The following is a 144,179-nucleotide window of genomic DNA, read 5'->3' on the forward strand; positions in this document are numbered from 1 at the left end:
TATGCGAATATAAGCAGAGCTATACATGCAGACATCATTCAAGATTGAAGGAAGGTTTGAAGAAGGAAAATCAGAGCTTAACCGGTACTGAATCTAGCATATGAAGATGCTATTTTGAGCAGTACATTATCATTGGATTTAACCATCCAATTATAGTCAGTGTGACTCCCATTTTGTGATTGAGCAATGAGCTCTAGGCAGTTGGCCTTTCTGCATGTGCATAAGCCATTTGTACACACATACTATCTGTAGTAGTATCATCTGATTATGGGTAAGGTTTCCCACCGTGGTTTTTCCCCTTACAGGGTTTCCATGTACAAATAACTGTGTTATGTGTTGTATATGTTATTTGTCTTTCTATTTCATACATTAAACTTTACCAGTATTGCAATTAACTGTTAAACTGTCTAATGACATTAAATTTTGGTTTACTGGTATTATGCACTAAGTTTGGTTAAAGTATATTTGGTTGAAATTAATAGACAATTGATTCACCCCCCCTGTCAGTTGCCTCTAGAACCTAATAGTCCACATCTATGATTTTCGACCTTTTATTTGGGGGATAAAGAGCCCATAGAAGCATGGCCTCATCATCAAGATCATACCTTGATCCAATAAAAATGTCATCCACATCTTGGATATCCAATTTGAAATCCTTCTTATCTGAATGTAATAAACTGTCAAAAATGAAGGACGCACTAAGGTCCCAACCTGGAAAAAGAATTATTCCTACTTCTGTAAGGAGTTGCCTTCCCCTTTGAGGGGTTGTGCCTTCCAACTCCACATTTATGTCTGCCTTCAGTTTTTGAAGCATCTCTACCTCATTCTCTGGTGTTACACCAGGCATGACCTCTCTTAGACTCTTTCCTTTGAAATGATATAAGAAGGACTCAAGTTCCTTTGATTTGATGAACTCGTCATCATATACAAAAGAGGTATGATCCTCTAACCTAACATCTACATCTGCATTCATCCTTGCAATAGTTAGGTCCCATGCTTTAGGCTCCTCCTCCCTTTCAAGCCTCCTGAATCTTGAAACAACCTCATTCTCTCCTGACTCGCTCTTAGCTTCTTCTTCTTCTCCCATCTCCTGTAGTCTTTTTCTTTTTTCTTTGAGTTTCTGGTTTAGATATTGGACTATCTTCATAGCCTCCTCAGATTCCTTGTTCCTGAAGATATCCCAGGCTTCAACATGCTCATGAAAATAATTGCCCAGATTTTGCCCTTTTCTGCTTTGGTGGATAAAAGCCTTCGGATCATAATTCTTTTGACCTATGTGCTCATAGAGGTTGTAATCTTCTATCAACCTCTTGTTAATGATCTCATATGCCTTTATGGAGACAATAGTGAAATCACCAAAATTTAAAGTCCCAGGCAAGAAAAATTGCTTTTGAACACCTCCAAAATGTTGTGCATTTGAGACACTCATTTGCCTCACAATATCAAGGTAGGCAATTCTGTGAGGTGCATGCTTCGGCAACACATAAGGAGCTCCCTCAAATCCAAAAACTCTAACATATGTAAAGTCCTAACATACATCCCAATCACCCCAATTGTGATTCACTCTGGTATCGCCGTATTGATGGGGTCTAAGGAATCTTTTGATTTCTTCTGAAAATAACCCATCAAAAGAGACTCCAAAAGTTCTATATAAAGGTTGCACAAAGAATTTTTCAAATTTGATATAGTGAGATCTCATGAACCAAGACTCCCATAGTGACACCCATAATTGTACAGGCTGCTCTTGTCCATCATTTCCATGAACATTTAGCTTTAATCCCTCAGGCCACAACCCCCTGAATCGTCCATAGAACAAGACAATATGCATTAACAAAGAATAAAACTTAAAAGATTTATCAGGGTTATTATGAAGGCTTAAGAAACCCTCATGCATCTTCTCAGCAATGTAAGAAGCATAGTCTAATTGTCTTGGCTCATGCATCTGTGTGTCAGCAACAGGGACTAGAGGTCCTATCCAAGCTATATCTAGAACCTCAACTCCTCCCAGCCAACCACACGCCATTTATGTAGATTGCAGATACTACCTAAAGATATTGATATAAAATGGGGCCCCTTCTTCATCTGTCAACTTTCCTTTCTCACCCTTATGTATGGCCAAATTCCACCCATTGTATATGGTGTTGATCTTTGTATACTCTTCTTCTAGTTTCTCAAAAGATAAAGGAACATCAGATTCAAAACCCATATCAAAAACCTCCTGAATGGTGGCTACTGAGATATGGATGAATGCATTGCCATTAGGCAATTGAATACATCTTTTTTCAGCATTATATGCCCTAGCCAATGTTTTCATCAATTGGACATTCACAAAAATGTTAGGAACCACAAGTTTATCAAATCCGCTTGTCCACGGGTTTGAGATTGGCGTTGGCTTACTCCTCCTTGAATAATGATACACGAACAACTCGTGACCTCTAATCCTCATCTAGACATCACCAATTTCCTTGAAATCATCTTCTAACTAGTCACAGATGGGTAGGTTAGCCTTTGATCTCTGGTATTTGGCTCCTGGTGAGCTTATTTGATCAATCATGTCTTGATTTAATTTTTGCCTTTATGCACCCTCTCCACCTTTAGACTTCTTTGAGGCACTCTCAGAAACCTCAGTAACCTTTCTCTTGCCTTTTGAGCTAGAGCCCTCCATATCTGAATACCTCAAGCTTTATTGGAATTCAAATTTTTGTAGCTTAATTTCACTCCAATCTCTCTATTTTGCTTTAGTTTTCTATGCCAATTTCTTATACCAGCTTCTATATATAGATTTAATACTTTAGGGGAATTTACTCAATTGAACTAGTGCTGTGACTTGCTTTGTGTAAGTACAGAGCTATCTGTTGTCGGTATTAATAATGGAAGGTGGATTCGTTAAAATAAGATCATGCAACAACTAGTCATCATAACTCCTCCCGATAATTTAATTACTTGGTGCCACCCATCCTTTTCATCGACATAAGTCTTACCGATCACTCCATCGGGTATGACGTAGCTCATTTGTTATAATTTTGATGGTTATAACTTCCCCGATGTCTCCGCCTTCTATCTAGGCTTTATCTTTACCTTTATATCTCATCAGCATAGGTTATTCTGATATACCCTCCTTTTCCTCCATGGCATTCTGCCCATCAGGTATCGACATAACTCTAAATACACTCCTCCGATGGTTTAAAATATCCCGATGAGTCCTTGTCCATGGTCCAGATGTTGTTTGTTACACCGGATCACCTTATTGGGCATTAAAACAACTCATTTTATGTTTCAGCGATGACCTGATGACATCACCTTCACACTTATGTGTCTTTTATTGCTTCGGTCTATCGACATATCTTTCCCCGATAAGATCTCCTTGATCGCACCTATCTTTGTTTTTCCATCGGGTGTCGATGTAACAAAAAGTGTCTTCTCCCGATGAGGTGATGATATCCCGATGACTTGGTTTTCGATCAGTGTAACTCATCTCGATAAAGTCTTCTTCTCCATGCCTGGATTTTCTTTCTCATCGGGTATCGACATAACCTAAAACACCTTTCACCGATGGTTTAAGTTACCCCGATGACTTAGCATTTTCCACCTTCTGGTATTGCCTCATTGGAATAAGTCAGTTGATGACACCGCCTTCACCACCTATCTCATCGGGTATCAAAGTAGCATGAAATGAAATTTTCCAATGACCTGATGACATCGCCGACCTCTACTTTGTATTTTCCTTCATTGGTGTAGGTTATACCGATAATCTCATTAGTTATCGACATAATATTTTTCCCATGCCCTCGATATGTGAATGTTATGCCGATGAAACCCTCCTTTTGAAATTTCTTTTGGTTCTCCTTTGGAGTGGTCGGTCTAGGTTACACTGATAGGTTCTTTCATTGTTTATGCTAGTCGGTCTTGTCAGGGTAAGTTATGCCGATAGCTCAAATTTGATAATTATGCTAATCAAGATCCTCTTCGTATATCATTTGCACTTGCAATCTTTTATGGAAACTCCATATGTGCTAATAAATGAAAAAGTCTATCACATAGGCCCAGAGAATGCCTTATAAGGATCCCAATACTGTCATGATGAAATTTCCTCATGTAGTCCCTATTCAGTGCCAACCCTTAGCATACCCTAGCAGTACTTGTCCAATTATGAAAATAGGTCACAATATAAATTTTTTGGTACTGGAACATATGTCCTGCACATACAATCCAGCAATAAATGCTCTAATGTTTAAAATGTACCTATAAAACATCAAATAAATAGCACAAGATTTTTGCAAAAATATGTGCTAACACATGTTCTCAAATTCTGATTTCCCCAATCCCCTCTGTAAGAAAATTTGAAACCTTTGTTGCATATGGAGAGGACAACAAGAAAATAGAATTACAAAAAAATATATTGTAGCATAGGAAATGTGGAAATCATCACAAGCAATTCAAAATACTAATCTAGCTCAATCACGAAAGCTCATTGCAATGATCTATCCTAAACACACTCAATAAAGACATAAAGACAAAACATTCAAAACTAAAGATTATGCAAACCAAATGCAGATCTGAATGCTTCCTTCATGCGGCTCCATTGTTCTTCTTTCTTCTCCAAATAGTTTTGTTGTGGATCTCACCTACTAGTGCATGATCATGATATGAAAGCAAGTAAATAAGATATTGGCGCAAGAGTACTCGAAGTATGATTTGACAAAGTGGTTAGAAATTCGATAATCTGATTAGGGATTAGATTGAAGAAATTCATCCAACTTATAGACAAATTGGAGAGATGGATCAAATTAGCATGATTCAATTCAAATAGAAATTGTAAATAAAAAATGTCAATTATGACAATTTATGACAAATTATGCACTTTCTATGCAAAATTTGATTGATTGATAATTCATGACAATTTATGACAAATTTCTATGTCAAGAATTGATTGATTGTCAATTATGACAAATTATGACAAACTTCTATGTCATTCCCATGAAACTAGGAGAAAAATAGGAGGAAATTGAATTTAGAAATTAGGAAAATTAGAAAATTAGAAAAATAGGAATTAGGAAATTAGAAAAAGAGGAAATTAGGAATTAAGATAAATTAGGTGAATTAATTAATAATTTGTCATTTATTAATTAATTCACAAAAAGAGGAATAATTAGCCAATTAAATGAACATTTAATTGTGATGAGAAGACTTAGGATAAATAAATAATTTATTAATCCTAAAGGGAGAAATGACAAACAAGGTTAAATGATTAAATCACGAAACCCTAGAAGATGAATTAGCAATGCAAAGATGACAATTAGGTCTTGATGAAAGATAATTGACTCGATCATGATTCGGATTAACAAAGGACCAATGTGATAAATGATTTGATTGATAAATGCGCCAATTGACGAGGAACAATGACTAATTGATCCAAATTGACATAATTGAGACAAACAATGATCGATGACAAATCGATCGCAAAATGACAAGATTGACAAGAGGACAAGAATCAATGACAAAATAGATTGCAAGACAACAAGATTGAAAATGACAACGATCAATGACAAATTAATTGCAAAATGACAAGATTGAACAGAACAATGATCGATGACAAATCGATCGCTAGATGATAAGATTGATAAGAGGACAAAACCCTAATTAGGATTGACAATGTCCAAAATGATGACAAATGAGCACGCACATTGATGTGATAGGATAAAATTGATCAAAATCATGACTGGATAGTGTTGTCGACAAGACCAAATTTGAGAGCGAGACGAATGAAGAATGTAGAAGAAAGACTCGATGCTCGCAAATGATAAAAACCAAGTGCGTGACATAGGAGAAATGTTAATGCGATGCAAAAACCTAAAATAAGGCAATGCGCAAATGTTAAAGTATGACTCCGCAAGCGTTGACCATTTTTAGGTGTCTACATTTTGCCCCTCTTTGAGACAATGCAATTTTAAGCGTTTTTTCAAAGAACAATAATGAAAATGCCCCATACGATAATAATGACATATGCATGCCCCCTCAAGGAATTGGCCGGAAACATGCGGAAAATAGGCCAATTGGTCGATAAAAAATGATAGGATCGAAAAGACTGACAATCGGATACCGGATGCATGAAGGACAAGCAATTAACGACACAAAAGACCACGACCAACATAAGATGGAGAGGGGGCACGTCCATCTATGCACTGAAAAAGATCTATAAATGAGGCAAAGAGGTTGAAAAGAGCTCATTTGCACTAGCCAAAGAGGAGAATTTGTTGCTCTAGAAAAGGACACTTGTAGAGAGATGGCGAACATTCCAATGATGGATCACCTCGGAGAACATGTACACACATTTAGACAACCGGACGACGTGGGAGTAGTGGTATGTATCTTAAAAACCCATGTTTTCAATTTTATGAATTTTGATTGCTTGCGGGACATTACAGGGCCCACAGGGAGTGTAGAAATTGACTTCTGCGCTTGTGTAGGGTGAATCCTGCGCTTGTGTGAGGTCTTCTGCGCTTGTTTAGGGAGACACAGGCATAGGTTACATGACATAGGTGCAGGACTCATAACACAAGCACAATTGTGCAATGGAAACCCTAATTTTGGTCCAAAACAACATGCAAATGATCCAGAAAGGGGGGATAAGGGTAGGATAGGTCAGATTAGATGAAAAACACCCTGATTTGGACATGAAAATGAGGAAATGCAACCCATAGGAGAAAACCCTAAAACTGACAAAATGTGCCCCAATTGTGATGCAGAGTCGACAATATCCATTGATCACATGGGAGAACCGACCAGACTGCTTCATGCTACAACATAGACTCAGGAGCACAGACAGAGATACATTAGTAGGACTGGGGATATACTATATCACGTTCATGCCCGAGATTAGGGCAAACACAGGACTGCTTACTGCATTGGCAGAGCGATGGCATTCAAAGACTTCCTCCTTCCATCTGGTGACTAGAGAGGTGACTGTGACATTGGAGGATGTATGGCGTATCCTCCGCATTTTGATTCATGGAGAGATGATAGAGTATGACCCAGTGACAGGGAGAGATGCATTGTGCAGATTATTTGAGTGCGACACAGATGATCTGGATATCGTAGAGAGGGAGATTGGCTGGGAGACCATGGCATCGGAGTATGATCGATGGTATGTGGTGATAGCAGTGGTGATAGCATGTCTACTAGCAGGAGATAGACGAGGACATGGATTCCCTATTGGATGGGGAAGAGTGCTAGAGTGGATGGCGACAGAGGGGACAGTGTACGCATGGGGACCATGTGTACTGGCTATGCTGTATTTTCAGATGCATCAGATAGCATATCAGGGAGTTTAGACTTTGAGCTGTGGAGTCACATTGTTATAGGTATGGGCATTTGAGCATATAGCCATATGTCGACTGATTACAGATAGACAGGTAGTACCACACCGACCATATGTGTATTTCTATGGGGGAGCACTGAGACAGGGTCCTTTTGGATACATATTATATTGGCGACACGAGCTAGATAGACTGAGAGAGTTCATATGGAGGCCATATCATGATTGCCCTGGATGGTCAGATGATAGTGATGAGCTACCGTATTGCAGACATGAGAGGTACTTGATTGGGCAACCAGTGAATCACCAGAGAGTGATTGAGTTGTACCTACCAGAGAGAGTCAGATGATAGTTTGGAGAGAGGCAGGATGTACCTAGGAGGACTGCACACTTTGCCCGATCTCACAGAGAGACGAGTCAATGGGGGAGTATGATTCAGCCACACATAGCATATGCTGACTTCTCACAACTATAGCAGAGACAGTGGGATTGGAGATCAAATGTGGCAGACGTCAGGATGATAGAGGAGTATGAGAGATGGCTTGCACGACTACGGCCAGTGCCATTGACAGATCTGGATATTCCAGTACCGAGGCGATAGGTGGACTTCCCACTCATAGGAGAGGAGGAGGGAGATGATGAGGACGAGGAGGATGAGGGCGATGATGAGGATGAGGGGGATGACGAGGATGGAGATGAGGATGAGGGGGATGACGAGGATGGAGATGAGGAGGGGGGTGACGAGGATGAGCCAGATTCAGGTGAGCATGAGGCATTGTAGGATATACCCATAGAGCCGGAGACAGCTAGGACAAAGGAGATGGAGATGTGTAGGGCGATCATAGCGAGTCAGCAGGATCACATTGCGACATTAGAGAGACCACAGGATCAGTTTAGAGTGGAGATAGCCAGACTCACAACGGCTCGAGATACAGCAATAGCTCAGGCATAGCGAGAGGAACAGAGAGTCACTGAGTTCATTGGGTCGATTAGGGATGCCAGTGCACGGGAGATGGCACAGATGCTGGTAGAGACCGGAGAGGAGATACGCCATTGGAGGACACTATATGAGGGTGTTGTTCCACCAGAGCAGAGAGCAGCTTCATATCGGGCACGATCGAGGATAGAGAACAGGGCACGCTCTCGAAGGTCATTGAGCAGCATGGGGGTGAGTGGACCTATGAGACCACCACAGCCATGACCAGGAGGGACATCATCCATGAGACATGGCAGGGATGAGGAGGACAGAGGGAGCACCCAGTGACAGAGGCACATGCTCCTTAGGACAGACAGTGGACATTATGTAGTTTAACATTTTGTAGTCAGCCTGCGGGCCATACTTAGGACAGACAGTCCAATTTTGTACTCCGATATTATTGTGACATATGATATGACATGCATCGATATGATGGGATGCAATGTGTTATGACTTATAGTTGTTTTCTATGTATGGATGACTTATGCACTGTTTATGTACCATGTATGGATATATTTTTATGTGTTTTTGATGCATTTATAATATGAAATGGATAAAATGCGTGATGTAATGCATGATGTTTGATATAATGCAAATGTACTAACCAATGAATGCAGGATGTAGCATATGTGTTTGGGGAAATCGGAGCACTAGACCGAACTGACTATCCGAATGGACGGAAGAAATGTTAGTAAGAAGAAATGAAACAGAGGACAGTTAGAGATGAAGAAAAACTTGCTTTCAGTAATGCACTTTGTAGGTGAGAACCTTTATTTTAATGTAGCAAAATGGATGCGTAGCATCATGGCATTGAAGGCCAGAGCTGAAATGCAACCCTTTTTGCAAAAGACAGACACATTGCAGACAAACAACAATCACAACAAAAAAAGAAAGGACCATGATCCATCCTGGTCACTCTAAATCACTCAGTGACATCATCGAGCAACATAGGAACATGACCGAAGCCAAAGATAAATGAATAAAAAGATAAGATGCACAAATTCCAACAAATCAAACAAACATCTCGATCTTTATCGTCAAAAGTTGAAAGTGCTGATAGGACGATCATGCTGTCTGGTTTCAGGGAATGCGATACCCCATCTAAGACAGGACACAGTCTGGTTTCGAGTATACCACACCCTGTATAAGACCCATGATAGTGTGCGAAGGACAAACGATGTTGAGGTTGATTGATATGACAATTTTGATCAGTTTGAATGTCTGGTTTGAATGAAAAAGGTGATCTATTTAAGCGCGATTTCATTAAAGCACAACATTGGATTGCGAGTCGTTGGATGTATACTCAGTGATCTGTCTTATGCATCAAGGGGATATGTTTTTGTTATGCGTGTTTTTCGAGTGTGTACAATTTTTTTTGCTTTGTGTTCATTTTTTCAGGACTTTATTCAATTTTTTAGGGATTTTTTTTTCAGGACAGTATGTAATTTTTTTGGATTTTCTCAGGACTTTATTTGATTTTTAGAGATTTTTTTAGGACATTTTTTTCAAATTTTTTTTTTGAATTATTTCAGGACATTATTCAATTTTTTTTTAATGATTTTTTCAGGACATTTTTCAATTTTTTTTTGAATTTTTTTTTCTCAGGACATTATTCAATTTTTATGATTTTTTTCAGGACATTTTAAACGCAAAAGTTCCAGTGATTGATCATGACAAGGGGAACGCACCCAATGCGCATCTGAAAGATATACATAGATTGGGACCAAAACATATGTACAAGAAACCGGAGTATGCAAGACAATGATGTTGACCAATAACAGGCCTGGAATAGGACACTGGGTCAAGATGAAGATAGATATGATAAACCAGCCAAGAGAAAGCATAGCTAGAGGTCATGACAGATGACGGAGCAATAATCTTGTTACACATGGTGCCTGTTTGCCAGGTTTTCACCAGGGTACTTGCCCAAAGCGCCTGTGTGCCAGGTTTTCACTAAAGGGCGAATCATTTTTCTTTACTCTTTTGCTCTTTTTTCACTTTTTTTTGTATTTTCTTTTTTCACTTTTATTTTTTATTTTTTTCAGGATCATATTTGAAGAAGTGTTGATAGAAAATTATGCCCAGTACTTGCAAAGATGCATGCTGTTTATAGGATCGAACAGAGGTTCACCTTCTGGGGTAGCAAGCTGATATGCCCCCGAGCCATATGCTACAGTTACTATGAAAGGCCCAACCCAATTAGGTTCAAACTTGCCTTTGATGATGTCAATAGACTATGCATTCTTAGGGTTTGCCTTTAAAACTAGATCTCCCACTTTGAAGTATCGCCCTTTGACCTTCTTATTATAAGAGCGACGGAGACGATTTTGATATGCTTGCAAATGTGTCAGAGCTGTCTGACGTTTCTCATCTAACATCTCAAGCTGGTGCAACCGAGAGACTCTGTGTGTCTCATCATCAATCAGGTGTTGCAAGGAAACACGCAAGGAAGGAATCTCCACCTTGAAAGGTAAAATGGCTTTTGCACCATACACCAAGGAATAAGGTGTTGCGCCAGTAGGTGTGCGGATAGAAGTGCGATAAGCCCATAGTGCTGGATTCAACTGAACATGCCAATCTCGACCAGCGTCATTGACAACCTTTTTCAGGATCTTGATAATGGTTTTATTTGATGCTTCAGCTTGACCATTCCCCTGTGGATAGTATGGACTGGAGAAACAGTGTTGGATATGAAACTTTTCACAGAGTTCCTTGACATCTTTAATCTTGAAGGGGTGACCATTATCAGTAACTATGGAAAGAGGAACCCCATACCGGCATATGATATAATTCAACAAGAATTTTGAAATTTGGACACCAGTGATATAGGTCATGGGGATAGCCTCGATCCATTTTGTAAAATACTCTGTGGCTATAATGATGAACTTGTGTCCATTTGTAGATGTCAGGTGAATCTTGCCAATAAGATCCAATCCCCATTGAGAAAAGGGCCATGGAGATATGACAGAATGAAGCTCTTGGGCTGGTGCATGAATGTAATTTCCATGGATCTGGCACTTGTAGCACTTCTTAACAAAATCATGAACATCTTTTTCCAGAGTAGGCCAATAATACCCAGCATGAATCAACTTTTTAGCTAAGCTCAGACCATTGAAATGACCCCCACATATACCATCGTGAACCTCGTGTAAAGCCGTTTGTGCTTCGTCAGAATCCAAACACCTGAGGAGGGTATGGTCAAAGGAACGACGGTAAAGGGTGTCGGCGATGATGACATATTTGGTTGTCTATCGGATAAAGGCTCGGCGTTGGTTAGCGGAAAGGTTGGGTGGTAAGGTTTGGGATTTCAAATATTGATATACATCATTGTACCATGGGGAGTTGGGACCAACAAGAACGCACATCACATCCGCTGTCGGAATGTCAAAAGAAGGAACCAGCAATTGTTCGACTAAAAATTTACATTTGTCCATATTGTGGGGCATATTCAACATGGAAGCAATCGTAGCCATCGCATCTGCCGACTTGTTTTGCATTCTTGGAACTTGATTGAAATGGATAGCCATGAATTTCATCTTGAAGAAGTCTACCATATGCTTATAGGGAATAAGTTTTTCATCTTTTGTTTTGTAGTCATCATTCACTTGTCGGATGACTAATTGAGAATCTCCATAGACTTGTAAATGCATGATGTTCTAGTGGACTGCTACTCAGAGTCCTGTAACCAGTGCTTCATACTTTGCAATGTTATTGGTACAATGAAAAGTTATCCTGTAGGACTTGGGAATAGCATCACCTTGAGGGGTGACAAACAAGATGCCAGCTCCGGACCTGAACTTGGTATGGGATCCATCAAAATATAACTTCCATTCATAGAAGATGTAAGAGTAAAGACTGATTCATCTGGAAAATCGGTCAATATGGGATGATCATCAGAAAATAGGAGCCTCTACAAGTTGATCTGCTATGACTTGTCCTTTTATCGCCTTTCACTCCATATACTCAATGTCAAATTCACTGAGAATCATGACCCACTTTGCTAGGCGACCCGTCAAAGCTGCTTGGCTAAGCAAGTATTTTAAGGGATCAATTTTTGCAACCAGCAATGTTTGGTGGCTTAACATATAATGTCGAAGCTTTTGTGTTGCAAATACCACTGCTAAGCATGCCCTTTCAATAGTTGAATAATTTAGCTCATAACCTACCAGTGTCCGACTAATATAATAAATAGCTCGCTCTTTGCCATTCTCATTTTGTTGGGCCAAGAGAACTCCCAATGCTATTTCAGTTGTAGAGATATACAATAAAAATGGCTTTCCTTCGATAGGAGGCATTAGGATAGGCGGCGACAACAAATATTCTTTGAGAGCTTGAAAGGCTGATTGACATTGTTCAGTCCATTTAAAAGCAACACCTTTATGCAGTAGATGCTGGAATGGATGACTTTTGTTGGCCAACTGAGCTATGAAGCGGCGGATTGACTGGAGATTTCCTTGCAGACTACGTAATTGACGAAGATTAGAAGGAGGAGGCATATCCATTATTGCTTTAACCTTGGCAGGATCGACCTCAATGCCTCTGTGAGAAACAATGTACCCAAGTAAATTGCCAGGTGTGACACCAAAGACACACTTATTTGGATTGAGTCTGAGCTTGTAGGTCTCCATTCGGTCAAAGATGGGGCCCAGGATGGCTAAATGACTATCTCTTGTGACAGATTTGCATAACAAGTCATCAACATAGTCCTCCATCAAAGTATGCATGAAAGCATGAAAAATTGTCGTCATTGCTCTTTGATATGTTGCGCTTGCATTTTTAAGACCGAAGGGCATCACATTCCAACAGTAGGTACCCCAAGCATAGGTGAATGCTGTCTTATGTTGATCTTCAGGAGCAATACGAATTTGGTTATAGCCAGAGAAACCATCCTTTAATGAAAGCATCTCATATCCAGCAGTCATGTCCACTATGATGTCGATATTTGGCAATGGAAAATCATCTTTAGGGCATGCTTTATTGAGATCCCTAAAATCTGTACAAATTCTGATGCCCCTAGTTACTTTGCTAACTGGTACTAAATTTGAAATCCAGTCTGCATAATCGATGGGTTTGATAAAGCCCACATCCAGTAATTTTTTTAGTTCCACCTTGACCAAAAGAGCCACCTGGGGATGCATCTTTCGAAGTTTCTATTCGACAGGCTTGGCATCGGCTTTCAATGGAAAATGATGAAGGACTAATTTGGGTTCGAGGCCAGGCATATCTGCAAAGGACCATGTAAAGCTGATCTTCTTCTCAAGAAAGAAATTGACAAAATCTATCTTTTCCCGTTTTGATAGAGAAGCAGCAAAATGAATGACCTTAGGGTTGTTAGGTGTACCCAAATTGATTTCCTTGATCATTTCCACAAGCAATGTTGATTTGTCCTGACTTGATAGGGGTATGTCCACTCTTCCACCTTTGGGCGCCTCAGAGAGGTTTTCACCCGCAGGTACGTCTTTTATTTTTACTTTTGTGTGATCAGAGAGTGCCTTACGGTTTTCACTCAAAGACCGATTCTTTTGATTCTTTATCTTTTCTTTTCTTTTTTCATTTTGATGACTGGAAGAGGGAGTTGATTCCCAAAAATATGCCGTGGAATCTAGGTCAATAGCAAATCCTGCCTTATGATCACCTTGTGGTATGCCTTCCTGTAGTCCAAGGAATTTTGCAATTGCTTCGTCATTTTGAAAATAGTCCAATGTGAGTGGTTCTTGTTGGTCATGTTGGATAAGCTGGGGATAGATGAGGGGCATTTCATCATCGGTTGTAAGGAGAGAAAGGGCTGATATGGTAAAGATGTAAACATCTGTGGTGTCACTATCCGAACTGCTGGTATCTGATTCAGAGCTTGGATCCCAGAATGACTCTATCCAAGCATGAGGACATGTTTTAGGAAGAGGAGTGATTTCATGTTTGTCTTCCATAGGCAAATTATCAGGGTCAATGAAAATATTGTCAAGGGCATAGGAGCTAGAAGAAAAAGAACTCCACTCCCATTCATTGGAATCAGTTTCGGGTCGGGTATCCTTAGGTGTTATTTCATCATCAGAGTCACGCCCTTTTCTACACGTGGGCACTTTGGAAGATGAGGGTCCAATTCACAACAATACAAAACCTAACCCTAAAGTTGGAGGTCACATCTTGGGTATAATAGGTTTGAGCCTTCCATTGTTATTCAGGCCTAAGCCACTGCAGCCGTCATATCCTTTCTTTTGCAACATAGTAAATCCTTTGCTGTACCACTCCACGGGCAATCTGACAGGTGGGGTCTGAGTTGGATCTTTGTAAAGCCAATCTATGACATCATCATCTAAAGTTTCTTTGTCAAGTTCACCCCATCTTGTAAATGTAGTGGGAGGATGATATTGAATAATGACCTTAGGCTCCTTTTGCAATAAATGCGGTTTGCCATATGATTTTGGAGATATTGGTAAATTCCCGATGAGGAATGTTTGATCCATTGAATATTCTCCGCATCCTTGGTCTTGTATCTTCAATTTTCATTTGACAGCATCTAACAATTCATTTGGATCCACATAGCTATGTGGTTTGGCCTCTCTATTGACTGGGACTTGCTACTGAGGAGTATCCTTTAGAGTAGCACAAAATTGAAATGGATTAGGATCTCCTGGAATTGTTATCTCAGTTCCATTGTAAGGATATTTTAAACATTGATGATAAGTGGATGGAACTGCTTTCATTGCATGGATCCATGGATGGCCAAGAATCATATTGTAAGGGAGATCGAGGTCCAAGACCTACAAGAAAGTGTTTTCTGTCATTGGACCGACTCTGATAGGCAATGTAATTATCCCTTTGGATGGGCGCTCAACATCATCATATGCTTTTATTGTTATTCTTCTGGAAGCATCAATATCATTTTCTATATAACCGAGGCCAATGACCACTCTCAAGGTACAAATATTAAGACCCGCTCCGCCATCTATCAAGACTTGTCGGATTTTGCAATTATGGACAAAGACTTCTAGGTGCAAAGGGTCATTATGGGGGAGCTTATCAGGTGAGATATCATTATCAGAAAATGTGACATTTTGGGAAACAGCTAGATGTCCAATTCGAGCTTGGAACTGGTCAACATCAATGTCTGTCGGGACAGTGGACTTAGTTAAAGCTTTATCCAGGACTGCACAATGCATGGGGGACATTTTTAATAACTCAAGGATTGATATTTGTGCAGGTGTCTTTCCTAGATGATCCAAGAGATTATACTGGCTTGCAGGAGTTGGTTTGGAAGGAGCTGCAGGAGCTCCTTTCAGGACTATTTTAGATCGACAAGTGGTGACCGTGCAAGAGGGATCTTGTCCCTTTATTCTTAGGGTGGAAACATACTCATTTGACACTCTGAAACAATTGATGACATTGTTATAACCAGTATTCGCATAATTTTCTGTTTGGGCAGAGTTGGAAGAAGACGCTTTACCTTTGTCATGATCAAGCAAAGGAGTTTTGAAAATAGTATGATCAGTGTTAGAGGTCGCATGGGGTGGATCTACCTCAATTACTCCTTGCTCTAATAAATCTTGAATCATATGTTTCAATTGAAAACATGATGCAGTTTTATGTCCTTTGGACTGATGATACTCACAATATGCATTATCATTCCACCAATGCGGCTTTACCACTGGTTCTGCCTTGATATCTGGTAGCTTAATAAATTTTGCTTGTATTAATTTCTTCATTACTGATTCAATAGGCTCTCCCAATGGGGTAAATTGTTGAGGAGGCCCATCCCTTGATCAGAAAGGTTTGCACTGCTGGCTTTGGAGTTGGCCTTGTTGTTGATTATATTGTTGAGTATGCTGTTGTTGAGTAACATTGCTCATTGGTGCCTGATTTTGTTCCATAGTTGACATATTAGGAACACTCAATTTCTTGATCATGAATGGGGGTTGATTTGTATTCACTGCTCTTGCATCAACAACACCATCATTAGTGACATTCTTATTTTTATACCAAAATCTATTTCTGTCCCCTAAATAATTTGTGTTGGCACTGCCTTTATTGAGCTTGATAATTCCTTTAGCTACAAGAGCCATTTCAATACTCATTCCTTTCTTAATGAGTTTCTCAATAGTACTAGGACTTTTCAATTTTAGTTCATACGTCATTTCTGGGACCAAATTTTGGATAAACAGATTTACTTGTTGTTTTTCAGGTATATCTAGGGAAGAACGACTATACAAGCTTCGCCATCATTGCAAGAAAGTCACTAATGGTTCACCTTTCTTTTGCTTGGTGTTGCATAAATCTGACATGGTCACATCACTATCGATGTTGAACGCGAAATGAGATAAAAACTTTTGAGCCAATTCCGACCAAGTCTTTATATTTCCTGGTAGATGTGAATACCAATCCATGGCTTGTCCTGTGAGACTTCGTGCAAATAAGTGCATTAAATATGTTTCCTCATAACTCACTTCAGTACATGCCATGAAAAATGCTCGAATGTGATCTTTTAGATTGCCATTCCCTTTATATTTCTCAAAATTAGGTGCCTCAAAATGCTTAGGGAATGGAGGCATGTATACACTCTTGTCAAATGGATTAGGACATAGATCTTGATCTATATACAACTTCTTTGTTCCTTTAGTTTCTAATGCATCAACTTTTCATTGCAACTTCTCAAGTTGTTGTGCAATTGTATCAGATTTTGGAGGTCCATCATTAATCCCAGTGGGTACTCTTTGTCGATACATCGTATTTCCAATCAGTTGTTGATACTCTGAAATAGCCATTTTTGGTGTCTCCGGCATATGATGTTCTTGGTACATCTCTTGTTGTTGTGGTTGTGCTATGCCTTGATATTGACCTTGTTGTTGTGCTTCTTGTAGCCTAGGTTGATATTGCAATTGAGTATGTTGTTGATAGTGCATAGGTGCCAATTGCGGTTGTGAAGTATGATAGCTTGTTTGCCTTGGCACATATTGAGGCACATGTTGTTGTTGATTCTGACAAATCGGAATTTGTTGACTTTGTGCCAATTGTTGTCGCAGTGTATACCCCATCATTTGCAAAAAACTTTGTTTAGATAGTTTTTGTTGCTTCTCCTTAAGATGGGGTATAGCACTTGCATTAACTTGTTGTGTTGTTTGTCCAATCCATTGTGATGGTTGCAAGTTTGCATTAACTTGTAATGGTACCGAAGGTGCTGCAATTTGTTGTCGAATGCGAAATTGTTGTTGTTGTACATTGCTTGTTTGCACATTCGATTGCACTTTTTGTGTATTATTCAATTGTTGCAACAATTGTTGTTGATGCAAACCACTATCCATAGCTCTTTGTGTCACCATTATCGAAGGATCTGTCACAATAGTGTTTGGCAAATATATTGAGCTTAACGGGATATAAGAACTTTGTTGCATTGTGGAATTGCTGTGGACATTAGTGATATCAGGCATTCTAGTCATGAAGCTTTCCTGCATCTTCGATTTTGATCCAATTTTATGCCTATAAGGAACTACTTCTTGTTGAGGGATAGTTGTCAATATTTGTGTGGTCTGTATTTGATCTTGTGTTACAGGTGTTGTGTTGAATAATGGATTATTTATTGTCTCAAATGGTTACTTTTGAGGAATAGTCACTGTCAATGCCTTTGAAGCACGTTTACTCATCAAGGTAGGCTGAGTTTCGGGTTGCACATTTTCTTCATTTGGATGCGGAGAGAAACTTAACAACTCACCGCCTTGTTGTTTTTGCACATTGATTTGCTCACTTGAAGAGGTCACATTACTCATCATGTTAAGATACTTTTGTGGAAACATCTTAAAGACCTTGTTTAGGAACTTATCCATCTTTTTTGTTATCTTTGGATCTTGAAGGAACATGTCAACATCATCAGAAGCATCGGAATCTGATGAAGAATCTGGTTGGACATTTGGATTCATTTCTTGGTGAATGCCTTGATCTGAACCAAACACTTGTGAGAGGGTTTGTTCTTCATACAAGGTTTGTATTTCATGTTGCAAGTTTGGTTGATTCCAATTGAAAGGTGCATTTCCTCTTGGAGTTGGTGGAACACTCCCATGTCCTAGTTTCATAGGTACAAACACTGGTTCATATAATGGTGGTGGTCCAAGTTGAACCATTCCATATGGTGGTAGTGATGTGTTTGATGAACCTTCAATTTGTACTATTTGACTGGTTTGAAATTGTGAATTTGATATGTTGTCAATGGGTTGATACGTTGGTTCACCCATCTTTTTAGATTTTGATCTTGTTTCAATAGGCATGTCACTTATGCAAATGCAATATTTTTGGAATTTTTCAAAGACAATATATGATATGCAACTAAATGCAAACTAAGTGAATGAGAATGCAATCTATGGCAAGAATGCAACCTATGTTTTTGGTTGTTTTTCAAGATTTTGACAAACTTTTTGGAATGCAAATATAAAAAGAGACCCTTAGGAAATTCAAATGATGTCTAGACCTCAAAGGACAAAAGGACCAAGTGACAAAAGGACAAATGACAAAGTCTCCCCTATATGGTTGGATACTAAGCTAGGTTTGACCAAATGACAATAATGACATAAAAAGAAAAGGTTTGATAAGGTCTAGAATTCTTAACAATGACTTAGGGTTTATCAAAGATTTGGATTACTCAAGTATGACACAACCTAGTTTTGAGACTATATGCAAAGGGATAATTAATATGCAAGTGACCCTAATATGATATGATAATGACCTAAGCTTAATGAAGAGACCTAGGGTATGCAATGTATGACAATGGTATGACCTTAATGCAAGAGGACATATGCAAATGGATGACCCTTATTGATATGCAAAGGAGTATGACTTAGGTGAAACCTAACCTTGGTAGTTGATCGAGGATGAACCTAAATCTAAGTGACATGAATGTTGAGACAAGATTTTGAACAATGTTTGACAACCATGTTTGAAGGTGTGTTTTGAACTTTGTTGGATGAAATACTCGTGTTTAACCTTGTTTTGAATCAATTTGTCTTGTTTTTGAAATGAGATACAATTCAACTTTTGACAAGCAAAGAATACAAGATATTTCAACTTAGACTCAATAAAATCATGCTCATTCCCACATTTCTTATGGTAGGCAAGGACATTAGGTACTTGAGAGGTAGACTTGTTATGGGATTCAAGGAGAATACATAGATGCTTGACCCCATGGGCTCCCCTCCATGGCACTCACTTCTCAGGGCAGCCAAGCATCAGTCCCCATGGAAATCTCCCCATGGCGAACTTAGTATCTCTTCCAAGTATCCAAACTTGTCCTTCTCAAGCAACTAGAAGGATTTTTGGCCTCTAAATACAAGGTGTTTAGTAAGGATTTCTGTTAAGCGTTACTCCTTGATGTCACACAAGCATGATTGAGACATTAAGCCCATCAAGATACCAAACAAATGTAGTCACGCAAGCACAATTTTGACCGTGAGGTCCTACTTAGATGTTGATATGAGAAAGAGTTCAAGGGTCATCACTTCCCAAGTAACTGCAATTCCCACGTAACCCTTCCTTCAAAGCTTTCGCCCATCAGGTATTTGTTTATAGTGATTTAGAATGCCAAGGTATTCTAGCCATACTCACTTTGGGTCGTTCCCTTCTCACGATTATCACTTGCTTGGAAAAGCAAATGGTCGGGAAGGCAGGCCCTCTAAGGGTGACAAACAATCAAAGACATGAGCGTGGTATTGAAGATCTGGATTTCTGATCACCCTAAAAAGGATGAGAGCATACTCTCCTACTCCAATGTCAAACTCAACAATCAAATCAAGCATAGATTCATTCCAACCTATTTATAAATCATACTAGGTGCCTAAAATATTAATTGCAAACACAAAGTTTAGTTGTAATCCAAGGCAACCTGTAAAACCCCAGTCAGAAGTTTGATATGCTTAGTCTTTGACTATCGAACCTGCACAAAATGTGTTAGTAGTTTCATTGATTTCCTTTGTCATGCATATGCCAGGGTTCTGCACAGAGAATTAGTACCAAAAACCAACAAGCAGAAAACAGAATGCAAAACAAACAATTTTCAAGTAAAACACTGCATTTTTACCTCTATTTTTGGACTTTACACAGACGCAGAAGTCATGACACAGGCACAGAATGTCTTTAACACAGGCGTAGGTTATCTCACATAGGCGCAGAAGTCCCTAGAAAATCCTGCACTGCCCTGTTTTTGGTTTTTTTTGACCTGCAAATCAACTCAAAAGCACTCAAAAACACAGTTAAGGGGTTAGATGGTCAGTGTTCACATCAAGTTCACCAATTAATGTATGTAGGAAATCAAGGATCATCAAAGCAAATCAAAATATTAATAATAGCTCAATCACGAAAGCTCATTGCAATGATCTATCCTAAACACACTCAATAAAGACATAAAGACAAAACATTCAAAACTAAAGATTATGCAAACCAAATGCAGATCTGAATGCTTCCTTCATGCGGCTCCATTGTTCTTCTTTCTTCTCCAAATAGTTTTTTTTTGGATCTCACCTACTAGTGCATGATCATGATATGAAAGCAAGTAAATAAGATATTGGCGCAAGAGTACTAGAAGTGTGATTTGACAAAGTGGTTAGAAATTCGATAATCTGATTAGGGATTAGATTGAAGAAATTCATCCAATTTATAGACAAATTGGAGAGATGAATCAAATTAGCATGATTCAATTCAAATAGAAATTGTAAATCAAAAATGTCAATTATGACAATTTATGACAAATTATGCACTTTCTATGCAAAATTTGATTGATTGATAATTCATGACAATTTATGACAAATTTCTATGTCAAGAATTGATTGATTGTCAATTATGACAAATTATGACAAACTTCTATGTCATTCCCATGAAATTAGGAGAAAAATAGGAGGAAATTGAATTTAGAAATTAGGAAAATTAGAAAATTAGAAAAATAGGAATTAGGAAATTAGAAAAAGAGGAAATTAGGAATTAAGATAAATTAGGTGAATTAATTAATAATTTGTCATTTATTAATTAATTCACAAAAAGAGGAATAATTAGCCAATTAAATGAACATTTAATTGTGATGAGAAGACTTAGGATAAATAAATAATTTATTAATCCTAAAGGGAGAAATGACAAACAAGGTTAAATGATTAAATCACGAAACCCTAGAAGATGAATTAGCAATGCAAAGATGACAATTAGGTCTTGATGAAAGATAATTGACTCGATCATGATTCAAATTAACAAAGGACCAATGTGATAAATGATTTGATTGATAAATGTGCCAATTGACGAGGAACAATGACTAATTGATCCAAATTGACATAATTGAGACAAACAACGATCGATGACAAATCGATCGCAAAATGACAAGATTGACAAGAGGACAAGAATCAATGACAAAATAGATTGCAAGACGACAAGATTGAAAATGACAATGATCAATGACAAATTAATCGCAAAATGACAAGATCAAACATAACAACGATCGATGACAAATCGATCGCCAGATGATAAGATTGATAAGAGGACAAAACCCTAATTAGGATTGACGATGTCCAAAATGATGACAAATGAGCATGCACATTGATGTGATAGGATAAAATCAATCAAAATCATGACTGGATAGTGTTGTCGACAAGACCAAATTTGAGAGTGAGACGAATGAAGAATGCAGAAGAAAGACTCGATGCTCACAAATGATAAAAACCAAGTGTGTGACATAGGAGAAATGTTAATGCGACACAAAAACCTAAAATAAGGCAATGCGCAAATGTTAAAGTATGACTCCGCAAGCGTTGACCATTTTTAGGTGTCTACATATATAACAAGGTTTCAACAAAACCTTCTACACTTTAAGCTTATCTAAAGCTCAGGTGGGTATACCTCTTGTGAATACTTTCACAATTTTAATATAAGATCCACAACAAACTAGTGCTAAAAACCTATGAACCTCATCACCTCAATAATATTGAAACATTAAAAGAAAACCTGTGTTCATTTTTAGTCTTGACCTCAAAAAAGATAGAAAAAACTCCACAACTGATATCAGTGCCTTATCGAGGCTACATAGTCACCCAATTTAAACAAGAGATATTTCATGTATATTTAATTCCTCTCCTGAAGACAAAAGCCTAAAACATATCTGTAAGATTGCCTTGCAATCCTTATTCAATCGAATAACCCTAAATTATTCAAAAGAAATCAGTAAATTAATGAATGCACACTAGAAGACGACAAAGATTTAGGCTCAGAAAGTTTTGATCTATATATTAATATTCATTTTTTGAAAGTCTTACATCACTCAAGGTGATTTCTGAAAGAACTAGAAAACCCTAGATATATTTCAGCAGAGTTTCTTTACAAATCCTTGTGATGATTTTTTTCCTAAAGTCCTGGTATCCATTTATAATGATATGGATGCAAACAAGCTTCAGACTTCCCTAGGAAAAGTTTGTTAGAACCATGATTCCTGCTAAAAAGAAATTACAATCATTTCATTCCTAATGGCTTTGAAGTTTGTTATTCCACTGCAACATCTTCTAACTATTCTTGAACCTTCGTTTCTTGCACTACATACTTGTTTTTCCACTCTTGGAACATGTCATCACCAGGCCAAGATAAGTTAACAATTTTCTTCTTCAATTTATTCAACCTTTTCCATGTGTTCCTTAATTGCTTAACCTCTGTCTCCAAAAAACCATAATGTGACTTCATTTTCTCAATTTCTTCAATTGTCTGAATAAATAAAGATGTGTCATCTGTGTTGATGACTTCATTTATCTATTGAGACAAGTTATATCCTATCTCATCAAGCCACAACTTTTCATCTTTCAACTAACTTGAACTAACAAAACCCTCGAGAAACAGTTCAAACTTATGGTTAGCATATACTTTTCTATAGAAGTTGTCCTTTCTCTCTACACCAACTCTTCCTTCTGCTAACTTGGTCATGCTTTTCACTAACTCACAAGTGGATTTAATATTTACATCATCCTCTCCCTCTTCATAAGATGAACACATAAGTTCCAAATCCACCTCTCTAGGCATCCACTTATTCAAAATTGGCTCCAGAGTAGCCCTGTCTTCTTTCAGATTAGTCAACATGTTCAAAATTATTCTCATATAAATGTACACAATAGAAGGTCCTACTATGTCAGCAAACTTCAAAATTGTGCCTCTAACCTTTTCCTCTTACTTACTTGCAAACAAGGCCTTAGCTCGCTTCAACTTTTCCATTTCTGATGAATCAATGATGAATAGTTAGTACCAAACTGGTACTGAGAGGGGGGGTGAATCAGTATTGACAAAAACACTTTTCTTTGAATTGGTTTGACTAAGAATGCTGCACTTTACTAGCAAGCAATAGCACCAGTCTAAACCAAATTACTACCAGTTTAACACAGTAAGAATGTGAAAGACATAAACTGGTAACTCTTGGCTTTCCACACAATCTAACATCATATTTCCACTTCACCCATATGCATACACTAGTAACACATCAACATAAATGTAAAGACTTACTGATTAAACATGCTTTACCACTTGATAGAGAATAACAAAGCATCACTTGAAAAGCATCACACATAACACACATATTTTTGACGTGGAAACCCAACTTTGAAAAACCATGGTGGGGATGAATACCCACAAGCTGTTCTTTGAAGCCTTTTGAAGTTTGCTCTGTTAGGAGCCTAGTCTAGTTAAAGACTACAATAGGTTCTCTTAGGAACCGATCCTGCTAGGGATCACTCGGTTAAGGGATGGCTAAAATACCCGGTTAAGGGTTAAACCATGTTAAAGGTTACCTTGTTAGAGGATTTTAAGAGCTCAATGATTTTGAGTCACCCTATTTAAGGATTTACAGCAAGCCGGTTAAAGCTACCCTATTAAGGGATTTTCCAACTGTTGAAGTGGTTAGAGGTCAACAGGTATTACAATGATCTGGTAACAACACTTCAATGCCAATGCAGATCCGCTTTAGTTCCTTCCTTCTACAATCACACTCTGCAGGTATCTATTCTCTTATCTGGTCTAGCAAGAATCACGTATCTCTGCACTTAGATACACACACAACATTTTCCAACAACCTCAACATGAAAATCAACATCAACCTTATAGGAAACTGATAGGTCGGTAGCATAAACCCTAAACCCTAAACATTTAGGTTAAGCAATTCAGTCGGTTCGATCCTAACTGTTGAACATATTGCATTGATTATAATAGTCTTGAGAAGATCTCAACAAGTTCTCCATCATTCATTCTTCACCGCTTCTTGGAGGTTGATAACCCATCACGTGTTCTCCATCGTTTACAGAGACTTCGCACATTCTTGAGGTAGATAGGATCAATCAGCTTTATCCAAGATCCTTCACGCGCACAAGGCTGATGTGGCAACACAATATGTTCTTCATTACAATTCTAACTCATCACACGATGTCATTGGTTGTATCACACAGGCATATAACACTTCAACCGGAAACCCTAAAGCTAAGACTACCAACCGGTAGTCACACCATATGAAACCTTGATAAAAAACATTCCATATATCAGTTCACATTCCAACATACTGGTTCACTTAGACAAACATACTGCTTCACTTTTTCACATATACTGGTTCACAACATCATACCGGTTCTCTTACAAGTTGCTTTCTTCAATATATTGGTTCACTCTTCAGCATATTGACATCAATGACAACATACAATATCATCATGTCATCGTACTCTACACATATGCCAACAATCTCCCCCTTTGGCATTGATGGCAATATACAAAGATATCTCTCCACTTCACATCTTCTCCCCCAATGCTGAAGATATCTTTTTTGGTTCACATCTTCTCCCCCTTTGACAACAATGCCAAAGTGAAGACATATACATCTATGTTCTACTATGCTGCTCCCCTTAAGGAGTAGCATCCTTCATCGCACTTGTGTTTTCACAAAATATACTTAAGCTCAAAGTTCTTGGTTCTAGAATGTAAACCCGAATTCTTGGAGATGTTAATCGCACTTGTGTTTTCACAAAATATACTTACCAGTTCAGATACAGGAACTTTGAAGCCATTTAATACATGCTTCATCCAAATTGTTTGGGTGCAGTTCATAAATGCTGCAACATACTTCGCTTCTGCTGTAGACTGAGAGATACAACTCTGCTTCTTACTCATCCATGAGACTAGTCTACCACCAAGAAAGAATGCACCACTGGTTGTTCTCTTCCAGTCATCCACATTACCAACCCAGTCAGCATCTGTAAACACTTTTAGGTTGAAATCATTACTATATGGATACCATAATCCATAGTCAATAGTTCCCTTCAGATATCTCATAATCTACTTGGCTGCTTCCAAGTGGGATTCTCTTGGGATTTTCTGGAACTGTGCAGTAATGCCCACTGCATGTGCAATGTCCGGTCTGCTATGTACTACATAGTGCAATTTACCAATAATTGATTGGTATTCCTTTTCATTTACCAACCCCGAGTCATCCTCTTTTGATAATTTACAACCGGTCACCATCAGTGTACCAACCAGTTTGATGTCTTCCATGCCAAAGGTCTTCAACACCTGTTTGACATATTTGGACCGAGTGATAAATATTCCATCTTTCATTTGTTGAATCTATAGTCCAATGAAGAACTTAATCTCCCCTATAAGTGACATCTCAAACTCCTTTTTCATCTCATCTGCAAAATCATGACTCATCTTTGTTAGGCCCAATATGGGAAGCTAATGTACTGAGAGGGGAGGGGTGAATCAATACTTCAAATCTTTTTATCAACATTAACTTTACTATTATGCATAAACCAAAAACTGCTACAACATAACATAAAGCTAAAACAAATAGATAACAATCATACATGATTCACTCCATAACACATATATTTTGGTTATGCAGAAACTCTTGGTTAGAGAGAAAAATTGTGGTGGGGATGGCACCCACAACTTCACTACTGCAATAATAAAGGTTGCTCGGTTAGAGCTACATGTAAACCATAGAATAACTCGGTAAACCCTTCTGTTTACTCTGTTCTTTGACTATTCTCTGAAATCCTTCTCAGTGACCTCTATGTCTCTATAACAGTCATAACAATTAGTGCTTTCTTATGTATCACACATGTCTTGCTTCATACACCTCTACATATCTCTGTCTATCACACTTTTATCCTTAATCCATGCTATATAAATAGATCTCTTATGTCGGTGACTTGATTCATTGCTTAGATCTTACAAACATGATTTATCGAAAGAATAACCATACAAAATATTTCATTGGTTAGATGACCTCAAAATCATACACAATCCTTGAGTGCAATTTCCAATGTGATAATAGTTCTATGTTCCTCGATCTTGTAACACATTTTCCCATGTGTGTCTAGATTCAATGAATCTGGTAACACGTTTCACTTAGTGTATATCAACTTGGTGTATCATTATTTCTGCTCGATAGACATGGAATGATACTCAGTAGACAGCTCGGTGCATACTGGGCTCTGTGACTACTTTCTTCTATAACCAACTGTTATGTGCATACCGATTGAATGTTTCAGTAGTAGTAACTGACTAGAGTATATAGAATGACTTTGATTATAAAACTAATGGCAACTTGATAAGTAGTAACAATCTCCCCTTTTGACATTAGTTGAGATGTTTGACAAAACTACTTTCAAAGTCATAACTCAATAATCTATATACTTACAAAATTTGACTAAATAGACATTCTATACATTAGTCAATGAAATAGTATATTTAGATATACTCCCCTTATCAATATACTGTACAAAATTCTGAGTTTGCATGCTCGGTGGTCAATGTTCTATGATAACTATTCGGTTCACTGCTCTATTCTCTATTCCCTGTCAAAATTGACTCTGACTCTATATTTGAATACTCTATTTTTCTTGGTATATGCTCCCCCTGTATACTACATTCCCATGTATACTTTGATATGATACTCACTCCCCCTTTTTGACAAACATCTAAACTTAGTTACCATTTGGTGGTGGCAACTGGTCAAAAATGGATTTTTACTTTGTCTTGGCATTAGTAAGGGTGGCAGAGAGGGCATCCTTAACACTGTCCATAAATGAATTCTGAGCTGTAATGTCACCTAATAGTGAAATTAGTCCATCTAAGGTGCTTCCCTCTTGCTAAGTGGATAGGGAGGTAGCTTTGTTGATCTACTCTTGGATGGATGAAATATGAGGAAGGAATAATGTTTGAAGTGTCATTATGTCCATCCTTATCTTGTGTTCTTCATTCCTTAGTTCCAATTGTTGAGCCATGAGCTATTGTAGCTTGGTATAAAAATTCTGAATGGAATCTGGCTCAGTGGTCAACTTATTAGAGAGATCGGTGATCTCTTTCTCAATTGCTTCTATTTTATTCTTGATATCTTTAATAAATAAACAGAATGTATAGAGTCTCTGAAATAAATAAAGAATATGCTTGAGTTGAGGGGTCAACTCAACAATAAATTTGACAAGTTTAACTTTGCCAATGGCAATAGCTTTCTGTACCTCTTCAATCATTTTTGCAGTGAGCTCCTTGTCTTTTAACTTGCTCAAATATTCGGATGCATCTACTCCAGATGTCTCTATCTTGGTTAGGAGTTCATCCAGTTGAATGTGGATGGTTGCATCTTTGGTTACTGTAGCTTCAGGTAGCATATCGGTTAAGAGTGCTTTCACCTTCTAAAGTACTTTATTTTTCTTTTGAATAGCCATTTGCTTCTCCTGTTCAACTTTGGCTTTGCATAGTTCACCGAATTCAATGAGTGCTTGCCCCTTTAATTTGGATATATCAACATTGGGCAACACTATTGGTTTTGACAAATCTAATTTGAAACTATGCTTTTTCATCTTCTTTTCTTTGCCTTTCATCGGTTGGACTAAAACAATGACTTGTGAGGCTTGTTGACCCTCGGTAGGTTGCTCAGTAGAGGCAACACTTTGGTCAATTTCTTTAGCCTCTGTAGTGTCCTTTGGTGTCTCGGTGCTGGAAGGAGCTTGTGAAGACTGCTCCTCAGTGGCCTGAGAAGTAGTTTCTCCTTCTGTAGATTTGTGACCTTCTGTCCCTTGTGCAGTATCTTTAGGGGCCTCGGTTGAAATAGGTTGATTGACTGGAGGATAGGGTTGAACTTGCTCCAAAAATGATTCACTAGATACAAGTTGGGCATAAGCATTCCCTTCTATCATTTCCTGTTCCGATGCCTCTGTATCCATGATATCTTCATCTACTTGTATGGTGTCAGTAGGGCCCTACTCGGTGATATCAGGATCTTGCTTGGTGACATCAACTATTTCAACTTTAGCTTACTCAACAACATTCTTGATTCAAAATATTTCCTACCATTTTTCCTTGGTCTCATTCTCTACATCCAAGTAAAGGCCATTCATCAATTTCAAAGCTCTTTGCTTGACTAGGAATTTTGTGTGGCAGTTTTTCAGATGTTTGGTGATCTCATCTACCAACATGTCTGGGAAAAGATGTACTAGACTTCTTTCTCTCATCTATTTCTCTAAGTCCATTGCATACTTCCACCTGTTGTCAATATGTAAGTATAATTCATTTGGAAGAGATTTAGATAATTTTAATGGGGCCAATCAGAATTTCAATAGTGTGCAGATGATAGCTTTTTCTATTTGTCTATTTTCATCATCAGATCTGGATTCATACTTAACATATCTGAATGCTCCAAATCCACCATATTGCTTCAGTTTAGCACAAAATTTTTCAACACTATGTACATTTGCCTTTTTGCTCTTGACAATCTGAAATTTGCTTGCATCTTCAGATTCAGTGTCACTAGACTCTTTGGTCAAAATGAGTCTCTGAGTAGATTTCTTGTAAGTTTTTGTTACCTTGGGTGCAACAACACTCTTTGTTATCTTACTCAGTGAAGTTGCAGATGCTCTTGTGTTAGGTCGCTTTACAGGAGGAGTCGGTGATACTTTTGATGTATCCTATTTCTTTCTTTTCAACACTTTTCCCTTAGGCAATTCGATGCTCAGTGTTATAGCTGCCTCTTGGGCTTCAGATTCCTCTTCGGTAATGGCTATAGTGCCCTTGATAGGTGTGGAGGAAGAATCTTCTCCAAATTTCTCTGTTAATGTCTTAATCATCTTTGTTGCCTTCCTTGTAGCTTTGGGTACTACAATGCTCATTTTTACTTTTTCCTTCACTTCTTCATATGTTCCATACCTCAGCTTGGTAGCATGCCTTGGTAATGTTAGAAATGCATCTATCTGTTGTTGTGTGATATCAAAATCAATCTCATAACCCATAGGTGGCAAAGATTGAGTTCTTGGTTCCACAACATTCACATAACAATAATAGGTGTCCGCTTCAAAACATATGTCATCCTTGTATTTCTCCACTAGCTTGGGTGGAATCCGGTACCTGTTATGCATCCTTTCCTAAAACTTGCTAAAGTAATCATCCATAATATCATTAAAGTTATCACCTAGCTTCTTGATGAAGTCATTGATTTGATGGGTGATTGGCCAGTGTAGTTCCCAAACAACTTTACCGATTGGTGGAAAGAATTTTTCAAAATAGAAAAACATGCATATTAACAGTGATCCAAACTTTAGTGTATTGGCTGAATTGTTCTTCTTTGGCTTCCTTATGGTGTTCAGATTCTCAAACAGGTTTTTCAGCAATACCTCACATAAATCAATTTTCATGCCTTTCTTCACAATTTTATAAGCTAAGTCTACTACTACACAGGGAACACTATTTTCCCTTTTTGATTGGCAGAAACAATAACCTATTACTCTAATGGAAAACTTTAGCTCTGCGTTAGTGACATTGTTCAATTTCAGTCCTCTGCAATCTGATTCTACTCTGGTTAAACTAATCAATTCCTTCTGTGATATCATTTTTTGAGCTCGGGCATGATCATAAATAGGGTAACCGGTGATCAAATGAATGATTTCCTTGGTGATCTTAAACGGTTGCTCTTCTAGCATCATGAAGTCATCATGAACTTTGCTCAGAACAAACTTGACCCACTAGGGTTTGAAGACACGGGGATAGGCTAGGGCTTCAATCAATCCTTTGATCTTAATGTGCTCATACTTGCTATCCATTTTACCATCGGTGCACAATTCATCATATGTGTCTTTGATTTCAACGTGACCCAAATCAACGTGACCCAGTTCTTCAACTTGACATTTAGTGAAGAATCTCACATCCTCGACTAATAAAACTTTATTCAAAATGAGTGAAAATGCAGTTTTGTCATCTAGTTCAGATGCAATTTTGGGAGTTAAAGAGTATTTCAGTGAGGGCTTTTCGATGTTCTCAACAACAATGGGATTCTAGATCTTAGGTGCCATTGCAGATTTTAGATAAGAATTAACACAAGATCCTTAGGGTTTGAAGATTTTCAAATGGTAGACGCTTCACACTTAGCAGATAATAACAACTTGATATGATTGGTAAACCAGCTTAACAATGCGTTGAGATTGATGTAAATACCTTTGAAATTCGCTCGGGAGGTGGTTTGATCACCTTTGATTTGCTTTTCTCTGCTTTCTTGAAAACTTGGTGAGTGAAAAATGATCACATAAATGCTTTAAGTGCACAATATACCTTATCAGGCTCCATGCAGGTTAGGTCAAAAAACATTAAATGCACTCGGTTCCACTAAACTTTCTTTCCTTTTTGCGCTTTAACTGAATAACCAGACTTTCTTCATTTACCGACTTGACAGGCTTCCTATATCTACTGACTTGATGGTCTTCCTATATAGTGCTCCAAAAGACTTTGATAGAATTTCAAACTTTCTAATGCATCTTTAACTATGCAGATTTTGAATTAAGTGCATGATAAAATAGGAACTGTTAAGATTTAATCTTTGAGAGAATGCAATCCCTTCATACCTTTACCGATTAATTTGGAATAGGTGCACCTAACTCGGTAGGTAAGGTGCTTTCTTCATTTAACATAATTTCCTTCTTTTTCCAAGTCATCTATAATTTGCCTTTTATTTCTTTAGTGTCTCCTCTAGGTTGATCTCTGCAATCTCTAGCCAAGTGTCCAATTTTGTGACAATGAAAACATGCCATACCAAGATTTCTCCATGATCTTCAGTTGTTCATTCCAAACCTTATAAAGCAGTTGGCACTTATATGTCCATATCTTCCACAACATTCACACCATATCCTTGTATTGTAATCCCATGGTACTATAGAATACTGTCGGTAAGGATCTGTGTGAGTTCGGTAACCTCTAGTATTTGCTCAGTATGCAAACCACATATAGTTCTTTTTCTTAAGCCAACACTTCTCGGTACTATGTCCATATCTATTGCAGTTTTTACAAAACCCTTTGAATTTTGCCTTCTAATAATTGTTAACAGATTTTGTCCTACATTGGTTAAATGTGTGACCATATTTATTGCAATTGTAACAATAACCATTAGACTTAGTGACATTCGGTTGCTTACCTTTTCTGATTTGGCACATGTTAGCAGTATGACCTTGATTTCCATAGTAGTTGCAAATAGGCTTCTTTCTTTTGATGTGCTTCTTTTTTCCAACTTGCTTTGATGATTCTCCTCTCTCGGTTGTATGAATTCCCTTCTCGGTAGAGTCTTTTCCTTTGTAACCGAGTCCTACTTCTTTTTTGGGTCTTCTTGTATTCAATTGCTCATCCAACATCTTTGATGCTTCATAGCTCTTCTTCAGTGTTTCCTTGGATTTCCTTTCTATTTCAAGTTCATCGGTCAACCTTGATACTTCAAGTTTCAATGCTTGATTCTCATCATCCTTCAGATTTGGTTCATGAAGTGCATAACCTAATTGATCTGACAGATTTTGTTGAATCCCAATCAACTTTGTGATTTCTTCATTCTTTTCGGATACTAAAGCTTCAAGTTGTTGTTTTTCTCTTTCTAGATCTCTTACTTTATCTTCAGTTGTCCTCAATGCATCAAGATTCTCAGTCAACTATGTGCTGAAATGTTCATGTCCTCTTTTCATTGCTTTTAGTTGATCAGCCAGTGCTTTGTTCTTTTCTTTCAATACTCCAATCATTTCTTCAGTCTCTTCAGATATACTGTTCTTAGATGATGTTTCAATGTGTCCCACTAACTCTTGAGAGTCCTGCAAATCATCAGATAATCTTCTTCTAACTTTCAATGATTTTTGCATTTGTCTTTGCATGTCTGCAATCACTTGATTAGCATGATCCAACTCTTCTTGCAGATACACAATTCTCTGAGATTGTTTATAGCCTTCCGTTGATAAGATCTTTCTCTTTAGGTTGTTAAACCCTTTTCCAAGACTCAAGCTCTGATACCAATTGTTAGGCCCAATATGGAAAGCTAATGTACTGAGAGGGGAGGGGTGAATCAGTACTTCAAATCTTTTTATCAACAATAACTTTACTGTTATGCATAAACCAAAAATTGCTGCAACATAACATAAAGCTAAAACAAATAGATAACAATCATACATGATTCACTCCATAACACATATATTTTGGTTATGCAAAAACTCTTGGTTAGAGAGAAAAATTGTGGTGGGGATGGCACCCACAACTTCACTACTGCAATAATAAAGGTTGCTCAGTTAGAGCTACATGTTCAGCTATTTTTGATAGCTTACCCTGTTAGGAGTATCAAGATCTGTTAGATCTACCTTGCTAAAGGATTTTACAACACTTAAACTAAATGCTGCACCTAGTTAGAGGCGTTACAATTTATAGACTTAGTTAGAGTCTTTTACCTTGTTAAAGGTTTCTCTTACAACTTCAAAATATTTCAATAAAATCTTTACAAATATTTGCAACTTTACATCTGGAATGTTATAGTAGATTCTATGTGCTCAAAATAAGATTACCTTGCTTATAGCATACCTCGGTAATCCATAGAATAACTCAGTAAACCCTTCTATTTACTCTATTCTTTGATTGTTCTCTGAAATCCTTCTCGGTGACCTTTGTGTCTCTGTAACATTCATAACACTTAGTGCTTTCTTATGTATCACATGTGTCTTGCTTCATACACCTTTGTATATCTCTGTCTATCACACTTTTATCCTTAATCCATGCTGTATAAATAGATCTCTTATGTCAGTGACCTAATTCATTGCTTCGATCTTACAAACATGATTTATCAAAAGAATAACCATACAAAATATTTCATTGGTTAGATGACCTCAAAATCATACACAATCCTTAAGTGCAATTTCCAATGTGATAATAGTTCTATGTTCCTCGATCTTGTAACATGTTTTCCCATGTGTGTCTAGATTCAATGAATCTGGTAACACGTTTCACTCGGTGTATATAAACTTGGTGTATCATTATTTCTGCTTGGTAGACATGGAATGATACTCGGTAGATAGCTCAGTGCATACTGGGCTCTGTGACTACTTTCTTCTATAACCGACTGTTCTATGCATACTAATTGAATGTTTCAGTAGTAGTAATCGACTAGAGTATATAGAATGACTTTGGATATAAAACTAATGGAAACTTGATAAGTAGTAACAATCTTGTCATCTCCTCCAAAGATTATGTCATCAACAAATACCTCACAGATCAGAATCTGATCTCCTTCTGACTTTAGGTAGATATTACTATCCTCACTTGTTCTCTCAAATCCAATCTTCACAAGATGGGAGTGCAAGCATTCATACCATGCTCTAGGTGCCTGCTTTAGTCCATACAAGGCCTTATGTAGCCTACACACCATGTCACTATCTTCTGATAGGGCAAACCCATCTGGTTGCTCTATATACACCTCATCTTCTAGTATTCCATTCAGAAATGCAGACTTTACATCTATTTGATATACTTTGAATCCCTTGAATGCTACATATGCAAGAAGCATACAAACTCTTTCCAATCTGGCTACTAGAGAAAAGGTTTCTCCATAGTCTTCTCCTTCTTCTTGGGCATATCCTTTACACACTAGTCTAGCTTTGTTTCTAACCACTGAACCATCTTCATTCAGCTTATTTCTGAAAACCCATTTGGTGCCAATGACATTTTTATGCTCCGATATGGTTACCAAAGACCATGTACCATTCTTTTCTATCTGGTCAAGTTCCTCTTCCATTGCCTTGATCGAGTCTTCATCTTTATGTGCCTCTCTGAATGTTTTAGGCTCAAATTCAGAGATCATGCAAGAGTTTTCTCTGACCTTTCTTCTTGTAAGAATTCCTGCATCCTTGTCTCCTATGATCTGCTTTGGATCATGATTCAACTTTACATACCTAGGAATGATCTTGGTTGTTTCCTCTTTCTTTTCTTCTTCATCCCCATCTTCATCAGCATCAACATCTACCAGTGTAGGAGCACTGTTACTAGTGCTAGGCTATTTTGTAACCAGTTCCTAGAAGGTTACTACCGGTTCATCTCCTACTTGCTCACTGCTGCTTTCCTCAGATTTCTCAGAGGTTTCATCAACTCTAACATTTATGTTTTCAACAATTCTCTAAGTCCTATTGTTGAAACATTTGAGATATTTTCTCTTTGTGGAATACTGTAGGAATATTCCCTCATCACATTTAGCATCAAACTTGCTCTGATGTTCACTCCTCTTGATATAACATTTACTACCAAACACTCTAAAGTAGCTTACCACTGGTGTCTTACCGGTCCTATACTCATAAGGTGTTTTATCCTTACTCTGTTTGATGAGTACCCAGTTCATTGTGTAGACTATAGTGCTCACCGCTTCTATCCAAAAGGTGTGAGCAACCTTCCCTTGGATCAACATAGTTCTAGCTGCTTCAACCATAGCCCAGTTGTTCCTTTCTACTAGGCCATTCTGCTATGGAGTTCGAGGGGCAGACAATTGCCTCTTGATGCCATTCTCTTCACAGTATTTGTTGAATTCACCAGAAGTGAATTATCCTCCTTGATCAGTTCTTAAGCACTTAATCCTCTTATTGCTTTCTTTTTCTACTAGTTCTCTGAAGGCTTTAAACTTTCCAAAAGCTTCAGATTTGTCCTTCAAGAATGTGACCCACATCATTCTTGAGCAATCATCAGTAAGAATCATAAAATACCTATCTCCCTACACACTCCTAGTTTTCATAGGACCACACAAATCAGTATGCACAAGATCAAGTAAATTGTCAGTAGTGAAAGGTTTACCTTTGAAGGTTGAGGAAGACATTTTCCCTAGTTGACAATCTCTGCACAAAGGATTCTCTAGTTTTCTTAGCATAGGCAATCCTCTAACTACCTTGATTTTACTGGCCTTCACAATATTATCAAAGTTTACATGGTAGAGTCTCCTATGCCATATCCAATTATCCTCAAACTTAGCCATTAGACATGTACTGACATTAGCATTTAGCTGAAATAGGTTACCTTTGGTCTGCATACTGGTGGCCATCAGTTCACCATTCTTTCCTTTGATTTTGCACACTCCATTTTTGAATTCCAGAGTGAGTCCATTATCATTCAGTTGAGCAACACTCAAAAGGTTGTGTCTGAGACCTTCTACCCAATACACATCGTCAACACTGCTTCTTCCATTCAGAGAGATGGACCCTCTGCCTTTTACCATACATGGTGTATCATTACCAAAACGAACCACACCACCATCATACACTTCTAGAAATAGAAACTTACTCTAGTCACTAGTCATATGGTGAGAACAACCACTATCAATAATGCACTCATTGGAATTATCAATGTGGGAGACAAGAGCCTTCTTGTCTGACACATCTTCCTTGACTGCTACAAACAAAATATCTTCATTTTCTTCATCTTCTGATTCCTCATCAGTGACACCTTCATCAACAGCTACAAAATAGTTTCTCTAGTTTCCTCCTTTGAACTTCTTGAACCTCTCTAGTTTGTCCTTGTTGTCACCATTAGGGCAGTTTACAACAATGTGTCCTATTCAGTTACAAGAAAAGCATTTCAAAGGAAGCTTACCTCTATATTTATTGGTTCCCTTGGGAAGTCTCTTGGAAAGAAGAGCTTCAAATTCCATTAGGATCTCCTCATCATCCATTTCTCTACTTTGTCTTGGTTCACCACTGGTACTAGCTTGTTTGCCTTTTCTAAATGGTGCAGCAAATGCTCTAAAGGCTAATTCAGTCTTCTAAATACTTCCATCATAATTATTTAGCTCATAAGTTGTTAACTTTGCAATGATGGAGTCTAGGGATACCTTTGTCTTATCTACAGACCTCAACTCCTTAATAGCAGCAACCCTTATTGCATAGACCAGAATAAGGATCTCAAAACTTTGCTAACAACAGTGGAATCTTCTATTTTACCACCTACACTCTTGATATCTCCAACAACAGTTTTGATTCTTATTCCATATTGTTGAATGGTCTCTCCTTCAACCATCTGCATGTCTTCAAACTTTACCCTAAGGCTTTCTTCCTTGGCTTGTTTCACATGCTCATCACCGCCATAGATATTCTCAAGGGCATCCCATACTTCTTTAGGATTCTCTTTATCCTAAACATCAATAAACTCAATGCCAGATAAACTGCTGATTAGGGATTCAATGACTTTCCCATTCTCTTGAATCTCTCTCTTTTGATCATCAGTGAGAGTACCGGTAGGGATAACATAAGAATTCTCAGCATAGCTCTAGTGTTGAGAACCCATGCTTCTGATGTATATATTCATTATGTCCTTCCATCTTTTAAAGTTGTCTCTATTGAACTTTGGACCTTCCCTCTTCATCATTAGAGTAGGATCTTTACCTCAAGTGGTTAAGCTTACAACACAGAGGACCTGGAGGATGCTCTGATACCAATTGATGAACCAATGATGAATAGATAGTACCGAATTGGTACTAAGAGGGGGGGGGGTGAATCAGTATTGACAAAAACACTTTTCCTTGAACCAGTTTGATTGAGAACACTACAGTTGACTGGAAAGCAATAGCACCGGTCTAAACCAGATTACTACCGGTTCAACATAGTAAGAATGTGAAAGACATAAACTGGTAACTCTTGGCTTTCCACACAATCTAACATCATATTTCCACTTCACCCATATGCATACACTAGTAACACATCAATAGAAATGTAAAGGCTTACTGATTCAACATGCTTTATCTCTTGACAGAGAATAACAAAGCATCACATGAAAAGCATCACACATAACACACATATTTTTCACGTGGAAACCCAACTGAGAAAAACCACAGTGGGGATGAATACCCAGAAGTTATTCTTTGAACCCTTTTGAAGTCTGCTCTATTAGGAGCCTAGTCCGGTTAAAGACTTTACAATAGGTTCTATTAGGAACCGATCCTGCTAGGGATCACCCAGTTAAGGGATGGCTAAAATACCCGGTTAAGGGTTAAACCCTGTTAAAGGTTACCTTGTTAGAGGATTTTAAGAACTCAATGATTTTGAGTCACCCTGTTAAAGGATTTACAACAAGCCCATTAAAGCTACCTTGTTAAGGGATTTTCCAACTGTTTAAGTGGTTAGAGGTCAACAAGTATTACAATGATCTGGTAACATCACTTCAATGACAATGCAGATCCACTTTAGTTCCTTCCTTCTGCAATCACACTCTACATGTATCTATTATCTTATATGGTCTGGCAAGAATCACATATCTCTACACTTAGATACACACACAACATTTGCCAACAACCTCAACATGAAAATCAACATTGACATTATAGGAAACAGATAGATCGGTAGCATAAACCTTAAACCCTAAACATTTAGGTTAAGAAATTCAGTCGGTTCGATCCTAACCATTGAACATATTGCATTGATTACAATAGTCTTGAGCACATCTCAAGACATTCTCCATCATTCATTCTTCACCGCTTCTTGGAGGCGGATAAGCCATCACGCATTCTCCACCGTTTATAGAGACTTTGCACTTTCCCGAGGTAGATAGGATCAATCTTCTACATGGAAGATCCTTCACGCGCACAAGGCTGAGGTGGCAACACAATCTATTCTTCATTACATTGCTAACTCATCACACGATGTTATCGGTTGAATCACACAGGCATAGAACACTTCAATCAAAAACCCTGAAGCTAAGACTACCAACCGGTAGTCATACCATATGAAACCTTGATACAAAAAATTCCATATACCGGTTCACATTCCAACATACCGATTCACTTGGAAAAACATACCACTTCACTTTTTCACATATAATGGTTGACAACATCATATCGGTTCTCTTGCAAGTTGCTTGCTTCAATATATGGATTCACTCTTCAACATATTGACATCAATGACAACATACAATATCATCATGTCATCATACTCTACACATATGCCAACAATTTCATCTTGTATGGTCTCAGGTGCTTGAAAACCAAAACTCATAGGAGAAGGGGGAAATTCAATGATTGGACTGGTGGATGGAGGTTTTGCTGGAGAGGAGGCAATCATTAAAGTAGAAGATTCACCTTTTTGGTATTGCCCTACTAATTGATTCTTCAACTTGGCCATGATGCTATCCTTGTGGGCTATCTCACCATTTGCCTCATTATAAGCCTTTAGAATAATCTCTAGTTTTACCTGGACATCAACTTTTCCCTTGCCTTCCTTCTCGGCTACTGCCACACTGAATTTTGCTGATTCCCAAACTATACTGGCAGCTTCTACTACCCCTGTGTCCTGCACTCTTCACAATCATACCTCCAAGGTAATTGGACCCTGAAGTGTCCTTCCTCTTTCTGCTCTAATCCCTCCTTAGAGACCACATGACCAAAGCAACATGGTCCTTGATAAATGTCACTCCTTCCAAGGGCTTTGTTTCTTTCCTTACTACTTCAAGCACTAGTGCATCTGCTATATCCCACTCAGGGAGAATTAGGACACCAACTTTTTCTACCATTTCTCTTCTCTTCTCAGGAGTAATGGTTTTGAATTCTATCATCATTTGTTGTTTTACTTCTTCCTCCACTGCAGATGCATCTTTGTGGGGCTGTTCAATTTTCCTCTTTTCACATTTAGCTTTGAATTATTCTATATTTTGCTTCCAAACAAATTGCATGAAAGATCCTGTTGTAACAAAATTATTATCAACAAGGAATTCTTCAATAGCCTATTTGATAATAGGGTCTAACTCTTTTCCTTTAAACTCCTCTGTAGTCAAATCCATTTCAACACTTGGTGGCTCTTCAGGCATCCCTTCTTATACTTCTTCACAAGTATAGGAAATCTCCCCAAGACTTCCTAACTACAATAATTGCTCAGCCACTACATGTTCATCTCCCACATGGATTGGGGATTGGGATGGAGAGTATAAAGGTTCACCTGTTTGTATCTCTTTTCCCACCCTTTTCCTTTTAGGGGAATCTTGGATTTCAACTACATCTTCTATTGCTCTTTTCCCCTTTGAAGTAGAAGGCTCACTCTTGACTGGCACTAGCACATTGTATTTTGGCCTCTTGTGCATCACATATTCACCTAGAGGGATGACCTTCGCAAAGGCAGGCTTGGCTAGAACCAACTTAGCCTTTTCAAGATCATTTTTCAATATAACTTCCCTTTTCTCCTTTAAGGTTTGCATTGAATCTTCAATATAAAGTATCAAGAATTACGTCTTTTCCTCAAAAGGAGTAAAACTAGACAAAGGGTCATAACCAATATCAAATTGGTAGATAAAATCAAGAGCCCTTTTATATGCTATCCATTTTTCCTTTCACAATTCTTGTTCATCTAGGTTGAATTTATTTTTGATCAAATCCTCAGGAAAATGGAACTAGTGTGGTCTGCCTTTACATACGACTCTCTTCTTGAACATACCATTAAAGAAGTCTTCAGGGTTAGCACACCTTGACACTATAGTAGACAACCTATATGGCTGTAAGAAATCATCAAAATGATTCCAACCACCCTTGGTGATTACAAATTGATGTGCAATGGTGAGAGTTTGGAAAATTGTTCCTTTCCCCTTATTTGTTAGTTCTGCTTCTTGCAAACCTCTGATTTGCCTCAGGACCTCTACAATTCCTATCTTCAATGGGACTTGATATGGGAGCAAATATGGAGTTCCTCTAAAACCATAAACTTTGAACATAGTAGAGACATGGTACAAGTATATGTCACCCCAATTATGCACAATCTTAATATCTTGAGTGAATTCCTTAGGCCTAAGTAACTCTATTAGAGCTTTAGGGATCCTAGGGTTTTGTGGGCACAAGAGGATCCTAAGCCTAGATGCAAAACATTTATCAAACTTCAAGTAACTCACATCCTCTCTATCCCAAGACAAAATTGTGCTCCATAATTTAACATGCATCTCCTCATCATCCTTTTCCTTAATCAGGTCCATATCATTAGCAAAATAATCGGCACCCTTGAATAAAAACATGTGTATAAGAAGAGAATATCATCTAGAAGGTCTGTCTACCCTAGCATTTTTTATCCCTATCAACCCTTCATGAATGGTATCAGTAAGATAAGGTTCAAAGTCAAAAGTTACTGCCAGAGATGGGTTCAAAATTTGTGCTAAGATGAGCATATAGTGGGTTGGCATGGTTGTTTCAGCATCTTCCCCAAAAATATGACATAGGGACCAATACATCCCTTTAGCCCTTAAAGTAAATATATTTAGGGAGAAAGGTTCCATGGTTCTAGGGCCTACAATAGTCAGACCTCCTATTTTGACAAAAAATTCTTTCAAAGGGCCACTCCTAAGGTGATCTCTCTACACATTATAGACCTGTGCAAGTATTTCAAAATTGATGGGCTCTAAATAATTTGACACCTCACTGAGTCTGAATAGTTTCTTAAACTCATCATCATTTGTTTCAATTAATGACCCCCCATTTACATTTCTCACACACCTGGCAACAAGGTCATAGTTATTTGCAATCTGGATCAATAGGTCCACATCCATGAAAACCCTAGGGACTATGAGATTTCCAACATCTAACTCCCATATACTATTCATTGGAGCAAAGGAATTTCTTTGGCCAAATCCCACTTTCAAGAGTCCTAGACCTGATATCCCTATCTATGAATCCCTTAACCAGTTCCCTTTCTCATGCAAATCATTGCCAATTCTTAAACAGGGAGTCTTGGGTACTATTTCTTTCATTTTAGCTATGACATTAGTAGACATAGTTAATTGTTATAAAAAGTCATCATAGATGGCTCTCTCCTGATAATTGACCTTCCCTGTGAAATCTCTTTGTGGTGCCATCTTTGAATTGCAGCTATTTCAATTAAAACTTAAATAGACCTCTGAGAATTCAAGCACCCAGTGATAACAATTCAAACTATAACTATCAAGCAATACGTAGAAACTTACTTGTTGGCCTGAAGAAATTTGCTCTGTGCACCGATTCCTCTACAAGACTCTTCGAAATGACACCAAATTTTCAGCTGATGTGAAGCTTATTACGGAAACTAAGCATTGAATAGAAACATTAAGCTACATGCCTTGACAATCAATTCGCAATTGAATTTGAGATATGGCTCCAATGGACCATAAAGAAATTTCTAAGTGTCTTGCCTTTTCGTTGTTTTGAGAAGGATAAAAACCTCGCATCTTTTCATTGCGAAACAACACCATCCATCAGATCCTAAAAACAAGCACGTTCTTTACCCTACCTGGGTCATCCTGCTTAGAAATGGGCCCCACCTTCTTTTCACTGTTTCACAGAGCATAAATCTCATGCATCTTTTCCATGCGCAATAGCACTGACCGTTGGATCTTCTATCATCTGCTCAACTATTATTCTCCACTGTGACCACTAGTCTATTTAATTAACTGCAGGAAACCTTCACCGCCAATGGTTTTTGCTGTTTCGTGAAGCATAATCACCTCGCATCTTTAGCATGGCAAAACAATGCGCATTGTTGGATCAATTTTGAGATGCACATCTTTTAACCCCTTTAACCTTTAAAGTGGGCCCTCTACGCAGAATCCACTTGTCATACCGATTTCCAGAAAATAGCCCCCACGTGTTGTCCATTCATTCGCTCAAAAACTCTGTCAGTCTCCACATCTGAACCACCACATGTCTTATCTAGCCGTGCATTTCATCAATATTTCCACTTAATCAGATGGGCCCCTCATGATCCATTCAGAGCCACGTGTCCTACTGACAGATCACCTTTTACCTTATCCAGACATCCAGCTATATTGCCACCTCATCTGCTGCATAACTGCTAGCTCCTTTTCGCTATTTTGCGAAGGGTAAACTTCATGTTGCTTTGGGCTGCGAAACAATGCGCGCCGTTGGATCTTCTCAAAGATGCACTTCTTTTATCCTGCAAGCCACCCTTTTGCTAGGCCCACTGCTCTTTTGCTACTTCATGAAAGGTAAACTTCACACATCTCTACCATGCAAAGTAGCACCAACTGTCGGATCATGAAAAACATGCATGATTCTTAACTCATTCTTAAGCTTACCTTTTGGGTCCACCAATATTTCGCTACTTTGTGAAGGATAAACCTCGCCCATCTTTTCATCATGAAATAACATGGACCGTTAGATTTACTAGAAGATATTTGTCCTTTAGCTATCCTTGTGACCGCTATACCTAGGCCTACCACCTTTTCCCCACTTCGCGAAATGTAAATTTCATGCATCTTCCCTTTACGAGATCACATGCTTCATTGGATCAATTTGAACTTGCAAAATCTTTACGAAGCCCGACAAAAAAATAAAAACTTAGGAGAAGGCAAAAAATTAAAACATTACTAAAGACCCACCTAAGGAAAAACTAAAAGGGGGAACCTCTCCTCACGATGGACCGACCCTTCCACTTAAGTGGAAAAATTAACAAGGAAATAGAACGCAAGGATTTTAAGATAGAGAAGGATAAATTGCAAAAACCTTAAACCCTTAGACTAGTAACCCTCAAAGGCAAAATGAAGAAACTAAGCACAATTGCAGACTTTAGCGGATTAAAGAACAAAATCACCCAATAATCAAAATAGTGATAACATCAGCTCAAATTGGGGATGGTTGATTGCAAGATCAACACAAGAATACAAAAAACTCTAGAGAACAAACCAAAAGAAACAAGCCCAAATGAAAACAACCAGAAACAAACCTAAATATATACAGACTACAACCTACTGTGCATGGACTTAAGAGAAGTAATGCTTCAGGAATTGTCCATGCACTGGAAATTCCTGTACCTCACCATTCATTGTTTGCAAAAAGTATGAGTCTTTTCCATTAAGATCACAAACAATAGAAGGGCCCATCCATAATGACTAAAATTTTATTTGCTTTCCTTTATCTTGCCCTCTTGCATTCTATTGAAGAACCATGTCACCATTTTGAAACTTTCTTAATGTGGTTCTTTTGTCAAAAAGATACTTGGACTGCAACAGAATCTTCAAATTTCTTTTATGAGCCAAAGTCTTGATTTCTTCCACTTTCACCATTTGAATCATTCTGTCTTCCATGGGATCTGACAACTCTATCTCCTCAGCTTATAGGAACTTGTACACAAGAAGAAGGTTATTGACTGGCACCCTAGATTGCGTGCCATAAACCAATTCAAATGGTGATACACCAATTGCTTTCTTCACAGTAATCCTGTCTACCCATAAGGCCAATTTTAGTTTTTGATCCCAAGACCTTTTATTCTCCTCAATAATTTTCTTAATAATATTCAAAAGGCTCTTATTGCTGGATTTTTCTTGTCCATTACCTTGAGGATGGTATGGTGAAGAATAAGACATAATTATTCCATGGCTGGTACAAAATTTAGTGAACTCCTCTAATCTAAAACTCATAGCATTATCCATTATCAGTTTCACAGGAACACCAAATCTTGTTATAACATTATCCATCAGGAAATCAATGACAACTTTACTAGTGTCTCTTTTAGTAGGTATAGCCTCAATCCACTTAGTGAAGTAATGAGTGGCCACTATGGTCCATTTGGAAATCAATGACAACTTTACTAGTGGCTCTTTTAGTAGGTATAGCCTCAATCCACTTAGTGAAGTAATCAGTGGCCAATATGATCCATCTGTGACCTCTTTCTGACTTCTCAACTATTTCCCCAATAAAATCAATACCCAACTGGACAAAAGGGGCTTCCACTATAACCGGGTTAATGGGCAAAGCTCCTTCATACTTTAACTTGGAAGAAAGTTTTTGTCCTAGGTCACACCTCCGAACATGCTCATGGGCATCTTTGAACAAAGTAGGACAATAGTATCCAACCCGGACTATCTTGCCAGCTATGGTCTTGGCAGAGTAGTGGCCTCCATATACTCCATTATGCATTTCAGTTAGCATCCTTCTAACTTAGGATTTGTCTAAGAACATCAACAATGCCCCATCTCTATTTCACCACTATAGATGACCCTGAATAAGGACATACCTTTGAGACTTCAATTTTAATGTCCTTCTCTGGTTAGGAGTCATTCCCCCCGAGTATGTTGCATCCCTTAGAAAATGTACTATCTCTGAGTATCAAGGTTGTGTCTCAATACTTGTGACCAGAATATTCTCAATTTAAACATTGTTAACTTCAACATCAAGGAGATTTGATTCAGCCATTAACTTAGCAAGACCTAACCCTCTTACCAATTTAGTGATCTTAATCTCTAGATCAAACTCTTGAATTCTGGCTATCCATCTGCACCTTTTTCCAGTGACCTCAGATTGAGATAAGATGTCCTTGACAACCACATGTGGGACGTAAGCAACTACTTGTGCATTCACAAGATATGGCCTAAATGCTTTTACAACTTTACCCGAAGCATATGCTTGCTTCTCCATGATTTCATATTTCAGCTTTGTAGCTTGTAGATATTTACTATAAAAAGCAATACGGTGTTCATATCCTTCAGCATCTTTTTGAAGAAGGACTCCAGCCACTATATGATAAGAAGCAAAAGAAAACAATGGAAAGGGCTTACTGTAATCAGGGGACTTCAACAATGGTGCCTCCTAAATAACCTTTTTAATCTCAGCAAAAGCCTTTACAGCTTCTTCATCCCAATAAAACTTTGTATCTTTCTTAAGCAACCTAACAATAGGCTTGACTATTTTAGCAAAGTTGGCAATGAACCTTCTAACAAAATTTACCTTGCCCAAGAAAGATTGAATGCCCTTGACATTCTTTGGCTCAAGAACATTGTTTATGGATTCAACCCTTTTAGGGTCTATTCTAACTCCTTCCTTGGAGACAATATGCCCAAGAAACTTCCCTTCAGTGACTGCAAAATGACACTTTTTTGGATTTAAAGAAACACCAAACTCCAGAGCTTTGTTGGAAACTTTTTCTAGGTGCCCGCAGTGGTCATCTAGCCTTTTGGAGAAACATGTTAAATCATCTTGGTATACAACCATGATAATTTTGATAAATTCCTTGAAAGCTACATCCATTGCTCTCTAAAAAGTAGCTCCGACATTTTTTAAACCAAAAGGCATCCTTACATATACATACGTCCCCCAAGGGGTGGTAAAAGCAGTCTTGAACTATTTGGACTCTTTCACTAACACTTGATTATATCTTGAGAATCCACCATCATGGACAACAAGTCACAACTAGTTACTCTTTGCAATATTGGCTCCATATAGGGGGAAGAATAGTTGTCTTTCAAAGAAGCAACATTTAAATTCCTGAAATCAATAGAGAGCCTTATGTCCCTATTCTTTTTTCTACTTGGGACTAAATTAGACACCCATGATGAATGTGTTGTAGGCTTAATGATCCCCCCTTCCCTAAACTTGGTTAACTCTTGTTGCATTTTGATTTCCAAAAGGGGGTTGATAGGTCTTTGCTTCTATCAAAAAGCCTTAGCATCTGGAAGCAAAGGGATTTCATACTAAAATAGATCTTGTCAATACGCCTTTAGGTCTTCACAAGACCAAGAAAAAACATGTTTATAATTCCTTAATAAATTAATAAGGTTAGCTTTAATGTGAGGAGACAAGTTCCTCCCAATATATACCAATTGAGGGGATGATTCTATCCCTAAGTTCACTTCCTCCAATTCGTCTAACTTGGTGGTTGACTATTGATGCAAATGACTGTCACTGTGACTGAACATACCTTCCAATTCTACTAATTCTTTGTGGATTTTGTTGGTTTCCAACTGGAGCATGTCATTTCCAAAAACCATTTCTCTATCTTCCACCACTTCTACTAATGCATTGCAATCAATTATTTGTCCATCATCGTCATCAACACATTGTATGAATCTGAGAATATATTCATCATCTAGAAACACTTTTCAATTATATATATTATCAAGAATAGCAGGCCTAGCTTTTATCTTAACTGTAGATAGATTGGTTAATGTTACATCATCATTCTTTAGTGCAACATTGGCTAAAAAGTCAGCCATGATGTTCTTTGATCCTTCTATCCAGTTAATAGAAAATGCACAAAAATTCTCAATCACATCCCAGACAACATGTTTATATATTTTCAAACGATCATTTTTGGATGCATACTTAGACCTTACCAGAGAAACAATTAACTTTGAATCCCCCAATACACTTAACAACTGAATTCCATGCCTTTTAGCAACTTCAAGTCCCAATAACAAGGCTTCATATTCAACAATGTTATTTGTACACTGGAAGGCTAACAGAAAAGAGTATTTGAAAGTCATACCTTATGGGGACACAAAAAGAACTCCTGCTCCAGATCCTTCCTTAGAGAAAGCTCAATCAAAGTACATATACCATAAACCTTGTTGCTGAGATTCCAATTCACCAATAATAGGATTAATATTTTTCAAATGAGGTAGAATTGGTTGTACTTTGAAGTTATCAAGATCCACATCAATCATACAATTCAACATATTAGGGTCTATCTTCTCAATTACCCTAGGAGCACGTGGTTCTCTATATAGCTTAACATGGCTTCCATTTACTGGGATTGTAGCATATGAAAGATCTAATTGAAAAATTTCCCCCCACTGTTGCAGCCCTTTGTTTGGATAATAGCATGCCATAATGAGGTTTTGTATCAGTTACTATGACAACCATCTTAGGAGTTGCTTCAAGAAATGCTTCTATCTTTACCTCCACATCCTTCATTGTACCTATCATAGATTCTTCTCTATTATCCATAGCATATCACTTCCCATAAAAAGTACTTACTGATAATCCCAACTCCTTCATGACACCATATGGCATCACATTTGCAGCAGCACCGGAGTCTATGATACAGTTTTTAATTAATTTGTTATTTACTAACAGAGTTACATAGAAAGGATGAACCTGTGAAGGTTCTTGTGTAATAGTTGTTGCGACATATACTTCTGGGGTTTTCAGCTCATGATCCTTTTCATTCTTCATCGTACCTATACGTAAAGTTGTATTATTATCTGATATATTAGAAAATAAAGAGAGAGCAGCTTCTCTATGTTCCTTTATTTTCAACAGTTCTACCAATGGGACTGTAACCTTCACTTGGGTCAAATGTTGAGTCATATCAAAAGTACAACTGTTAATTGGCTCATTATTAATTTTGGCCTTTTCTGCTTTAGGCTGACTTGCCCTTTTAGCTATAGCAGTCCCTTGTAAATCACTAGTAGTATTATTATCTACACTCTTCGCTACATCTTTGGATTGGTCAATTTTTGCATGACCATCTTGAGGCAGGGTGCTATTACTTGCTATCTTTTTCTAAGACACTTCTTTCATAAACAAGGAGCTAGGTTCACCCTGATCTCCATCCCTTTTACTACTTCTCAGATTGTAGTTGTGCTTGGCTTTGGGTATGACAACCTTGGTAAGATTTTTTACCTCTTCATCACTGGGTCTTCTGAGATGAACTTCTTCATCTTCAATGGTTACCACATTTCAAGTGGAATACCAATCAAGTTTCGACTGCCCTTGACAACATTTATTATAATTTAGCACATCACACTCGCTAGATTCACTTTGTGAAGACTCATTATCACTTTCAAAAATAGTGTCAAACATGTTGATATCAGGCTAACCCTCCTTTCTCATGGATTCTTCAAGAGCTTGAGCTACAACACACTGATGAGGAGAATGTGGCCCATCATAGGCCATGCACCAAGGATTACTTTCCATATTGTGTAGATTTCCTCCTTTCAAAGGATCTGGGGTGTCCTAGTTCTAAGAGTTCTTTAACTTATCATTTTGAGGTTTGTCATCCTTCCAAGTAGTGTTGTACGACATATCATATAATCTGGGAAGCATATCTTGCCAATTATAATGAGGTTTATCATTCTTAATTACCTTAGCAGTAAGATCTTTCACAGCAGTCATTAACTTTTTGATTTTGACTTCCTCCTTGGCAACTTTATTAGGCTATTGTTTTAATTCTTGCCATAACCTTCCATCGGTCCTCCTTCCCACCTTTCTAGATGCTTTCCTATTACTTTCCACATTGATTGCAATTCTAAAAGCATCTCTCGGGCCATGTTGCTTTTTATCCCTCAAAATGTAAGCCATTTTAGAATCAAAAGCATTATAATAAGTGTTCAGACACATGTTATCATCTAGTCTCATCACTTGGTAAAGCCTATGCATTTCTTCCTGAAATCTTGCATTGAAATCTATGACAATTTCATTATCAGACTTCCTAATGTTATTGAACTCATTGAGCATAAAGCTCACATTTGTTTTATCACCATATTGCTCTTGGAAGAAATTCTTAAAGTCCTCCCAAGAACCAATGCTATTTATAGGCACACCTCTGTACCAATCCCTTGCATCATCCACCAAGGACTGTACAAATAATTTCATGATGACATCTTCATATACAATCTCATAGTCATTTATCAGGTCACCAAAATATTTTAGGTGCTCTTATGCACTTATAGCATTATTGCTAGCAAATTTGTGAAGCCTATCCCTTAATTCGGTAGGAACATGGTTAGGATACCCTGGGATTCCCTCAAAGAAAAACTATCTGTATAACTCCAAATTAATGGGTCTTTGATGAAACTGGTTACCAGTAGGGTTAACACCCATATTCATTCTCATATTAAGACCATGAGTTGGAGGGACTTGGTTACTTTGATTGGTAATAGGGATTTGACTAACTGGAACAATACTCACAGGCCGGGTTGACTAAATTTTAACCAGAGGGAATGAGGCATGTTGAGGTAAAGGCTTATTTGGGTTTGCTGAAGGAAAGATTATGGGAGGAGCCTTTAGGTAGTTAATTTTTATTTTAACCTCTTGATTGGCTACTTATAATTTAGCTTTCTCTAATTCCCTTTGCAAATCTTCCTTCTCTTTCCTCATCCTATCTATCTCTCTCCCATGTGCAGACAATTGATGAGAGATGTCTACTATATTCTTAGACCCAGACCCATTTTCCATGCACTTTTGTTTTCCTTTGTCAACATTATTTCTAGTCGGTTGTGGTTACCAAGGACCTCCCTACTAGGTTGCACAACAAATTTGTGTACAGGGTTGATCTTGGCAGTAAGATTTTCTCTAATGTTTGGACCTTCATCCTCACTCTTAGTTTTCTCTTGGGTGAACAATTCAAGATCAGCAATTTGTCTTAAAAGCCTATCTCTCTCAATCAATTTAGCTTTAACTTCCTTTTCTTTATTTGCTTCCTTTTGTGCTCTTAGGGAGATCAAGTGATGAACTCTACTATTGAGAGCCTCAATTTCTTGGGATACCCTATCTTCATCAGGGAAAATCTCTTCAGAGTCTGACACATTGATTTGATAAATATCAATCAAACTAATATTTTCATCTACAGTTCTTGGTACAGAATCCATCTTAACATTAGAACTATTCCTATCCTTCCCAAATAAACTAGCATGAGAGATCCTCTGATTCAAAACTTGGACATCCTTATTATTACCAAACAAACCAGAATTGAAACTCAAAATTTCTTGCTCAGATTCATGGGAAGAAGAATTTGAATTTGTATATATGGGTCTATCAGATGACTTACCTTTATGAATGCCTTTTTGTATCCAGGCAGCACTAGATGGCTCATGTGCAATTGATCTTTTCTGGCCTCTTCATGCCTGCTCAGGTAATGCTTCTTGCAACATCTCATGATGATTTTTCCTCATGAATGATCTGGTGTTCTTTCCTATCTGCATTATACTTGTTTTCCTTAAAATGAATTATGCTTATTCAAGAACACTAGTTATTTTAAGTTAGATTCACCACCCAAAGTTATGGGAAAGTAAGAAAACAATCTTGAAAAATCACTTGCAGAAGACTATAGAACAAGAAGATCTTTAGAGAGAGAAATATACAGAGATCAGGGATAAAATGACCTACTACAAGGACCAAACACACACAAATTTAAACAAAATTCTGGGCAATATAAGCACTAGATCTGCAATACAGATTCACAATACAACTCTCCCCAGCAGATTTGTCACTTTTGTTGTTCTCAAATTTTGATTTCCCCAATCCCCTCTATAAGAAAATTTGAAACCTTTGTTGCATGTGGAGAGGACAACAAGAAAATAGAATTCCAGAAAAAACATATAACAAGGTTTGAACAAAACCTTCTACACTTTAAGCTTATCCAAAGCTCAGGTGGGTATACCTCTTGTGAATACTTTCACAATTTTAATATGAGATCCACATCAAACCAATGCTAAAAACATATTGATGAGGAGGCAGAATAGAAGTTGGTCTTCTTTTGAGGTTGGTGGGCTTTTGTTCTCGATGTGCTTCCCAAATCAATCCCTAGGCACAAATGGGATTCTTCTAAACCTTTGTCCTATCTCCTCCTCTCTATTCAACACTGCTTGCACCCTATTTTATTGTACATCACTCCTCCTTACCTTCCATGCTAAGGCATTCAAATCTGAAATGAGGTCCTCTTGTGTGTCACTAAAAATGAACAAGTTTGGTTGTCCAACTGGCTGAATCTCCTCTCTTCCAGGAATGGGCAACTGTTGGAGAACCATGGTTTACCTAACCTTGTTTGCACCTGTAAGGATTTCAATCATATTAATGTGTTTACTGAGCATCTAGATAGGTCTACAAAGTCTGATGACTGTCCCTCACCTTTCAAGAGTGAAAATATCCAAGTGGGATGCAAAGAGCGTTGTTCTACTCAAGGCAACTTCTAGGTTCAAAGGGTCATCTTGATCAAATGACTTAATGCAATGCTATGGAGCTTTTAGTAGGGTGTCTTGGGTCTTAAATCATCAATTTTGATGATTTGAAACAATCAATTGCTTCTCCCTCCTTACCGATTTCATGAAATGGTCAAATTTGCTCCAAAAAGGCTACTAGGATTAGCCCTAGTTTTTAGTGAAAATTGTTCACCCTGCTCAATCTGCTAAACTTCATGGAAAAACCTTGGAGATGTGGTCAATTTATGATGAAAGATCAAGGATTTTTGCTATGGCAAGTACTGTACAGACTGTTTGAGGACTATCCCACAAAATAGGCACTTTTCAAGGGTTTTTGAGGGTTTTAGTGAGGGTTTGCAATTTAAAGGTCTTCTCCATGATACTAGACCCAATTTAAATGTTTCAAACCTTGCTATGACATATACCAAACACTCCCAAGGATTCAAACCTCATCTTGGAGTACTGTCATTATATCAAACAAATGCCATACTGCTGCTTTTACACAGAAATAATAGTCTAGAGGACTGAGACAACAATTTTTTTAAGGTTTGCATACATTTTTGAACATTGGTGAACCAAATACAATGAAAGTTTATCAAATACAGATGCAACAATGACTTGATAGAAGTTGTAACACCCTGGAAAACAAATAGGAAAGGATTTCTTATGATTGTTGCTCATACACCCGCCATCACTGCACTTTGACAATATTAAAACTGTTACAACTCCCTTTCTTTGTTTTGATGTATTTCTTCACTCTGTCCTTGGCCTGCAAAAAGGTGTTAATGGCAAGGTAAAATAATGCATATTCCTCTCCAAAGATCTTATAAGTTTGAACACTTAAAAGATGCCACAAAGCATGACAGCATTACAAGACTGTGACAAAGAATACACTTTCCTAGGATCCTTATTTAGGTCCTTTACAACCAAATTGTGTACCTTGTCTTCTTAACATTGAAAGCACTATTAAATACATTCCCATGATGCATAAAAAAAAAAGGAATCCATCATTCCATATTGTCCTTTAGGGAGGTTGGCAATGAGGTTTTAACAATGAAACAGTGACACACTGTTTTATAGTCTGATTACACCTTTGCTTCTTGCATCCAACCAAGTCATGAGAGAGACAAGGATGGTAAAATGCAATAATAACTCTTGCCAACTTAATTCTTCTTCAACATTTCAAAGTACAGTGCTATGAACAGCAGAGGACCATTCAAACAACTTTAAGAATACCCAAGCCAAGTTGATCACTTCACATACTTGCCATGGGTTTACAAACACTTGTGCAGTGCTAGAAAAGGAAAATAGATGTATTATACAGTATGTATAGAGGGTCCAACAAATTTCCTCAAAGCCATGGATGAATAGACTTTGAAGAAACTAGTTGGACCATGAAAGACCTTCCATTGGAACCACAAAACAGTGCCTTTCTCAAGAGCACTTCAAACAAAACTTGTTACAAATCACTACTCAAACATTCAAGGAGATCACACCAATTAAAAATAGGAGTAGTATGGACTCATGAAGCCATGGTACGGACTATACTCTCAAAAGTGCAGGAAACTAGTTAAGACTCACAAAAAACAAGAGCAAAACAAGTATTTCTTTTACTTTTCCAACATGAACCACAGATACAATGATCAGAACATGGTTTTTATACATGTGCCAACTTATTGAAGCCTTTGTACAAACAGGTATAGGCTAGAACTAACCAAAACCACCAAAAATCACTTTTTTGCACTTTTTGATAGCTTTTGTTGCTCAAAAAATTGCATTTTGACTCCCGATGACTTGGCACTCAAACCAATGAATCAACATCATTAGAAACACTAAATAAACATGCTCCAATGCCTTTCAAGGCTTTACAACATCAAAAATTCAAAAATGCTCATTTGGATCCAAAATTGACAGTTTTTGGCCCACTGAGCAAAAAAACAAAAATCTTGGAAACTCTTAAACAACAATGAGTTCCAAACCTTATTACACCACAAAACAAACCTATTAAACCTACTAGAAGCATAAAATAAACACACATGCTTAATTTGCAACAAAATGCTATACCTGCTAGGATTTGAGCATTCAGGTGCTCAGGTGCTCTTGCACCACATATGAACCTCATCACCTCAATAATACTGAAACATTAAAAGAAAACATGTGTTCATTTTTAGTCTTGACCTCAAGAAAGATAGAAAAAACTCCATAATTGATATCAGTGCCTTATCCAGGCTAGAAAGTCACCCAATTTAAACAAGAGTTCCAAATCTGGACATTCTCATACATCTCATCACTTGGGCTTTAATTAACCTAATATATGCCTGAGATATATATAAGTTCTTTCCCTTTAAGATGAAACCGCTTATCAAATTCAAAGCAGCAAACAATTGATTTACTAATAGAGATATTCCACGTATATTTAATTCCTCACCTGAAGAGAAAAGCCTAAAACATATCAACATGTTCAAAATTCTTTTCATACAAATGTACACAATAGAAGCTCCTACTCTGTTAGCAAACTTCAAAATTGTGCCTCTTACCTTTTCCTCATACTTACTTGCAAACAGGGCCTGAGCCTGTTTCAACTTTTCCATTTCATCTTGTATGGTCTCAGTTGCTTGAAAACCAGAAGTCATAGGAGAAGGGGGAAATTCAATGATTCGACTAGTGGATGGAGGTTTTGCTAGAGAGGAGGTAATCATTAAAGTAGAAGATTCACCTTTCTGGTATTGCCCTGCTAATTGATTCTTCAACTTGGTAATGATGTTATCCCTGTGGGCTATCTCCCCTTTTGCCTTATTATAAGCCTATAGAATCATCTCTAGTTTTACTTGGAGATCAACTTTTCCCTTGGCTTCCTTCTCGGCTACTGCCACACTGAATTTTACTGATTCCAAAATTGTACTTGCAACTTCTACTACCCCTATGTCCTGCACTCTTTTCTATATCATACCTCCAAGGTAACTAGACCTTGAAGTGTCCTTCCTCTTTCTACTCTCATCCCTTCTTAGAGATCACATGACCAAAGAGGCATGGTCCTTGCTAAATGTCACTCCTTCCAAGGGCTTTGTTTCTATCCTTACTACTTCAAGGACTAGTGCATCCGCTATAACCCACTCAAGGAGAATTAGGACACAAGGTTTTGCTACCATTTCTCTCCCCTGCTCAGGAGTAATGGTTTTGAATTCTGTCATCATTTGTTGTTTTACTTCTTCCTCCACTACAGATGCATCTTTGTGGGGCTGTTCACTTTTCCTCTTTTCACATTTGGCTTTGAATTTTTCTATATTTTGCTTCCAAAGAAATTGCATTAAATATCCTGTTGTAAAAAAATTATTACTAGCTAGGACTTCTTCACTGGCCTATTTGATAATAGGGTCTAACTCTTTTCCTTTAAACTCCTCTGCAGTCAAATCCATTTCAGCACTTGGTGGCTCTTCAGGCATCCCTTCTTGTACTTCTTCATAAGTATAGGCAATCTGCCCAAGACTTACTAACTACAATAATTGCTCAGCGACTGCATGTTCATCTCCCACAGGTATTGAGGATGGGGATGGAGAGAATAAAGGATCACCTATTTGCATCTCTTTTCCCACCCTTTTCCTTTTATGGGAATCTTGGATTTCAACTACATCTTCTATTGCTCTTTCCCCCTTTGAAGTAGAAGGCTCACCCCTGACTGGCACTAGCACACTGTATTTTGGCCTCTTGTGCATCACATATTGACCTAGAGGGATGGCCTTAGCAAAGCCAGGCTTGGCTAGAACCAACTTAGCCTTTTCAGGATCAATTTTCAATATAACTTCCCTTTTCTCCTTTAAGGTCTTCATTAAATCTTCAAAATAAAGTATCAAGAATTTAGTCTTTTCCTCAAAAGGAGTAAAACTAGACAAAGGGTCATGACCAATATAAAATTGGTGGATAAAATCAAGAGCCCTTTTATATGCTATCCATTTTTCCTTTCTCAATTCCTATTCATCTAGGTTGAATTCATTTCTGATCAAATCCTTAGGAAAATGGAACTAGTGTGGTCTACCTTTACATACATCTCTCTTCTTGAACATACCATTAAAGAAGTCTCCAGGGTCAGCACACCTTGACACTGCAGTAGACAACCTATATGGCTGTAAGAAATAATCAAAATGTTTCCAACCACCCTTGGTGATTACAAATTGATGTGCAATGGTTATTGTTGGGAAAATTGTCCCTTTCCCCCTATTTGTTAATTCTGCTTCTTGCAAACCTTTGATTTTCCTCAAGACCTCTGTAATTCCTATCTTCAATGGGACTTGATAGGGGAGAAAATATGGGGTTCCTCTAAAAGCATAAACTCTGAACACAGTAGAGACAGGGTACACGTATATGTCACCCCAATTATGAACAATCTTAATATCTTGAGTGAATTCCTTAGGCCTAAGGAACTCTAAGAGAGCTTTAGGGATCCTAGCATTTTGTGGGCACAAGAGGATCCTAAGCCTAGATGCAAAACATCTATCAAACTTCAAGTAATTCGCATCCTCTCTATCCCAAGACAAAATTGTGCTCCATAATTGAACATGCATCTCCTCATCATCCTTTTCCTTAATCAGGTCCATATCATTAGCAAAATAATCAGCACCCTTGAATAAAAACATGTGCATAAGGAGAGAATACCATCCAAAAGGTCTGTCTACCTTAGCATTTCTTATCCCCATCAACCCTTCATGAATGGCATCAGTAAGATAAGGTGCAAAGTCAAAAGTTACTACCAGAGATGGGTTCAAAATCTGTGCTAACATGAGCATATAGTGGGTTGGCATGGCTGTTTCAGCATCTTCCCCAAAAATCTGACATAGGGACCAATACAGCCCTTTAGCCCTAAAAGTAAATAGATTTAGGGAGAAAGGGTCCATGGTGCTAGGGCCTACAACAGTCAGTCCTCCTATTTTGACAAAAAATTCTTTCAGAGGGCCACTCCTGAGGTGATCGCTCTACACATTATAGACCTATGCAAGTGTTTCAAAATTGATGGGCTCTAAATAATTTGACACCTCACTGAGTCTGAATACTTTCCTAAACTAATCTTCATTTATTTCAATTAATGACCCCCCATTTACATTTCTCACACACTTGGCAATAGGGTCATAGTTATTTGCAATCTGGGTCAACATGTCCACATCCATGAAAACCCCAGGGACTATGAGATTTCCAACATCTAACTCCCATATACTATTCATTGGAGCAAAGGAATTTCTCTGGCCAAATCCCATTTTGAAAAGTCCTAGGCCTGATATCCCTACCTATGAATCCCTTAACCAGTTCCCTTTGTCATGCAAACCGTCGCCAATTTTTAGACGGGGAGCCTTGGGCACTATTTCTTTCATTTTAGCTGCGGCATTAGTAGACATAGTTAATTGTTCTAAAAAGTCATCTCAAATGGCTCTCTCTTGATAATTCACCTTCCCTATGAAATCTCTTCATGGTGCCATCTTTTAATTAGAGCTATTTCAATTAAAACTTAAACAGACCTTTGAGAATTCAAGCACCCAGTGATACCAATTCAAACTGTAACTGTCAAGCAATATGCAAAAACTTACTTGTTGGCCTGAAGAAATTTGCTCTGTGCACCGATTCCTCTGCAAGACTCTTCGAAATGACACTAAAGGTTCAGCTGATGTGAATCTTATTACAACAACTGAGCATTGAATGGAAACATTAAGCCACATGCTTCGGCAATCAATTCACAATTGAATTCAAAATATAGCTCCAACGGACCACAAAGAAATGTCTAAGTGTCTTGCCTTTTCATTGTTTCGTGAAGGATAAAAACCTTGCATAATTTGATTATGAAACAACACCGTTCATCAGATCCTGAAAAACAAGCACGTTCTTTACCTTACCTGGGTCATCCTGCTTAGAAATGGGCCCTACCTTCTTTTCAGTATTTCACAGAGCATAAATGTCTTGCATCTTTTACTCGCGAAACAATGCTAACTATTGGATCTTCTATCATCCGCTTGACTATTATTCTCCACCGTGACCGCTAGTCTATTTAACTAACGACATGAAACCTTCACCGCTAATGGTTTTTGTTGTTTCACAAAGCATAATCACCTTGCATCTTCACCATGAGAAACAACACACATCGTTGGATCAATTTTGAGTTGCACAACTTTTAACCCCTTTAACCTTTAAAGTGGGCCCTCTACGTGGAATCCACTTGTCCTACCAATTTCCATCAAATAGCCCCCATGTGTTGGCCATTCATTCACTCAAAAACTCTGTCAGTCTCCACATCTAAATCGCCATGTGTCTTATCTAGCCGTGGATTTCATCAATATTGCTACTTAATCAAAACGGGCCCCTCATGATCCATTCAGAGCCATGTGTCCTACTAACAGATCACCTTTTACCTTAGCCAGACATCCATATGGATTGCCACCTCATCCGCTACGCAACTGCCAGCTCCTTTTCGATATTTCGCGAAGAGTAAACTTCATGTTGCTTCGGGCTACAAAACAATGTGCACCGTTGGATCTTCTCGGAGATGCACTTCTTTTATCCTGCAAGCCACCCTTTTGCTAGGCCCACTACCCTTTCACTACTTCGTGAAAGGTAAAATTCGCACATATTTATCATGCAAAATAGCACCAACCATCGGATCATGAAAAACATGCATGATTCTTAACTCATTCTTTAGCTTACCTGTCGGGCCCACCAATCTTTCGCTACTTCATGAAGGATAAACCTCACCCATCTTTTCATCACAAAACAACGCGGACTGTTAGATCTACCATAAGATATTTGTCCTTTAGCTATCCTTGCGACTTCTATACTCGAGCCCACAACCTTTTTGCCACTTCACGAAAGGTAAATTTCATGCATCTTCCCTTTGAGAGATCGCGCGCACCTTTTTATCAATTTGAACTTGCACAATCTTTAGAAAGCCCGACAAAGAAATAAAAACTTAAGAGAAGGCAAAAAATTAAAACATTAGTAAAGACCCACCTAAGGTAAAACTAAAAGGGGGACCCTCTCCTCACGATGGACCGACCCATCCACTTAAGTGGAAAAAGTTACAAGGAAATAGAACGCAGGGATTTTAAGATAGAGAAGGATAAATTGCAAAAACCTTAAACCCTTAGACTAGTAACCCTCAGAGGCAAAATGAAGAAACTAAGCACAATTGCAGACTTTAGCAGATTAAAGAACAAAATGACCCAATAATCAAAATAGTGATAACATCGGCTCTGATTGGGGATGGTTGATTGCAAGATCAACACAAGAATATAGAAAACTCTGGAGAACAGACCAAAAGAAACAAGCCCGAATGAAACCAGAAGAAACAAACCTAAATATATACAGACTACAACCTATTGTGCATGGACTTAAGAGAAGTAATGCTTCAGGAATTGTCCATGCATTGGAAATTCCTGTACCTCACCATTCATTTTCTACAAAAAGTATGAGTCTTTTCCATTAAGATCACAAACAATAGAAGGGCCCATCCATAATGACTCAAATTTTTTGTGCTTTCCTTTATCTTTCCTTCTTGCATTCCATTGAAGAACCATGTCACCAATTTGAAACTTCTTTAATGTGGTTCTTTTGTCAAAAAGATACTTTGATTGCAACTGAATCTTCAAATTTCTTTTATGAGCCAAAGTCCTGATTTCTTCCACTTCGACCATTTGAATCATTTTGTCTTCCATGGGTTCTGACAACTCCATCTCCTCAGCTTGTAGGAACTTGTACACAAGAAGAAGGTTATTGACTAGCACCCTAGATTGTGTACCATAAACTAATTCAAATGGTGATACACCAATTGCTTTCTTAAAAGTAATCATGTCTGCCCATAAGGCCAATTTTAGTTTATGATCCCAAGACCTTTTATTCTCCTCAAGAATTTTCTTAATAATATTCAAAAGGCTCTTATTGATGGATTCTGCTTGTCCATTACCATGAGGATGGTATGGTGAAGAATAAGACATAATTATTCCATGGCTGATACAAAATTCAGTGAACTCCTCTGATCTAAAACTCATAGCATTATACATTATCAGTTTCATAGGAACACCAAATATTGTTATAACATTATCCATCAAGAAATCAATGACAACTTTACTAGTGGCTCTTTTAGTAGGTATAGCCTCAATCCACTTAGTGAAGTAATCAGTGGCCACTATGATCCATCTGTGACCTCTTCCTGACTTCTCAACTATTTCCCCAATAAAATCAATACCCCACTAGAAAAAAGGGGCTTCCACTGTAACCAGGTTAAGGGGCAAAGCTCCTTCATACTTTAACTTGGAAGAAAATTTTTGGCATGGGTCATGGGAATCTTTGAACGATGTAGGCAAATAGTACCCAACCCAGACTATCTTGCCAGCTATGGTCTTGGCAGAGTAGTGGCCTCCACATACTCCATTATACATTTCAGTTGGCATCCTTCTAGCTTGGGATTTATCTAAGAACATCAACAATGCCCCATCTCTATTTCACCAATATAGATCACCCTAAATAAGGACATACCTTTGAGACTTCAATTTCAATGTCCTTCTCTAGTTAGGAGTCATTCCCTCCGAGTATTTTGCATCCCTTAGAAAATGCACTATCTCTGAGTACTAGGGTTGTGTCTCAATACTTGTGACCAGGATATTCTCAATTTAAACATTGTTAACTTCAACATCAAGGAGATTTGATTCAGCCATTAACTTAGCAAGACCTAACCCTCTTACCAATTTAGTGATCTTAATCTCTAGATCAAACTCTTGAATTCTGGTTATCCATCTGCACCTTTTGCCAGTGACCTCAAATTGAGATAAGATGTCCTTGACAACCGCATGTGGGACGTAAACAACTACTTGTGCATTCACAAGATATGGCCTATATGCTTTTACAACTTTACCCAAAGCATATGCTTGCTTCTCCATGATTTCATATTTCAGCTTTGTAGCTTGTAGAGATTTACTATAAAAAGCAATAGGGTATTCATATCCTTCAACATCTTTTTGAAGAAGGACTCCAGCCACTATATGATAAGAAGCAAAAGAAACAATGAAAAGGGCTTACTGTAATCAGGGGACTTCAACAATGGTGCCTCCTGAATAACCTTTTAATTCTCACCAAAAGCCTTTACAACTTCTTCATTCCAATAAAACTTTGTATCTTTCTTAAGCAACCTAACAATAGGCTTGACTATTTCAGCAAAGTTGGCAATGAACCTTCTAACAAAATTTACCTTGCCTAAGAAAGATTGAATGCCCTTGACATTCTTTGGCTCAGGAACATTGTTTATGGATTCAACCCTTTCAGGGTCTATTCTAACCCCTTCCTTGGAGACAATATGCCCAAGAAACTTCCCTTCAGTGACTACAAAATGACAATTTTTTGGATTTAAAGAAACACCAAACTCCAGAGCTTTGTTGAAAACTTTTTCTAAGTGCCCGCAGTGGTCATCTGGCCTTTTGGAGAAACATTTTAAATTGTCTTGGTATACAACCATGATAATTTTGATAAATTCCTTGAAAGCTACATCCATTGCTCTCTGAAAAGTAGCTACGACATTTTTTAAACCAAAAGGCATCCTTACATATACATACGTCCCCCAAGGGGTGGTAAAAGCAGTCTTGAACTGTTTGGACTCTTTCACTAACACCTGATTATATCCCGAGAATCCACCATCATGGTCAACAGGTCACAACCAATTACTCTTTGCAATATTGGCTCCATATTGGGGGAAGAAGAGTTGTCTTTCAAAGAAGCAACATTTAAATTCCTGAAATCAACAGAGAGCCTTATGTCCCTATTCTTTTTTCTACTTGGGACTAAATTAGACACCCATGATGAATGTGTTGTAGGCTTAATGATCCCCCCTTCCCTCAACTTGGTTAACTCTTGTTGCATTTTGATTTCCAAAAGGGGGTTGATAGGTCTTTACTTTTGTCAAAAAGCCTTAGCATCTGGAAGCAAAGGGATTTCATACTAAAATAGATCTTGTCTATATGCCTTCAAGTCTTCATAAGACCAAGCAAAAACATGTTTATAGTTCCTCAATAAATTAATAAGGTTAGCTTTAATGTGAGGAGACAAGTTCCTCCCAATATATACTAACTCAAGGGATGATTTTATCCCTAAGTTCACTTCCTCCAATTTGTCTAACTTGATGGTTGACTATTGATGCAAATGATTGTCACTGTGACTGAACATACCTTCCAATTCTACTAATCCTTTAGGGATTTTGTTGGTTTCCAACTGGACCATGTCATTTCCAAACATTGTTTCTCTATCTTCCACCACTTCTACTAATGTATTGCAATCAATTTTTTGTCCATCATAGTCATCAATACATTGTATGAATATGAGAATATCTTCATCATCCAGAAACACTTGCCAATTATATATATTATCAGGAATAGCAGGCCTATCTTTTATCTCAACTGTAGATACACCAGTTAATGTTACATCATCATTCTTTAGTGCAACATTGGCTAAAAAATCAGCCATGATGTTCTTTGATCCTTCTATCCAGTTAATAGAAAATACACAAAAATGCTCAATCACATCCCAAACAACATGTTTATATCTTTTCAAACGATCATTTTTGGATGCATACTTAGACCTTACCTGAGAAACAATTAACTCTGGATCCCCCAATACTCTTAACAACTAAATTCCATGCCTTTTAGAAACTTCAAGTCCCAATAGCATGGCTTCATATTCAATAGTGTTATTTGTACACTGGAAGGCTAACAGAAAAGAGTATTTGAAAGTCATACCTGATGGGGACACAAAAAGAACTACTGCTTCGGATCCTTCCTTAGAGAAAGCTCCATCAAAGTACATATACCATAAGCCTTGTTGCTCAGATTCCAATTCACCAATAATAGGATCAATATTTTTAAACTGAGGTACAATTGGTTGTACTCTGAAGTTATCGAGATCCACATCAATCACACAATTCAGCGTATTAGGGTCTATCTTCTCAATTACCCTAGGAACATGTGGTTCTCTATATAACTTAACATGGCTTCCATTTACTGGGATTGTAGCATATGAAAGATCTAACTAAACATTTCCCCCCACTATTGTAGCCCATTATTTGGATAATAGCATGCCATAATGAGGTTTTGTATCAGTTACTATGACATCCATCTTATATGTTGCTCCAGGAAATGCTGCTATCTTTACCTCCACATCCTTCATTGTACCTATCACCGGTACTTCTCTATTATCCATAGCATAGCACTTCCCATAAAAAATACTTACTGATAATCCCAACTTATTCATGACACCACATGGCATCACCTTTGCAGTAGCACCAGAGTCTATCATACAGTTCTTAATTAATCTTTTATTCACTAAAAAATTTACATAGAACGGATCAACCTGTGAAGGTTCTTGTGTAATAGTTGTTCTGACATATACTTCTGGGGTTTGCAACTCATGATCCTTTTCATCCTTCATCGTACCTATAGGCAAAGCTATAATATTATCTGATATATTATAAAATAAAGAGAGAGAAGCTTCTGTATGTTCCTTTATTTTCAACAGTTCTACCAGTGGGACTATAACCTTCATTTGGGTCAAAGCCTGAGTCATATCAAAAGTAGAACTGTTAATTGGCTCATTATTAATTTTGGCCTTTTTTGCTTTAGGCTGACTTGCCCTTTTAGCTGTAGTAGTCCCTTGTAAATCACTAGTAGTATTATTATCTGCACTCTTCGCTACATCTTTGGATTGGTCACTTTTTGCATGACCATCTTGAGGCAGGGTGCTATTAATTGCTGTCTTTTTCTGAGACACTTCTTTCATAAACAAGGAGCCAAGTTCACCCTGATCTCCATCCCTTTTACTACTTCTCAGATTGTAGTTGTTCTTGGCTTTGGCTACGACAACCTTGGTAAGATTTTTTACCTCTTCATCACTGGGTCTTCAGAGATGAACTTCTTCATCTTGAATGGTTACCACATTTAAAGTGGGATGCCAATCAATTTTCAGCTGCCCTTGACAACATTTATTATAATTTAGCACATCACACTTGCTTGATTCACTTTTTGAAGACTCGTTATCACTTTCAACAATAGTGTCAAACATGTTGATATCAGGCTCACCCTCCTTTCTCATGGATTCTTCAAGAGCTTGAGTTACAACATACTAATGAGGAGAATGTGGTCCATCACAGGCCATGCACCAAGGAGTATTTTCCATATTTTGTAGATTTCCTCCTTTCAAAGGATCTGGGGTGTCTTGGTTCTGAGTGTTCTTTAACTTATCACTCTGAGGTTTGACATCCTTCCAAGTAGTGTTGTATAGCATATCATGTAATCGGGGAGGCCTATCTTGCCAATTATAATGAGATTTATCATTCTTACTTACCTTAGTAGTAAGATCTTTCATAGTAGTCATTATATTTTTGATTTTGTCTTCCTCCTTGGCAACTTTATTAGGCTGCTATTTTGATTCTTGCCAGAACCTTCCATCAGTCCTCCTTCCCACCTTTCGAGATGCTTTCCTATTACTTTCCACATTGATGGCAATTCTAAAAGCATCTCTCAGGCTATGTGGTTTTTTATCCCTCAAAATGTAAGTTATTTTAGAATCAAAAGCATTATAATAAGTGTTCAGACACATGTTATCATCTAGTCTCATCACTTGGTAAAGCCTATGCATTGCTTTCTGAAATCTTGCATTGAAATCTATGACAATTTCATTATCAGACTTCCTAATGTTATTGAACTCATTTTTTTTATCACCATATTGCTCTTGGAAGCAATTCTTAAAGTCCTCCCAAGAACCAATGCTATTTACAGGCAGACCTTTGTACCAATCCCTTGCATCATCTACCAAGGACTGTACAAATAATTTCATGATGACATCTTCATCTACAATCTCATAGTCATTTATCAGGTCACCAAAATATTTTAGGTGCTCTTCTGCACTTATAGCATTATTGCCAGCAAATTTTTGAAGCCTATCCCTTAATTTGGTAGGAACATGGTTAGGATACCCTGGGATTCCCTTAAAGAAAAGTTGTTTGTATAACTCCAAATTAATGGGTCTTCTCTGAAATTGGTCACCAGTAGGGTTATTACCCCTATTCATTCTTATATTAAGACCATGAGTTGGAGGGACTTGGTAACTTTGATTGGTAATAGGGACTTGACTAACTCGAAGAGTACTCATAGGAAGGGTTGACTAAATTTTAATCGAAGGGAATGAGGCATGCTGAGGTAAAGGCTTATTTGGGTTTGTTGAAGGAAAGATTATGGGAGGAGCCTTTAGGTAGTTAATTTTTATTTTAATCTCTTGATTGGTTTCTTCTAATTCAACTTTCTCTAATTCCCTTTGTAAATATTCCTTCTCTTTCCTCATCCTGTCTATCTCTCTCTCATGTGCAGACAACTGATGAGAGATGTCTGCTAAATTCTTAGACCTAGACCTATTTTCCATGCACTTATGTTTTCCTTTGTCAACATTATTTCTAGTAGGTTGTGGTCACTAAGGACCCCCCTACTAGGTTGCACAACAAATTTGTGTGTAGGGTTGATCTTGGCAGTAAGATTTTCTCTGATGACTGGACCTTCATCCTCACTCTTAGTTTTCTCTTGGGTGAACAATTCAAGATCAACAATCTGTCTTAAAAGCCTATCTCTCTCAATCAAATTTAGCTTTAACTTCCTTTTCTTTATTTGCTTCCTTTTGTGCTCTTAGGGAGATCAAGTGATGAACTCTTCTATTCAGAGCCTCAATTTCTTGGGATACCTTATCTTCATTAGGGAACATCTCTTCAGAGTCTGACACATTGACTTTATCAAATCAATCAAACTAATATTTCCATCTACAGTTCTTGGTACAAAATCCATCTTAACATTAGAACTATTCCTATCCTTCTTAGATAAACTAGCATGAGAGATCCTCTAATTCAAAAATTGGACATCCTCATTATTACCAAACAAACTGGAATGGAAACCCAAAATGTCTTGTTCAGATTCATGGGAAGAAGAAATTGAATTTGCATATATGGGTCTATCAGATGACTTACCCGTATGAATTCCTTTTTGTATCCAGGCAGCACTAGATGGCTCATGTGTAATTGATCTTTTCTGGCCTCTTTGTGCCTGCTCAGGTAATCCTTCTTGCAACATCTCGTGAGGATTTTTCCTCATGAATGATCTGGTGTTCTTTCCTCTCTACATTATACTTGTTTTCCTTAAAATGAATTATGCGTATTCAAGAACACTGGTTATTTTAAGTTAGAGTCACCACCCAAAGTTATGGGAAAGTAAGAAAACAAGCTCGACAAATCACTTGTAGAAGACTATAGAACAAGAAGATCTTCAGAGAGAGAAATATATAGAGATCAGGGATAAAATGACCTACTACAAGGACCAAACACACACAAATTTGAACAAAATTTTGGGAAATATAAGCACTAGATCTGCAATATAGATTCACACTATGACTCTCCCCAACAGAGTCGCCACTTTTGTTGTTCTCAAATTCTAATTTCCCCAATCCCCTCTGTAAGAAAATTTGAAACCTTTGTTGCATGTGGAGAGGACAACAAGAAAATAGAACTCCAAAAAAAACATATAACAAGGTTTGAACAAAACCTTCTACACTTTAAGCTTATCCAAAGCTTAGGTGGGTATACCTCTTGTGAATACTTTCACAATTTTAATATGAGATCCACAACAAACCAATGCTAAAAACTTATGAACCTCATCACCTCAATAATACTGAAACATTAAAAGAAAACTTGAGTTCATTTTCAGTCTTGACCTCAAGAAAGATAGAAAAAACTCCACAACTGATATCAGTGCCTTATCTAGACTACAAAGTCATCCAATTTAAACAAGAGTTCTAAATTTGGACATTCTCATACATCTCATCACTTCGGCTTTCATTAACCTAATATATGCCTGACATATATATAAGTTCTTTCCCTTTAAGCTAAAATCGTTTATCAAATTCAAAGCAGCAAACAATTGATTTACTAACAGAGATATTTCACGTATATTTAATTCCTCTCCTAAAGAGAAAAGCCTAAAAAATATCTCTAAGATTGCCTTGCAATCCCTATTCAATCGAATAAACCTAATTTATTCAAAAGAAATCAGTAAATGAATGAATGTACACCAGAAGACAATGAAGATTTAGGCTTAGAAAGTTTTGATCTGTATATTAATATTCATTTTTTGAAAGTCTTACATCATTCAAGGTGATTTCTGAAAGAACTAAAAATCCCTAGATATATTTCAGCAGAGTTTCTTTACAAATCCTTGTGATGATTTTTTTCCTAAAGTCGTGGTATCCATTTATAATGATATGGATGCAAACAAGCTTCGGACTTCCCTAGGAAAAGTTTTTTACAACCATGATTCCCGCTGAAAAGAAATTACAATCATTTCATTCCTAACGGCTTTGAAGTTTGTTATTCCACTATAGCATCTTCTAACTTTTCTTGAACATCCACTTCTTGCACTGCACACTTGTTTTTCCACTCTTGGAACACGTCATCACTAGGCTAGGAGAAGTTAACAATTTTCTTCTTCAGTTTATTCAACCTTTTCCATGTGTTCCTTAATTGCTTAACCTCTGTCTCCAAAAAACCATAATGTGACTTCATTTTCTCAATTTCTTGAATTGTCCAAATAAATAAAGATGTGTCATCTATGTTGATGACTTCATTTATTCATTGAGACAAGTTATAGCCTAGCTCATCAAGCCAAACCTTTTCATCTTTCAACTAACTTGAACTAGCAAAACCCCTAGGAAACAGTTCAAACTTATGGTTAGCATATTATTTTCTATACAAGTTGGCCTTTCTCTGTACACTGGCTCTTCCTTCTGCTAACCTGGTCATGCTTTTCACTAACTCACAAGTGGATTTAATATATGCATCAGCCTCTTCCTCTTCATAAGATAAACACATAAGTTCCAAATCCACCTCTCTAGGCATCCACTTATTCAAAATTGGCTCCAGAGTAGCCTTGTCTTCTTTCAGATCAATCAACATGTTCAAAATTCTTTTTATATATATGTACACAATAGAAGCTCCTACTGTGTCAGGAAACTTCAAAATTGTGCCTGTGACCTTTTCCTCATACTTACTTGCAAACAGGGTCCGAGCCCGCTTCAACTTTTCCATTTCATCTTGTATGGTCTAAGTTGCTTGAAAACCAGAAGTCATAGGAGAAGGGGGAAATTCAATGATTGGACTGGTGGATGGAGGTTTTGCTTGAGAGGAGGCAATCATTAAACTAGAAGATTCACCATTCTGGTATTGCCTTTCTAATTGATTCTTTAACTTGGCAATGATGCTATCCCTGTGGGCTATCTCCCCTTTTGCCTCATTATAAGCCTTTAGAATTGTCTCTAGTTTTACCTGAAGATCAACTTTTCCCTTGGCTTCCTTCTCGACTACTACCACCTTGAATTTTCATGATTTCAAAACTGTACTGGCAGCTTCTACTACCCTTGTGTCCTGCACTCTTATCACAATCATACCTCCAAGGTAATTGGACCCTGAAGTGTCCTTCCTCTTTCTGCTCTCATCCCTCCTTAGAGATCACATGACCAAACCAGCATGGTCCTTGCTAAATGTCACTCCTTCCAAGGGCTTTGTTTCTTTCCTTACTGCTTCAAGCACTAGTGCATCTGCTATATCCCACTCAGGGAGAATTAAGACACCAAATTTTCCTACCATTTCTCTCCCCTGCTTAGGAGTAATGGTTTTGAATTCTGTCATCATTTGTTGTTTTACTTCTTCCTCCATTGCAGATGCATCTTTGTGGGGCTGTTCACTTTTCCTCTTTTCACATTTGGTTTTGAATGTTTCTTTACTTTGCTTCCAAATAAATTGCATGAAAGATCCTATTGTACAAAATTATTATTAGCCAAGAATTCTTAACTAGCCTATTTGATAATAGGGTCTAACTCTTTTCCTTTAAACTCCTCTATAGTCAAATCCATTTCAGCACTTGGTGGCTCTTCAGGAATCCCTTCTTGTACTTCTTCATAAGTATAGGCAATCTCCCCAAGACTTCCTAACTACAATAATTGCTTAGCCACTACATGTTCATCTCCCACATGGATTGGGGATTGGGATGGAGAGTATAAAGGCTCACCTATTTGCATCTCTTTTCCCACCCTTTGCCTTTTAGGGGAATCTTGGATTTCAACTACATCTTCTATTGCTCTTTTCCCCTTTGAAGTAGAAGGCTCACCCCTGACTGGAACTAGCACATTGTATTTTGGCCTCTTGTGCATCACATATTTACCTAGAGGGATGGCCTTAGCAAAGGTAGGCTTGGCTAGAACCAACTTAGCCTTTTCAAGATCATTTTTCAATATAACTTCCCTTTTCTCCTTTAAGGTCTGCATTAAATCTTAAAAATAAAGTTTCAAGAATTTAGCCTTTTCCTCAAAAGGAGTAAAACTAGACAAAGGGTCATAACTAATATCAAATTGGTGGATAAAATCAAGAGCCCTTTTATATGCTATCCATTTTTCCTTTCTCAATTCCTGTTCATCTAGGTTGAATTCATTTATGATCAAATTCTCAAGAAAATGGAACTGGTGTGGTCTGCCTTTACATACGGCTCTCTTCTTGAACATACCATTAAAGAAGTCTTCAGGGTCAACACACCTTGACACTGTAGTAGAAAACCTGTATGGCTGTAAGAAATCATCAAAATGTTTCCAACCACCCTTGGTGATTACAAATTGATGTGCAACGGTGACAGTTGCGAAAATTGTCCCTTTCCCCTATTTGTTAATTCTGCTTCATGCAAACCTCCGATTTGCCTTAGGATGTCTGCAATTCCTATCTTAAATGGGACTTGATAGGGGAGAAAATATGGATTTCCTCTAAAACCATAAACTCCCATCATAGTAGAGACAGGGTACAAGTATATGTCACCCCAATTATGCACAATCTTAATATCTTGAGTGAATTCCTTAGGCCTAAGGAACTCTAAAAGAGATTTATGGATCCTAAGGTTTTGTGGGCACAAGAGGATCCTAACCATAGATGCAAATCATCTATCAAACTTCAAGTAACTCACATCCTCTCTATCCCAAGAAAAAATTGTGCTCCACAATTGAACATGCATCTCCTCATCATCCTTTTCCTTAATCAGGTCCATATCATTAGCAAAATAATCAGCACCCTTGAATAAAAACATGTGCATAAGAAGATAATACTATCCAAAAGGTCTGTCTACCTTAGCATTTTTTATCCTCATCAACCCTTCTTAAATGGAATCAGTAAGATATGGTGCAAAGTCAAAAGTTACTACCAGAGATGGGTTCAAAATCTGTGCTAACATGAGCATATAGTGGGTTGGCATGGTTGTTTCAGCATCTTCCCCAAAAATATGACATAGGGACCAATACATCCCTTTAGCGGTCAAAGTAAATAGATTTAGGGAGAAAGGTTCCATGGTGCTAGGGCCTACAACTGTCAGTCCTCCTATTTTGACAGAAAATTCTTTCAAAGGGCCACTTCTGAGGTGATCTCTTTGCACATTATATACCTGTGCAAGTGTTTCAAAATTGATGGGCTCTAAATAATTCGACACCTCACTGAGTATGAATACTTTCCTAAACTCATCATCATTTATTTCAATTAATGACCCCCCATTTACATTTCTCACACACTTGGCAACAGGGTCATAGTTATTTACAATCTGGGTCAACAGGTCCACATCCATGAAAACCTTAGGGACTATGAGATTTCCAACATCTAACTCCCATATACTATTCATTGGAGCAGAGGAATTTCTCTGGCCAAATACCACTTTGAAGAGTCCCAAGCCTGATATCCCTATCTATGAATCCCTTAACCAATTCCCTTTGTCATGAAAACCGTCGCCAATTCTTAGACGGGGAGCCTTGGGCACTAATTCTTTCATTTTAGCTGCGGTATTAGTAGACATTGTTAATTGTTCTAAAAAGTCATCACAAATGGCTCTCTCCTGATAATTCACCTTCCCTATGAAATCTCTTCGTGGTGCCATCTTTGAATTACAACTATTTTAATTAAAACTTAAACAGACCTCTGAGAATTCAAGCATCCAGTGATACCAATTCAAATTGTAATTGTCAAGCAATATGCAGAAACTTACTTGTTGGCCTAAAGAAATTCGCTATGTGCACCGATTCCTCTGCAAGACTCTTCAAAATGATGCCAAAGTTTCAGCTAATGTGAATCTTATTACGGCAACCGAGCATTGAATAGAAACATTAAACCACATAGTTTGGCAATCAATTCGCAATTGAATTTGAAATATGGCTCCAATGGACCACAAAGAAATTTCTAAGTGTCTTACCTTTTCGCTGTTTCATGAAGGATAAAAACCTCACATCTTTTCATTGTGAAACAACGTCGTCCATTTGATCTTGAAAAACAAGCATGTTCTTTACCTTACCTAGGTCATCTTGCTTAGAAATGGGCCCCACCTTCTTTTCGATGTTTCACGGACCATAAATATCATGCATCTTTTCCATGGGAAATAGGACTGACCGTTGGAATTTCTATCATCTGCTCGACTATTATTCTCCACGGTTACCACTAGTCTATTTAACTAATGGCATGAAACCTTCACCACTAATGGTTTTCATTGTTTCGCAAAGCATAATCACCTTCCATCTTCACCCTGCAAAACAATGCACATCATTGGATCAATTTTGAGATGCACAACTTTTAACCCCTTTAACCTTTAAAGTGGTCCCTCTACACGGAATCCACTTGTCGTACCAATTTTTGGCAAATAGCCCCCACGTGTTGGCCATTCATTCACTCAAAAACTCTGTCAGTATCCACATCTGAACCACCACGTGTCTTATCTAGCCATGGATTTCATCAATATTGCCACTTAATCAAATGGGCCTCTCACGATCCATTCAAAGCCACATGTCCTATTGACAGATCGCCTTTTACCTTAGCCAGACATCCAGCTGTATTGCCACCTCATCCGCCGTGTAACTGCCAGCTCCTTTTTGCTATTTCGTGAAGAGTAAACTTCATGTTGCTTCAGGCTGTGAAACAATGTGCACCATTGGATCTTCTCGGAGATGTACTTCTTCTATCCTACAAGCCACCCTTTCATTGGGCCCACTGCCCTTTCACTACTTCACAAAAGGTAAACTTTGCACATCTGTACCATGCAAAATAGCCCCAACCATCGGATCATGAAAAATATGCATGATTCTTAACTCATTCTTTAGCTTACCTATCGGACCCACCAATCTTTTGCTACTTTGTAAAGGATAAACCTCACCCATCTTTTCATCATGAAACAATGTAGATTGTTAGATGTACCAGAAGATATTTGTCCTTTAGCTGTCCTTGCAACCACTATACCTGGGCCAGCCACCTTTTCGCCACTTCGTGAAATGTAAGTTTCACGCATCTTCCCTTTGTGAGATCACGTGCATCATTGGATCAATTTGAACTTGCACAATATTTACGAAGCCTGACAAAGAAATAAAAACTTAGGAGAAGGGGAAAAATTAAAACATTATTAAAGACCCGTCTAAGGCAAAACTAAAAGGGGGAACCTCTCCTCATGATGGACTGACCCTTCCACTTAAGTTGAAAAAGTAACAAGGAAATAGAATGCAGGGATTTTAAGATAGAGAAGGATAAATTGCAAGAACCTTAAACCCTTAGACCAATAACCCTCAGAGGCAAAATGAAGAAACTAAGCACAATTGCAAACTTTAGCGGATTAAAGAACAAAATCACCCAATAATCAAAATAGTGATAATACACATGACACCAATTCTAACACACATGACACCAAGATTTATACATGGAAAACCTGACAAAGAGAAAAACCATGGTGGGAAGCCTACCCATAGTCAGATAATACTTCTGCAGTAAGTATGTGAATTACAATTGAGGGGCCTGCACTTGCATGAAGACCAACAACCTAGAGCGCATTGCTCATCACAAAAGGACTCTCACTGACTACATAGAAATCCAGACTACAATCCGGATGAATGAATGAACTACAAAGATAGCATCTCCTATGCTTGAATATAGTTCTAGTTAAGCTCAATACCGGAGGATTAAATCCTCTTACATAAACCCAACTTGATCTCCAATGATCAACCAAATCCTCTGTCTGAATGATATTACATTATTCGCACATTACATCCCATGCCATGATGATCGACAATGAGATCTTACATCATATATATAAAAACCGTCGAACATAACCAATTAGGTCGACCACCAGACAATAAACCAATTACATAATTACAAAACATGTTGGCCTAAGACCAAAGAATATCCAACCCATAAGACATCCCAGAAACACATCGAGAGGTCCAATCCACATGTTACATTTAAGCTGGTCCATAACCTAGATCAATTGGGACCCAATATAGGTCCATACATGCCAAAGCAATAATCCAAATCCACCAAGTCTTGAACATGATCACCATCACCATCCTGAATCTCCCCAAGAAGCTGCACCAACACTACTTATGCATATCATCAAATATCTTCATCAAAGCTCTACCGGTGAAACCCTCATCGGAACCACAAACCAAGCTTCAAAGCAAACATGATAGCATCCAATCACCAGATCAAAACCAACTGACTAAATAGGAACATGAGTAGTATGAATAAGCCAATTCCATAACTCAATTATACCAAAGCATACCGGATCATGTCGGATCCAAACCAACCAGAAACCACACAACCTACCAGAACCAGAAGAGTGCCGGTAAAGCATCCAAAATAGCTAGTGTTGACATAAATGAAAAAACATCAATGCAACACATAATCAATTCCTCCAAATGGCCAACAATCTCCCCCTTTGGCATTGATGGCAACACTAGATGTGAAAAACATCTAAGTACCAAGAAATGCCAAACAAGTCTCCCCCAATGGAAGACAACCAACATTATCCCACTCAAAGATATAGCAATGAAGTTCTGAAACAAAGACCAAACTCCCTCTTTGAATGATATCACTGTAAAGCTCTGTATTACACATATATCTCTCCCCCTAATGTATGCAACTTCTTAATTTGTTTATATTAATATCTCTCCCCCTTTGACATTAATGCCAGAAATCTGACATAAATATCAAAGCAAAAAAATAAACCACTGAAACACAAGGCTAACTACTCCCCTTGAGCAGTAGCATCCCCACATCAATGCCAGAATGAATAATATCTCTGATAATGCATACCGAGCTGATGCCAAAAAGAATCAATCAGTTCTCTGCCAGAGGGGCAAAAACCCCTAACTTGTCTCTCAAGTACTCAAATGATTCTTTAGGCAAAGGTTTAGTGAAAATATCTGCAATCTTCTCTTTAGTGTTCACATAAACCAATCTGACTTCATTTTCTTCCACCTTCTCATTTAAAAAGTTATACTTGATAGATATGTTCTTTGTCTTAGAATGAAATACCAGATTCTTTGATATGCCAATAGTAGTATAGAGTTATCACAGTTAATAACTACCGGTCCAGTGCAATGCATTTTAATATCCTTCAACATTTGCTTCATCCATAAAACCTATGTACAATTAGTAGCAACATGAACATACTCAACTTCAACAGTAGATAAAAAAGTACATGATTGTTTCTTGCTGATCCATGAAACCAACTTCCTTCCAAGAAAGAAAGCTCCATCGGAATTAGTTTTCCAGTCATCAACATCTCCAACCCAATCAGCATTTGTATATGAACATAAAGTAAAGTCATCATCCTTAGAGTACCACAAGCCATATTTAGATGTACCTTGCAAGTATCTAAAAATCCTTTTCATGACACTCTCATGGTTTTCTCTAGGATCACTCTGAAATCTAGATGCAATACAAACAACATTCATTATTTCAGGGCTAGTTTGAGTCATATAAAGGAGACCTCCAATCATAGATTTGTATCTTGTAGGATTTATCGGTGTAGAAGCATCTTTCCTTGTCAATTTCTCACTTGTAACCATAGGAGTACTTACTGGTTTAGAGTCTCCCATAACAAATTTCTTCAGCGATTCCCTAGCATACTTGGTTTGGTAGATGAAAATACCTTTGTCAGTCTGAGTAATCTGCAAATCTAAGAAAATATTGATTTCCTCAATCATAGACATTTCAAATTCTTTCTCCATATTATTAGAAAATTACATGCATAACTTATCTTCATCTCCAAAAGTGATGTCATCAAAAAATACTTCAATAATAAATATATCATCATCAGTGACCTTATAATATAAATTACTGTCAGCATTACCCTTAGTAAAACCAAGCTTCAAAAGATATTTATCCAACCTTGTATACCAAGCTCTAGGTGCCCATTTCAATCCATATAAAGCTTTCCTTAACCTGCAAACCATTTTTTTATCATCTGAAAGTGAAAAACCATCAGGTTGCTCAATATAAACTTTGTCATCAAGACCCCCATTCAAAAATGTACACTTAACATCCATCTGATAAACCTTGTAGTTCTTATGGGCAACATAGGCAAGAAATAATCTTACAACTTCAATCCTAGCTACAAGTGCAAAAGTCTCTCCATAATCAATTCCTTCCTTTCGAGATTATCCCTTACAAACCAATCTAGCCTTATTCCTTACAACTTGACCATATTCATTTAGTTTATTCTAAAAAAACCATTTAGTTCCAATAACATTCCTATTTTTAGGTTAGGGAACTAAATTCCATGTATTATTCTTCTCAATTTGATCTAATTCTTCCTCCAGAGCTTTCAACCAACATTCATCTTTACATGTTTCAATTAGTGATATTGGTTCAACTTGAGAAATTAAACATACCTAATTAGTTGCCAGTCTTCTTCTAGTCATCACTCCATTGTTCTTATCCCCAATGATTTGATCTTCTGAATGATTCAATCTCACATACCTAGGAGTGTTTTGGCTCTCTGCTCCTCTTCCTGGTTTAGGTAAAGGTTCTACTAGTTTAGATATAATCATTTCCACCTCCGGTTCTTTCTCATAAACTCTGATTTGACTTTTATTTGGCTCATCCACCTTGACATTAGCACTCTCCACAATTCTATGCAATCTCTTATTATAACATCTATATGCTTTGCTTTCATTAGAATAACCAAGAAATATGCCTTCATCACATCTAAGATCAAATTTTCTAATGATATCACCTCTCCTGATATAACATTTACTACCAAACATTCTAAAATACTTAACTATAGGTGTATTACCAAACCATAGTTCATAAGGTGTCTTACTGATTTCTCCTTTGATATGTACTCTATTGAATGTATAAACCGTTGTGCTCACTGCTTCTCTCTAGTAGATATGAGGTAGAATAGCTTCCATCATCATTGTTCTAGCAACATCTAAGATAGTTTTGACCTAAAAGAGGTTTTGACTTGTTTACCCATTTGAGATTCTTTACACACCAGATTATAGGGCTTCACAATCTTAGGTATATCTCTAACTGCCTTAGTTGAACAAATCTTTATAATCCAATCAAAATTCACATGACATAGCATTTTATATCATATCCAACTCTCATCAATTTGTGCAATCAAACATGTCTTCTCATCAGATTTCAAATGAAATATATTACCTTTTGTCTGTGTACTGGTTGCAATCTCCAAACCAGATCTATTAGTGATTTTACATTTTCCATCCTTGAACTGTAATTGAAATCCCATGTCCACAAATTGTGCTACACTCAAAAGATTATGCCTCAAACCTTCAACAAAATAAACATTATCAGTATTGTGCTTACCATCCAATGATATATTTCCTTTTCCTTTGATCATACATGCTTTGTCATCTCCAAATCTAACTAGACCACCATCAAATTCTTGCAAAGATAGAAAATTGCTTTTATCTCCAGTCATATGATGTGAACATCCACTGTCAATTACCCATTCATCCTTGTGTTCAATTTTAGCAGTAAGTGCCTTCTCTTTAGGTAAATTCTCTTCCAATGCTTGTACATCTTCCTTGATAGCTTGGAACACCCATTCCTTTCCAATACCAGAACCACTAGTAGAGTCTTCGGTCGGTTCATCATTAGAATCAGTCACACCTTCCTCACCTGCTATGTAGCATGATTTGTCTCTATTTTTCTTGTACTTGTACTTGTTCTGATATCTAGGGTTAGGCTTAAATGATCTTCTAACTCTTTCTTCAAATCTTAAATTCTTTTCAGGACATCTAGATGCAAAGTGACCAATCTTATTGCATGGAAAACATTTAAAAGGTTCTTTTCCTTCATACTTACTTCCTACCAGTCCTTTAGGTACTCTTCTAGCAAATAGCACTTCAAGTTTCTCGAACTCATCATATTCTCTCTTCATATCATCCAATTACTTTGTATATAAAGCTTTCCATTCTTTCTTACCAGTTGATGATGCAGATGCATGAAAAGCATATTTAGACTTCACAGCTCCAGAAGGTCCAAATTCTTCAAGCTCAAAAGTAGATAATTTCCCAACCAAGGTATCTCTATTGACAAAAGTATTATCCATTGTTCTCAATTCATTAATTGTAGTAGCCTTCATCTTGTAAGTCAGTGGTAGGGCTCGTAGAAATTTAGAAACAATTTCATCTTCACTCAGAGTTCCACCACAACATTGAATTCCCATAACAATCTCATTTACCCTTTCCATGAATGCAGTAATCCTCTCATCTTCTTCCATCTTCAATTTTTCATATCTCACCTGGTAACCATCAAGTTTAGTAATCTTCATTGTAGGGTCACCTTCATTAAGAGTCTCCAAATTATCCCATATAGCCTTTGGAGATGATTTGTTAGTTAATCCCATTATTTGTTGATCAGAAAGTGCACACAAGAGGGATTCTCTTTCTCTACAATCACTCTGAAGCTCCTTATCCAAGTTTTCCAGATGAGGGTTGCCATATGTTGGATTATAAGGTGTAACACCATTCTATGTGATCTCCCAAATCTCCTTACCAAGATATATTAGATGAGTCTCCATCCAAATCTTCCATACTATGTAATTTGTTCCATCAAGCCTAGGAATATCTCTCTGAAAGATAGCTCTAGATGAACTAGATGAACTTGAACTGTTAGTCACCATAGATATTCCTCAAGTGGTTAAGCTTTCTATAGAGAGGACCAGAGCTCTAATACCAATTGTTAGATAGTTAAAATAACTGGAAGACAACTAAGAAGGGGGGTGAATCAGTTGTCACATATTACCGGAACCTTAAGCAATTTAAGAGTTTAATACCAAAACCCAAAACATTAATATTGGAATGCTTAAACCAAATACCAGAATAGAAGATAAACCAATTAAGCATAAACAATAATCAAAGAATGAATAAGTATGTGAATTACAATTGAGGGGCCTGCACTTGCAAGAAGGGCAACAACCTAGAGTTCACTGCTCATCACAAAAGGAGTATCACTGACTATATATAAATCCAAACTACAATCCAGAAGAATGAATGAACTACAAAGATAACATCTCCTATGTCTGAATATAGTTCCAGTTCAGCTCAATACCAGAGGAATAAATCCTCTTACGTAAACCCAACTCAATCTCGAATGATCGACCAAATCCTCTTCATGAATGATATTACAGTATTCACACATTGTATCCCATGCCATGAAGATCTACAATCAGATCTTACATCATATATATACAAACCCTTGACCATAACTAATTAGGTTGGCTACCAAACAATAAACCAATTACATTATTACAAAAACATGTCGGCCTAAGACCAAAAAAATAATATCCAACCCATAAGACATCTTGGAAACACATCGAGAGGTCCAATCTACATGTTACATTTAAGTCAATCCATAACCTAGATCAACCGGGACACAATATAGGTCCATACATGCCAAAGCAATAATCCCAATCCACCAAGTCTCAAACATAATCACCATCAACATCCTGAATCTCCACTAGAAGCCGCACCAACACCACTTATGCATATCATCAAATATCTTCATCAAAGCTCTACCGGTGAAACCCTCGCCAAAACCACAAACCAAGCTTCCAAGCAAACAGGATAGCATTTGATCACTAGATCAAAACCAATTGACTGAATATGAACATGAGTAACATGAATAATAAGCCAATTCCATAACCCAATCATACCAGAGCATGCCGGATCATGTCAAATCAAAACCAACCAAAAACCACACAACCTACCGAGACTAGAAGGGTGCTAGTAAAGCATCCAAAACAGATAGTGTTGACATCAATGACAAAACATCAATGCAACACATAATCAATTCCTCCAAATGGCCAATAGTGTGGACCTATACTGGGTCTCGGTATTATCTAGGTTATGGGCTGACTTAATGTAATTTGTGGATTACATCTCTCAATGTGTTTCTGGGATGTCTTATGGGTTGGATATTATTTGTTTGGTCTTTGGCCGACATGTTTTGTAATATTGTAGTTGGTTTATTGTCTGGTGGCCGACCTTATTGTTTATGGTCGAGGGTTTATATATATATGATGTAATATCTCATTGTAGATTGTGTGTGAGGATGTAATGAGCGAATAATGTAATATCATTCAGGTAGAGTATTTGGTCGATGATTGGAGATCGGTTTGGGTTTATGTAAGAGGATTTAGTCCTCTAGTATTGAGCTTAACCAAAACTGTATTTAGGCATAGGAGATGCTATCTTTGCAGTTCATTCATTCTTCCAGATTGTAGTCTAGATTTCTATGTAGTCAGTGAGACTCCTTTTGTGATGTGCAGTGTGCTCTATGATGTTAGCCTTCCTGCAAGTGTAGGCTCCTCAATTGTAATTCACATATTTACTGCAAAAGTATTATTTGACTGTGGGTAGGCTTCCCACAGTGTTTTTTTCCCTTTCTAGGGTTTTCAACATACAAATCTTGGTGTCATATGGATGGTATTTATTCTCTGATTATTTTTTATTCTTAATTGGTTTATCTTCTATTCTGGTAATTGGTTTAAGCATTCTAGTATTATTGTTTTGGGTTCTGGTATTAAAGTTTTAAATGCTTAAGGTTCTAGTAATCTGAGACAACTAATTCACCCCCCCCTCTCAGTTGTCTTTTGATTATTTGAACCATCAAACAATTGGTATCAGAGCTCTAGTCCTCTCTGCAGAAGCTTAACCACTTGAGGAAGATCCTATGGTGACTAACACTTCAAGTTCATCTAGTTCTTTTGGAGCTATCTTTCAGAGAGATATTCCTAGGATTGATGAAACAAATTACAGAGTATGGAAGATTTGGATGGAGACTCATTTGAGATGTCTTGGTAAGGAGATTTGGGAGATCATAGAGAATGGTGTTACACCTCATAATTTGGCATCTGCCAATACTCCTTTGACAAACTTGGATAAGGAGCTTGAAAATGATTGTAGAGTAAGGTAAGCTCTCTTGTGTTCACTTTCTAATCAACAAATAATGGGATTAATTAACAAATCATCTGCAAAGGCTATATGGGATAAGTTAGAGACTTAATGAAGGTGACCCTACTATGAAGATTGCTAAGCCTTGATGGTTACTAGGTGACATATGAAAACTTGAAGATGGAAGAAGATGAAAGGATTACTGCATGCATGGAAAGGGTAAATAAGATTGTTATGGGAATTCAATATTGTGGTGGAACTTTAAGTGAAGATGAGATTATTTTTTAAGTTCTAAGAGCTTTACCACTGGCTTAAAAGATGAAGGGTACTACAATTAATGAGTTGAGAACAATGGCTAATACGTCTGTCAACAGAGATACCTTGGTTGGGAAATTATCTTCTTTTGAGCTTGAAGAATTTGGACTTTTTGGAGCTATGAAATTTGAACCTGCTTTTCATGCATCTACATCATCAAATGACATAAAAGATTGGAAAGATTTATATGCAGAGGAATTGGATGATATGAAGAGAGAAGATGAAGAATTTGAGCAACTTGAAGCCCTATTTGCTAGAAGAGTACCTAAAGGACCGGTAGGAAGTAAGTATGAAGGAAAAGAACCTTTTAAATGTTTTGTATGTAATAAGATAGGTCATTTTGCATCTAGATGTCTTGAAAGGAATTCAAGATTTGAAGAGAGAGATATAAGATATTTTAAGCCTCTCCCTGGATATCAGAATAAGTATAAGTATAGGAAAAACATAGATAAATCATGCTACATAAGAAATGAGGAAGGTGTGACTGATTCTAATGATGAACTGACACTTGACTCTGCTAGTGGTTCCAACAATGGAAAGGAATGTTTGTTTCTGGCTATCAAGGAAGATGTTCTGGCACTAGAAGAGAATGTGCCTGAAGAGAAGACACTTGCTTCTAAAATTAAAGATAAGGATGAATGGGTAATTGACAGTGGATGTTCATATCATATGATTAGAGATAAAAGGAAGTTTCTATCTTTGTAATAATTTGATGGCACTCTGGTTAGATCTCGAGATGACAAAGCATGTATGATCAAGGAAAAAGGAACTATATCATTAGTGGTAAGCACAATACTGATAATGTTTATTATGTTGAAGGTTTGAGGCATAATCTTTTGAGTGTAGGAAAATTGTTGGATAAGGGATTTCAATTACAGTTCAAGGATGGAAAATGCAAAATCATTAATAGATCTAGTTTGGAGATTGCAACTAGTACACAATAAAAAGGTCATCTATTTCATTTTGAATTTCAGTGGGAAGACATGTTTGATTGCACAAATTGATGAGAGTTGGCTATGGCATAAAAGGATATGTCATGTGAATTTTGATAAAAAGGTTCAACTAAGGAAGATAGAGATATACCTAAGATTATGAAGCCCTATAATCTGGTATGTAAAGAATGTCAAATGGGAAAATAGGTCAGAACCTCTTTTAAGAGAATATAAGATAAATCTAATGATTTTCTTGATCTTATTCATATTGATTTGTGTGGCCCTGCTAGAGTTAAAAGTTTTCAAGGTGATAAATACTTTATGCTAATCATTGATGATTATTATAGAATGATGTGGGTTACTTTTGTAAGGGAGAAATCTGAGACTTCTGAAAAGTTTAAAATATTTAAGGCTAAAGTGGAAACTAAGACAGGATTGAAGATTAAATGTTTAAGGTCAGATCATGGTGGAGAATTCACATCCGGTGAGTTTACTAACTTTGTGATAAGCATGATATAAGGAAACAATTTTCTACTCCTTGGACACCTCAACAAAATGGAGTTATGGAAAGGAAGAACAAAACTATCTTGGATGCTGCTAAAATAATGATGATGGAAGCTAGTATACCTCATATCTACTAGAGAGAAGCAGTGAGCACAACAATTTATACATTAAACAGAGTACATATCAAAGGAGAAATTGGTAAGACACCTTATGAACTATGGCTTGGAAATACACCTATAGTTAAGTATTTCAGAATATTTGGTAGTAAATGTTATATCAGGAGAGATGATATCATTGGAATATTTGATCCTAGATGTGATAAAGGAATATTTATTGGTTATTCTTTGTAGAGAATTATGGAGAGTTCTAATGTCGAGGTGGATGAGCTGAATAAAAGTAAAATCAAAGTTTATGAGCAAGAACCAATAGTGGAAATAATCATAACTGTACCGGTAAAACCTTTACCGGAACAAAATGTTGAACTAGTTACTCTGGCAGTATCAGAAATTTCAACAGGTACTGAAGAACCAGGAAGAGGAACAAAGAGTCAAAAGACTCCTATGATGGAATTGAAAAGCATTGAGAGGGGGGTGAATCAGTGACACCAAAAATAAAACTACTTCAAACACTAACTAGTAGATGATCTTAACAAAACTTTTAAACATAATGCATACAATCCAAAATGATATAACAACATTCACAGTAAGTAAAACATCCACCATAACACAAGTGATTGTATGTGGAAAACCCAAATAGGTAAAAACCACGATGAGATGGAACTCACAAGTTAAATTTTTGCAGTAATAGATAATTGACTAGTTAAGGTCTACAAAGTGCTCTGCTAGGAGCGAATCTTGTTAGAGATCTCAAAGCTTGATTAGAAGCTTATACCCTGTTAAAGGTAGTACCCTGTTAGGAGTAACCTCAATGGAGGATTTCTAAATCCAAACTAATAGATCACCCTGTTAGAGGATTTATACATTGAATCTTGTTAAAGCTTACCCAATTAGGGGATTTGACTCTGTTGCAATTGTTAGAAAACAACAGGATTGGTTTGATCTGTTTGAGTAGCACATGATGAATACTAAGAGGGGGGGTGAATTAGTATACCAATAATTATTGAACTTACACACTTAAACAATTTAGTAGTAAACTGGTATAACAGTTTTACTAACAAAATGGTTAACACAAATGCAAACCAAACAACAAATAATCCATTCACCCAAAGAAGCATAATCACCATAACACAAGAGATTTTGACATGGAAACCCAAATGGGAAAAAACACGGTGAGATGAAACTCACAAGTAACTACTTACAAAATAGTAACCAGACCGGTTAAGGTCATACAATGTTCTTTACCAGAACAGATCCTGTTAGGAATCTCAATCTCTATTAGGAGATAAGTCTTATTAAAGACTACCTTGTGAGAGTATTTCAGATCCACAGTTGTGAACCACCTTGTTAGAGGATTTACAAAGGATTTTCTAGGTCTACCCAGTTAAGGGTTACGAACTTGTTGAAGATGTGAGTAATCAACAAGTGAGTGATCTAAATACTAGCATAGTATGCTTGGTTAGATCCTTGATAGCTCATTGTTAATGCATTTCAGCATTACTTCAGTCTTCAATATCTTCACACTTTGTTTCTTCACACAGACCTAATCTTCTTTTGTGATCGCACATGCAAAAACTTCATCAACCACACAAAAACCCTAACAACCTTCTAAAACCCTAGACATGATGTCTTTATAAAGGAATCTGATTTCATGTCGGTCCAATAGGATTACATTACAATTTCCTAGGTTTAGTGCATCTGGACACATTTAGTAACATGGCACAGAATCACCGTCAAAGTGTCGGTGCATGGTAACTCATCACAAAAAAAACATACTAGTTGGTAACTTATCACAGTATTATCGGTTCATGCAACTTTACCAATTACCGGTTGATAACTCATCACAGAGTAATACCGATTCAAATATTAAATCGATTACCAGTTGACAAAAAAGAAGACTGGGAAAATGATAATTGTCGCTTCAGTTCCTTCATACCACTTGAGATCCTCGAACCGCTTGAGGTCTTCATACCGCTTGGGATCGATCAACACTTTCTGAAAAACACCAATAGTCTAAAGACTATAATACATAATATCAGTTTGAAACAAATACCGGTTGAGCATAACTAATACATACAAAAAGTGATCTCAAAGCAAGTGTGTGTCCATCAATGACAATCACAACATCATCATAAAAAATTCCAACAATCTCCTCCTTTGGCATTGATGGCAACACTTAGGAAAAAATTTGACATCTAAGTGTTTACAACAAAAATATGCCATGATCAAAATTACTCCCCCTAAGCATATACACTATCCCTTTTATAGAAAATATAGTGTATACTACTCCCTTACAGAGATAAAACTCCCTAACAGAGATGAACATGAAAGTATACATAACATGCATCAAAATTTTAAATACAAAATACTACTCCCCATTTGCCAACAATGACAAAGTGCAGCTGAATAACCCCCGTTTCCATTATCATTAAAATAATAAGTGTTTATGACAATAAAGAGTGAAACTTGTCAAAAACTAATTAAAAGTCCTGCATAAATGTCTTCATGGATAAAGACCATGACTCAAGAAATGAGGTAGCAACCTCACTTTCCATTTGCATCTGGAAAACTTGTTCCTCCATGGCATCCAAGGTACTCATCTCTTGAGTGACTGTTAAGGCATCCAGATTGAGATAGCATTTCTAAAGTATTTGTAGTCTTGGTAGTAGAACCAGTTGAAGTTCCTGCAAATCTCATGTCCAGTTGTTGATCTCTAACTCTATTCTTACAGTCTGGAGTTGAAATCGGTGAACAGTTTACCCAAATGTGGTGAAGGAATCATAGGGCATCTTGAAGGTAATTATATATGCCTGCAAATCAGATTGCAGATTATCTTTCTGAGCAAGTACATCATCACAAAATAGATGGGTTGGCTTATCTTACTGAGCAGTAATTTCCCCTCATCCAGAGCATCTCTTATGTCTTTGTGGGCTTTCTGAAGTTCTGACCGGAGCTCGTTTAATTTCTTCACTAAGGCAGTGTTCAGTGCCTTTTGATGCTTCTTTTGTGCATTGGCTTCAGCAACATCTTCCAGGCATTGCACTTGGTCCTCTACAACTATGCATAAAAGTTTCAGTTGGGCCAGAGAGGAATTGGTACTGGGGAGGTTGGTATCGAGTATCAAACTGGTAAGAGTTTCTACCACAATTTGAATAACATCTTGTTCCTTCTTCCTCCTTAGCGCTTCCAGTCACTCTTGGGCAAGCTTAATGCTTTGCAGCAGCTCCATTTCATTTATAGATTGGAGGTCAATGGGACTGGTAATATCAACTGGTTTGGCTTGACTACTAGTTGCCTTTGGGGTCTCCACTTGTACGCTCTTTGTCGCTTCCTCCTTGTCCTTGGATTTTTGCTTTTCTTCTTCTGCCTTCTTTTTCTCCTCTGCTTCTTTCTTTCTTTTCTCTTTTTCCTTCTTCCTTTCTTCTTCTTTCTGTTTCTCTTCTTCTTTCTTCTCCTCTTCCTTCTTCTTCTTCTTCTTCTCCTCTTCCTATTTCTCCTTCTCCTCTTCCTTCTTCCTCTTCTCCTCTTCTTTTCTCTTCTCCTCTTCCTGTTTCTTTTCTTCTTCCTTCTTCTTCTTCTCCTCTTCTTATTTCTTCTTCTCCTCTTCCTACTTCCTCTTCTCCTCTTCTTTTATCTTCTCCTCTTCCTGTTTCTTTTCTTCTTCTTTTCTCTTCTCCTCTTCCTCTTTGCTCTTTTTCTCCTCTTCTATTTGTTTCCTCTTCTCTTCCTATTTTCTCTTTTCCTCCTCTTGTTTCTTTTTCTCATTCTCCACTTTCTCTCTGTCAGCCTTATCTTTGTCCTGTATCTCCTTGTTACTTTCTCTTTGTCATCTTTGTCCTTTACTATATTTGGAGTGACATTTTCACCATCCAAAGCATCAACGTCAATAGGGTCCATTTGTTCAGTGATCGGTTCTGCTGCATTGTCATACACCTCATCCGGTTTTTTAATTTCTAGTTCTTGTTCAGCCTTCTTGTTGGCTTCAGACACTTGGTGCAACCTCAAAGCGGCTTTGGCATGAGAGTGATTATCTTTTACCACTTCAGGGACTTTCCCTTCTAGCAACAATAGTCTCCTTCTTCTCATGAAGAAGAGGCTTTTATATTTTTTCATAACTTCATAAAGTTCTGAATTAGACACATCAGGAAAATATTGAACAAATATTTCCTCTCTTATTTCTTGTTCCTTTTCTATGGCAATGCGCAATTTGTTATCTAAAGAATTGTATAAAGAATCCAGTGTCATAGATTTAATTTCTGATGGCAACCGGTCATTAATACATAAATATTGAATGACTTCCTATTCTACTTCCACTTTCTCATTGTCATTGAAATCATCAAAATAATCTACTAAATCACTCAGCACTTTTCTCCTAATATTCTTGATAGTTCTTTGACAATGTGTCAAAGGTTTGTAAGAGGAAATATCAATATTTACTAGTGCTGATGATGTCGGTTCATTGCTGGTTGTCTTTGTCTTCTTCCTCATTTTCCTAGTCTTCTTAGGCTATTCTTTAGATTATGTGTCCTCTGAGTCCATTGTGTTGCCTTTTGTCTTCCGCTTCCTCTCAAATACCTTGGCAGGTGCAACTTCTAGTTTCTTCTTTGCCGATGACCACTTGGTCACTTTAGGACTTGCTGAAGTAACCCATGCCAAAACAGATGGCACTACCTTTCCCTTCTTTACTGTATGCTCTTCAACTAGTGTAACCCTTTCCAGATAAGTGTCAGTTCTGTTCTTCTTAGGATCAAGTGGTGAGGCAAGTAGGGTAGAAGCATACCCGTCTAGCATATCATACATTACCTCATATCCCATAGGTTCCACCTTTTCTTTTCTTGGCTCAACCACCTCCATTATACACTCATCTACTCCAATGGTGAAGCAGATGTCCTCTTCATACTTCTTGACAATATCACCAGATATTCTCACCCTTTGACTCATCTTGCATCTGAACTCATCAAAGTATTTGTTCAGGACTTCAGGATAATTGGTTCACCCGCTTGAAGACTTTCTCTGATTTTCTTGGTAACCGGTTGGTCAGTAGACCACTGAATATCACTGACTCTTGGGAAATAACCTTGGAAGTAGAAGAACAGTTTGACCGATAGTTGTCCAGATTTAAATTTCAAGGCATTGTCTTGTTTCATTGACTTTAGGTTCATTAGAAGTTGCCTTTGCATACAGGTGCATAAATCAAACAAGGCATCTTCCATGATCATCCTGTAGGCGGCATTTACCGCTGCAGCAGAGAAAGAGTTAATTCTGCTAGCATAGAATGTCCGATAACCTATCACCATGTAGGCATATTTGACCAAATCATCCTTGATGGTATTGACGGTCATTCATCATTGGTCGCTCATAGAACTGGTGAGCTTGGTCATTTCCATCTTAATGACTTTCCTTAGGGCTGGCACATCTCCAACGTTACAAAAACTGGTGACGACATGAATCGCTTCCAGTGTGATGTCATGTATCCACTCTAAATACATTTTGTCACTGTGCACCCTGCTTAGAATGATGCAGATGTAATCATCTATAAATTCTTCAAGGAAATAGACCACATTGTGAAGCTTCTTCTTTTCCAAGATGTTGTATTCTGGTTTGATCTTCTTCTCCTTCTCACAAAATAGGCTTAACTGAGAATGGATCACTCGAGATCCTAGGTCTTCAATTTTATAGTCAATATAATCTGAAATACCTTCCTCAACTATAACACTAGTGGGTACTTGGGATAGGGCATTATATTTTGCCTTCCGTTGGATGAAATCTATTGAATCAATGGGTGCACTAAAACTAGAATGCGATGCAAAAGCCATGATAAACAGAGAAACTCATAAAATACCTTCACAAGTCGAGATTTTGGGCTTGCAAATTCCACTTTGCCACACACTACTTCAGTTGCTGGATTACCCGCTTTGAGTTCTACACTTGACCGATTGATATTATCTTTTGATTCTTCTTTAAAGTTTTGAAATCTCTTCGAATCGTAAGACAAATCGCTTTTTGTCACTCTGCACTTGAAAACTTCTTCACTCACAAATTGATAAGTGAAAATGACTTGAAAATCCCTTTTAAACAAATTCTTCACCTACCATAATAAATGCTCCACCATTAGGGCATAAACCCTAATTTGCCTTTTACCATTTCTGGTCTTCCGCTAATTGACAGGTATCACATATCGGTTAAGGTCTTTTATAGGTGTAAATTGGGGGTTCGAAACATTTCACCGATTTGTTTCCCCCTAAGATTTTTTGTAGCTTAGTTTGTCGGTTCAGAGATTTCCACACTAGGTGCAGAAACCAGTTCTTCTTGAGTCACTTCTTCTGGCTTCTTTTTCTAGGTTTTCTTCATATCCGCTTGAACAGTTTCAACATCAATCTTTCCTTCCGGAGTGACCGGTATATCATCTAATATATTCTTTCTCATTCTGCAAAATCTTGTTGTGTGACCTGATTTCTTGCAATGATAGCAAACCATTCCAGGTGCTCTCCAAGGTCCATTATTCATGTTTCCATTCTTCCTTCTGCATGTTGTAGTAGTGTGACCATTACCATGACAGATCAAATAGGTTTCTCTCCATTCGGTTGCTGCTTGATAGCCACCGCTACCTGATTGATGATTATAGGTATTAAACTGGTTTGGATTCCGGTTCCCAGAGGGTTCAGGAAAAACTCCTTGACTCCTTTGAGGATACCTTCTAGTGTTGTGGTTGACAGACCTGCATTCAAATTCTCTATGCCCAAATTTGTTACATGCATAACAATTCCCATTGAATCTATTGGATCTAGGCTTATTGTTTAGAAAGTAAGGAAAGTTATTTTAAGCCTTGTTTCTACATACATTAGTAGTATGTCCTTCCTTGAGACAATTAAAGAAAATGGGTTTGAACTTTTTCTTACCTTTATCCTTTGATGTCAGTTGCTTCTTTGAAGCTACATCTTTTGCTCCAGAGGTCTCACCTTCCTCATATTCAGAGAAACCAAGTCCATTATTATTCTTTACCGGTTTAGCTGATTCAAGCTTTTGCTCTAGCTTAACAATGCTCTTATTGAATTTGGCAAGTAATTCCTTTAACTCAGTGAGTTCTTTGGAAATAGTAGCATTGGATTCCTTCAAAGTTGCATTCTCAGAAATAGCCATGTTTAGTTCACCTTGTATTTCCTCTTTTTCCACTTTACTCTCTTGGAGATGAGTGGTAAGTGCACTGATTTCTTGTTTCATCTTGGAGATCTCATGATCTTTGTCTTTTACTAGATCTTTAGCTTTTCTCCGGTTCTCAAGCTCTTGATAAATCCTGATAGTCAGTCCTTCAAGTTCCCTTCTTAGGTTGGCATTAGACTCATTCAATTTTTCAACTTCTTCAACTAGGGCTTCCATGTCCGCTTCATCAGAGGAACTATTTTCAGATAGTTCCATCAGTTTCTCAGCATGCTCTCTTCTTTTTTCTAGATAGGCCTTATATTTGACTTTGAGTTCATCATAGGCTTTCTTAGTCTGAGTGAGCCAATGAGTAAGTTCCCTCACAATGTATTCCCCCATATCTCTTTCCAAGTGGTTAAACTTATAGAAAGACTGGCTCTGATACCAATTGATGAATACTAAGAGGGGGGGTGAATTAGTATACCAATAAATACTAAACTTAAACACTTAAATAGTTTAGCAGTAAATCGATATAACAATTTTACTAACAAACCGGTTAACACAAATGAAAACCAAACAACAAATAAGGCATTCACCCACAGAAGCACAATCACCATAACACAAGAGATTTTGACATGGGAACCCAAATGGGAAAAACCATGGTGAGATGAAACTCACAAGTAACTATCTACAGAATACTAACCAGACCGATTAAGGTCATACAATGTTCTTTACCAGAACAGATCCTGTTAGGAATCTCGATCTCTGTTAGGAGATAAGTCCGATTAAAGACTACCTTGTGAGAGGATTTTAGATCCACAGTTGTGAACCACCTTGTTAGAGGATTTGCAAAGGCTTTGCTAGGCCTACCTGGTTAAGGGCTACAGACTTGTCGAAGATGTGAGAAATCAACAAGTGAGTGATCTAAATACTAGCATAGTATGCTTGGTTAAATCCTTGATAGCTCATTGTTAATGCATTTCAACATTACTTCAGTCTTCAATATCTTCACACTCTATTTCCTCACATAGACCTAATCTTCTTCTATGATCGCACATGCAAAAACTTCATCAACCACACAAAAAACCCTAACAACCTTCTAAAACCCTAGACATGATGTCCTTATAAAGGAATTTGATTTCATGTCGGTCTAATAGGATTACATTGCAAGTTCCTAGGTTTAGTGCATCTAGACACATTTGGTAACACAACATAGAATCACCATCAAAGTGCTGGTAGATGGTAACTCATCACAAAAAAAACATATCGGTTGGTAACTTATCACAATATTACTGGTTCATGCAACTTTACCAATTACCGGTTGATAACTCATCACAGAGTAATACCGGTTCAAATATTAAATCGATTACCAGTTGACAAAAATGAAGTTTGGGAAAATGATAACTGTCGCTTCAGTTCCTTCATACCACTTGAGATCCTTGAATTGCTTGAGGTCTTCATACCGCTTGGGATCGGTAAACACTTTCTGCAAAACACCGATAGTCTAAAGACTATAATACATAATATCGGTTTGGAACAAATACTGGTTGAGCATAACTCATACATACAAAAAGTGATCTCAAAGCAAGTGTGTGTCCATCAATGACAATCACAACATCATCATCAAAAAATCCAACAACACAATACTTTCTTGGTCAGATCCTTCTAAACATATTCAACACTGCTCTTCTGCATACTTTGCAACTTAACTCTTTTTTCTTTCACACACAACATAACACTTTCACTTATATCAAATAACTCATTTTGATGTCAATATATAAACATTATGATTTCATGTCGGCCTAAAGAAATCATAACACAATTTCCTAGGTGCAGTGTATTTGGACAAGTGATCATAACTCATCGCAAAAATACCGCCAAGCAGTTGGTGGGATAACTAATCATGATCTGTGGTAATTCATCACAAAATTACCAAATACCAGTTTGAGTAAAACATATGAACTGTTATCCTTGAATCTCTTTTCATGATCTCCGCTTGCTCTCCATCTTGATCTTGATGCCAAATTAGTATAACCACAGGTTGTCTCTTATGCACATACCGGTTAGAGATTAACCACTGAGTATACTGGTTGACAGTGTAAACAATTGAAGTTACACCAGTAGTCAATATAATCATATGTGTGTGTGTTAGTGTTTCATCAATGACAACATATGATGAGTATATTAAAATCATCATCAAGCCAACAATTTCCCCCTTTGGCATTGATGGCAACACTTAGAAAATTTTATAGTAATACTACTAGGTGTTCTTACATAACAAATTTACACATATACTCATACTCCGCCTTAATGCATACATTATACAAAATCTTCAAAAACACACATACATATTTCTACTCCCCCTTTGACAATAATGCCAAATTGAAAAATCAATATATATATATATATATATATATATATATATATATATATATATATATATATATATATATATATATATATATATATATATATATATATATATATATATATATATATATATATATATATATATATATATATATATATATATATATATTGTCCATGACTCCAACACGTTCTCAGTATACTCGAATGTAGACATTAGTTGTGAACATAATTCTTCCATGGAATCTAGTGTGCATGTTTCAGGAGTTGCTAGGATAGCTTCTACATTTGTTTAGGCTCTCTTAACTATGTCTACATGTGATGTGAGTAGACTTTTGAGTTCCTTCAGAGACCAGAGTCTCTTTGCCTTCTCATTATCATAGATATCCAACTTGTTTTGCAAATCATCTACAGATTTGTTAAAGGCAAAAATAGGATCCTTAAGAGGAGAATATACATTGCATACTCATTCGAGCTCTTTCTCTATTCCTGTACGCCTTTTTAAAATGTTAGAATAAAATAAAAAAAATTTCATCTCGTTTCAATAGCATTTCTCAACAAATATTTATTGTGTGATAGAGCCATTTTTCCACTATCAATATCCTTTGCCATTTTTTCTCCATACTTCTTCTTGTGACTCTTTTCAACATAGATTTGAGCATCATCTTCCAGTGACTTGATTTGATTAGATGCATCTGCAACTAATTGACCAAGTTTGCTAATAGGTGTAGGTAGATGTGTTGTAGATGTTTCCGATAGAAGACCAGATAAAATATATACTTCAGTCTGAATTGTTTCAGCTTCAACCCTTTGCTCAAGTTCAGTCTCTTCTTATACGCTCTAGATTGCATGACACTTGCAATCTTCATCATTTTCGATGTGCTCATGTTGTTCATATCAATAGGTCCTGAAATACTAAAAAAATCATCATCATCCTCATCAAGTTGCTTTTGCTTTGCTGGTTCAGAGGATACAACCTTAATGATTGCTTTCCCTGTATTCTTCTCTGTTTCCTTTTCAAAGGACTATGTGACAAATTTTTTAGTAGACTCCTTCTTATTATCTTAAATGACTGGTGGAGATTGGGGTTTCTCCAGTTGTTCTGTTTCTGGTGGAATGTCCATATTTAGTTGAGTTGCCGGTTGCTCAACTAACTTGACCTGTGAATCTGTGACTTCAGGAGGCTCCGTATCTGGTGTAGTGACATCTCTAGATATATCAATTGTGTCCTGAACATCATCAATAACATGAATAATAGTGTCATCCTTGACAGGATAGACTTCATCAGCTTGAATAATCTCTTCTTCATCTATTTCTGGTCGATTAATAACATCTTCCTCCTTCTTAGAGGATTGGATGAGCTCTACCATCCATCTGATGTCATAGGCAATTCGATGGGTCTCAGTTTCAACAATTGCTCTCTTTCCACTGAGTAACTTCAGTCTCCTTTCTTTAAAAGAAAATTGAATTTTGTATTTATCAACCAAAGCACTAATTTCATTTTTAGACAAGTTGGGAAAATATTGTACAAATATCTCATCAATAATTTCTTTTTCCAACTTAACAACTTCCTCCCATTTATCCAAAAGAATATTGTACAGAGAAATTGAGATATCCTTTTCTAGATCATGAAGAAATCTATTGTAATGACAAAAATGAGTGATTACCTATTGAATGACTTGATCTTTCTCATTTTTCAGTGAAGGAATCAAAATGCTCTTTTACATTGTCAAACCTATTCCTCCCTAGTGTCTTCATTGTTTTTTCAAAATGGGTTTCAGGCTTGTAAGATGCTATATAAATAGGCACAGTTTCCTTTGACACTTCCTTAACTGTTTTTGCTACTCTACTAGTAGCCTTCATCTTCTTAGGTTCTTCTTTAGTATTTGTACCCTTAGACTCTGGATGGAGAATAAGTTTTTGATTTCTCTTGTTTGGTGCATTCTCCTTCTTTATATAGACTTTAGGTGTTGGTTCCTTCTTGGTTAGGATACTCTGAGTCACCCTTGTAGTGTTTATCACTGGAGGTGAATCAATTTTCTTTTTCTTTCCTTTCACATTAGTAACATGAATAGTACTGGTCTCTGCTGGTGCAACTTGGACTACCACAATGTCTAATTTTGCCTTATTTTTGTCTTTAGGCGATGCTAATGATGGTATGATGAGAGAATAAGTATCTGGTAGAATATTGAGAGGGGGGGGTGAATCAGTATATTGAAAAACTAATACAAAGTTCCCAAACTCAAACTCAGTCAAACAAAGGAAACATATCTCAGTCAAGATCAATATTCATAAGAATACTTGACATCAACCGATTTAACTGTCATGACAACTTTAATAGTAAACAACTTCAATCTTGTAAACATCCACAATTCTTAATCATAACTCAACATATTCAACTCTCAATGCTTCTACTTAACATGCCTAATCAGAAGTTAACCAATTCAACAAATAAGATCACAACCACAAAAGAATTCACCACTTGACACGAATGTTTATACATGGAAAACCCAAATAGATAAAAACCACGGTGAGATGAGACTCACAAGGATAGCTATTTGAACTCTTCTGAAGTTCGCCCTGTTAGGAGCCAAGCCTATTAAAGATTTACAATAAGTCTTGTTAAGAACTAATTCCAGTTAGGAATCGCCTGGTTAAGGGATTTACAAATATGCCTTGATAAAAAGCACAACACCCTATTAGGGGTAACCTCACTGGAGGATTTAAGAATCCAAGCTAATGGATGACCTTGTTAGAGGATTTAATGAGTAACCAAGCTTGTTAGAGCTTACGCAGTTAAGGGATTTCACTTATGCTATAATTGTTAGAAAACAACAGGTTTTGTTGATCTATCTGAGTAGCACTACATTTGCTTGATCAAATCCTTCTAAGCTTCAATCTGCCTTCACTCAAAGTGCAGATCCATTCACTGGTTGGGCAACTACATACTCAATAGGTTTTCTACCAATCTTGCCAACACTCTTTACAAACAACTTCATCGACCTTAAATACAAATAAATTAGGTTGGTAACACAACAAAAACCCAATTCTCATCATTGAGATTACAAACAAGTCGGTACAATCTTGACCATTAGAAATCATGACAATCTCTTCACATTCTTCAAGAAAATTGCAACCGCTCCATGATCACCGCTCCATTGGACTTTGTAACTCATCATGTGCTATGCATTAGATGCAATCCACTTTGTTCCTTCCCTAGACAAAAACCAAACACACTGAAACAATTTGAACATATCCTCATACAATGATCACACGTGTCTCCATCATTACCACTTATTAGATAATAAACCATCAAACTTGACTGGTTAGGGTTTAACAACTGATAAGGTTTACCAATTACATTAGATAGAAAGGTTTAACCCTTTACACCAGTTCACTGATTCAACTCACAAACTTTACATACCGGTTTACAACATCTTCCACAAATCTCTTCTTTCCGATTACTAGCCAATATAAAAAACAACAATATCAGCAATAACATGAATACCATTACCGGTTCAATTCACATGAATGACATATCATTAATGAAATCTCTATGCAAAATGCCAACAATCTCTAAATGCCAACAACTAATAGGTTGTTAGCATATCCAACCAGTAGATCATAGTTCACCTCATAACTCATGTCTTCCATCTCTTCTTTCCTAGGCTCAATTACTTGCACCAAGCAAAATTCAGTGGTAACAGTAAAGACTATGTCTTTTGCAAAATGCCTTACCACATCTTCTGGTAATCTCATTCTCATGCTCATATTTTTTCTGAAATTCATTAAAATACTTATTCATAGCTGCAGGAAAAGTATTCTTTACAGGCTTAATGTTGTTCTTGATTTGTGCAGTGACTGGTAGGTCTTTTGACCATTCAATGTCTCCAATTCTCGGTAGAAAGTTTTGGAAATAAAAGAATAACCCAACTAATAGTTGACCATATTTGAACTTTTGACTACTGTCCTTTTTAATAGATTGCAAATTTTGAAATAATTGCCTTCTGATAGATTCATAGAGATCATAATTTGCATTATCAATATTAATTATGTGAGCTATATAAATTGTTGCAGATGGAACACTATTAAGTTTACTAGAGTAATATACTCGATAGCCTATCACCATTGCTGCTAGTTTCACTGCAAGGTCTTGAATATTGTTAATAGAAAAGGCACGCTTATCAGAAGTAGAACTGGTTAAAGAGAATATTATATCTTTTGAAATTTGTTTTAGAACAGATACTTCACCAGTTGAGAAATAACCAGTTACAACCTGAATGACTTCCTTAGTTATTGTGTGAGTTCTCTCTAAATACATGTTCTCTCCAAGAACTCGACTCAAAATGATTATGATATGTTCATCCTTGAAATCTTCAAGAAAGTAAGTGGCATTATGAAAACCCTAGCATACTTTGTTTCAATCTTTCCGTTCTCATCACAAAGTGATTTCAACTAAGTGTAAATGTATAGAGATCCTAGATCTTCTATCTTGCAGTCAATATAAATCACCTTTGACCAAAACTCCACTTGGAACTTGTGATAATGCATTGTATGACACAATTTGTTTAGCAACTACAGCTTCCATTGGCTCAGAAGTAATCATTAACCTCTCTACAGATTTTGAAGTTGATGCCATTGCAGATAAACAAGACTTCGAAGCAATATTTTCAAAGAAATACCTTTTTTTACACACACTGCCTCGATTTATCGGTAGTATGCCCAAGTGCATACCAAATCAACTTTCTACAAACTTCAATTTAGCTTGATTACATAGATTACAAAGCAATTCAACAATTGACAGTAGGCAATCTTTCTCAGCTCAGCAAATGCTCCAATTTCTTTCTTGAATGCATTAGGGTAAAAAAGACAAAGGAAAAACTCACTTTTATCCTATTTACCTACTGCATTAAATGCTTTCTTGTTAGGGTTACAAACTCTAATTTCACTGCTCAAGGAGAAAACCGGTTGATAACATATTGACAAAAAGTTACCAAAATTTCATGCTTCAAAATTCTTTTACCGCTCATTTTTCTCAAGGGGTCCAGAGGTAATTTGATCGTTAAGCTCCCCTTAGCTAGATTAAAAAGGCTTAAGTCATTGGTGCAGGGTTCTCTTCATTGGGTGAAGGAACAGTTTCTTCCCCAGGTGAGTCGTCACTTTTCTTCTTCCAAATCCGATTCATTTCCTCTCTGGTTTCTTCAACATTTACTTTCTGCTTTCCTTTCTGATCCTTAGAAGAATTGAACAGTTTGCTATTTCTGGATCTACAAAATTTTTCTAAGTGCCCTGATTTGTTACAGTGATAACATGCCATACCAGATGATCTCCAAGGTCCTGCATTTCCTCTTCCTACTCTTCTTCTATAGTTCATAGCCACATGACCAAAGTTATTATAGATGGTGCAAATAACATTTGTTACCTTTTCCATCTCAAATGGACTAAACCGGTTACCATAGGGTCTTTTCCAGTTCAAGTTTACCAGGTTGTCAAAATTCCTCATCCGGTCACCATTTGGTCTTGGATGCATGTGCGGTATAGGATTGTTTGCTCCATATCTACACTCAACAAATCTATGCCCATACATTCCACATGTGAAGCAATGACCTTCAAATTTCTTGGACACATACCTAGCATTAGTATTTCAACTAGCATTTCTGTTAGTTTTGTCTCTACAAACATTTCTAGTGTGACCAAGTTTATGGCAAACATAATAGACAGGTTTAAAGACCTTCTTATCGATAGGTTTATTGATCTTAGGAGAAGATTTGTTCTTAAGAGTGTTGCTCTTTATACCGAAGGATTCACCTTTTTCAGATGTGTGAAAACCAAGTCCAAAGATATCTTCCTTCATCCTTTGTGATTGAATTTGTTCTTTCAGCATGGTAGAACTTCTGTTGAACTTCTCCAATTTCTCATTGACTTTGGTAAGTTGTCTTGTGAGATCTTCATTATGTTTTGACAAGTTCTCTCTCAAAGATGATGCAAGTTCAAGATCTAGCTATAGGTTCTCCTTTTGTTCTCCTTCAACAACCAAATGCTCATGCATAGTGACATTTTCCCACTTGATCTTGGCAATCTCTTGATCTCTTTCCTTGATAAGATCTTTAACAACTCTTTTGGCTTCTAGTTCCTGACTCATGCGGATAGTGAGACCTTCTAGCTCTCTCCTTAGATTTAGTTTCTCACTGTTTAACTTTTCAACTTCCTCTGCTAAAGCATCAATATTGGTTTCATCTGAAGAACTATTATCAAATATCTCTAATAGTTGTTGAGTTAGCTCTCTCCTTTTGACTTGTGAAGCTTTCAGTTTGACCCTAAGGGTTTCAAGCTCATTCTTGCTAGCTTCTAGCTCTCTATCCATCTCGAAGTAGCTCATGTCCCCCATGGTGGTTTCAAGGCTCCCTTCTAAGTTATTAGGCTCTGATACCAATTGATGGACTTGAAAAGCACTGAGAGGGGGGGTGAATCAGTGACCAAAAATAAAATTACTTCAAACACTAACCGGTAGATGATATTAACAAAACTTTTAAACATAATGCATGCAATCTAGAATGATATAACAACATTCACAGTAAGTAAAACATCCACCATAACACAAGTGTTTGTACATAGAAAACCCAAATAGGTAAAAACCACAGTGAGATGGAACTCACAAGTTAACTATCTGCACTAATAGATAACTTACTGATTAAGGTCTACAAAGTTCTCTGCTAGGAGCAAATCTTGTTAAAGATCCCAAAGCTTGATTAGAAGCTTATATCTTGTTAAAGGTAGTACCTTGTTAGGAGTAACCTTGATGAAGGATTTATGAATCCAAACTAATGGATCACCCTATTAGAGGATTTATACATTGAAGCTTGTTAAAGCTTAACCAGTTAGGGGATTTGACTCCGCTGTAATTGTTAGAAAATAACAAGATTGGTTTGATATGTCTGAGTAGCACAATACTTGCATGATCAGATCCTTCTAAACATATTCAACACTGCTCTTCTGCATACTCTACAACTTAACTCTTTTTTCTTTCGTAGACAACATAACACTTATTGTGAGAGTTGAGAAACATAACACTACAAGAGCCTAAAGCTCTTCTCTAAGCTAAAATAATCTGTTACAAGGAGAAACAATGAAGTAAAATAATCTGAAGAACAAAAACACAAGAAAGTATGCTCAAAAGAGGAGAGCTCAATATTCACCAAAAGTGTAATGAGATAATAATACAAAAAAAATAAAAATAACCTCTAATAGGTCAAGAAACCCTAAAAGGGAAAACCTAGGTTTGCACATAATAATTAATAAAAGAATTAATTATTATGCACCTAATGTTAGCTTAAGTGTAAAAAGATAATAGGGAACTTAAATAATTAAACAAATATTGTTTAATTAATCAAGTAAATACCCAATTACTCTACACCCCCCTTAAGATAGACTTAGGGAGAAGCTAAAACCTAGAATAGCTACTAAAAGCAAGAAAGAGGGTCCCGACAACAAGGCTTGATCAGGTACAAAAAATACAATGAAATCTCTATGAAACGGAGAAAAAGGAGAAAACCTAGTGGGAAAAAAATCCTCTCCAAAAAGAGATAAAAGAACATGCTGAAAGAAGAAAAAGGAAGGAAGGCCTCATAAAGATCCCCCAAGGACAACTTCCTTCACCCCAAGCATAGAGTGCAATTGAAGATAGCATGGCGATGCAAAAGGTTTCGTGAAGATGTCTGCAACTTGCTTGACAGTGGGAATGTACTCCAGAATGAGAACACCATCCTGAATCAACTGGCGGATGAAATGCATGTGAAGCTCAATGTGCTTCATCTGTTGATGCTCTACCGGGTTGCAGGAAATATGAATAGCACTCTTATTTTCACACCAAAGAATAGTGGGACTATCAGGAGGAAAACCAAACTCAGTCATCAACTATCGAAGCCATAAGATCTCCCGACTGGCAAGCAGAGTAGCTCGATACTCAGCCTCGGTAGATGATAATGCATGAGCAGTCTACTTCTTGCAAGACCATGTGATAGGACTAGAGCGAAGACAAAAAACAAAGCCAGAAGTAGACTTCCAATCAGTGACATCCCCAACCCAATCTGAGTTAGTGTAGCCAACAATGTGAGGTTCCCCTGATGTATAGTGAATGCCATGAGAACTAGAGCCCTTAATGTACTGCAAAATACATTTGGCTTCTTGCCAATGAATCTCATGAGGATCATGGGAGAATCAAGAGACAAGGACAACCACAAAGGAAATATTAGGATGGGTGTGAGTTAGGTACAACAAACTACCAACCAACTTCCTGTAAAGTGTAGAATCTACTAAAGGAGTGGGGCAAGTGGTGATCAAAACAACCCCTGGCTGAAATGGAGTGGGAGAAGGCTTGCAATCAAGCATGCCAAAGCATCGAAGTATGTCAAAAGCATACTTCTGTTGATAAATGTAGATCCCATCAGAAGACTGAATCACCTGAAGACCAAGGAAATAGTGCAGAAGACCAAGATCTGTCATCTCAAATTGATCTATCAAGGCTTGTTGGGTATGTTGAATCATAGAGGATGAGCTACCTATGAAGAGGAGATCATCAACATATAGCAGAAGAATCAGGATCTCACCCTCAAGAAGCTAAATGTACACTGTGTGATCAAAATGAATGTGGGTGAACCTAGTGGAGAGCAAGAAAGAATCCATCTTCTCATACCAAGCTCGAGGGACTTGTTTGAGACCATACAATGAACGATGAAGTCTGCAAACCAAATAATTGTCCTGCATAAATACCTAAGGCTGATCCACGTAGATTTCCTCCTATAGATCCCCATGCAAGAAGACACTCTTCACATCCATCTGAAGAACATGCCAACCCCGAGAAGCTGCAAGAGATAGTACAAAGCGAATGGAGTTCATCTTGGTGACAAGGGCAAAGGTCTCAGAGTAATCAATACCCTCAACTTGTGAGAAACTCTTCACAACAAGATGTGCTTTATACTTATCAATGGAACCATCAGCAACATACTTAGTGCGATACAACTAGTGGCTCCTAACCATCTTTCTACCCTTAGGAAGAGGACAAAGATCCCAAGTATGATTCCTCATCAAAGAAGAATAATCCTTCATAGCATAATCCCACTCAGGGTGACTTGTAGCCTCTGAAAAACTTCTAAGGATCATCTAAAATAGCATGACTCAAAAGACTAGAACCCACAGTATGAGAATGGGTGCGATGAGTATCTGAAGGATCACCGACCATAGGACCTGTCGCGTCAACAGTAAGGCGAGCCCACTTGGGCATCTGAGGTGGAGCAGGTGGAGGTAGGGATGATGGATCATCAACACCATCATCAGAATCATCCTCAAAAATATCCTAAAGAGATGTAGTGGAAGGAGTAGGCAGAGGAGTAGGCATTGGAGTCGGGGTATCCACTGTGGGAAGGCGCTCATCAAACTGAACATCTCGTCAAAATAGGACCTCTCTGGAATCAGGATCAAACAACCTGTATGCCTTAACATCCTCATAGTAGCCAACAAAAATGAGAGGTCAGCTCTTCCACTCCATGGATTTCCTCTATGCATTAGGGATGAAAGCCCATGTATCACTGCCAAATACTCAGAAAAAAGAAACATCAGGCTTGTTGTGAGACCAAGCCTCCACAGGAGTCATATGTCAAATAGCCTTGTGAGGCATCTGATTCTAAATATAGTTGGCACAATTGACTACCTCAGCCCAAAAAGATGAATCCATGGACCTGGAATGAATCATACAATTCGCCATCTCCCATAAAGTTCTATTCTTGGGCTCAACGACACCATTCTACTGAGGGGTGTAGGGAACAGTGAACTGATGCTACAAACCATGCTCAGTGCAAAAATCTCTGAAAACCTGATTCACATACTCCCCCCCATTATCTATATGTATCCACCGAAAAGAATAACTTGACTACTTCTCAACAAATGTCTTAAAGATTCAAAATGAATCAAAGACATTAGACTTGTACTTAAGAAATTACACCCATGTGCATCTAGAGAAGTCATCAATAAAAGTGAGCACCTACTTGGCCCCAGAAAAAGGAGTGGGAAAGGACATGAGATCACTGTGAATCAACTCTAGGGGTGCCAAATCATGAGGGGCTCTTCCCTTTAGAAAGGGATCTCTGTGATTCTTGTCAAGTACACAACCATGACAAACACCATCAGTGCAGGAAATCTGTGGGAGTCCAAGAATAAGTTACTGTGTACTCATCTGCTGAAGATATCTATAATTGACATGGCCCAAGTGCTCATGCCAAAGCTTACTCACTGAATCTATATGTGCTATAAGAGATGAACCAACACCCACAAAGGGATAAAATCCATCAAATCTGTATGGATGAGAAGTAGTATCAACACTCCCAGTAGCAACAACTAAATCAGAATCATGGAGGTCCCAAATAACCACATCATGTGGTGATAAATCAACTGTCTTACCAGAGCCAGAGTGGAAAATCTGATAAATGGATAGGAGGTTCATCGAGATGTCAGGAGCAATCAGAACATCCTGCAGAGTACCCCCATCCAATGAGATAGAATCTGAACCCAAGACTGAAAGCTGAATTGAGTCACCCACTGCAATCTATGAAGTACCACAAGTGGCAAGAGAAGTAACCAACTGCTAAGTGTGAGTCATATGGTGAGAAGCACTAGAATCAAGTATCCATGTGGACCCATAGGTTGAAGCTTGAGTAGTGAGAGCATGACCTTTCCCCATGGAAGGAGAAGATTCCTAAGGTGAGGAGATGTGATGCTACTACATGGCTTCCTCTAAAGCCTCTAAATGTTTCCAACACCTGGAAACGGGATGTGCTTCCTTGCCACAAAAATTGCAAGTATCTCCTGATTTCTTCTTAGTCTTGGAGTAACTCACCAGATTGTGAAGATTTCCCATGCTTGGGAGGAAATGGTGGTTTAGATTCAGACTTAGAAGCAGGCTTGGATGAATGCTCACTACCTAGAGAAGGCTTCTTCGGCTTTGGTGTCTACTTTTGTTTCTCCTTAGAGGACTAAGCAACCAATGCTTTGTTCTTGGATCTTGAAAGCATATCCAACTAATAAAGATGAGACTTCTCACGAGATAAACACTCACAAAAGACATCAAAGGTAGGCATGTTGAAACAAGCACCCAAACCATCCATGGTGGAGTAGAAAGGAGAGGCAAAAAATTGAAAATGACCCCGAAGCTTCGAAAGAATCAAGTGAATACACTCTGTGTCTGTCTTGATCTTGCCACATCCCTAAAGAACAGTTCTGGTAGTCTTGAACTTGTTCAAGAAATCCTCAATGGTGGGAAAGGAATCAGGTGACAAAGAAATCAACTCTGTGTCAATCTGTAATGCCTGAATCTCATTGACCCTCCCGAAGAGAGACTCAAACTTCAACCACATAAAAGATTGTGAGAGACATGTAAGGAGAGAAAACCCATGGCCTTATCCAACTTTTTCTTGTGCTGAAGAAGCTCATAAGGACACTGCAATACAGGATGAACCTCATCCAAATAAGACCACAAACTCCATGCCCTGAGAAGCCTCATGATGTAGGGCTTCCAAGTGTGATAGTTGTGTGAAGTCAACAACTCAACTGAAGGATCTGCCATAAGAACATAACTCTGCACCTGCACTTGCACCTGCTTGTTGGTTTTTTTTATTATGTGATTTTTCAGAATAGACTGAAGATGCAGAAGGGTTTGTTTGTTTTGAGAGTTTTGGTGTTCTGGATTTCTGATATAAATGAAAGAAAGAAAGAAAAAACACCCCCCCACAATGATGAATACTAAGAGGGGGGTGAACTAGTATGCCAAAAATCTCTGCACTTAAACACTTTGCAAGACTAATAGTAAACCGGTAAAATAGTATAGTAGACAAACCGGTTAACACACATGCAAACCAAATAGCTAATAATGCATTCACCCACAGAAGCAAAAACACCATAACACAAGAGATTTTGACATGGAAACCCAAATGGGAAAAACCATGGTGAGATGGAACTCACAAGTAACTATCTACAGAATAGGAACCAGACCGGTTAAGGTCTTACAATGTTCTTTACCAAAATAGATCCTGTTAGGAATCTCAATCTCTATTAGGAGATAAGTCCGATTAAGGACTACCTTGCTAATGGATTTTAGATCCACATGTGTGAACCACCTTGTTAGAGGATTTACAAAAGGCTTTTGGGCCTACCCAGTTAAGGGCTACAGACTTGTCAAAGATGTGAGTAATCAACAAGTGTTTGATCTAGCTAGTAGCACAGACTACTCGGTTAGATCCTTGATAGCTTGTTCCTAATGCACTCCAGCATTACTTTAGTCTTCTACACTTTCATAATCTCTCCAACTCCTCAACCACCTTAAACCCTAGCAACAACATAAACTTTTGCTACAACCACATCAACAACCTAAAACCCTAGACATGATGTCCTTATAAAGGAATCTGATTTCATGTCAGTCCAATAGGATTACATAACAATTTCCTAGTTTCAATGAACCTGGACATACTTGGTACCATGACATAAAAAGCATTGTTAAGGTGTCGGCACCGTCAAACAATTGATGGATGGTAACTCATCACAAAATGTCATTTGGTAACTCATCACAGAGTATTACCGGTTCATATAAAATGCTAGTTGCCGGTTTGACAAAAATGAAGGCCGGTAAAAATGCGTTATGCCGCTTTAATCCCTCGTACCACTTGGGATCCATGAACCGCTTGGGGTCAACATGCCGCTTCAGACTGGGAAACACATTCTGCAAAACACCAATAGTCTAAAGACTATAATACAACATACCGGTTGGAACAAATACCGGTTGTGCTCTAACTCATACATATAAAGGAGATCTCAATGCAAGTGTGTGTCCATCAATGAAAATCACAGCATAAACATCAAAAATGCCAACAATCTCCCCCTTTGGCATTGATGGCAACACTTAGGAAAATAAAATTTTGACATCTAAGTGTTTTACAACAAAGTCATGCCATTAGCAAAATTGCTCCCGCTAAGCATATACACTATCCCTTTAACAATACAATGTATAACATTTTTGCATATAGAGCATAAACATTGAGATATTTAGAGCATATATCAAAATTTTGATTACTAGATACTTCTCCCAAATAGAATTCTTCTCCCCCTTTGCCAAACATGACAAAGTATAGCTGAAAAACCATGTTTTCATTTGATATTAAAATAATTAAAGTTTATGACAATGAGGAATAATACTTGTCAAAAACATATTTAAAGTCCTGCAAGAATTGTTTCATCGACAAAGACTAGGACTCAAGTAGGGAGGTGGCTACTTCTTTTTCTGTCTGCATCTGGGAGACATGTTCTTCCATGGCATCAATTATGCTCATCTCCTGTGTAACTGTTAAGGCATCCAGGTTCAAATAGCACTTCTGAAGAATTTGCAATCGTGGGAGTAGAACCAGTTGTAGCTCTTGCAAATCTCTAGACTGGGTGCTGATCTCTTGCTCCATTTTTGCTGACTAGATGTGAAATCGATGAACGGTTTTCCCATAAGTTGTAAAGGAATCATAAGGGGGCTTGAATGTGCTCATGTAGGACTGCAAGTCTATTTGAAGCTTTTGCTTCTGAGTTAGCACATCATCATAGAACAGATGGGGTTGGCAGATCTTGCTGAGTAGCAGATTCCCCTCATCTAGAGCATCCCTTATATCCTTTTATTCTTTCATTAGTTCAGACCAGAGCTCATTCAAGTTCTTCACCAGAGCTATGTTAAGAGATTTTTGATGCTCCTTCTTAACATTTGCCTCTGATGCCTCTTCTAGGCTCTGCACCTGATCATCCACTATTGTGCATAGGAGCTTAAGTTTGGCTGGTGATGAATCGGTGTTGGGAAGATTTGTACCAGGTATCAAGCCGGTAAGAGTGTCCATAGCTGCTTGAATTACATCCTGCTCCTTCTTCATTCGAATAATTTCAAGGCGCTCTTGAGTAGCCTTGATGCTCTGCATTAGCTCCATTTCACTTGCAGACTGGAGAGCGATAGGACTGGTGAGATCAGCTGGTTTGGCTTGACTCTCAGTTGCCTTCGGAGTCTCCATCTGGGTGCTCTTTTCCGCTTCTCTTACCTTATCCTCTTCCACTTTCTTCTTCTCTGCTTCTCTCCTCTTCTTCGCTTCCTTATCCTCCTCTACTTTTTTCTTCTCTACTTCTTTCCTTTTCTCCTCTTCTTTATCTTCCTCTTCTTTCTTTTTCTTTTCATCTTCTTGCTTCTTTTTCTCTTCTTCATCCTTCTTCTTCTTTGCCTCTTCATCTTTCTTCTTCTTCTCTTCTTCTCTTCTTCATCCTTTTTCTTCTTTTCTTCTTCATCCTTTTTCCTCTACTCAGCCTGTTCACTTGCCACTTCCTATCTGTCCTCGGCTTGCTTATCAACCTATTCAGCTTGTTGCTCTTGTCCTGTTGCCTTAGATGGTGTTTCCTGAGTAACATCTTCTACATCCAAGGTATCGACATCAATAGTGTCGACCGGTTCATCAATCGGGTTTCCTTCATCATCAAATGATTCATCCGGTTTTGTTATAACCGGTTCTTTCTCAGCTTGCTAGTTGGCTTTAGCCACTTGATACATCTTTAGAGCTTGTAGAGAATGAGTGTGTGTATCCTTGAGTACTTCCTTAGCATTCCCTTCCAGTAACAGGAGTCTTCTTCTTCTCATGAAGAAAAGACCTTTGTATTTGTTCATTACATCGAATAGTTCCAAATTTGATACATCAGGAAAATGTTCAGCAAATTTTTTTTCTCTCATTTCCTGTTCCTGCTCTATGGCAATGCGCCATTTATTGTCTAAGGACCTATACAAAGAATCTAGTGTTTCAGATCTAATTTCTGAAGGTGATCGGTCATTAACACATAACTATTGAATTATTTCCTTTTCAACCGCTTCCTTTTCATCATCATTAAAGTTATCAAAATACTCAATTAAATCATGTAGCAATTTTCTCCTAATATTCTTTATTGTTCTTTAACAATGTGTCAAAGGTTTATAGGAGGAGATATCAATATTTACCGGTGTAGATGATGGTTCATTCTTTGTCTTCTTTCTTTTCTATCTTGCCTTCTTGAGTTGCTCCTCAGACACAGTTTCCTCTGAGTCCAGTGTATTGCTTTTTGTCTTCCTTTTCCTTTCGAAGACTTTAGCTGGTGCTGCTTCTAGTTTCTTCTTGGCTGGTGACCGCTTGGTCACTTTTGGAGTTGCAGTAGTAACCGGTGCAGATGCTGTAGGCAGTGCCTTTGCCTTCTTTTGTGCAGGTTCTTTTCCTTTCTTTATAGAGGGTTCCTCGACTGGTGTAACCCTTTCCAAATAGGTTCTGGTCCTCTTTTCCTTAGAGTTAAGAGGTGAGGCAATAAGGGTAGAGGCATACCCTTCCAGCATATCATACATCACCTCATAGCCCATTGGCTCCAATTCTTCCTGTCTGGGCTCAATAGCCTCCATTATGCATTTATCCACTTGGATGGTGAAACAAATATCATCTTCATATTTCTTGATGATGTCACCTGATATCCTCATTATTTGGCTCATTTTCCATCTGAACTCATCAAAATACTTGTTCAGAACATTAGGGTAACCGGTTCCAATTTCTTGAATGTTTTCATTGATTTGCTTGGTCACCGGTTGGTCAGCAGACCAATGGACATCTCCTACTCCTAGAAAGTAGCCTTGAAAATAGAAGAACAACCCAACTAGTAGTTGTCCAAACTTGAACCTTAGTGCATTATCCTGTTTGATTGAATTCAGATTCAATAGGAATTATCTCTGCATACCAGTGCACAGGTCAAATGATGCATCCTTCTTTATCATCCGATAAGCGGCATTTACCACTACAATAGATATAGAGTTAATTCTGCTGGCAGAGAATGTCTTGTAGCCTATCACCATGCAGGCATACTTAATCAGATCATCCTTGATAGAATTGACTGTCATGCCTTGAGAGTCACTCACTGAACCGGTGAGCTTGGACATTTCATTTTTGCTTACTGTCCTTAGGGCTGACACTTCCCTTGTGTTGCAGAAACTTGTGACTGCATGAATTTCCTGCACCATGATATCATGTGTTCTTTCTAGGTACATCTTGTCACCATGGACTCTGCTCAAAATGATCCTTATATGATCCTTTGTGAAATCCTCTAGGAAGTAAATAACATTGTGGAGCTTCTTGTTCTCCAAAATATTATACTCTGGTTTGATCTTCTTATCATTTCCACAAAATAAACCTAACTGGGAGTGGATAGCTAGAGACCCTAGGTCTTCAATCTTGCAATCTATGTAGTCAGAAATTCCCTCTTCTATTATCACACTAGCCGAAACTTGTGATAGGGCATTATACTTAGACTTTCGTTGAATAAAACTTGCAGACTCGGCAGATGCACTAGAACTGGTATGAGATGTAGAAGCCATGATAGAAATTTTTAAGAACTTGAGAAATACCTTTTGAAACATGTGAATTTAGGGCTTGCAGATTCTCCTTCACTTCACACTCCGTCGGTTGCTGAATAACCGCTTTGTGTTCTCCATTTGACTATTTGCAGGTTGAATTTGAATCTCCTTCATAGTTTCTCAATTTCTCAAAATCTCAGCTCAAATTGCCTTTTCGTCGCTCCGCTCTTTGAAAAACTTTTATTCACTCAAAAACTGATAGTGAGAAATGATTTGAAAAATGCTTTTAAACATATTCCTCACCTACCATCATTAGTGCTCCTTCATTAGGGCGTAAACCCTAATTTGCCTTTTTACCATTTTCGATCTTCTGCCAAATGACAAGTATCACATACCGGTTAAGTTCTTTTACTAGTGTAAACTAGGGGTTCGAAACATTTCACCGTTTGCTCCCCCTAAGCTTTTCTAAAGCTTAGTTTGTCAGTTCTATGATTTCCACACTAGGTACAGAAACCAATTCCTCTTGTAACACTGTTGGTTTCTTCTTCCAGGTTTTGTTCATATCCACTTGAACAGTGTCAACATCAATGTTTCCTTCCAGAGTGATCGGTATATCATCAGATATGTTTTTTCTTGATCTACAGAATTTGACAATGTGACCCGATTTGTTGCAGTGATAGCAGACCAATCCAGGTGCTCTCCAAGGTCCATTGTTCATGTTTCCATTCTTCCTTCTGCATGTTGCAGAAGTATGACCATGACCATGATAGACCATACAATTTTCTCTCCATCTGGTTGCCGCTTGATAGCCACCACTTCTTTGCTGATGATTGAAGGCATTAAACTGGTTGTGATTCTGGTTCACAAAAGGTTCAGGACCAGCTCCCTGGGTCCTCTGAGGATATCTATCAATGTTGTTCATAACGGACCTGCATTCAGATGCTCTATGCCCATACTTGTTGCATGCATAATAGTTACCATTGAATCTATAGGATCTAGGCTTATCATTAAGGAAATAAGGAAAATTGTTGTAAGCCTTACTCCTGCACACATTTGCAGTATGTCCTTCTTTAAGACAATTGAAGCAAACAGGTTTAAACTTTTTCTTACCTTTATCCTTTGATGTCGGTTGTTTCTTTGACATTCTAGCATTTGCACCAGAGGTCTCACCTTCCTCATGACCGAAATAACCAAGTCCATTGGTATTCTTGACTGGTTCGGCAGATTCAAGCTTTTGCTCTAGCTTGACAGTATTCTTGTTGAACTTAGCAAGTATTTTCTTTGACTCAGAGAGTTCTTTGGAAATAGCAGAATTTGTTTCCAATAGGTTTTCATTCTCAGAGATGGCAATGTTCAATTCTCCTTGCATGTCTTCATTTTCCACTTTGCTTGCATGGAGTTGAGCAGTTAGGACACTGATCTCTTGTTTCAGCTTGGAGATCTCATGATCTCTTTCTTTCACCATATCTTCAGCTTTCCTCTGGTTCTTAATCTCTTGACACATCCGGATAGTCAGTCCTTCCAACTCCTTTCTCAGGTTGGAGTTTGATTCATTCAACTTATTTACTTCTGCAATTAGGGCTTCCATGTCTGCTTCATCTGAAGAACTATTTTCAAATAGCTTCGTCAGCTTTTCAGCATGTTCTCTCCTTTTTGCTTGAGATGCCTTGTATTTGACCATAAGATCATCATAGGCTTGCTCAGACTGAGTGAGCTGATGTGTAAGTTCCCTTATAGATTATTCTCCCATATCTCTTTCCAAGTGGTTAAACTTATAGAAAAGTAGGCTTTGATACCAATTGATGAATACTAAGAGTGGGGGGTGAATTAGTATGCCAAAAATCTCTACACTTAAACACTTTGCAAGACTAATAGTAAACCGGTAAAACAGTTTAGCAGACAAACCAGTTAACACACATGCAAACCAAATAGCTAATAATGCATTCACCCACAGAAGCAAAAACACCATAACACAAGAAATTTTGACATGGAAACCCAAATGGGAAAAACCACGGTGAGATGGAACTCACAAGTAACTATCTGCAGAATAGGAACCAGACTGGTTAAGGTCTTACAATGTTGAACAGATGCTGTTAGGAATCTCAATCTCTGTTAGGAGATAAGTCTAATTAAGGACTACCTTGCTAAAGGATTTTAGATCCACAGATGTGAACCACCTTGTTAGAGGATTTACAAAAGGCTTTTGGGCCTACCCGGTTAAGGGCTACAGACTTATCAAAGATGTGAGTAATCAACAAGTGTTTGATCTAGCTAGTAGCATAGACTGCTCGGTTAGATCCTTGATAGCTCGTTCCTAATGCACTCCAGCATTACTTCAGTCTTCTACACATTCATATTCTCTCCAACTCCTCAACCACCTTAAACCCTAGCAACAACATAAACTTTTGCTACAACCACATCAACAACCTAAAACCCTAGACATGATGTCCTTATAAAGGAATCTGATTTGATGTCGGTCCAATAGGATTACATAACAATTTCCTAGTTTCAATGAACCTGGACATACTTGGTACCATGACACAAAAAGCACTGTTAAGGTGTCGACACCATCAAACAATCGATGGATGGTAACTCATCATAGAGTATTACCAGTTCATATAAAATGTTGGTTGCTAGTTTGACAAAAATGAAGACTGGTAAAAATGTGTTATGCTGCTTTAATCCCTCATACCGCTTGGGATCTACGAACCACTTGGGGTCAACATGCCGCTTCAGACTGGGAAACACATTCTACAAAACACCAATAGTCTAAAGACTATAATACAACATACCAGTTGGAACAAATACCGATTGTGCTCTAACTCATACATATAAAGGAGATCTCAATGCAAGTGTGTGTCCATCAATGACAATCACAACATAAACATAAAAAATGCCAACACACAATAGATAAACCCAAACCCTAGTACATACTGATGAGAAGGAAGTAGTGCATAAGAAAAAAAACTTGAAACTGATATCTCATGTACCTGATGAAAATTATAAGAAAAAAGATCACAAATTTGAATAGATCATGCTGAGAGCTTTCCAACGCCTATTCATTTTTGAAAAATGGAGTTTGTTTGCCCATTCTACGGCCCCGAAAGTGCAAAAAAGAAGCCCAAATTTGACTAGAAAAAATTATAGTCAAATAGAAAAGGCAGAAAAAAAATCCAACACCACAACATCTGGCTTGGAATTAGCTTTCCAATGCCTATTCATTTTCCAAAAATTGACTCTAGATGCTCAAGATATGACCAAAAAACAAACCCCCCTTCAAAAAAGATAGAGGGTGGTGGTCTGGTGGAGGAGCCAGGAGGAGGTGGCCGAATGGTGGCAATGGTGGTAGTGGTTGGGCGGAGCTGAGCAAAGTGGGGTGGCATGGCGGCGACTGGCAGCGTTGCGAGCAGGGCCACAGACTGGGTCGGGCGGAGCGGGAGGTGCTGCGGCCGGGGCGGCAGACTGGGCCAGGCGGAGCAGAAGGTGCTACAGCCATAGGGTAGTGCCAGAGGGGCTCAGGTCAATAGGGCCAGCAGGGGCCCGGGCTGAATTGACAGGTCCGGCAGGCGCCGTACGACAATCAGACTATCAGGTCCGGTACCATGCGCAGTAACCCAAAAAACAAATTTTGAAACCCCATTTTTTTTATATGCCTTTTTGTGATTTTTGATTTTTTGTTAAAAAATAAAAAATTCGGCCTACATGCCATAAAAAGGAAAAATATATATGTTTTTTGAAAATATTTTTTCTCGATTTGCGTGCCAGAGCCGTACGACCTGGTTTTGGAGAAAAAATTCACCTAGATGCTCAGGAGTCGAAAATAGACAAATTTTATATGACTATAGGGGTTTTTGGGCCTTCTGAGCATGATGGTGAGGTCCGTTTAGGCCCAAAGTGCTTAGAAAAAGAGGCCTATCCCTAAGTACACAAAAAAAACTGCTTGAAACCCTAGATCTGCTTCCAATGCAGAAATTCTCAAAACAAGAATAGATAGCTGCAGATCTAAAGCTCTGATACCATGTGAGAGTTGAGAAAAAAACACCATAGGAGCCTAAAGATCTTCTGCAAGATAAAACAATCTATTACAAGGAGAAGTAATGAAGCAAAATAATCTGAAGAACAAAAACACAGGAAAATATGCTCAAAAGAGGAGAGCTCAATATTCACCAAAAGTGTAATGAGATAATAATACAAAGAAAAGAAAAATAACCTCTAATAGGTCAAGAAACCCTAAAAGGGAAAACCTAGGTTTGCACATAATAATTAATAAAAGTGTGAGATTTTGCCAAGATCAAGAGGCAATGAAAAGCACAAATAAGAGAGAACAAAATAGATGATAGAAATAAATTGTATTCTATCAAGATGAAAAATATGATCAACTGGATCATTAAGCATTACATACAATTAATATGAGCCTGCTTATATAGGCAAGGCTATATGGATATGTGAGCACACAAACATGACATGTGGCTCAATAAGAAACAAGGGTAGGTAGGAAATAGGTGTGGGTAGGTAGGAGAAATAATATAATAGTCCACATGAGGTGGATCACCCACTAAATGTGGAGTGTAACAACAAGATCACAACATAAAAGGTGGAAATTCTCCTATACACACTATCCCAATGTGGTACAAACACCTAAGTGTCTCATACCCAAACTAATATGAAATGTATTTCCTAAGTAAACTCAAGTAAGTGTAATAATATCCAAGATGAATAATTATTTACACCAACACCCCCCCTTAAGTGCAACTTAGGGGAATGCACTTAAGTCTACAATGCAACTAAGCAATGCAAGATGGGTCCCAACTACTAGGCCATGTTAGGTACCCATGTACATGAAAACCAATGCAATGAAATCTCTCACAAAGTGGGGAAAGAGAGAAAAACCCAATGGGAAAAAACCCTCCCCCAAAAGAGAGATGAAAAACTAGATACAAAGAACTCTCATAGAAGTATGTGAAAGAACAAAACCCTATGTGAGGAGAAAGTCCCCCCCATATGAGAGAAGAAGAGAAGCAAGGAAACCCCCCCAATGTGGAATTTGCACCAATGATAGAAGATCGATTTATGAAGAAACTGCTCCGCGAACATCGAACAACATTCCTCCCCTTGGGAAGAAACAAAACCAAAGGTGTATCCATGAAGTCTCCCCAATCATGAAGGGAAGATGAGTGAAGAAAACTCATGATGAAAGGAATCTCTGAAAAATCCTCAAGTGCCCCCATGTCGATGCTGAAAGATACCCCCTCCAAAGGTGGTAAACTATGCCACACTACTAAAAAAGGCACTCCAAGATCTAGTGGAGATGGATGTAGAACATGTCCCAAAGACTCATATGTCTCCTCAAAAGATAAAGAGACCTCCTCCAAGTGTTGTACAAAAGTATCCACAATCATGTCAACCTCTAAAGATTGATCATGTAGAGAATGCACAAGAGGGTCAGAGTTATCCCTCACAACAATCAAAGAAGGATCATCTTCATCAAAGAGAAGATGAATGTCATGAATGGTGTCTCCAAAATCTGCAATGTAGGAGTCCACAAACAAACCTGCAATGTTTGTCAAGTAGGCATCCCAATCAACTGAAGCTAGAAGACATGAAATATCCTGCTGCACTGAATCATAAGAAGGCAAAATTGTCGCACTAGCTGCATCATCAGGTGCAATAGGTGGTGTGATATCAATAGAAGGAGATGAAATGAAAGGCTCAAGAATGGGGTCACATGTGAGAATCCCCAAGTTCAAATGCCCAAAGTTCTCCTCAAAATCTGAATCATCAACATAGGAAGAATCAACCTCATCAATAGGACCAAAATCTAAAAAAGAGTACAACCGAGATGCATGATCAACCACCCCAGTCGCAATGATAGCTCCACTCTCCAGGTCTCTAATGATAATTGAATCAGGTGTGAACTCCATAGTTTTCCTAGTTTCCCCATGTGTGATTTGATAGATGGAAAGAAGATTATTTGTCAAGTGGGGTACACACAACACATCATTGAAGGAGTTATCCCCAATGGCAATAGATCATTTCCCAATCACATCCATGTATGTATGATTGCCCATCAAAATATGTGGCATGTGGCAAGGCTCAAATGTAGAAAACATAGATTGCAAAGATGCCATATGATGAGAAGCCCCTGAATCTAGAAGCCATCTCCCTAAATCATGACATGTAGTAGCACAAATAGCTTGTCCCTTTCCTTTATCTGTCCCAAAAGAGTGATCCTTTCCTTTATCCTTGGAAGAAGAAGTCAATGTAGACATTCTAGAAGGTAGGTTGATTCTATTCTTCTCAAGAAGATTCTTCAACTCATCAATATCCTTCTTATAACAATGATGTTCATCATGTCCTGACTTCTTGCAATATCCACAAAAAAGATTGTCCTTATATGATTTCCTCTTAGGTGAGAATGGTGAATCACCTTGTTGTGGAGAGGAAGATTGTGCTCCATCTTGTTGTGGTTTAGACTTAGGTTTCTTTTGATTCTTTCCTTTTCCTTGATTACTTTGATTCCCTTTGTTAGCCACCAAAGCTTGTGACTTTGAAGATTTGAGAATCCCCATAGTGGTCAACTTAGATTGCTCAAGTATCAACATCTTTGTGAATGAATCAAAGGAGGGAGAAGTGTATGAGGAACCTTGAGCTAACCTATGGGTGTGAAAGCTAGATACAAAGGCTGCATACTCTAAAGGAAGCTTGTCCAACAAGTTATAAACCAATTGAGCATCCTTTTTGTCAATTCCACAATCTGTTAGCTTTTCTCTTAGCTCAATTGCTTTTGTGACATAATCTTGGATTGTATCAAAATCCTTGGGATCCAAAGTTGTGAGTTCACTATCAAGCTTGTAGCCCTTAATCTCATCAACTTGACCATACAATTTCTTAAAAATATCCCAAGCCTCTTTAATTGTAGTACACTTATCAATGTGAAAAATGAGGTCATCTGATACATACTTTCTAAGAGTTCCAAGTGCCATAGCATTCTTAGTAAGCCATTCAATTTGAGCATTAGGATCAGCCTTAGGATTAGGTGGTGCTGTAATAGTTTCATTTACATAATGAATGAGTCCTTTTTCCATTAGTTTACTCCATGCCTTAATTTTCCATGATGCATAGTTAAAAGTGGAAATTTAGGAGAACCCATAGCACCAAAATGAAAAAACACAAGATAGAGAGAGGCACAATCACACAAGACACCTCCCCCCAAAATACTCAATCAAGAAATCCCCCCAAAATGGTGATTTTGACACTTTATACTTAGTGCGTATACAATGGGCCACTTGCAATACAAGCCAAAGTGGACTTCTAATTTCAATTCACAACTTCTCAAAATGATATCTAAGAGACTTCAACAAATACTGCTAGTGATCTAAATTGAGATCCAAGCAAAATGCAAGTACCAAATATGTCATGAATGGCAAAATACTTGAAAGTAAAATTCTACTTAAAATCACTGCAAACAGATGGCAGATTATGAAAGTAGATGAAAAAATATGCACTTTCAAAAAAAATGGCACCTGAAAAGGAGTCCATATGAGCCCTAAAGAAGCCTCCAAAGTTGTAAAAAATCAGGATTTCATGATTTCCAAAAAACCTATATCTAAAAATCAAAAAAATCCTACACCACTGTCCAGATCATGAAATTCTACCCCAAAACAAAAAAAAGTGCTTGAAAAAATGAGTTCGGATGAGTGAGATATCGCAATTTGAAAAATGCCTACAAAATTATAATTTCTGAAAAATTTCTGCCGCAGCGTCAAACTTCAAATGCCTCTAGATTTGGCCTCCGATGTTTGATTTGGATGAAACAAAAGACAAAAACAACTTTCTTGGACCTCCTCAATCCAATGGTAACCTCATATTTGACCCATCAAGCTTCAATAATAACCTGCAATACAAAACTCCAAAATACACAACCTCAAATAGCATCAAATTTCTCTCAATTGGCAAACCAATGACACTCTAACTGCTCTGATACCATGTGAGACATGGACCAGCTCTGATACCTTGTGATATTTTTCCAAGATCAAGAGGCAATGAAAAACACAAATACGAGAGAACAAAATAGATGATAGAAATAAACTGTATTCTATCAAGATGAAAAATATGATCAACTAGATCATTAAGCATTACATACAATGAATATGAGCCTGCTTATATAGGCCAGGCTATATGGATATGTGAGCACACAAACATGACATGTGGCTCAATAAGAAACAAGGGTAGGTAGGAAATAGGTGTGGGTAGGTAGGAGAAATAATATAATAGTCCACATGAGGTGGATCACCCACTGAATGTGGAGTGTAACAACAAGATCACACCATAAAAGGTGGAAATTCTCCTACACACACTATCCCAATGTGGCACAAACACCTAAGTGTCTCATACCCAAACTACTATGAAATGCATTTCCTAAGTAAACTTAAGTAAGTGTAATAATAACCAAGATGAATAATTATTTACACCAACAAAAAGAATTAATTATTATGCACCTAATGTTAGCTTAAGTGTAAAAAGATAATAGGGAACTTAAAGAATTAAACAAATATTGTTTAATTAATCAAGTAAATACCCAATTAATCTAACACTTATATCAAATAAATCATTGTGATGTCAATATATAGACCTTATGATTTCATGTCAGCCTAAAGAAATCATACCACAATTTCCTAGGTGCAGTGTATCTGGACAAGTGATCATAACTCATCACAAAAATAATGCCAAGCATTCGGTGGGATAACTCATCATAAAATTACCAAATACCGATTGGAACAATCAAATACTGGTTTGAGTAAAACATATGAACTGTTATCCTTGAATCTCTTGTCATGATCTCTGCTTGATCTCTTATTGTTCTCAATTTCTGATTGTTTTGTTTTTCTCTATTAGAATTTTTAACCCTCTATCGCTTATGGAGAGAAAAAAACATGAAGCAGAAACAAAAGAAAAGATTTAACAAGATTCACACAAAAACCTTCTTCACTTCAAGCTTAAACTTAAGCTTAGGTGGGTATACCTCCTAGATCACTTTATGCAATTGCAAATTTACAGAAGACCAGTGTTAACTCCTGCAAACCCTACACCTTTAAACATAACTGAACATAAAAGAAAGACTTATATTCATTTTCATTGATCATCAAGAAAATCACGAACCTTAACAGGCTATACCAGTGCCTTATTCGGGCTTTAGAGTCACTCAGAATTAGGCAAGAACTGAGAGAGAAGATTTCACATACATGCCATTACAATTATTTAACCAAATCTATATATGCCTAACATACATAAACTCTCACCATGTGCATAAATCCAATCATCAAATTCAAGTAAGAATCACTAGTTACCAACCAAAAGGTTTCAAGTATATCTAATTTCCCTCCTTAAGGGAACAACCTAAACTCCTTTTCATAAGTTGCCTTGCAAATTATTCAATCAAACAATCCTAAATCATTTAATCAAAATGGTAACTAATCATAAAGACATGAAGACAATAGGAATTAAGACTTGAATGCTCTGGTCTATATACTAATACTTTCTATCAAATTTTACACAACTCAAGAATGATTTTCCATAAACCAGACAAACCCTAAATACATTTTGCCGGATTTTTCTTACATAATTCTTGTGATGATTTCCTAAATAGTCTTGGTATCCATTTATAAAAATATGGATGCAACAAGCTTCAGACTTTCCTAGGAAATTCTGTTATAACCATAATTCCCTCTCAAAAGAGGGTTACAATTCTTGCTAGAGGAAATAGGAGGAAAACCAATTAGTTAACTAGTTGGATATAGGCCAAAAGACTTCTTAGTATTCACAAGTCAAGTGCCAGGTGTCTTCAATTCCTCAAAAATCCGATTAGCCTGAAATAAGTAGTTACAAGAGCTAACCACTTCCAACTTCCCTGAGTTTTGTTACAATGTTGTAGCGTCAATTAACTATTCTTGAACCTCTACTTCTTGCATCATATATTTGTCTTTCCATTTTTTGAACGCATCATCAGTAGGCCAAGAGAAGCTAACAATTTTCTTCTTCAACTTATTTAATCTTTTCCAAGTGTTCCTTAACTTCTTAACTTCTGTCTCCAAAAAACCATAATGTGACGTCATCTTTTCAATTTCTTCAATTGTTCGAATGAATAAAGATGTATCATCTGAATTGATAACATTATTTATCTGTTGTGACAATTTATGGCCTAACTCACCAAGCCATACTTCTTCATCTTTTAACTTGCTTGTGCTAACAAAACCTCCAGGAAATAATTCAAACTTCTGGTCAGCATACTCTTTTCTATATAGGTTTGCTTTTCTTTCTAGACCAGCTCTTCCCTCTGCCAACCTAGACATACCTCTTACCAACTCACAGGTGGATTTAATAGTGGCATCAACATCTGCCTCTTGATGGGATGAACACATAAGTTCCAAATCCACTTCCGTAGCCATCCATTTATTTAAAATTGGCTCTAGAATAGCCTTATCCTCATTTAAAGTAGTCAACATGCTCAAAACTCTCTTCATATATATATACACAATAGAAGCCCCTATTGTGTCAACAAACTTCAAAATTGTGCCTCTAACCTTCTCCTCATATTTACTTGCAAACATAGCCTAAGGCTACTTCAATTTTTCCATTTCATCCTAGATAGTCTCAGTAGATTGGAAACTAGGAGTCATAGGGGAAGGGGGAAACTCAATGATTGGAATGGTAGTTGGAGGTTTGGCTGGGGAGGAGCCAATCATCAAAGTAGAAGATTCACCTTCTTGATGTTGCCATACTCTCTGACTCCTTAGTTTTGCAATTGTACTATCCTTTTGGGCTATTTCAATTTTGGCTTCATTATAAGCCTGTAAGACCATCTCCAATTTTACCTGGAGATCATCCTTTTCCTTGGATTCTCTCTTGGCTACAGCCACACTGAATTTTTTAGACTCCAGAGTTCTACTAGCAGCCTCCACCAGCCTTGTGTCTTTTACTCTTTTTACAATCATGCCCCCTGAGTAACTGGATTGTGGGGGCCTTTTCTCTTCTTGCTTTCTTCTCTTCTCAAAGACCACATGACCAAAGCAGCACAATCCTTGCTAAAAGTCACTCCTTCTAAGGGCTTTGTTTCTTTTCTGACAACATCAAGGATTAATGCATCAGCTATGTCCCACTCAAGGAGAATCAATACCCCAACTTTTGCTATAATTTCCCTCCCCTGCTTAGGGGTAATGGCCTCAAATTCTTTCATCATTTCCTTTTTTACATATTCTTCAACTACAAATGTCCCTTTATGAGGATATTCAATCTTACTCATTTTACATCTCTCTTTGAAATGATCTATGTTTTTCCTCCAAACAAATTGCATAAAAGATCATGTTTTAACAAAATTATTATCAGCCCAAAATTCCTCACTGGCTTGTTTGATGACAGGGTCCAGTTCTTTGCCCATAAATTCCTCCATAGTCAAGTCCATTTTGGCACTTGTTGGTTCTTCCGACACTCCTTCTTGCATTTCTTCATAAGTGCAAGCAATCTCCCCAAGACTTCCTAATTGCAACAATTGTTTTGCGACTACATTTTCATCTCCCACATGTATTGGGGTTTGGGATGGAGAATATAAGGGCTCATTTTCTTGCACCTCTTTTCCTACCCTTTGCCCTTTAGGCAAGTCTTAGATCTCGAAAACATCTACTAATGGCCCTTTTCCTTTTGAAGAGGAGGGATCATCTCTTGTTGGAATTAGCACATTATATGTTGGTCTCCTATGCATCACATAATCACCTGGAGGCACTGTCTTGGCATAGGCAGGCTTAGCTAGAACAAGTTTAGCCTTTGCAAGGTCATTTTTTAATATAGCCTCCCTCTTCTCCTTTAGGGTTTGTATTAAATATTCAAAGTAAAGTATAAAAAATTTGACCTTTTCCTCAAAAGGAGTAAAACTAGCCAAGGGATCATAGCTATTATCAAATTGGTGAATGAAGTCCAGAGATTTCTTAAACGCTATCCACTTTTCCTTTCTCAGTTCCTACTCATCTAAATTGAACTCATTTATGATCAAATCTTCAAGAAAATGGAACTGATGGGCCTTACCTGCACATCTGACTTTCTTCCTAAACATGCCATTGAAAAAACCCTCTGGGTCAGCAAACCTTACCACTGTAGTAGACAACCTATATGGTTGAAGAAATTTATCAAAAAGGACCCACCCACCGTTGGTAATTACAAACTGATGTGCCAAGGTGATAGTTGGGAAAATAGCTCCCCTCCCTTTATTTGTCAATTCTGCCTCCAGCAGACCTCCTATTTGTCTCAAAACTTCTACAATTCTAACCTTTAAAGGGACCTAGTAAGGGAGAAGATAGGGAGCTCCTCTAAAACCATAGACTCTAAAAATAGTAGAGACTGGGTACAAGTAAATGTCACCCCAATTGTGCATAATTTTGTCTTCAACAAACTCTTTTGGCCTGAGGAATTCAAGGAGAGCTTTACGAATCCTAGGGTTTTGCAGACACAAAAGGGTTCTAAGCCTAGATATAAAACATCTAGCAAATTTAAGGTAACTAGCATCCTCTCTATCCCAAGACAAAATAGTGCTCCATAACTGTACCAACATTTCTTCTCCATCCTTCACTTTCATCAGGTCTATCTCATTGGCAAAGTAATCAGCACCCTTGAACAAGAACATATGCATGAGGAGAGAATAACATGCAAAAGGTTTATCTACCTTAGCATTCTTTATCCCTATTAAGCCCTCATGAATGGCATCAGTAAGATAAGGAGCAAAGTCAAAAGTCACTGCCAAGGATGGGTTAAGAATTTGTGCCATCATTAGCATATAATGGGTTGGCATGGCTGTTTCTGCATCCTCTCCAAGAATCTGACATAGAGACCAGTACATTCCCTTAGCCCTTACAGTAAAGAAGTTCAAGGAGAAGGGCTCCATTGTGCCAGGACCCACCACTGTTAGTCCTCCTATTTTTGCAAAGAATTCCTTTAATGGACCACTTCTGAGGTGATCCCTCTATGTTTCATAGACTTGAGCAAGCATTTCAAAATTGATCAACTCCAAATAGTTTGAAACTTTACTGAGTCTGAAAACCTTTCTGAATTTATCATCATTAATTCCAATCAGAACCCCTCCATTTACATTCCTTATAACCTTGGCTATGGGGTCATAATTGCTTGCAATTTGGGTCAGGAGGTCAAAATCCATGAAAACCCCGGGCATTATAAGCTTTCCTACATCTAACTCCCACATACTGTTGTTTGGAGTGAGAGAATGCCTCTGACTAAAAGAAACCCTGAAGAGTCCTAGATCTCCCATGCCTATCTAGGAATCCCTTAGCCAATATCCGTTGTCATACAGACTATCGCTAACTCTCAGGTGGGGAGATTTGGGCACAAGCTCCTTTAATTTTACTACACTGTTAGTTGATAAAGTCAATTGCTCTAGGAAGTCATCATAGATGGCTCTTTCCTAGTAATTCACCTTTCCTGTGAATTCTCTTTGTGGTGTCATTTCAAGAACTATCCCCCTTTTAAATAAAAATTCAACAGACTTTCTGAAAATTCATAAACCTAGCAACACTAAGAAGTCGGCAATCATAGAGCATGATTACGAGAAACTTACTTGTTATTTGAGAAGTTTCGCCCTATGCTCTAGTTCTTTTGCAAGAATTGTGAATGTACATAGAAAGATTTTTCTCATGGAAGATTTATTGCAGTATCTAAGGATTTGACTAGAGCTAATTAAGCAGCATGCTTTAGCAATCAATTTTTCATAAATTCAAAAATTGGCGTCAACGGACAACAAAATTCTTTTAAACGGTTTTCCTTTTGTCACTGATCTACGAAGGGTAAGAATCATGTACCTTCACATAGCAGATTAGTGATAACCATGAGATCATGCACAACTGGCATCCTTTTTACCTTACCTAGGCTGTCAGCTTCAAAATGGGTCCCACTACTTGGTCACTGATCCGCAAAGGGTAAACTTAAAACACCTTTGCAAAGCGGATAAATGACTACTATCAGATCAGAAACTAACTGCTCAACCTTTACATTCACTATGATCGCCTACCTTTTAAATCTGGTCTTAGCTGCTGCCGCTAGCAGTTTGTCATTGGTTCGCAAGCTTAAGACTTGTGCAACTTCCTCTTGCGGTATAGCGACAATCACTGATGGATCCTGAACATCCTTGGTCTTTATTTTCTCACCGTGACTGTTCACTGTTACAACTTATTTTAACCATGGCCGCCAGTGGTTTGTTGCTAGTTTACAAGCTTAACGATTGAGCTATTTCCCTCTGCGGTATGGCGACAACCATCGATCACCATCAAACTTTCCTGACCTTTAACTACCTTAGCTTTCAAAGTGGGCCCTTCGTGTTACTCCACTCACCTGTGAACTTCTGCCAGATGTATCCACATGTCAATCACTTATTTGTTCGAGAGTCTACCAGTTTTCCATCCCACCACATGCACTTTTTGTTGACTGGATTACTTCCTTTTTGGCCAAGTTGCCTCTTTAGCAAGCTATGCACGTGTCTCATTAGACATGGGGTTTCATCAGTACTGGCATTTTATTAAATGAACTCTTTTTTTAAAACACCTCAGAGCCATGTGTCATGCTATTTAAATCACCCTTTTCCTTGTGCATACCTCCTATTCTTGCCATGTAGCCTGTTCCGTCATTGCCACCTTAGCGGGACCCGCCAACTCACTTGCCACCTGGATTGCCAGCTCATCGGTCGCTACTCCGCGAAGGGTAAACTTCAAACACCTTCACTTTGTAGAGTAGCAACAACCATTGATCATCTTGGAACTTGTTAGAACTTTAACACTCGTAGAAACACTCTCAAAGAAGCAGGTCCCGCCATTTAGTCATTGGTCTGCAAAGGGTAAACATCAGGCAACTTTCCTTTGTGAAATGGTGATGTCCACCAGATCAATAGGAACTTGCATGATCGTTACAAAACCCGACAAGGAAATAAAAACTTAGGAAAAAGGCGAAAAATTAAAGAATTATTATAACCCGCCTAAGGCAAGACTTAAAAAGGGGCCCTTTTCTAACGATGGACTGACCCTTTCACTTAAGTGGAAAAATTTAATGAGGAAACATAAGGGAATACTTTCATGATGCAAAATTTTGAAGTGCAGAACCCTAAACCCTTAGAAAAATAACCCTCAGGAACAAATAAGACATTGAAACCTTGAAAAATTCAATGGATTGAAAGGAAAAAACTCCCAATACCAAAATAGTGACAACATCTCCATCTTGATCTTGATGTCGACTTAGTATAACCATAGGTTGTCTCTTATGCACATACCGGTTAATACAAAGTACCGATTAGCGATTAACCACTAAGTATACTAGTTGTCAGTGTAAATAATTAAGTTACACCAGTAGTCAATATAATCATATGTGTGTGTTAGTGTTTCATCAATGACAACATATGATGAATACATTACAATCATCATCAAGTCAACATCCTAGGTATGTGAGATTGAATCATTTAGAAGATCAGATCATTGGGGATAAGAACAATGGAGTGATGAAAAGGAGATTGGCATCTAATGAGGTATGTTTAATTTCTCAAGTTGAACTGCTATCAATAATTGAAGCATGTAAAGATGAATGTTGGATGAAAGCTATGGAAGAAGAATTAGATCAAATTGAACAGAATAACACGTGGAATTTAGTTCCCCCACCTAAAAATATGAATTTTATTGTAACTAAATGGGTTTTTAGGAATAAATTGAATGAAGATGGTCCAGTTGTAAGGAATAAGGCTAGATTGGTTTGTAAAGGATATTCTCAGAAGGAAGGAGCTGATTATGGTGAAACTTTTGCACCTGTAGCTAGAATTAAAACTATAAGATTATTTCTTGCCTATGATGCACATAAAAACTACAAGGTTTATTAGATGGATGTTAAGTGTGAATTTTTGAATGTGGATCTTGACGAGAAAGTTTATATTGAGAAAAATGATGTTTTTTTCACTTTTAGATGATAAAAACATGGTTTGCAGGTTAAGGAAATCTTTATATGGATTGAAACAAGCACCTAGAGCCCGATATGCAAGATTAGATAAATACCTTTTGAAGCTTGGTTTTACTAAGGGTAATGCTGACAATAATTTATATTATAAAGTCATTGATGATGATATACTGATTATTGACGTATTTGTTGATGATATTAGTTTTGGAGGTGAAGATAAGTTGTGCATGGAATTTTCTAAGAATATGGATAAAGAATTTGAAATGTCAATGATTGGGGAAATGAAATTTTTCTTAGGTCTACAAATTACTCAAACTGATAAAGGTATTTTCATCTGTCAAACTAAGTATGCTAAGGAATTGTTGAAGAAATTTGGCATGGAACATTCTAAACCGGTAAGTACTCCTATGGTTACAAGTGAGAAATTGACAAGCAAAGATATTTCTGCAACATTAAATCCTACAAGATACAAATCTATGATTGGAGGTCTGCTATATTTGACTCAGACTAGGCTTGACATAATGAATGTTGTTTGTATTGCATCTAGATATCAAATTGATCCTAGAGAAAATCATGAGAGTATGGTGAAAATAATTTTTAGATACTTGAAAGGTACATTTGAATATGGTTTGTGGTACCCTAAGGATGATGACTTTACTTTATGTGCATATACAGATGTAGATTGGGTTGGAGATGTTGATGACCGGAAAAGTAATTCCAGTGGAGCTTTCTTTCTTGGAAAGAAGTTGGCTTCATGGATCAACAAGAAACAGTCATGTACTTCTTTATCTACTGCTAAAGCTGAGTATGTTGTTGTTGCTACTAACTATACACAAGTTTTATGGATGAAATAAATGTTGAAGGATATTAAAGTGCATTGCATTGTACCAGTAGTTATTCACTGTGATAAGTCTATTGCTATAAACATATCAAAGAATCATGTATTTACCTCTAGACAACACATATCTATCAAGTATAACTTTTTGAAGGAGAAGGAGGAAGAAAATGAAGTTAGACTAGTTTATGTGAACAATAAAGAGAATATTGTAGATATTTTCACTAAACCTTTGCCTAAAGAATCATTTGAGTACCTAAGAAGCAGATTAGGGGTTTCTGCCCCTCCGACAGAGAACTGATTGATGTTATTTGGCATCAATTGAGTATGCATTATCAGAGATATTATTCATTCTGGATTGATGTGGCGATGCTACTGCTCGGGGGGAGTAGTTAGCCTTGTGTTTCAGTGGTTTTTATTTTTGCCTTGATATTTTTGGCAGATTTTTGGCATTGATGTCAAAGGGGGAGAGATGTATGTGAAAAAACAAAGCTTTACAAAGATATCATTACAGGGGGAGTTTGGTCTTTGTTTCAGAACTTCATTGCTATATCTTTGTGTGGGAGATTGTTGGTTGTCTTCCATCAGGGGAGACTTGTTGGTATTTCTTAGTACTTGGATGTTTTTCACATCTAGTGTTGCCATTAATGCCAAAGGGGGAGATTGTTTTCCATTTGGAGGAATTGATTATTTGTTGCATTGATGTTTTGTCATTGATGTCAATACTAGCTATTTTGGTTGCTTTACTGACACTGTTCTGGTCCTGGTAGGTTGTTTGTGTTGGCAAATGCACACTCCAATGAGAAATTGTAGGTGATTGAAGGTATTTTCATTGATGGTAACCTTACAATCCTATGGAAGTGGCAAACATGATTACTGACACCCCAACCAACAAGATTTTATTTTGTATTTAATTTTAATTTTTTTTTTTAAGATGACAAGGCGAATTGTAATAGGACTCATATAAGTATGAGATCTTGTAGATCATTTGTGTAGGTAATTATGGAATGTAAAAGGCAGATGCGATCATGCGAATAATAAGGCAGATATTGGAATAAGGTTTATGGAAGTTGTATGAGCTTAAATTGGCACTGAACCTGGCATAGAAGATGCTGAACCGAAGCAGTACATGATATTGGATTTGCATAATCCATTTTTGTAAGTTAGTGAGACTTCCCTTTTTGTAATTAAGAAGTGAGCTTCAGGCAGTTGGCCTTCCTGCATGTGCATGCCCCTATTGTAAGTAATATTCATTTATTGGCCAGTGAGTGAATATTGTGGGTCACAAATCTCACTGAGGTTTTTCCCACATCGGGTTTCCTCGTTAAAAATATTGTGTTATGGTGTGTTTTCTATATTGTGGTTATTGATCTTATTTGCTGCATTATTTCTGGTTTACCAGTACACTGTTTTGGAATGCAATTTGTTTAATAAGATAAGAAAATCTATTAATGGGCAAGATACTGATTCACCCCGCCCCCTCTCAGTATCTTTGGGAATCCTAATAATTGGTATCAAAGCTTGGTCCTCTATTTTTAAAATCCTAATAGCTTGAGGAAGATTCTGACACCGATATAGATGGAAAACCTGAGAAAGCAATTGGAAATAGCTCTTGTAGATTATGATGCAGAAAAGTTGAAAAATATGAAACTTGAAGATAATCTGAAGGTTGCACAGGAAATCATTCAAGGACTTCAAAAAAATCTCACTATTGCTAGGAACAAAAGAAGAGAACTTCATGAGAAGATACAGAGTGATGATGATGAAAAAGAAACTCTTATTGATCTTGTAAGCAAGATGAAGCAGGAAAACATGACCTTGAGGAATGAGATGCAAGATATGACTATGAGGTTTTGTAAAGACATTGAAGACCAAAAGAAGAATGAAGATGACTTGACTAGGAGAATCAATGATGCTGAAAATGAAAATCTAAGACTCATTCATGAAAATGATATGTTGAGGACAAATATGATTCACTTGGAGCATGATAAAACTAAACTCATGAGATAGAAAGATTTCTTGGAAAATGAGTTGGCTACTGCAAGTCAACACAAGGAGAAATTCAAGAAAAGATCAGAAGAACTTGATGACATGCTGCAAAATTAGAAACCTAATGGAGATACTAATGGTCTCGGCTTTGAAGTTGGTGAAAGCTCCAATATTGCAAACAATCATGATCATAATAAACCGGTAAGACAACCTAATGCCTACAAATTTAATGGGAAATGCTTTAACCATAACAAGTATGGTCATAGAGAAAATCAGTGTAGATCTAGAAACTATCAGAACACCAATGCACCCAGCGGTCAATGTTCTAAATGCAACGAAATTGGTCATAGTTCAGAAAACTGCAGAATGAATGTAAGATGTTATGTTTATGGAAGATTTGGACACTTTTCTAATCAATGCAGAACACATACCAACATAGGATATGGAAAAGCTATTCATAAAAATAATGTGTCTTGTTATGCTTGTAACAAGATTGGACATATTACAAAATTTTGTAGAAGTAAGGCAACACCGACAAATAACAAAGGACCTAGTTTGAAAGGTAAAGAAAAGGTTGAAGAAGTAAAGCAAGAATTTTCAAAACAATGAATTAGAAAGTTGGATCAGAATGTTAATGAAGCTATTCCTTCACTAGTAGAATAGAGTATCACTCCACTGACAGTAGATTCTTCATCTAACTGAAAAGAAATCCCTTGGGGGTATGGCAACAAATTGAAAAACATGCTAGTTTACCCTTGGTTCATGGTGAGAAGTTGAATTACTTCTTTACCAGTAGATGTGTTAAGTTTCACTGAACCGATAGGCATTTAATGTGGTAGTTGAAGGAAATGATATTATAAAGAAAGTGTTTTTCACTCTTTTTCATTCACCAAGCATTCAAAATTTCCTTAGAGCGCGAAAAACCCGAGCAAAGGCATCCATAGCGAAAAGTGAAGCAAATCATTCAAGCATACAAACCTAAAGGCAGATTAAGGTATTTATACAATGGCTTCCTCCTCTGCACCTAAATTCATTACAAACCCTATAGTAATTGAAGTGATTAAACACCCTAGGCCCATATTTAAAATTATTCCCGAAGTAGCGAAGAAGGATGATACCCTAGGAGCATTTTCTAAAATACCCAAAGGAGTTGCTTATGTTGAGGATCCTAGAATTTACATACATTGTCATATTGAAGAACTAGGTGCTGATGAGATTATGAATATGTATAGGACAATAATATGTGATGAAAATGGTAATGTAAAACTGGAACACAAGATAATTGAAACCCTAGGTTTTATGGAGATACTTAGCATTCCTGATTTTCCCAAAGAGATTATAAGGATTGTATTGAGCAAAGTTCATGGGGAGTTCTTTTGGCTAGATTCCATTCATAAGATAACAAAATAAGTAGTTAGGGCAGTGACAGGCTTACCTTCCACTAGTAGTAGGCCTGACAAGAATAAAAAGGTTCCAAATGACACTGTAATGACCCTAACTGGTGAAACCTATGACAAGAGATCCCTAAGAGTCAATGATGTAAAGGATATCAATGTAAGATTCATTAGCATTATTCTTGGATACAAAGCTACACATGCCAACAGATTAAACTCTATTTCTAGTTTATGTATCAAGAGTGCTTATGACTTAGTAAACAGTAATGCAAAGATTGACATATGTGAATGGTTAAAAGATGAGCTAATAGACAATCTGAAGAAACTTAAGGGTGACAGGAAAGGCACATTCAGATTTGGTAACCTACTTGTATGTCTATTGATGTATATCACCAAGGAAGTTCCCGGTATTGGTAGAAAGGATTTTGGATTTGACATACTGGTAGGAAAACAACTTCTGGATATTCTTAATAACATGGGAGATGATACGGAGAAGAACATAATTGAACACTTTCAGGCATTGAAGGATAGAATGAAAATTAGGGAAAGACTATCTCAATCCATAGTTGATAAATATCAAAAGAGATATGTTTTGTTATAAAGAAGGATGAAATCTAGATGGAGGCATTGATTCCAAGGATAGTTTGGGTTACAGAGATGGGTTATGAGGTAGATGAAAACATAATAGAAACTTATGCAAAAGCACTTCTAGAAGCCCCTAAAGAACCAACAGAAGAAGTATTTGGAAATGCAAAAACCATTGAAAGCAAAGTTCAATCATAGAAATTAATAAAGAAAATAGAACAAACAATTAGAAAGGCAACCAGATAGGCAAAAGAAATCAAGGAAGATATATTGAATATGACTGGTATTAAGGAGAGCAACTTGGAAGGACTACAACCAGAAACACATCTTTCACCCGTTGGTACCTCCTCTGACAGTGAAATACTGACTGAATTCAAAAGGGTAGCAAGAAAAAGAAAACCCTCACCGGTACCCTCACCTGCTCCTAAGAGAACAAGACGGAAACAACAGGCAGTAAAGCCTCTGACAAAGAAAATAACACCTAGGAAGAAAAAGGTGAAACAAGTTGTCCCTCCCTTAGACAACCTTTTGAATGAAATAACTAAAGATGGTAACTTGTCAAATGTCAGCAAGTTGTATAACACGTTCACTAATAAAGAAAAGGAAAGCATAGAAAATAGTGTTATTCTACACTTAGATATTTATAAGAAAGTTTTGATAGAAGTTGTAGATGATCTACCTAGTGACTTGTAGAGAAGGTTAGATGTAAAAAGGCTAGCAATTGTTGATTTGGACAAGAAGACAAAGATAGAGAAATTACTTGCAGTTCACCCAGTAAGATCAGCAAAAGAAATTGATGAACTGATAAGTGAAGCAAACTGGACTGTATTTTCCACCAGTCATCGACATGTAGCATTAATAGCCGGCAGAGTAAATGAGATCACTGAAGAGACAACAGAAAAATGGGATATCTTCTTTTTTGAGAAGGAAAAGCAAGAAGAACTTGAACAACCAAAGACTTTCAAAGTCTATCAAAAAGATAAAGGTAAAGGGAAGGTAGGTGGTCCTCTGAGCATAAAAGAAATAGATAACTTGCCCCCACCTTCTTCTGATACTCCACCAGCACAAACTGTTGATACACCACCGGTAACAGATAATGTAGAGAGTATGGAAACTACACATGAGGATACTAATCTTGATTCAGAGGTGTTGTATACCATAAATATTGACACACAAGAAGTCAACACTATGGTTGATAAGGAAACAACTAAGAAGAGAGATGTGGCAACTGAGCCATTGACAGAAAACATTGCAATTGAGACAAATGTTGAGGATACAGTTGGAAATGTTGAGATTGGGATTGAAAAACATACTGAACAATCAACTGATCCCTTGGATACTGAAAAGACAGATACCACTGATGTACACACTGAAAAACCTACTGAGCAACTAGCTACTGATAAATCTATTGAGATACTGATAGTAGACAATTTAGAGGTACTTACAGAAAAACCGGTAGAAAACACTGAGACACAATTAGAAAAACCGGCAATGGAAAGCACAGAGAAACCAACAGAGGTACATTCTGAGAAACATGAAGAGGAAAAGGTTCAGACAGAGACTATGCCACCGACAACAACTGAGAAACCCAAACCTTTGCTAGTAGAAATGTAGACTCAAACTAACCTACTAGAGGTCAACATAAGAAAAGAGGTTACTCAAACCAGCGGATTGTAGATTGTTAAGGTAGTTGGACAATCTTCTGGTTCCTCCTTAACAGAATTCAGACTGACAAATGTAATAGAGGTATTATTGGATTCCATCAAGAAAATCATAGAGTGTAATGTACGAGCATATAAAGCTATTGATGACACAATTCCTTTATTGAAACTGATTGCACCTAAGTGCAATGTGGAAAATAAAGATTCTTTGAGTCAACTAGACACATTGTCTAAGTACATCACTGACAATCTTTTGACAGTTGATTAGATTAATGAGGAGACATTCAATGAGAAAATGAACAAGGAAAAAGAAAAATTCTTTGAAGAGACAATAAAGAAGTGCACAGAACACATTGACACCCTCCTACCGGCACTAAACAAAACTTTAACAAAATTTAAGGAACTGTACAGAGACACCTGCAAGACTGATCTTTTGACAGTGGATATTGACAAGGAAATCAGCATAGCACAAAAAGATATAAATGATATAGCTGAAAATCTCATTAGTTCATTAGAAGCCATACCAGTTATAGAATAGGAGATAGCTAGATTTGAGGAGAAACTTGAGAAATTGGAGAAGAAAAAGGAAAGTACAAGATACAAGGCTAAGGAACTCAAATTTAGACTAGGTCTGAAACTAGACATCCTCATCTCTTTGAGAAAAGAGATATCAGAGGCACTTGTTCTAGGACTTAAGACATCGGAAGAGAAAATGAACATACTCACCAATACCATCCAAAGGAAAGAAGCAACATTGAAGGATAGTGAGAGGTTCACTAACAACTTGAATTCTGCATTAGTGGATCTATATCAGATTGTAACCCACCGATTACAGGGATTGCGACAAGAACTACACTCAATTGACATTAATTGACATCCTTTGTCATTGATGCCAAAGGGGGAGTAGTAGAATGAGAAAAATGATTGAAAAAAGAGATCATCTTCTTAGGGGGAGCACACAGTTTTGGAGCACACAATTTTGGAGCACACAGTTTTGGCAGATTTTTTTGGACAACACATCTTTGGATACAATTTTGACTTTTTCTCATGAGTGTTGCCATTAATGCCAAAGGGGGAGATTTTTGGTAAATGCACACTCCAATGAGAAATTGTAGGTGATTGAAGGTATTTTCATTGATGGCAACCTTACAATCCTATGGTACTAGTAGGCACTGACACAGGCAGCGGCAGCGACAGCGACAGCGGCAAAGATGATTATCGACACCCCAGCTGACAAGAATTTATTTTTTATTTAATTGTAAAATATTTTTGTAAGTTGACAAGGCAAATTGTAATAGGACTCATATAAGTATGAGATCTTGTAGATCATTTGTGTAGGCAGATGCGATCATGTGAATAATAAGGCAGATTTTGGAATAAGGTTTATGGAAGTTGTATGAGCTTAAACTGGTACTCAACCTGGCATAGAAGATGCTGAACCGAAGCAGTACATGATATTGGATTTGCATAATCCATTTTTGTAATTCAGTGAGACTTCCCTTTTTATAATTAAGAAGTGAGCTTTAGGCAATTAACCTTCCTGCATGTGCAGGCCCCTATTGTAAGTAATATTCATTTATTGGCCAGTGAGTGAATATTGTGGGTCACAAATCCCACAGAGGTTTTTCCCACACCGGGTTTCCTCATTAAAAATATTGAGTTATGGTGTGCTTTCTATGTTGTGGTTATTGATCTTATTTTCTATATTATTTATGGTTTACTGGTACACTATTTTGGAATGCAATTTGTTTAATAAGATAAGAAAATATGTTAACTGGCAAGATACTGATTCACCTCCCCCTCTCAGTATCTTTGGGAATCCTAACAATTTGGTTTCTATCTAGTTTGGATCTGCATCATCCGATATGCTCTAGTATGTTTGGGTTATGGAGTTGGCTTATTCATGTTCAAGTTCAGGTAGTTGGTTTTGGTCTGGTGATCGGATGCTATCCTGTTTGCTAGAAATCTTGGTTTGTGTTTCTGGTGAGGGTTTCACCAGTAGAGCTTTGATGAAGATCTTTGATGATATGCATAAGTGGTGTTGGTGTGGCTTCTGGTGGAGATTCAAGATGCTGATGGTGATCGTGTTTGAGACTTGGTTGATTGGGATCATTGATTTAGCACATGTGGACCTATACTGGGTCCCGATATTGTCTAGGTTATGGATCAACTTAATGTAACTTGTGGATTGGACCTCTCGATGTGTTTTCGAGATGTCTTATGGGTTGGATATTATTTGTTTGGTCTTTGACTGACATATTTTGTAATTATGTAATTGGTTTATTGTATGGTGGTTGACCTTATTATTTATGGTCGAGGGTTTATATATATATGATGTAAGATCTCATTTTAGATCGTGTGTGAGGATTAATGAGCGAATAATGTAATATCATTCAGGTAGAGGATTCGGTCGATCATTGGAGATTAAGTTGGGTTTATGTAAGAGGATTTAGTCCTCTAGTATTAAGCTTAATTGGAACTGTATTCAAGCATAGGAAATGCTATCTTTGTAGTTTATTCATTCTTCTGGATTGTAGTCTAGATTTCTATGTAGTCAGTGAGACTCCTTTTGTGATGAGTAGTGTGCTCTAGGTTGTTGGCCTTCCTGCAAGTGCAGGCCCCTCAATTGTAATTCACATACTTACTGCAGAAGTATTATCTGACTATGGGTAGGCTTCCCACCGTGGTTTTTCCCTTTACCGGGTTTTCCACGTACAAATCTTGGTGTCATGTGGATGGTATTTATTCTCTGATTATTATTTATTCTTAATTGGTTTATCTGCTATTTCGGTAATTGGTTTAAGCATTCCAGTATTAATTTTTTGGTTTCCGATATTAAAGTTTTAAATTATTAAGGTTCTGGTAATCTAAGACAACTGATTCACCCCCACCCCCTCTCAGTTGTCTTCCAGTTATTTGAACTATCTAACAACATCCTATGTTGAGCTTCCATGACCCAAATGTTAGTGTGGGTTTTTTATATTTATTTTTTGTACACATTATTAAGCATACTTAAGCTATGTGACATGGTTTATGTGAGTACACGTGGCATAATCTTTCAATTACATGTGCCATTCGCACCCACATTTGGGTAGTTTAATATCACACGCTCTTTTGAATTTATTAGCCACCTCTCCATAACCATTTGCTTGTCTTTACTTGAGTTGGCATGTCATATGTTTAGCATTTTCCATGTAGCTACAACTCCCACTAAATTTGGTTATTTGGGAGTTATTACCCCTCTTGGAATTATCTACCCATATTATACTATATGATCAACACTCACCTCTCCCTTATGATTTATATCTAAGTTCATATCAACTCACTCAGTACAAGGGAGTGTTGATCCATATTGCATCATTTGGAGTGTGATAATATCATTATTATGTTATTGCACCACATTCCAACATTTCATTCTCTCTATTACTCTTGTGTAGAATTTTGATCTTGGTTTTGTAGGTGATCCTAGAAGATAAGTCCATTAGCGACTCTAACACCAAAATGGGACCCGAGGACCAAAAATAGGTTCCAAGGCCCAAAATGGAACTTGCTGGCCAAAAATTGGGTTCATGTACCTAGATTGGAGTTGTAGGACAAGAAACAATCTTTGAGGCCAAAAATGGGTTTTGATAACCAAAGTTGGGAATCCATGACCCGAGGACTATAAATGGGTTCTAGCACTCAAAAAAAGAGACTTGAGGCTCAAAATGAGTTCCAAGGCCCAAAATAAAATCAACATACCAAAAATTAGGTACTCAGATCCAAAATGGGGCCAAAGGCAAAAAATGTGACTCAATGACTAAGTTGGGCTTCTGGACCCAAAAGGGGCACCTGACCAAAAATAGGACCTGAGGACTAGAAATGGGGTTCAACAACGAAAACAAGACCTCGGGACTAGAAAAAATTTCCAACACCCAAAATGAGACCAAAGGATGAAAGTTGGGTTGCAAGGCCTAAAATGGGACCCATTAACCAGAAATTGGGTTCTTAAACCCAAAAATGGGCCTTAGGACAAGAAATAAGCTCTAAGACAAAAAAATGTGACTCAACAATCTAAGTCAAACTTTTAGGACCCAAAAGGCGCATCTGACCAAAAATAGGACTTGAGGACCATAAACGGGTTCTAGCACCCTAAATTGAACCTAAGGACCAAAAATGGGCTCCAAGGCCCAAGATGGGTCTACAAGACCAAAAATGTGTTTCGAGACCAAAGGACCAAAAATGGGTCCATGGGACAAGAAGAAAGCTTCAATGTCCAAAATGGGACTTGAGAACCAAATCGGTCTTATGGGACCCAAAAAGGGGAACTAGACCAAAAATGGGATGTGGGATGGAAAATAGGGTCCAAGGACCAAAAAGGGGCCCAAGGATAAAAAATGGGGTTTAAGGCCCAAAATGGGACTTGAAGACCAAATATAGGGTTCTTGGACCCAAAATGGGATTATGGGACAATAAACAAGCTCTAAGGCCAAAAATGGGATCTGAGCACCAAAAAAACTAGTTTTAGAGTTTTGCTAGTCACCTTATAGCTTGGCCACTATTCGATCTCATTGTGGATCCTCCTTAAAGCTATTTGGGTTAGATGCAAAAAACCATAGAATGCCTCTAGATTCCATGCTTGACCAAAGACTTAGAAAACATGTAACATTCTAACTTCCCATGAGGTCACCCATCTGAGTGCTACTCTGGCACCATCACACTTAACTAGGGAGTGTTGGGCATTAGGAGAGGCTTGTCCAAAGGTTGTGAAACTTTCAGAATAAAGGATTATAGGGTTTGGGTTCTTGTTGGCTATGCCAACATTTTGGGTCAATTAAATCCTTCACCTCTGGCTTCTTTTGTCATCATATCAAAATTTGGGATCATTTCAAGTGTTTTTTTATGGAGCCACCAATGAATGGGAATTGGACAAATAAATTATTTAAGGGGTATGATGCTCTTGTAGAGGTCATGTTGATAATTTGGTGCATGCTTGATGTACACCCAAACTTAGTGCATGCCTTGGACTAATGCACACTAACACTTGGCACACACCTTATAGCGGCATGCACCAACACGTGGTGCACACCTCAACTAGGTGCACACCTGGCCTAGGTGTGCACTTGGACTATATGCACATCCACTCTAGTCTATGTGTGCACTTAGCCTAAATATGCAATTGGAGTGCACTTGGTCCATGTGCGTGCCCTAGTGCACACCAAGGCCAAGAAGTTGAAATTTGGGCACATTGCCCATTTCAAGGTTCAGAGTATGGACTCATCAGATTTAGAAAATAAATTATATAGGAAATGTTTTTTGTTTGATGGGTCACCTCCTTGGGCTTGGCGCACCATGCCAAGCCTCAAGGATGCGACCATTTGCAAGAAGTCAAAAATTGGGACCACTGCCCAATTCGATGTTGAGATTATGGATGTAGAAGAATTAGACAAATAGATTATATAGGGGAGATGTTGTGACTAGATAATTATCCCCCCACACTCCTTTATCTTAATCATTGTTTGTTTTCAAATGATGGGAGCACTCGTATTTGTATTGTGCATAAGAATCTACCATTTGTGGGGGACACAACAAGACACTTGATTGCTATTTGGGGGCTCTTCCAAAAACTCCTTGTGGTCTTGGTATGGATAGATCTCAAGAAGTAGTTGAACACTAGTAGTTGTTCCAACATGTACTTTTCATAGCCACATAGGTGATTCTATTTGAGCTTTTATCTATCTCTTGGGTCAATTGGCAGATTGGCATTTATATGATCCAATCTGACCTTGAACATTCAAGACACCTAATTGCTATGTGGTGGATCTCTTGTCATCTCTAAATGGTCTTGATGTTGAATGGAGCTTGGGATAAAGGGATTGACACTAGTAGTTTCATTATATAATTCCTTGTTGGGCCCAAGCAATGGATACCTCGAGAGCCAATGAAAGTAAAAAAATGGGGTTGTTTTTCAATTCAATGTCCACATTATAGATGAATGAGAATTAGAAAATAACATATGTAAGAAGTTGTCATCTCAGTGTAGGGAGAACAAGGAGGTGGGGAATCTTTGGGGTGAAAGTCCCTACCCATTCTCATAAGGTGGCTATTATGGTGGAATACCAACAAGTGGTCCCAAACTATAGGATCCTAGGAATCAAATGAAAAAATTATATAGGGGAAGAATAGTACCCCAACCGTTCACAATAGAATGCTTCTACAAAGTGATTTTAGCTCCTATAGGAAAATATCCCCACTCTACTCCCATTGAGAAGGGGTTTATATCACAAGAATGAGATAGAACTAGATGTGAGGCCTCCATCATGGGTTTTGTACAAGTTGTTTGGTCTAAGTATGGTTGAACTAAAAAGGAAATTGGAATCATTGTTCGAGGTGAGGTGTACATAAAGCTTGTTGGAAGCTTGGAGATATTGTTGGAAGAATTCTATAAATATGTGCTTGAGAGATATTGAGAGATGTGTTGTCATTGATATAACAATATTTCTTTGTCTATGATAGTGATGTAGTGAAGTTTAGTGAGTTAGTTTGTTAAATAAGGTGAGCATCAGAGTTTGCATATTAAAGGGTTTTTAGAGAGATGTATGTAGTTGATTTAGTTCAATTTGCGAAGGTCTACATGAAGATTTGATTGAGCTATGAGTATCTGTGTTGTGGCTGGTTTTTTTGTTGCTCAGTGATGATAATGTTTAGTATTTTGATCCATATTTCTCTGCATTGTAATATATTATTCTGTGGATTTGGAGATATGTTTGAGATGTTGATGTGTGTCCTCAATTTAATTGGTTCATATTTTGGAGGTCTGCAAGTGATTTTTTCAGGTTGACAGTCATTAGAGTTAGTGTTCCTGAGGTTAGGTATGATGATGATGATTCTAGTAATTCATGTTGTGCAGATTTTGTTGTGGTAATTCATGATGCTTTTGGATGTTTTTAGATTGTGTCCCTTTTGTGTTGGTGATCCGCATTGATTGTTGAGTTTGTAATTGATGATATTCTTCAGTATATTGGTGTTCTTCATGTTCTTGGCTGACTGGATGCATGTAGTGTGTTGTAGATGTTCGAGGCACAATTCTTGGAGGTGTTTCATATTTGAGGTGATTATTTAGGTCCATGCTATGTCTTAGCCGACATTGTTTTGGTTCACATGTGATAATTTGTATATGATGAACAACTATATCATTGTAATTATTTTATGTGTGTTGAGCCGACCTTGGAAAGATAGGTTGATGTCATGTATAAATAAATTTAATAATCTTGTTTGAGATATGTAAGAGCGGAAGAGTGGATGTATGTGTGTGAATAATGTATTGATCTTTTGTAAGTAGAGAAGAAGATGAAAATTGTTATTTTCTTAATCGGAACTGTAACTAGGCATTAAGGATGCTATTTTTATGTGATCCGAATCTATTTGTAAGGGAGTGAGCCTTCCCTAGGTTGTAGCCCTTTTTACTTTTGAGTAGTGAGCTCTAGGCAGTGTGCTTGAATGCATGTGTATTCCCCATTGTAATACTTCTATACTTCTAATAGAGTATACTTATATTGTGGGTGTGTTCTCACCGTGGTTTTTCCCCTAATAGGATTTCCATATCAAAAATCTTGGTGTTATGTGTATTCTTGACGTGTTGCTGATTTATGCTTTTAATGTTCAATTATCATATCTAATATTAAGTTCAAGTTGTGTAGATCTTTGGAGACAACTGATTCACCCCCCCTCTCATTTTTCTGCCCTATCAAAGCTATTTCATGAATTGGTATTAGAGAAGGTTCCTCTAAACAAGTTTGACTGCTTGAGGTGATCCGGGATGGAAACCTACAAGAAGGATAGTCTGAGATTTGATGGCACTAACTACTCTCTTTGGAAGAATTGCATAGAGTGTCACTTGAGATACATTGGTGAACCTTACTGGACAATTACAAAAGACAAGTATACCATTCCTCCAAATGGTACTTCCACTTCGGATGAGATAAAGGAAGATGAATATAATATTAGGGCTAAGGAAGCATTGTTGAGTGCTCTGATTGATCCTGAGATGACAAATGTTATGGAATAAAAGATTGCTCATGAGATATTGATGCAGGAGAATCCCTAGTTCTTGGAAATCTTGCATCAACCAAAAAAATTTCTTGCATTACCTCACCAGATCTTGTGGAGTTGGATTTTCCTTGAGGACATGATCATCTTCCTTATTTCTAATCCATGGAGCATTTGGATCATTTTCCAACAAATATCAATTCTAGATTCCGAGACAGTTTTCTGGCACCAGAACCATTTGGACCTATTTGCATTAGTGAATCTATTGGATCCTTTTCGTAGCTTGTGGAGCCCAGTTCATTGATTTCGATGTTCCTTGGCATATGGCCAACCTTTCCTTTGATCTGCACTTCATCCTTTGGATTTTCCAGAGGAATCTCTTTGGCAGAGGCTGACCTGTTGGTTTTTCACATTTGATCTTGTTCTTCAGCATTTGATCCCTTTTGGGCCAACTGGATCTCCTTGGATCATATAAATCATTATAATTGAGAACTAGAAATTAGTTAGATAGAACATAATAGAGAGATCTTAAGATTTAGAAGTCTGGGAGTGACCTGTTATGCAATTAAGCATGTTTGTAGTAGGCCAGTGAGCCGAATCTTGCAACTCAAATGCTATCGATTTCCTATAAATAGTTTTCATGATCTAATACATTCATTACTGCATTGCCTCCATAATATCCTCTCATTTCCATTATGTTTACTCTGCTTCCCAGTCTAAATTGATCTCTTTGAGGTCCCTCCTAACTAATGACTGCACCAAGTGGTATCAAAGCGAGATTTCATTTCGGAGATTGCATTGTCCTGATAATTTTGTTGTAGGGTGGTGGATTGTGGATCTGACCTGCAGCTGTAGAGGACTGGCGTGAAGATGTCGCGAAGAGGAAATAGGAATGGTGGAATGCATGGGAATGCATACCCTTCTATGATATAAATGTTGTGAGGAATTACAGCCCAGATGGAAGTTGTTCAGACAACCCAAAGAAGAGGCCAACCTATTGAAGATGTGAGAAAAGATGAAGAAGAAGAAGCACCAACATAACAAGTAGCAAATCCACTGATGATTGATCTAGATGAAGAAAGGTTCTTGAGGGCTTTGAGTTGGACGAATACTAAACCATATTTTACCCCACTAGAGTATGATGGAAAGTTGGATTTAGATGAGTTGATGGATAGGATCTCGGAGATGGAGAACTATTTTGATTTCGAGAACATCACAAAAGCAATCAAGGTAAAGTATGCATGTACCCTATCTAAAGGTCATGCATCTCTTTGGTGGGAAAATTTGCAGGTTGATAGACAAAGAAGAGGTAAAGAGAAGATCAAATTCATGGGAGCAGATGGTTTCTAAGTTAAAATGGAAGTTTATGCCAACTGATTATCAAGTAAATCTATTTTGGAAGTTGCAGAAATTGAAGTAGAAAGAACCTAGTGTGAAGGAGTATACTAGAAGCATTATACAAATTGAATATTAGATCCGGACATGTTGATGATGAGGTTGAACGAGTTGCAATATATTTGAATGGATTGTGGATGTCTATACAAGATGAACTTAGTTTGATCAAGTTACAAAGTGTTGAAGAAGCTTACCAATATGCCCTGAAAGCAAAATAGAAGTTGAACAAAAGATATGAGCAGAGACAAAGAGGTAGAGGTGGAAGGTTTTTCGGAGGAATAATTCAAGGAGGAAGAGGATATAATAGAGTAAGAGGAACCTACATAGACTAGAACAAGGACAAGGAATAAAGCAAAGAAAGTAATTCTTATTGGAATGATGAAAGAAATTTCTATCGGAGAAGAGAACTTGATGGTTACCAAAATGAGGGTTTTGGAAAAGATGACATAAGCCAAGATAAGAGAGTGTTTAGAGGTACTTTATATAAGTATGGAGGAGAAGGACATCATGCTTTTGAATGTAAGAAGATAGAGAACACTAGGAGAATAGCCTTGGTGGAAGAAAGCCCCACCAGATCAGCTAACAAACTAGAAGATGGAGAATTATTGATGATGAGGAGAGCTTTGTGTCATAGCAGGGGAGATGAATAGCCCTTGCAGAGGAAAAATTTGTTCAAGACCAAATGTAAGGTATGTGGTAAGTGTTGTAAAGTATTTATTTATAGTGGTAGTTTGGATAATCTTGTTTAAGAAGAGATGGTGTATAAGTTAAAGTTGAAAGGATTGAAACACCCTAAGCCTTATCAGATAGCATGGATTCAAGATGATCATAAGTTGGACGTGAGAAATGTTTGGTAAAATTAAAAATTGGGAATTATCATGATGAAGTTCCGTGTGATATTATGCCTATGGATATTTGTCACCTATTGTTGGGTAGACCTTGGCAATTTGATAGACATACAATACATGATGGGAGAAGGAACATATACTCTATTTTAGCGAATGGGATGAAACAGACCTTGTTACCCTTGGAGGAGCCTTTGAAGAGTGAAGTTTGTATGAATGAAATAATCTATTTGGTGGATGGAAGGAAATTCCTAGATGGGATGAGATATGAGCCTATGTGTTTTGCCTTAGTTCCTAAGAAGATTAAGAATCCAGAGCATGAGGAAGAACAACTGGAGGAAATAAAGGAGTTGTTGAGAGAGTATGAAGATATCATTTCAAATAATGTGGCTGATGTATTACCACTTGTGAGAAGTATCAATCATTGCATGGACCAGATTCTCAAAGCTGGTTTGCCTAATAAAGATGCACATTGGATTACACCATCAGAGAATGAGGAGTTGAATAGACAAGTGTAGGAGCTATTGAAGAAAGGTTTGATCAGAGAAAGTTTAAGTCCCTATGTAGTAACAACAGTGTTAGCACCTAAGAAGAATGGAGGATTTGTATCGATTCCAAAGAAATAAACAAGATCACAATGAAATACTGGTTTCCTTTACCTAGGATGGATGACATAATGGATTGCTTGAGTTGAGGAAAATACTACACAAAGATAGATTTGAAGAGTGGATATCATCAGATCAAAATTAGAAAAAAAGATGAGTGGAAGACAACATTCAAGACAAATGAAGAATTGTATGAATGGTTGGTGATGCCTTTTGGGTTGAATAATGCACCTAGTACTTTCATGAGGTTGATGAATGAGGTATTGAAGAAATTTTTGGGTAAGTTTGTTATTGTATAATTGGATGACATTTTGATTTTTAGTAAGACAAAAGAGGAGAATTTGTTGCATTTAAGACAAGTTTTGCAGAGGTTGAGGGAAGAAAAGTTGCTGATAAATATAAAGAAGTGCAGTTTCATGAAGTTAGAGTTAGTCTATTTGGGATTTGTGATATCTGTGAATGGATTGAAGATGGATATTGAGAAGCTGAAAGTAATTGTAAAGTGGCCTACATAGGAAATCATTGGAGAGGTAAGATCATTTCATGGATTGGCTAGTTTCTATCAAAAGTTTATCAGAAATTTCAGTTTAGTTTTTAGCCCTATGACTAAGACAATGAGGGGAGATTGGAAGGAATTCAAGTGGACCACTAGAGAAAATAAATTTTTTGAATTGTTGAAGTAAAGAGTGATCAAGCAGTTTGCGTTAGCTTTACCAGATTTCAATAAAGTATTTCAAGTGGACTTTGATGCAAGTGGTAATGCAATTGGAGCTATATTGAGTCAATAAGGAAGAGAAGTAGCTTATTTTAGTGAGAAGTTGAATGATGCTCGAAGGATATATTCAGTGTATGATCAAGAATTTTATGCCATATTTCAAGCCTTGAAGAAGTGGAGACATTACCTGTTGCCTTAGGAATTTATGTTGTATACCAACCATCAAGCCTTACAGTATTTAAATAGTCAGAGTAAGTTAATTCAGAGACATATGAGATGGGTAGAATTTTTGCAAAGTTACACCTTTGTGTTGAAGCAATAGGAGTTGAAAGTCAAACAAAGTTGTTGATGCATTGAGTATTAGGAAGAATTTGCTAACATAGATGAGAGTGACAGTATTAGGATTTGAGAAGTTGAAGACCTTGTATGATGATAACCCAGATTTTCTAGAACCTTGGAAAACATGTAGAGAACCGTTTATGGTAGATAGAAGAAAATGGTTGGATTACTTCATTAAGAATGGGATTTTATTTAGAGGAGTTTAGTTATGCATACCTAAGAATTCTATGAGGGAGAATCTGATAAAGGAGAAGAATAATGGATGATTAGCCAAATACTTTGGTGTTGATAAAACAGTAGCATTGGTAAGTGAGCATTACTTTTGGCCTCAGATTCTTAAGAATGTTACAAGATTTGTGCAAAGCTGTAGAGTTTGTCAAGTTGCAAAAGGTAGTAGTCGGAATGTGGGATTGTATACACCTTTGACAATACCAGAGAGACCTTGGGAGGATATGAACATGGATTTCATACTTGGATTACCTAAGACACAAAGAGGAAATGATTCTATATTCGCAGTGGTGGATAGATTCTTGAAGATGACTCATTTCATACCTTGTAAGAATACATCATATGCAGTGCATGTAGCTAACCTATTTTTCAAGGAAGTAGTGAGATTGGATGGATTACCTAAGAGCATACTTTCAGATGGAGACACTAATTTTGTTGGTTATTTTTGGAGAACACTTTGGAAAAAGATGAAGACAAATTTGCAATTCAGTTCTACTTTTCACCCACAAACTGATGGACAGATAGAGGTAGTAAACAGGAGCTTAGGAAATTTGTTGAGATGCTTGGTTGGAGAGAAAACCGGAAGTTGGGATTTGATTCTTGCACAAGTAGAGTTTGCCTATAATTATTCAGTGAATAGGAGTACCAGAAGAACACCTTTTGAGATTATTACCAAAGCACACCCTAGAGGTATATTAGAATTGAGAGATATCAGTAATGAAGATAAGAGGATTGCAAAAGTAGAAGAGTTTGCAGAACACATGGAAGCCTTACATATTCAAGTTAAACAACATATGGAAGATATAAACAACAAGTATAAGGAGAAAGCAAATGAAAAGAGGAAACATAAGGAATTTGAAGTCGGCAATGAAGTGATGGCATATCTGAGAAAAGAAATATTTCCTATTGGAACCTGTTATGCCCTGTATATCTATTCCCCATTAGTTTTCTTTCCTTGTGTTTCTTTTGTTCTTTTGGTTTTTGTTTCTTTCACCTTGGAATTCTGCAGTCTCGAGGTCTCTTTTTCCTTGTTTCTTTGCTTTGGCCATCCCGGAACCTCGGACCTCTAGAGTCCCAAGGTCAGTTTCTTTGCCTTTTGTTTTGTGTTCTTTACCTCGGAACTCCGGAGTCCCAAAGTCTCAAGGTGTGTTTTTCAGTTCTTTACCTCAGAACTCCGGCATCCCAAGGTGCATTGTGTCTGATCAATCCCAGAACCCCAGAGTCCCGAGGTGGATCCTTTCTTGCTTGCTTTTCTACCTCAGAACCCCAGAACATTGGAATACTGAGGTCGAGTGTTTGGTAGTGTGTTTTTGTTGATCAGCCTCGGAACCCCGAAACTCTAGAGTCTCGAGGTTGATCCTTCTATTTTGGCTTTGCTTTTCTTCACCCCGAAACCCTGGAGTCTCGAGGTGAAATGTTTTGTCTTGTGTCTTTCTGTCGAGCTCGGAACCTCGAGAGCCCGGAGTCCCGAGGTCCCGTTTAAAGCGCTTGTACAGATAGGTCTGGGAGGGCATATAAATATGAATAATGAAATTTTAAAGTTTATTTGTGCATTCAGAGCTCTTTCTTCCTTGCCTCTTAACCATGAGCCTCTAAATTGCTGAGCTTCCTTTTGCGTCCTTGGGCATTTTTATTCACCAGGTAGGTGATTTTTCTTGCTCTTTTGGTCATTTGTAGGTTAGAACTTTTTTTTTCTCTTTGTCGCGAGTTTTGTTTTGGTTTTCTTCTTTTCTCATTTTTTGTGTTTTGTTGCATGTACCTGCGTGCCCTAGTTCCTACCCTAGAACCCTAGACCCCCGAAGTTCCAGGTTAATTGCTCTTCCCTATCCCAGAACCCCAAAGTTCTGAGATTTTGTTGAGCTTTCCTTTGATGACCCTGGAACCCCAGAATTCCAGAGTTCCGAGGTCTACCTTTTATAAGTCCTCTTGGTAAAAGTCCTATTGGCTATCTTTTATTTGGCTCGGGACCACATGATCTTGAGATGAGCTTAAATTACCTACCCCGAAACCTTGGAACCCTAGAGTTCTAGAATTATTTGTTATCTACCTGGCCCAGAACCCCAGAACCTTGGAGTTCTGGATTTCATTCATGAGTACCTAGCTCGGAACCCCAGAGTTCCAGACCCTATTTTAAAAGGAAAACTTCTAACCCCAGAACCCCAGAGTTTCAGACCCTGTTTTAAAAGGAAAACTTCTAACCCCAGAACCCCGAAGTTCTAGATCCTATTTTAAAAGGAAATTTTTTTACCCCGG

This window comes from Cryptomeria japonica, chromosome 9, assembly GCF_030272615.1.
Source record: "Cryptomeria japonica chromosome 9, Sugi_1.0, whole genome shotgun sequence".
Taxonomy (NCBI): Eukaryota; Viridiplantae; Streptophyta; class Pinopsida; order Cupressales; family Cupressaceae; genus Cryptomeria; species Cryptomeria japonica.